The following is a 144179-nucleotide window of genomic DNA, read 5'->3' as shown; positions in this document are numbered from 1 at the left end:
TTCCCCCATCACAGCCCTTTTTGTTGTTAATTCTACTGGGAAAACATTGGGGTTGCTGACTCATCTCCCCAGAGAAGTTTAACCCGCTGCACTTGAAAAGTAAGAGCTCTTGGTGGTTAGAGCTAATGGTGAACATTCACAAACTATAAGTATTCTCACACTCTGGGGCCATTCGTCTCAATAGTTTATTCTTGCTCCTACAAAACCCTTGACAATTTTTATAAAAAGTAACCTCCCTCCATTAATTGCTTTAGATTATAACATGTCAATTTTCTAACTGGCAAAGTAAAAATAACATGATGTGCTCCTTGATAGTCAGTCCCAGAGAGGTGTTAACGTTTCTATTTTCCTTCTAGGGTATTAGTGGATGCTCCTGTAATGCGTCAGCCACATGGTAGGCCAGTGCTTGCACTCTATGTGGTGACATTTGTTAACAAAACTTCTATCATTTTTCTAATTTTTATTCAAATGGTGATAAGGAAATCTCCATGAGATCTAAAGATGGATTAAGGGAGAGTCACACTGTATTGGGAGTTAGGCCAGATGAAACCTACAAATTATTTTAGGACCTGCTCAGGCCCATTCCTCATATGCATTCTCATTTAAAGATGGGATCTTTCTTTATATATTTTTATTGTTGAAAGTATTGCACATGTCCCCTTTTTCTCCCATTGACCCCTTCTAGCCTGCCCCCAACCCAGGCCTTCACCACCTTATAGGCTGTGTCCAGGGGTTATATGCACACAAATTCTTTGGTTGATCACTTCCCACTCATCCATCCTCCAACCACTTCCCTCTGAGATGGAATCTTGTTGGTTACAGTCAATTGACAGGTCAGTGGAAGAAATAGCGACCATAATGGCACCTTGGCTCTCCTCATCAGATGTTCCATTTCCATCAGGGCTCATTTGTTAATCAAGAGCAACTTCTTAAAAGGAGACTAGAAGGGATTTGTGCTCTAATTCTGAGGCTTGCTACATGCTCTGTATGACATATGAAACGGCCGAAGATATTTGGAGCTTCATGACTTATAAGTGCTTAGAAAAAGAGTAGATGATTTGGGAAAGGGGCCCCGTGTATTCACCTTCTCTTGCTGTGTACTGCACTCAAGATTGGAAACTTTTAGATCCACATGAAAATGAGGCAAAGAAGCACAGCCAATTGTAGCATATGTTGACTCCAAAATTTGTAAGCATTTAAAAATAATTATATGGAGAAACAGTGTTATTTACAGGCTATAATGCTGTTTCATAAAGAAAAAAGAATAAAAGTTGAGCACATCAGGTATTGAATTTACTAAATATCAGCTTATTTAGTTCTCACCTATTGTTTACTATATTTACTATGTCTAGTTATCTTTTCTATCTTTTTTTTTTTCTCTGAACAGAGACAAATTACCATGTAAACCCAGATTCAGTCAGGCCTGCTGCCAAATTGCTTCTAAACTAATCGGGAGAGGGTCAGCATTGTGGCTCTAGGCTTTAATACTCAATATTGGCATTAAACATACCATTTCTCACATTTCTGTTTAACTCAGTCATTGCCATAAGTGCAAGCTTTTTTCCCAAGTACAGTGGGGCCTTGACTTACGAGTTTAATTCGTTTTGTGACGGAGCTCATAACTCAAATTACTCGTATGTCAAATCAATTTTCACCATTACAATGAATTGAAATGCCATTAATCTGTTCCGGACACCCATGATTGAAAAAATGAAGTTTTGCAAAATAACTGCAAGCACAAATGCGAGCACAACACTGAAGCTTCAACTAAGAGCTAACCGCTGAAAGTGAACGAGTGAGACACGTGATGCTGGGCTGATGTTGTGGCGTTCACTGTGACGTTCACTGCGCCAACTAGCAGTGGGGTATCTGAAGCTGGCTCATAACCCGAATTTTAGTTCGCAACTCAAAGCAAAAAATCGGCAGAGAAAGGGCTCGTATCTCAAAAAACTCGTTAGTCGGGACACTCGTAAGTCAAGGCCCCACTGTAGTATATCTTATCTCATAACTTTAGAATTGTTTACACATCTCCTCAATGACTCAACTTCCCCCTCTATCTTCCAGTTAAACCAATAAAGTGTGCACATTTCTATGGAGTGAATATTTGTGCCCCCTTACAATTCATTATGCCCAATGTGATGATATTAGGAGTTAAGACATTTGGGAGGTAATTAGTTCATGAGGGCAGAGCCCTCATAAATAGGATAAATACCTTTATCAGAGAGGCCCTAGCGTGCTCCCTTACCCTTGCTCTTCTACTATGTGAGGACACAGGGAGAAGGTGCTGTTTATGAACCAGGAAATGGGCTCTCTAGCCCTGATTTGCCATTGTCTTGATCTTGGGCTTTCCAGGCTCCAGAACTGTGAGAAATAAACATTTGTTGTTTATAAGCCATCAGTTTAAAGTACTTTTATAGCAGCATGAATAGACTAAGACACCCATGGAATTGTGAATTGAAATCAGCAGTCTCCCTGTTATTCTATATCATTAGTCAGTGTATTTTTTGGCCACTGGTCAGTGTGTACCTCCTAAACATAGGTGAACGTGTTTTTGTCGTGGTGGACACGCAGCTATCTATGAAGCCCACTGAAGGAGACTGTCTATTTTCACACACTTCAAATACATCTGAGTCATAAGTTAGAGTCAACATGCTCCTTACACTTCATTGCTCCACTCAAACATCACTCTGAATCTATAATATTTGGGCTTGAATTTTAGCTTTATAAATAATAACTCTGTGAATGGTGCTTGTTGTTTCCAAAACTGTTTTGAAATGCCACTAGGTGAAATCAGAAAGCATTCTGAGACAGACATTAAAAGCATGTTCTTATTAAATTTTAAAGAGTAGACTGAAATTTAGGTCATGGTTATACAAATGTACTGGGATTTTAATTAGAAATATAAATCACTGTGCTATAAAATTCTCAATTTGGAAATGAATTAAAATATTTTAAGAGAAAATTCGTGAAAAAAATTCAGTAGCATAAATTTGGCTTGATTTTAAAAAGTTTTCTGTTCTAGCCAGTTATGCTCAGTGGCTAGAGCATGGGCCTGAGGACTGGGTTCGATTCTGGTCAAGGGCACGTTCCTCGGTTGCAAGCTCCTCCCCACCCAGTCCCTGGTCTGCGTGTGTGCAGAAGGCAACAATTCACTGTGTTTCTCTCATATCAATATTTCTCTCTGTCTTTTCTTCTCTCTTCCACTTTCTCTAAAAATCAATGGAAAAATATACTAGGGTGAGGATTTAAAAAAAATAATAAGTAAATAAATAAGTTTTCTAATGAGAAAAATCTTGAGTTGACCAATATGGTCATTTTGGCTACTCATGATTATCTAGATATTCTGTTTCCATTGATTTCTTTGCTTTCTCACTGGTTCTCTTCATAATAATTTTTCTCCAGTATGTGAAAGGAGAGAAATTTAAACTCCAGTCAATTTTGCTTATTACTTATAGATTTATAATAAAATCAAAACCAAAAATGAGCTCTTGCTACTCATAAGTTGTGTTTATTAAGACATCATTTGCTTTCTTTAACACATAACAAATATTAACAACATAATAAAAATAGACAAAGTAAGACAAGACTTTAACAGTAATTTAGTATTATGGCACTCTTATAACCTCATTCCATGCATAGTAGAATCACTGAAATAATAATTGTTTATAGTGGTAATAAGTACAATCTGAATTGAGTCACTACATTTGGAAACACACACAAGATGACTATAAAAAACACCATCTTAAGGTTATTTTTCATCCTCTTGTTGTTATTATTTTACTTTGAATTTTGTAGGTTGATACAATAAAGAGAGATCAAAAGCCCCACAGACTTGGAAATGGTTAAAAAACATTAATTATCAGTTAATGGGAATTCAGTATGATCTGCTACTTAATGTTATCCATTAGTATTTTTTGTTTGATTGCTCATTTGACTTTTACATTTGGAAATGTATCTATGAGGCATTACTTTCAATGTATTCTCTGAAAAAACCTTCATAAATAGTCTTTATAGCATCTTTGTTTGTATTCCTTTCTATTGTTCCAACCTATTCTTGTCCCCTATTCTCTATACACTTTAAATTTATTCATCCTAAATGTACTACAAAACCTATACCATTCTGAAGTTTAAGGGTTGCTATCTGAGACTTCTTTTAGCAGCTTACTCATATTATCTTATATTTTTCTCACTATTTGTTATAGGAGTTTTAGCTGACTTAAGTTTTCAGCCATTTTGTTAACAAGCTAAATTTAAATTGTAAGTGTAAATATGTATCATTGTATTCATATTTTTAGAATGGCAAAGTACTAAGTGGCTGAAGTTGGTATCAGTAACTCATTAGGAATGTTTGCTCCTTTTTTATCTTTCAGACCACAGTCTGAAGGCCTTTATTATGCCTTTAGTGACTCTGGCTGGGAACTGAGAATTAAATTAATTAATGAAAAATTAAGCCCTAGCCGGTTTGGCTCAGTGGATAGACCATCAGCCCCATAGACGGAAGGGTCCCAGGGTTTGATTATGGTCGTGAGCAGGTACTTGGGTTGCAATCTCTATCCCCGGTGCCCTGGTTGGGGCGCATATGGGAGGCAATCAATTGATGTGTCTCTGTCACATGGATGTTTCTCTCTCTGTGTCTCTCCCCCTCCTTTCCACTCATTCTAAAAATCAATGGAAAAATATCCTCGGGTGAGGATTAACAAAAAAATTAAAAGATAAAGGTAACTGAAAGCATACTGCCTTGATTCCTACACCTGGTTGAAAAGGGTTGGGGGGAGGAACATTGATGTTTTACCAGAGCTACTCTTACATGATGTTTCCTAGGCCTACTTAGATGCGTGGTGGTTCATTTGTGATGTGAGGGTGCAGTGGGTCCAGACGTTTTATGGTTGTTGGTATTCTAACTTGTTCTGCTGGGTGGGCTCATCATATATAAATTCTCTCCTCCAAATTCTCAATGGCCAGAGGTCATTCTGTTTCAAAGTGTTAAACTATGTGGAACTTGGGGCCTGCTTATAGTGACTTCAGGTTAGCCTAGAGGACTCTGTACATACTACCAATCTTGGGAACATTAGCATTATTTGGATATTATGTGGGAAATGCTCTAGTGTGGATCATTCCTTTATATATCAAAATGAAGAACATTAAAGCAAAATGAGTAAACTTTTAGGTTTCTGTTGTTCAGTGATGATGGAGCATCACATTATTTCACTCCTCCCCTTCTCCGGCTGAGCATGTAACTGTCCTGGGGCCAGAGCACACGTCTCTGAATACCTGGGGAAGGAGAGCTTTCAATTAGACAGGAGGTGGTCCTGCTATTAATGTTTTACCATATTGCTGCCTTGCAATTACAGTTTTGAGAATGCTATATCTTGGATGCTCTTCTTTAAAAAAAACAAAAACAAAAAACATCAGAACCAAATGCTAATATTCTGGCACTTCAAAAACATCATTTCTGGATATCACTCTCTGCCTAATGGTGCACTTTGGAAGATGACATTGTTACAATGACAATAACAATAAGAAAGACACTAAAAGCCAATCAAATTCCCACTTTGAGCGAGTATGGTGTGAGTTGTGAGAAGGGGTTTTCTGAGTTACCTTCACAAATTTTAATACACAATCAAGAAGCCAGCCATCAATGTCTTTCCCTAGTGGTTTGCAATCTCAGTTAACTTTAGATACCATTGCCTACCTTTACATTTTTATTATGACAGAGACAACATAAAGCAACTATATATATTCACCCAGCAAGTTGTCACACCATAAATTACTCATAAGTGCCCCTATGAATATAGAAATTGTATCAAGCATGTTAAATTAGCCCAAAAGGTCCTCAAATCTAGTAGTTTATTATGCATGTGAAAGGCATGCATAATCATTTGCCAGGTAAATTGTTTCATATAGATAGTTTAAGGTCTTTTCCTCAGAGGTGAGAGGGCATAAGGCACTTAAACGTCTGTAGTATTGGTTAATGCATGTGTGAATGCTAATAGTCTCAAGAGTAGTTCTGTACCACAGCGTCACTTTTCTAAGAAAGCATCAAAATGTGCATTCAATAAAAGCATTTATTTATCACATGCTAAAATTATGAGCTATGCAGCAATTTCATCGCATCCAATTGCTAATCAATAGTTCTTTAACTATAAAAAATGGCGTTGATATACTCAAATGGGTTTGGGTCTTGTCCTTATCAGCTCTTTAGCATTTGAGGGACAGTCTGCTCAGAAGTAAACATCTGTGAAGTAAAAATCATATAGAAGAATGAATAGTGTCGTATTACTATTGTTATTATTATCATTGTTTTAATCCTGTGATAGTGGTTCTGGACATAGAAATTAACAATAAAGAACGTTTTTTTTCTGAATTATTTAAAATAAGAATTTTTTCCCCAAATGTTTGTCTTTCAGGATATTTAAGGTCCTGTATACTTGAATCATTTTTTCCCTCTTTAATAAGTCTAGGCTTTAGGAGGTATGTACTTTGCATAAATTTTACTTATAGCAGTAGAAAAAGTCACAGATTTTTTCATTGCTTCGTTTGTTAAGTTGATCAGATATCACAACCAAATCCTCACTCTATTTCCATTATTGAATAACAGCCAAAATAACAAATACATAAAAAACAGAGACACAAAACAGTGACAGGGATGCATGCTTTACCCAATTTAATGCAAATCATTAACAAATAAAACACCAAAGACTCTTTATCCTGAGCCATGTTTGTTAGCTTAAACAATAAAACTTTTTAAGGATGGCAATTTTCCAAGTAAAAAAGAAATCTGAGTACCTGTAATTTGCACTACCTGTAAAGAAAGCCAGCTTGGGCAGACCAGTGGCTCCAATTGGTCTCTCATCCCAAAACCTTTGCTTATGAATGTAATTATCAGGTATCTCAGTAGATTTTTTTATACTATTTAATCCCTCCTAAGGGTCAAAATAAAAGATAAAAAACACATTTTGGGGGAACTTAACTATGTTCAAAGGATTCCAATCTATAAAGATTAAAGTTGTGTGAGATATGCTAATATTAGGATCTCAGGCCACTGCCTAACTCATAATAGTAAAAAATTTCCCTTGAAAACCACTTAAATTACTCATAAAATGTAAACATTGTGTTTTAAAATCATGTTTAAAATGTTCAGATCCATGGAACTACACAGAAATCAGCAAACTATAGTAGATGAGCCAAATCCTGTTTGTCCTCTGTTTTGCAAATAAAGTTTTATTGGAACATGGATAGGCCTATTCCTTTACTCATCTCTGAACTGGGTAGTTTCAAAATAGACCATCTGGTCTGCAAAGGCTAAAGTGGTCATGATTTGGCCCTTTACCAAAAGTTTGGAAACCCTTGAACTAGATTATAAGAAAGACCATAGGAAATTCTATATATGACTCCCTAGCTTTTCATAGTTTTCTGATTTTAAATTCATAATGATAAGTGAAAATTACTGAAAAATTCCAGAATATTCTAGGTGGCCTGAAAGGTTTACTCCATGTTGTTTTAATGTTAGATCTCTATAAATGTAATACTATTCATGGAGATTTACTTGTTGTTTGAGGAAAATGAAGGTACCACTTGGGAACACACTTAGTACATAGTTGATTTACCTGAATTTGAATCTAAGTCTTGCTTGGTTACATCTACCTACATTTGTTTTCTAGGAAAGGTGTCTACACATATTTCCATTGCCCGTTATCACTGCCCTGTGATTCACAGGATGGCCTGGGCATGAGTTACAAGGTGTTTATGAATCAAATCTCAAGTCTTATTATGAATTACAATGGGAATTTAGTGGTAGTCACCCCAAGAGTTCAGATTCATAGAGTGAAAAGTACTCTCAATTATGAATCAGGGGTTTGATGCCAAAAAAGAACAGATTCTTAATAAGTTCTAATTATAGTTACAGCCAACACTTATAAGAGCCTTTCCTCCAGGATAGAAAACACTCTGGCACATCATATATGACCTGAAATTTGTAGTTATTATTATTGTTATGGTTATGATTACTATTCCTAGCTGAAAGCTCTTTGTACTCTATCAAGTCTTGATTTTTATTCTCTCTCACTTAATCCTTTCACTCTTCTTCATCAATTATATTATATCAGCCTTATTTATCCCTAATGTATAATTCCTGAATGAAACACAGCAAGGTAAATATATTCACTGTGAAATTAATGAAGAATAACTTTTGGAGCTCTCACTTAAGTGGACCCCTTCCAAGACTTGGAAGGACCCTAACATTTAGTAGGTTGTGTTTATTTGTAAACTCTTCAAAATGTAGTATTTTAGCTGAAGTCAGTCAGTAGTACTCTCATCCAAGATCAGAGTGTCCTTGGCATTTTCTTCCCCTTGATTCAAGTAAAAGGATATTGAGTTAGAGATACATTTAATTTAAATTTAATGGGGTATATTTATGGTGTCCATGTATGTATAATCAGGTAGTCATCCCAGGATAAGTATGGCTCTAAAGAACAGTTATACAGTGCACTGTGCCAATTCATCCTACATTAGTGCCCAAAAGTTCATTCCTGAGATATAATTATGATAGTAGTCAGAAGTACATGGTTGGTGGAGGAGAACAAGGTTGGAAATGTCCAGGAGTAGAAGCTCTAGAGAATTTTTTCAACCATAAAGCGGGGGGGGGGGGGGGGGCGGATTAAAGATCCACCAAAGGACTTGTATGCATGTATATAAGCATAACCAATGGACACAGATATTAGGGGGGTGAGGGCATGGGCTGGGTGGGGGGTGGCTGGGGAGACGTCAATGGGGAAAAAAAGAGACAAAAGTAATATTATTTGTAATACTTTAAACAATAAAGAATCTAAAAATAATAAGACATAAAAAATAAATTAAAAATACTTCTAATAAATGGCTAATCAATAGAGTTATCTTTTTTGATAGAGATTTTCCAAATTTTTTAACATTTCTAAAAGTGTACATCTTATCAACAGTAGAGTTACAAAGCTGAAAGGAATTTATCACTTATGTTTATTATATAAATGAGAAAACAACATTAAAAATAATTTCAGACTTACAGCTGTCAGATGGGAGGGGTAGGGGGGACTGGATGAAAGAAGGTGAAGGGATTAGCCAAAGAACCTATACGCATAAACTATAGACACAGAAAACAGTGTGGGGGTGGCCAAAAGGAAGTGGGTGGTAGGTATTGGGTAGGAGTGGGGAAAGGTGTGGAGTGGCTGGGAATAGGGACATCTGTGAGTTTGTCAACAATAAAAATAAAGTGAATTTTAAAAAGAAAGAAAAATCAACCTATGTGCAGCCAGAGAGTTGGGGAAAAGTTATGTGTCAATTAAAAATAATAGACATAAAAAAACAAATTAAAATATTTTCTATATTCTATTTTTTCTTATGGTGTTTGCTATCTTCTTTGTGTCTTTTTCCCCAAAGGCTAATATTTCTGACCTTCTCGGGATCCCCTGCAGTACCAATGTATTTTATTCAAGACTGAGATTGGTAACCACAACCAGAGAACAGGTTTTTGAAGAGTTTATGAAACAAGAGTAGCTATCTTTTATTTGAATTTCAGTGCTTTTATGCATGAAGTCCAAACAAATACTTATATTTGTTCCCCCAAATTCATCTTAGTGAATTCCATTCCTAGCCACTGTTTTAAACTGTAATACCTAATTTCAGTAGAGAGATACCCTCTCGGAACACTTCTTATGAATGTTTGATACTATTCATATTCAAAACCTCAGTGTCCCATAAACATTTTCTGAAAGCAAATTAGAACAGGCATGTGTTTACTATGCCATAGGAGATGTAAGCCTAGATAATCACTAACTTAGAAATGTCTTGGTCTAAAGTCCCTTATCTTTGCCTTTTCTCTTTCTTCTCTTTTACATGTTGGCCTAAAAAGGTATGGATCATTCTTAAATGTGATTTCAGCCCAGCTTCCATCATAAACTTGGGACTTTGGAAAGTATTATTGTTAGTTCTGATAATAAAAACTTCAAGAATGCTGACAGACTGCTAGGCACAAATACATATTAAATCTGGCTTTAGTGAGTTTGTTCTAAGAAGATGCAGTACTGCATGTGAAATGTAGGATCATGGGACCCAAATAATCCAACTTATGTCAAAACTAAACAAATCATCTCCAATGGTTTCCAGAAAATACTATTAATAATAGCCTGTCTGGGGAACATGATCTGTAGCAATGTGTGAAAAAAATTCTACAAATACATTAGCATGAAAGTGTAAACCTTTCAATGTGTAGATTCTGCTTATTTTCAGTCTCTAGGATTTTAAAACTTTTTTTTTTTTTTTTTTGGATAACCTAATATACCAATTGGAGATATACGTTTACTGACTAAGGAATTTTAAGCTTCAGAAATGCTGGGCTGCCAACTTTACAATCCTTCTTACTCTTCCATTAATTAATGCAAACTGATGTAGTGAGTTAAGCCGGGCTCCGTTGGCAGGAACCTAAAGTACAGTATGCTTGCTGTCTTCTCCATAATGGAAAAGCTGAATGTAGAAACTCAGGATGTTATAACTATCACCGTCACCATCCCTTGCAAACAGATTGAAGTCTTAGTGGCAGAAAGGAGAGTACCTGGGGTTAGAGAAATCATCTTCTTGTTAGAAAAAAATGTTATGTCCACATTGGATTGGCCTTCTCAAAATTAGCCTGAGAGATACGGACAGGATTCAGGATGGAATAATGAGAATCATTAGGCAAGGGGAAATCTGGCATTCTTCCGCTGTGGGAAGCTAGTGCATAATTACGTCCTAACAACCATATCAACTGGTAGTTGCATTTTACTTCAGCCGACAGGATAGAAATTGAAGCAGGGACTTTAGAGTATACAACCCCAAGATAGTTTTGCTTGATAAGACTGAAGACTAATTTAACTGTCCATATGCAAATCATGAGACAGCCTAATATTTGGTAGCTATTTTTAGCATTGCATTCTTTTTTTTAATATATTTTATTGATTTTTTACAGAGAGGAAGAGAGAGGGATAGAGAGTTAGAAACATAGATGAGAGAGAAACATCGATCAGCTGCCTCCTGCACACTACCTACTGGGGATGTTCCCGCAACCAAGGTACATGCCCTTGACCGGAATAGAACCTGGGACACTTGAGTCCGCAGGGTGACTCTCTATCCACTGAGCCAAACCAGTCAGGGCTGCATTATTAATATACAGAGACTGAATGGAGTCACACTAGAAACACAATACATTTTGAAGAATACAACACAAAGTATGTAAGTTTCTGTGTATTCTCTGATACTGCTCCTTTTACTCAGTGGTGTGTGGGTTCACTACAACAAATTCAGATGTTATAAGGATACTTTTGATGCCTCTGGCCTTCTTAATGTGTCAAGGTCATGATTGATTGTGTCTAAATATTTTGCAGACGGATAATATTGTTTTCATTACCCGATGCCCTTGAGTCAGGAACAGCAAGCTCCTAACCATTGATAGGGGCAGAGCCTTCCTACTTGCATCTCAGCATTAGAGTGGCTCCAGGTTTTCAGTGAAATCCCAGAAACCACAAGTCCCTTAGTCTTATGTAGACTAGGTATCATGATTGGCAGTTCTTATTTGTCAGTGTATTTTCCACTAGACATTCAATTTCATTCAGTCCTAAACACAGATAAATTTATAAAGACAAGCTCTGCAACAGGCATTGTGCTAAGAGAATAAAACCATGCTTTTGACTGGACCTGTGTATGTCAGCATACTATCTTATTTTAAATGCTGGCTTAGGTAGATTAGGTCAGGTAGAGAGGAAAGTTGATTCCCATTGGGTAAACTATTTCTCAATGGAAAGCCCTTTAGTGTGGACTATGGTAAGTGGATACAAAAGTTTCAAATCTGTACATTAAGACAAAAGAAAAAATATTGCCAGAGGCAGTTTGCAAAGAAATTACATCTGGGTGCAGTGAAGAGAATCCTAAGAGGAAAAGGTTCATTCAATGAGTGAGCTCTTTAGGGGAACTATTATTTGATTAAGAAAGCTATTTATTTAAATAGAGTGTGCTATAGGACTAGTTTAATCCAGGCCCTGAAGGCTATTTTAACGGTTCTGAGAATTGCTTCTGCAAAACATATCTGATTTTTTGATCACTGCAAATTCAATCACAGAGGATAAACCATTTTACTTTAAGTCATGCTAAGCTTCTGGTCAACTTGAGAGGTTATGTATGAGATACAGTAAGACTATAAGGTTTAGACTTAGTTCCAGGTAGCCTTTCCTTTGTTATTCCTTCCAGAAGATGTTAGGAGAACCAAACTTATTGAAGAACTCAAGCATCTCAGAAGCAATCTATAATAATAAAAGCATAATATGTTAATTAGACCGGAAAGCTGAATGACCTTCCAGATGAAGCTGGGGCTGTGAGGGCCAAGGCAAGCTGCCATGGCTGCGAGGGCCAAGTCCCTTGCACACATTTTGTGCATTGGGGCTCTAGTGGGAAAATAATAATGGATTTAAATGAGACCTGCTGAGTATTAGGCCTGATAAAATAATTGAATTGATACCCCCCTCCTCTGGGAACTGACCTTTAGACCACTTCACAACCAACATTCCAACTGCTCAGACCACATTCCAAGACCATTATCTTTCCCCTCCGAACTTGCCCAGGATCTGACTTGCCCAGAGAGTTCTCTGCCCCCCTTGAGTCCTTTTTTATTTTTTTTAATATATTTTATTGATTTTTTACAGAGAGGAGGGGAGAGGGATAGAGAGTTAGAAACATCAATAAGGGAGAAACATCGACCAGCTGCCTCCTCCACACTTCCTACTGGTGATGTGCCAGCAACCAAGGTACATATCCTTGACTGGAATCAAACCTGTGAACTTTCAGTCCGCAGGCCAATGCTCTATCCACTGAGCCAAACTGGTTATGGCCTGCCTTGAGTCCTTTAAAACCTCTTACTCCCTGGGTGCTAGTGCCATGTTGGGGCTCAGTTCTTCTGGTATCCAATGGTCTAATACATTTATAATCCCATACTACTTTTGTCCTCGTGTACTCCTCCTTTGGTGACCCTAACACTGAGAAATCCAAATCAATAAGGAAAGAAAAAATTAAAGCAAGGATCTACTTTAGATATAGATAGTACCTTGATGTAAACTTTATTATCTGGGTCAAAGATGGAGACTAGGATGGACTAATATAGAAATAAATTAGTCAATCTAGTTCCAACAAACATAATGTTATTGGAAATTATATTTTGATCACTAGGGATTAGAGGGAATTTTTATAGCTAAAGGAACAATGAAAAGTTACACAGTACTCAAAGAAGACTGGATATCAACAGTATTTAAAATGTTGAAAAATGATAATATATAGGACTTATACTCAGCTCATGAGCCCTATAGCAGCTGTTCTGGTTATTTATGGTCTCTGTCCCTTTTACTAGTCGTTGGTATCCCTGCTATATTGGTAGTTAACAATTTCTAATGCCATCCAGATAATAAGAGACCATTTGTTTTTAAAGCTGACCGCTTGAAAATTTATTTAATGTAAAAAGAATGCACTGAAAAGATAAGCACTATGTTTTTCTTTATTTTATTTATTTTTTGTCCATTACAAAACAGTTACATTTTAGCAGGGAGACAGGATTATGTGAAAAAATGGAATGGGAACAATCATGTTGGCTAAACATATTTTCCTTTGCTTTGACTGTTTTAAACATGAACGTTCATCCATGTACTGTTAGATTACTGAAAAATAAAAATATATACAATGAAATATATGAAAAATAAGAAATATGCAGAATTATAAACTATAGAAATTAGTTGTAGATATTAAATAATTTGTAGACTATTTTCCATAGAAGAGTGATGAACAACATCTCTAAACATTCTGCAAGTAACTCTGCTTGGTGATCAGTGACTTTAATTTGTACCTTCTATGAACCAGTGTTTGTACCTTCTATGAACCAGTGAAAGTAGAGACAGCTTCCCTTTCAAAGGGAAATTCATGATTCATCTATATAATAAAAGCCTAAGTGACTGTTATGGTGGAATGACCTGAATGACCGGTCGCTATGATGTGCACCGACCACCAGGGGCAGATACTCAACACAAGAGCTGCCCCCCTGGTGGTCAGTGCGCTTCCACAGGAGGAGCAGCTGCTCAGCCAGAAGCTGAGCTCACAGCTGGCGAATGCAGCAGAGATGGTAGGAGCTTCTCCTGCCTCCACAGCAGTGTAAGGAGCAGCGAGTCAAGTGGTAAGAAGTGAGCAGGCGGGCAGAAAGGAGCAAGGGATTCCAGATTGTGAGAGGGATGTCCACCAAGGGGTCCCATACTATGAGAGGGAGCAGGCTGGGATAAGGGGACCTCCCCATGCAGAATTTCATGCACTGGGCCCCTAGTTGTTTACTAGTATTTTAGTGTGAGGAGACAGTGACCTGCTTGGTGAGGTAGAAAGTAATTGCTCATTCTCCTTCCATATACTACTAGAGGCCCAGTGCACAAAAATTTGTGCACTCAGGGGCATCCCACAGCCAGGCCTATGCCCTCTTGCAGTCTGGGACCCTTGGAGGATGTCCACCTGCTGGCTTAGGCCCGCTCCTTGGGGGATCGGGCCCAAGCTGGCAGTCAGACATCCCTCTGGCAGCACGGCAGCCCTTGGGGGATGTCCACTTACCAGCAGGGAGCAGGCCTAAGCTGCAGTCAGACATCCTTAGTGCTGCTGAGGAGGCGGGAGAGGCTCCCGCCACCACCGCTGTGCTGACAGCCATCCGCCTGGCTTGTGGCTGAGCAGAGCTCCCCCTGTGGGAGCGCACTGACCACCAGGGGGCAGCTTCTGCATTGAGCATCTTCCCCCTGGTGGTCAGTGTGTGTCATAGTGACCAGTCATTCCCAGTCGTTCAGCTGTTAGGGTCAATTTGCATGTTACCCTTTTATTCTATAGGATAGAAGCCTGGTGCATGGGTGGGGACCGGCTGGTTTGCCCTGAAGAGTGTCCTGGATCAGGGTGGGGGCCCCACTTGGGTGCCTGGCCAGCTTGGGTGAGGGGCTTATGGGTGTTTGCAGGCTGGTCACACCCCTTCAGGGTGGGGGTCCCCACTGGGATGCCTGGGCAGCCTGGGTGAGGGGCTGATGGCTGTTTGCAGGCTGGTCAAGGACCCCCCCCCCCAGTGGGGACCCTCACCCCATGGAGGTTTGGCCAGCCTTTTGTGAGGGGCTGATGGCTGTGTTCAGGCTGGCCACATGCCCTTTAGGGTGGGGGGTCCCCACTGGGTTGTCTGGCCAGTCTGGATGAGGGGCTGAGGGCCATTTTCAGGCTGGCCAAGCCCCCAGGCGATGGAAGCTCCCAGCCTCTCCTTTTTTTCTTTTTCTTTTTTTATTCTGGGATTTATTTACCTTTTATAATTGAAACTTTGTAGCCTTGAGTAGAGCTCAGAGCTGGCTAGGGTGAGCGGGCAGCAAGCTTAGCTTCCTCCATTGCCAGGGGCAACCCAAGCCTCCTCCTCGCTCCAGCTCTGTGGCCATGGCCGGCTGAAAGCAAGTATCTGGGGTTTATTTATCTTCTATAATTGAAACTTTGTTGCCTTGAGTGGAGCTCAGAGCTGGCTGCAACAGGCGGGAAGCTTGGATTCCTCCATCACTGCGGCAAACAAGCCTCCTGCTTGCTCCAGCTCCATGGCTGCTGGCTGCCATCTTGGTTGGGTTGATTTGCATATAGTCGCTCTGATTGGCTGGTGGGTGTGGCTTAAGGCATAGCAAAGGTGTGGTCAATTTGCATGTTTGTCTTTTATTAGTGTAGGTGATAAAAGCTAATGTAGTTACTGGTTAAGATTGTTTAATATACCTTGATAAAGAGTGAGATAGGACACTTTGACATTTTTATTTTATTTTTATTATTATTTTAATATATTTTATTGATTTTAGAGAAGAAGGGAGAGGGAGAGAGAGATAGAAACATCAATGATGAGAGAGAACCATTGATCGGCTGCCTCCTATACGCCCCCCACTGGGGATTGAGCCTGCAACCCAGGCATGTGCCCTTGGCTGAAATCAAACCTGGAACCCTTCAGTCTGCAGTCTGATGCTCTATCCATTGAGCCAAACCAGCTAGGGCAGCGGTGGGCAAACTACAGCCCGCGGGCCGGATCTGGCCCGTTTGAAATGAATAAAACTAAAAAAAAAAAAAGACCGTACCCTTTTATGTAATGATGTTTACTTTGAATTTATATTAGTTCACACAAACACTCCATCCATGCTTTTGTTCCAGCCCTCCGGTCTAGTTTAAGAACCCACTGTGGCCCTCGAGTCTAAAAGTTTGCCAACCCCTGAGTTAGGGCGAGACTTTGACTTTTTTAAAGGTGTGTAAATAAGTTTCAAAAAATTGAGCATGTGTTCAAAACCTTTTTTCAGATTCCCTGAGAACCCATATCAATTTATTGGACACCTCATGCTTCTTAAAAATAAGACCAATGCACAGATAAGTCAATTTTAGAAAATGAATATCTGTACTTGTGCCTGATTTGAGGTAATCTTCAGATAACAGAACAGAAATTATTTTTTTCTTAATAATTGGTAGGATGGTACCTTGTACGGACTTACTGGTATGACTATTGTATACTATACCCAGACAGCATATAGAAGCATATATTCATTCTCTTTATCTGAATATGTCAGTGTGGGGTCCAAAGGTATGCGATAACCTTTATTAATGTGCTTTGTAAGATTTAATGCTATCATATAGTAAATAACTTTTTGAGATTGGCCTTTTACACGCAGTATAATTTTCTTTTTGTTTTTAGCTTAAAAACTTTTGCCCAGGCCTGTATCTTAAATATTATCATTTACTCATATTTTTTCTAGAAGTGCTGTAACTTTATATTTTGGAATTAAGTCTGTGATCTATTTTGATTCCATATTTTATGAGGTATAGGACAATGCATGTTTGCTGAGCAAATGCACCTTTGCTAAAAATCAGTTGGCATATCTGTGTGAGTCTATTTCTGGGTTTTCTGTTCTCTTTCATTGATCTATGCATATACCTATCTGCCAATACCACACAATTTTGATTGCCTTAGCTGTATAACAATTATTGAAATTGGGTAGATTGTTTTCTATTTTTCAAAATTGTTTATACTATATTTTGTTTGTTTACATAAATATCAGAATAATCATGTCTATATTGGCTAAAAATATTGATAAGAATTTGGTAGAAATATTCTTAAACCTGTATATCAATTTTGGGTGAATTGACATTTTTACTGTATTAAGGCTTTCTATTCATGAACATGCTATGCCTCTCCATTTATTTATAATTTATATCTCTTTCATTAGTGTTTAATAATTTTTAATGTATAAATCCTGTCTATATTTTCTTGGCTTCCCACCTCAGTATTTCATTTTTTGAAGCCATTCTGTATGGCATTGCATTTTAAATTTAGATGTCTAGATGCTTATTGCCAGTATATAAAAATACAAATAATTTTGTTTATCTTGTGCCAGACAAACTTCCTGAAATCATTAGTTCCATAAGCTTTTTTGTAGTTCCCTAGGGCATGCCTAAATAGTTAACGATCTCATCTGCAAATAAGGACTATTGTTTGTTGCTTAGTGATTATCTATGCCTGTTATTTTCTCTCCTTGTCTCACTGAGCTGGACAGGACAATATTTGCCTTCCTTCAGTTATGTTTTTATGTCCCCAGGCTCCATCTCCTGTTGCTGGGACTCCTACCTAAAAACCCTTGTCTCAGACTTTGATTGCCAGTGGCAACCAAGTCTAAGACATATATTTTACAGGAGAGAAAAAAAATATTACAACAATATTATGTTTAACCTATAGAACATCCTATCTAATAATAGCCTAATATACAAATTGACCGAATGGTGGAGCAACTGGCGGGGGGGCAGAGCCAGCAAGCAGGCGGCACCAGGCCAGCCAAGGGGGGTACCAGTGGGCAGAGGGAGGGTACAGTGATTGGGGGCAGCAGCAACCTGCAATGGAGAGGCAATCTAGAGGTGGGGCTGGCTGCTCGCCAGCCCGCGCTGTCCCCCAGTTGGCCTGTTGGTCACCTTCCATAGAGAGAGTCCAAACTGTAGATTAGGCCCGCTCCCTGTGGGTAGCAGGCCTAAGCTGTCAGTGGGATGTCCCCTGAGGATTCCTGGACTGCACTAGGGCACAGGCCGGGCTGAGGTAAACCGCCACCCCCCCCCCCCCGAGTGCACGAATTTTTGTTCACCAGGCCTCTAGTAGTATATAAATAGTGTTAAAGCACAAATCACTTAGGCTCACTTGGAACTCACTGGTTATTTAAACCCTACCTGATATCAGAATGGAAATTCTGATATCAGGCAGAGTTTAAAATAACAGTGGTATAAAATAACAGTAAAGCATTTTACAGATGTTGGACAATTCACTTTTTAGGTGAGAAGGTAGGAATTGAATGTTTAAGTGCAATAAATATATAGAACAATAATGTCAAGTATTATAAGTTATGATTCAGGTGAGTTATAAAGAAGGTGGAATGAATTTCTTTAATACACTTGGAAAAGCTGCAGAGAAGGAGGAATTACATGAATAGTTTATATAAGAAAAAATATGTAATATGTGAGTATAACAAATAATATCATATGTTAATATAGCTCTAAAACATGTAGGTATTATATGAATTTCAATATTCAGCTTTCTTATTAGACTTCCTAAGACACAGTGATAATAAAAATCCTATTCTGACAAATTGATAAACTCTATATTGATGAGAATACTGATAGGTATTTAAGCAATAAATGCTTAAAACATTTAATGTTTTTTTAAACCAAACATTGTTGAGGTAAATTTTGGTCTTTTTTCTAAAAAATAATTATTGTTAAATCAAATAATTGTTTCAGTAATTGCAATTTGAGAACTTGTCAATGCTTTTCAGTTGTTCTATGAGAGTAGAATGAGTTAAATTGTTTAATTTGCAAAATCCCATTGTTGAGGCACAATGATACTTTTTAAACACAACTGTCTCTTCACCAAGGGTTTATTACAGATGAAAATACTAAGGAAATGGGCAGTCAGAGCTTCAGTGAAATAATACCCAATTTTAAAGCATTGTCTCTGTATGTGTACTTATATTGTTAATTCCCGAAAGTACAAAACTATTTTCTAATCTTCTACACATGACAGAAATATAAATGCTTTTCCTTTTTTATCATTTAAAAAATGTTTCAAAAATAAAAATTTTCTAGGATATTAGAAATAATTGTATGGGTATGATTTTTTCACTAAGTTATAATAGGGCACATTGGACAGGATAAGTGATTTTTATGAGAATAGAAATGAGAGGGAGTAACAATTTTTAGAAACTGAATAAAAGGGGGAAAAAAGGCCAAAAGAAAAAGGTGATACCAGGTTATTTCTGTATTCTATTTTATATCTCCCATAATTTTCTTCTTTTTTTTACTGTTAATCAAATGGGTTTACATAAGAAGCATAATGCTAATAATTAATAGTTAGAGGTCCCAAAGTCCAATTCTTGCTTAGCTCCTAATATGTTTTGAGACCTTTGGTCCATCATTAAACCCCACATGGTATCAGCTGTTCCCTACGTGTGGGGAGGATGATTGTTGCATTTGTTGATTATTCATTTCTGTTCCCTGTGAATAATGTACAATTTATAGATTTTTTACTTTGAGTAAATTAATTTTTTATCCAAAGTCATTGGGTTATAAATTCATTTCTTGGCAGAGAAATCAGTTACATAACAAAAATTTATAAATATCTAGTATTCAAATCAACATACCTGAACACTATCTTTCATATTGGAGCTTGGCAATCACTGTTTTACTCAATCACCTGAAGAAAGATATTCAGGAAAAAATATGCTTTAAAACTGGAGATCTTGAATAACTCCTAATTCCTAATATTGTAGTTGCATTGGCTTAGACATGAGGGTCACACTTACAGGTAGAAAATTGTGAATATGGAGAATCTTCTAGGCAAGTATGTGGGATCCATAGAGCAGCCACAGGGAAAACTAGGAATTTGATCCCTAGTAGGTGTTGGGCCGTAGTAGGTCTGTGAGTTAACTCAATCTTTGTTTCCTCTTCTATTTTTTTTTTCCTTTTGCAAGTAATGGATCACTTACCTTGTTTAATCTACTAAGGCATTTGCAACTTTATTTCATTGACTGTAAAGGCTCTGGAATAACCATGAGCATTTTTCAAACTCAAATTTGAGGAATTAGTTTGCACCATTTATTGTTGAACTGCAGCATCACAGCTGCCAAAAGTCGTACACACAAGATCCAAACCTTTAAGATGTTTATATCAACTTTATTTGCAATAACTCAAAGCTATAAATTCAACTGTCCACAAACAGTAGTATATTTTTACAGAGGGGTGATTGATATTCAGCAATTGAGAAGTAACTGTTGATGCACAACATAGATGAGGTTCAAAGTAATTATGCTGAAGGAAAGAAGCAAAGTAAAAATAGTATGTATGTTATGAATCATTTATATAAAATTAGAGTGAAAAGCAAACTAGTTTAGAATGACCAAATGCAAATGAGTTATCACTTGCAGACAGAGACAGAGGAAGGGACACATTTAGAAAAAGGGCACGAGGAATTTGGGAGGCAATGAAAATATTTGATATCATGATTGTGGTGATGGTTTCAGAAGCACACACATATTTCAAAACTGATCAAATGGCACAATTTAAAGATCTGCTATATTTAAATTATATTTCCAAAAATTCATTAAAAAAGATAATAATCTGACACCCATGGGAATGACATAAAAGTATTTTCAGAGCAGTGAATTGTGAAGAAGAAAATTTTTTTTTAATTGTACCAGATTCTTACTTTTATTCTACAACTAAAGTATATCAAACCTGTAATCCTGGTTTCTATTTGTGAGTTTTTATATGTCTAACCCATATTTTCTTTTGACAACTAGTTGGCAGCAGATAATTTAACTTAATAATATGTTACTTATTCACCCAGTAATTATTTAGCAAAAGTAGGTTTACAGTTGTGAGTACATAAAACAGTTTATTCTTATATTATTATTTATTGATTATTATATTATTTATATTATAACTGTAAACCTACTTCTTCCCACCCTTGTAAAATTCTAAACAGATGGACATTTTGTATTGTAATCATTTTATATGTAAATGAAAAAATAAAATTACTTAGGTGATTGAAAAAAATTACTACATTAAACTTTATTTTTTGGTTATTAAATATATTTTTAAGTAAATACACCTAAACATATTTTTAAAACATGGCAATATTCTATTATACAATCACAAGTTTGGTAAAATTGAAAAACAATAATTTAAATAAAATTAAGGTAAATAATAAGGCAGGACCAAAGGAATATTTGCTAAACCTGTGATTAGCCTATGATTCAGTAATTACTTTCTGGTTATATATTACCTCCCTTAAAAAATTGATTATTCATTTCACCAAAAACATGCCGAAAAATGTTGCTAGCAGCCTTATAGATGATAACCTGAAACTGAAAACAACTCAAATGGTTTATGTACACTATTGTATTCATTAGAGTATGGATTATTTTCATAGACATATTGTTGAAAAGAAAAGAAGTCAAACAGAAAAAAAGCACATACTGAATGATTCCATTTAGATAAAGTTCAAAGGAGGCAAAAAAAAAAATACAATGTCAGAATCTAAGTGGTGAGGAATATGGACTCAGGGGGAAACCAGGGAGCCCACCGGGAGCTGGAAATCTCTACTTTGTTCTGAGTTGTAGTTATACAGGTCCATTCATATTAAACACTCATTGAGCTGTACATTTGGACATTTTTACTATATAAAAACTAAACTTCAATAAAAAACGGAAAGCTATGATGATGATGATGATATGATGATAATGATAGTAATGGAACAGTTGGCCAATTTGGGAGAAAGGAAACCTCCATTCTCATCTTATGAGTAATAAAACTAAGAATTAAAGTTTAAGCCACTTGTCTACATGCATGCCATAGTTCAGGGAAAGAATGTAAGCTTCCTGTCTCCTTCCTGTCTCTGTGATGTTTCCATGATAGGAGCTTTCCTTCAGTCATTTGTACCATATATTCATATTTAGAGAAAACAATAAAATAGAGGATCACAAACAACTTGGTTTTTGGTATTGGTTGTAAAAAGAAGGATGGCAAGGGCCAAGTGATGTGTCTTACTTCATTGAACAAGAGCAGCATCGCATGAGAAGTCTGCATTTTGATTGCTGAGTTTGTCCATTTGAGAGTGTGCTGGTCAGTGATGAATTGCACACATGTTAAAGGAAAGAAGTATTACAGGAGGCCAAAAATATGGAAGCCCTGAAACATGCCCCCTGGAAAATAGGGAGGAATTAATTGCTTTTTTGGTTGCAGTGTTATACTTGGCTGAACGGGCTTCAAGTTTAACCTCCGCCTTTTTGGATTTGCATCAATGCTGTTTCAAATGTTCTGCTCTAAAAATCCAGATTTGCTATTTTATAAGAGCAAGCTCCTATTTAAATATAATTAGAGAATGTGCTGGAAACAGCCTCGAGCAGTAAAAGTCCAGCAAGTCATAAACGTCCAGCATCAAAGAAATTCAACAAGGCAGTTACTCCGATGTGCTACCTAATAGGATGGAAACTGGCAAACAGAAATACTTTTGGTGACCTCCAGAGACAAAGGAAGAATGTAGAAAAAATGTTGAGCATATTGCATTCCCCTTCTTTTCACATTTAACAGAAGGACTCTGAACAGTTAGAAGCTCTAAGATTACTTCATAGTTAATTTAACACCTTGATAATATACTTCTCCTTTCAGCTCATACTTTGTCACTCTTTTACAACCTGATTCCCTAAGATAATCAATTAGATTTGAAATGACAACAGATGTTAAGGCTTGGAGTTTCTTTCATATTGACTTCTTTCTAAAGTAGCTGAAAACTTACATAATTTTTATGAAATTTTAAATCTACCAAAAAGACACAGGTGTTGCTTAATTAACAACATAATTCACTAAAAGAGCCTGCTTTCTCATATTGGAAATACTTTTTTTTTCATAATTTGACTCTGATGGCAAATGGCAACAGACTTTAACAGTTGGAAGAGAAGGTTAAGTATTTGTAGAAAATTCTTCTGAGCACAGTGCCTAACCACTACCAAGCTTGAATCGTGCTGACTTTTTCTAAGGCCAAATACCCCAATGTAAACATTATCCCTTATTAGGCTAATTCTTAGAGTTTCTCAATTTTTTAGTAATGCACTTATCACTATATAATTACCATGTATAGGAAAAAGAAACAGAATTCTCAATTATGTAGGGAACAGTTTTGAGATTGTTCCCACATGGTCTCTCCTATAGGGACTTTTTAACATATTAACCTTCATTATGATATCAAGAGAGGCATCTTGTCAAAGTCTTCATCTATCTTCTATATCTATATTCATTAAAACTTTGATTAATAGGAACTTAAGAGCCAAAAGCCTCAATTAACTAATTTTTCCTGTGTTCCATTTTAATAGAGAAAAGTAATTTGTTAGAAGAAAAAAAAGAGATGATTTCAGGGATTTATTATAAAACCTTAATTTTTGTTCTCTTCCTCAAACTAGTGAGTCTTTCTCTCTACCAGACCTATATATCAGGTATTGTGGAAGATAAAAGAAATTCGAAGACTACTGCCTTCAAAATGCTCAAGTCCAACAACAGGAGCAGATAGGTACAAGTTATGTAGTTAAAGGCTAGAAAGATTGTTCAATTCCACCTGGAAAAGAAGATATGTGTTAGGAAAGGCTTACTAAAAAAAATAGCTATTCCATTTTTATGTCCTATTATTCTCTAATTATGTTATTTTAAAGTGATTTTCAAACTCTGCAAGATCATAAGTCACCGAAGATTAAATGATGCTCACTTTGCACAAAGGAGGAAAAGTGTATTCAAAAAGAACTCTATCCCATTAATAAATAACATAGGTAATAAAATCTATAATCCTATATAATAAAAGAGAAACATGCAAATTAGCCATCCCTCCTCTACGCCCAAGCCACGTGCACCAGCCACGCCCAGCAGCCAATCAGAGTGACTATGCAAATTAAACTGAAAAAGATGGCAGTAAATTTGCATATACAGGTGTCAGGCGCCCCAGGAGGCGACAGCTGCCATGGCCACAGGCTCCCAGGACCTTCGCTGGCCCGGGAGGCGAGGCCAAGTGCGCCTAGCCATGCCTGCAGGTTCCCAGGACCTTGCCGGCGGAGAGCAGAGCAGGAGAGAAGCGGGCGGAGAGCAGGAAGTTTGGAGGACTTGGCAGAGCAGGAGACCACTGGACATAGAGCAGAGCGAGAGAGACAGTGGCTTGGAAGGCACGGCTCCCTCTGTCACCCCAGCTTCCTCATCACAGCTGTGGGAGCTAACAGCAGGGAGGAGGAAGTCCCACCCCCACAGAATCAGCCAGAATCAGCCTTTGCTCAGACAGCTCTCAGTGGCCTGACAGCCAGGACTCTCATTCACCTGTATCTCAGACCGTGACAGTAGAGTGTTGGGACTATGTCTAAAGAACAGCCGTTGATATAACGTAGCTCTGAAGCCAAAAGATGCCTGCATTATCGACAGAAAATGTCTGCAGAACAGCATGCATCTGATCTTGAAAGAAGGCGGTGCCTGGGACAGAATGTATCTGAACACCAGTTACTGGAAAAACGTTGCTCTGATGCTGAAAAACACCGGCGTTATTGACAGAAAATGTCTAAAGACCAACGTGCCTTTGAAGTTGAAAGAAGGCGGTGGTGACAACAGAATATGTGTAAAGAACAGTCATCAACAAGTACTACCAATACCAGTAGGAACTACCTTCACAGCGAAAATGGAGTACATGAGGATGCAATTCTCAAACATAGTTGTGGTGGAATGACTGTTAGATGTGAATTTTGCCTATCACTAAATTTCTCTGATGAAAAACCATCCGATGGGAGATTTACTCAATGTTAGAGCAAAGGGAAAGTCTCTCCAAATGATATAGATTTTCCAGATTACCCGGCATATTTAAAAAGATTAACGACAAATGAAGATTCTCACAGTAAAAATTTCATGGAAAATATTTGTTCCATAAATAGTTCTTTTGCTTTTGTTTCCATGGGTGCAAATATTGCATTGCCATCAGGATATGGGCCATACTGTTTTAGAATACACAGACAAGTTTATCACCGTGCTGGAACTTTACATCCTTCGGATGGTGTTTCTCAAAAGTTTGCTCAACTCTATATTTTGGATACAGCCGAAGCTACAAGTAAAAGATTAGCAATGCCAGAAAACCAGGCTGCTCAGAAAGACTCATGATTGACATCAACAACCTCATGCATGAAATCAATGAATTAACAAAATCATACAAGATGCTACATGAGGTAGAAAAGGAAGCCCAATCAGAAGCAGCAGCAAAAGGTATTGCTCCCACAGAAGTAACAATGGAGATTAAATACGATCGTAACAGTGATCTGGGTATATATAATTCTCCCCATGTAACCGAGGTTGCTGTCATATTCAGAAATGAAGATGGAGAATCTCCTTTTGAAAGGGACTTGATCATTCATTGTAAACCAGATCCCAATAATCCAAATGCCACTAAAATAAAACAAATCAATATCCTGTTTCTTATAATAGATGCAATGATATATCCTATTCTTTTTCCACATGGTGAAAAAGGCTGGGGAATAGATGTTGCATTAAGACTCAGCGACAACAGTGTCATCGACAATGATACAAGACAAAATGTAAGGACATGAGTCACACAAATGCAGTATTACGGACTTCATCTCTCTGTGTGGGACACGTTCAATCCTATTTTAAATGCAGGAAAATTAACTCAACAGTTTATCATGGATTTGTATTCAAAAATTGAGGCCAATCAGATAAATTTCATCAAAGCAAACCAATCTAAATTGAGAGTTAAAAAATATAGTGGTTTGATGGATTATCCCAAATCTAGATCTGAAAATGACAATGTGCCAATTGGTAAAATGATAATACTTCCATCATCTTCTGAGGGTAGTCCCATAAATATGCAGAAGTGATATCAGGATGCTATGGCAATTATAATGAAGTATGGCAAGTCTGATTTATTCATAACCATGACATGCAACCCCAAATGGGCAGATATTGTAAATAATTTACAACGCTGGAAAAAAGTTGAAAACAGACCTGACTTGGTAGCCAGAGCTTTTAATATTAAGTTGAATGCTCTTTTAAATCATATCTGTAAATTCCATTTATTTGGCAAAGTAATAGCTAAAATTCATGTCATTGAATTTCAGAAACACGGACTGCCTCACATTCACATATTATTGATATTAGATAGTGAGTCCAAATTACATTCTTCTAATTAATTCTTTTTCAACGTGCATGAATTTCGTGCACCGGGCTACTAGTAAGCCTATATAAGAAAAGCCTGGGTGGCATCGTGCGACACCCTTGTGCAACATTGTCACAAGATGGCCGATAGGTGAGGGCAGTTGTGGGCGATCAGGCTGGCAGAGGAGGGCAGTTGTGGGCGATCAGTTAGGGGTGACCAGGCCTGCAGGGGAGGGCAGTTGGAGGTGATCAGGCCAGCACGGGAGGGCATTGGGGGTAAACAGGCTGGCAGGGGAATGGTTAGAGGCAATCAGGCAGGCAGGCAGAAGCGGTTAGGAGCAATCAAGCAGGCAGGCAGGCAGGCGAGTGGTTAGGCCTGGGGGTCCCGTGGCTCTGCATGACATGGAGGAGGCCGGTCCTGGTGGAGGAGGTGGGTTGCAGCAGGGGAGGGCAGTTGGGGGTGATCAGGCTGGCAGGGGAGGGCATTTGGGTGTGGTCAGGCCAGCAGGGGAATGTTTAGGGGGCGATCAGGCTGGCAGGCAGGCAAGTGGTTAGGAGCCAGAGGTCCCAGATTGTGAGAGGGATGTCCAACTGCTGGTTTAGGCCTGATCTCAGCAGTCAGACATCCCCCAAGGGGTCCCAGATTAGAGAGGGTGCAGGCTGGGTTGAGGGACACCCCCCACTCCCATGCACGAATTTCATGGACCAGGCCTCTCATCTATAATAATAAAAGCATAATATGCTAATTAGACCAGGCAGCCGAATGACCTTCTGGATGAAGTCAGGGCTGTGAGGGCCAAGCCCCTTGCGTGAATTTGAGCATCGGGCCTCTCGTAAAAGTATAATATGTCAATTTGACCGGACGTCCTTCCGGATGACCTTTTTGATGAAGCCAGGGCTGCGAGGGAAGCCTGAGTCCCGGGTGCCAGAGGGAAGCCGGTGCAGGCAGCCTGGGGAAGGAAGGCCTACTCTGGCATGATTTTTGTGCATCAGGCCTCTAGTCAGTACATATTTAACAAGAAAACTGATCAACTACAACCTTGAACTTCATATACCTGTTGAAGGTTATCTTTCATATAGTCAGTACAATACCTTTTATTTATGCAGTTCTCTGATTGAGCAGGCAAATTATTGGGTATAATTACTGGTATATGTATGGTTTTTGTTGTTGTTGTTGTTTTTTACTGTCCTTTAAATGCATGCCTGGAGCAGTATTTTTCTGGGTTACTGATTGAAATGAAAACTTTGTTTTTAATTTTCAAGTCATCAAAAGTTCTCTGGGCAGTAATTAATTTTATTCCAGTATATATTAACAACAAAAAAATCTTAGAGTGTATTGCAGACTACTCCTAATTTCTAATCTGAGTAGAGAGGTTGGGTAGGCACCTTTCTTCTCTCCACTATTATCTCATTCTCTTCGTCTACATTTCGCTACCAGTCTCTGTATAGGGCCTGGGGTTGAGGGTGAGGGAATAGAAAAGGGAAAGAGTTTAGGAAGCAGGAATGGAATGGCTGGGATGTCAGTAACCTAAATGCTTACTTTAGCTGGAGAAAACTTTTAATGATGACTCTTTTTTTCCAGTGGTGGTGTACTGAATTCCTTGGAAATTCACTACATGTCCAATTACAGAGCATTTCACATACCCATTCCCTTAAGAAGATGCAGAACCTCTCTCTTCTGAATGGTCCTTTACATATTCATCAACCCTTAAGCATCTAGAAATCCCTCTTATTAGTTTATGCTTTGTTATAGAAGAAACCAATACCTCATCACCAAGAGGAATGTTCCCCTCTCACACTTAGAGTTGTTTCTTTGAAGTGGCGATTTAGCCAAAGGTAACATTTAGGGAGATCCCCTTCGCACCTGTGTGGGGCCACTGGTTCTGAAAAGACCTAACATACATCACTTCAAGGTTAAAGAGAATAACCTGATATGCCTTTCCCAGTGGCCAGCTGAATGGGATGAATTCTAAAAGCCTGGATTAGCCATGTCACAGAAGGACATCGCATCCCCAAATGACTACAGGGAGAAAGTCTCCCTCATTCCTGCTTGGACTTTCTATAAGCAGAAATAAACTCTATTGTGTTAAGCCTCTGAAATTATAATGTGTATGTCTTTACAGTAACAACCAGCATTGCTTTTACTAAAGTATCCCTCCATGGAGCTCTCAGGCATAGGGTCCACGCAATTTTATGCTTCTGTTTTTAATCATTTTCCAAGTCTGGTCAAAGGCAAAGACTCCACACTGTCTGCCTTGACAATGTCTGGGCATTCACGCTGCCCAAGGCAGCTGCTTCCCTGCCCTCAGTGCCACTACCAGCTGTGTTTTGCTCTCCCTGTATTCCTGGTTTGAGTCACAGATACTGTCACTGTGATCCCAAAACTTAAGAGTATAAATAAGCAGCTTTCCAAGTGGTCTCCTAAAAGCTTTTTACTTTTAACCCCTACTTCCAGACAGAGATTTTAAGAGTCACAAAGCCTCCCCTCTACCTTTTTTTTTTTTTTGCAAGTATTTGTCAGGTAACTCACAACCTACTTTGAAATGTGGTATCTATTTCCTATCGACTTCAAACCACATTTTTATTTCAACTGCCTTTTATATTCACAGTAGAGGTCCGATGCACGAAAATTTGTGTAAGAGTAGGCCTTCCTTCCCCCAGCTGCCAGCACTGGTTTCCCTTTGGCACCCGGGACCTGGGCTTCCTTCCTCCAGACACTGGCAGGCACCTGGGACCCAGGCTGCCTTCTCTCAGGCCCTGTGTTGGTCAGGAAGGATGTCTGGAATGACATCCGGAAGATGTCCGGTCTAATTAGCATATTACCCTTTTATTATTATAGATAGCTCTTTCAAGTAGCCAAAACATTATCCTGTTCACTTAGTTTTTTTTCAATCTTACAACAATGTCTATGCATAACTTAGACTCATTGCAAAGAAGCAACTCCTGAAAACATGTTGGGAAAACAATTTGTCCCCAAGATGTTTTGAGTCTGCCAATTATGCTTTCTCAGAGTTATTCTAAAAGAACTTCCATGAGTTTACATTATTTAAGGAGAAAAGAAGAGACCAAAAGTTTCTGGAAAAAAATGAAAGTAACATTTGTTTCTCCTTTCAGCAAATGGTGAGTTTGTTGGAATAGTTCTGAGAAATGAAAATGATAAAAAAAAAAAAAAAAGTGGGAGGAGAAAGCCTAATATCACATAACACCATGATACTTAAAAGGCACTTATTAAATTTCATAGCAAGCTACCCAGCCTATTCTGTTCTTGATCTTGCATTGTTTCTTTTCATTTGTTGTAAGGAGGTGAAAGGAACTCTTCTCAATAATGTGTATCCTGAAATGGATTTCTAAGTAGTGCAGAGTGAAGAAAGGTTAACCAAAAACAAAGGAAAAAAAATGCCTGGCACTAAGTGTGGGAAGTGCTAGCAGGAGAAGATAAAGATCTTCTTAACTGCATGAAACTTTGATCCCCAAGGCATCATCAACTAACCCGGCAAATCGAACCCCCAGCCTTAAATTCCAGGATACACAGCAATGAATCGCACAATGCCAGGCTCCCGGTAATCCAGGCGAAGGTCTCTTCTAACCCCTCTGCATCCTCCCATTTCGCTTTGTTACTAAACGAGGACACAAGCACCTGTTCCAGCAGCAGGTGGCATTCGTTTATTATGGCTTTACCTGCTGGGTTTTAATCAGTCTGCAGCTGTAGGAACCCGCTTAAGTAACAGTTTATAGGACCGATTTTTACAGAGTGGCATTTTCCATGAAGAAGCAAAGTTTCATACAACACTTTTATCATACACAAAGCACCACAGAAGTGGCTTTTATGCCTCCATCTCTCTCCCTTAACATTTAGGACTACTAATTAGTGAATCGTTGCGCATGCAGCTTTGGAAAGCTAAGCTCTCATTCTTTCTGCCTTCCGGAAGGCTCTGTGTCATGTGCTCTCATTATCGAATTCCTGCTTCTTAGGAAGACAACAGCCAGCCTCTCCCTGACTGTGCACTTCTCTTTTGTAAGCCTCAGAAGGATTGTTAAGGCAACTTCCATCTTAGAAGAGAAGAAAAAAAAATTAAAAAGAATCAATAAGAAAAACACACACACTCTGTCTAGATGAGAATAAATCTGGGTACTTAAACTACACAATGACTCTTTAAAAACACACCATGAGGATTTTAAAATGACAAGTACCATGAAGTAAAAAACAAAAAAGTTATAAGAAGCGAATTTCCTTCTTCATGATACAGAGATTTTCTATAAATGCAGTTTTTCCTCTAATTTTTTTAGAAGCATTTGTGTTTTTCCCACACCTGGAGTGCAATGGGTGAACCTTGCTCACCCCAGGAAAACCACCTTCATGATAATGGTCTCTCCCCGGCTATTGATACCAGGAGGTGGTGTTCGGGTCCCACTTCGTTGTCTCGTGAAATTGAAAAATTAGTTTACAGACAAAGAGTTAAGCAAAAGCAAAAGCAAAGATTATTGAGAGACAGACAGACTCCCTCTAGCAGGGAGGGGACCCAAGTGGGCTGCTGTCCAGTGGTTCTCAACCTTCTGGCCCTTTAGCTAGTTCCTCATGTTGTGACCCAGCCATAAAATTATTTTCGTTGCTACTTCATAACTGTAATGTTGCTACTGTTATGAATTGTAATGTAAATATCTGATATGCAGGATGGTCTTAGGCAACCCCTGTGAAAGGGTCGTTCGACTGCCAAAGGGGTCGTGACCCACAGGTTGAGAACCACTGGTCTAGGGGTCTATATCTGCCCTGTTGGCTTCTGATTGGTTTTCCCGCAGAAGCTCTCTGTCTAGGGGTAGGTATATGCCCGCTGGCCTCTGATTGGTTCTTCTGGGAAGCTCTCTGTATAGGGACGTTGGTTCTTCCCTGCCCAGTTGGGTTGCCCCACCAACTCCTGCCTACCTGGGTTTTTGCCCAGCTGTGTTGCCTTAGCAGGTAGTCAGCAAGCTGTATCCTGATATTCTTGGACTTTTCTTTCCTCCCCAACTACCTAACCCTCTTCTATCCTTCTATCTCTTCACCAAGTAAGTACTTTACTGCTTTTGAAAGATGGTTATCATTCAGTTAATATTGGTAAACATTTATGCAATTGTTGACTAAAACAAAGAAAATATATTACTTATTCTGAACCTCTTTAGGACAGTAAATCTTTCACCCATATTATCTTCAGTGCTTAGCAAACATGTTACCAAAAGTAGCCTCTTAAAAATCTTTGAGCAGAAACCGGTTTGGCTCAGTGGACGGAGCGTTGGCCTGCGGACTGAAGGGTCCCAGGTTCGATTCCGGTCAAGGGCATGTACCTGGGTTGCGGGCACATCCCCAGTAGGAGATATGCAGGAGGCAGCTGGTTGATGTTTCTCTCTCATTGATGTTTCTAACTCTCTATCTCTCTCCCTTCCTCTCTGTAAAAAATCAATAAAATTTATAAAAAGTAAAAATAAATAAAAAAATCTTTGAAAAGTGAGTGGGTGGGTCAGTGATGCTGATCTCCAATCTCTCTCTCTCTCTCTCTCTCTCCCTCTCTCCCTCCCTCCCTCTCTTCCTTCATTAAGGCCTTTGTTCTGTTGCCACCTTCCTACAGAGGGCTTATTTTACCTGCAGTAACTATTATCTAGGCCATTATTTTGCTTTATTTTTGTTCGTAGCACTTGTCACCCTCTAACATATTATATATTTGTTCATTTGTTTATTATCTTTCCCTACTTAATGAAAATTTATCAGAGCAGGGCTTTAATAATTCTATTCACTACTCAACTGTTAGGTCCAAAGGATGTGGTGTACCAGGACTTTGTTAAGTGATCAATAAATATATATTGAATGTAAAGAATAAAGTTAATGAGTGAATAAGTGAATTAGTGAGTACGTTGTTTTCATTCTGAAATGTTATAAAAAGTGATTCTGTGTAAGGAGGTGAGAGAGCTTAAAATAAAAATGTGTATTTTCTGTGTTTTAAGCCAAATGGGGACAGTAGAGTAAAAGGAAAGAATGGATCTATTATCCAGAGTGGCTGTACCAGTTTACAATCCTACCAATAGTGCAAAGGTTTCCCCTTTCTCCAGATTGTCACCAGCATTTGTTATGGCTTATCTTTTTGATCATGGCCTTCCTCATAGGTGTGAAATGATATCTCATTATGTTTTTGATTTGCATTTCCCTAATGACTGGTGATGTTGAGCATTTTTTTCCTGTATCTGTTAACCTTTAATATTTCTTCTTTGGAAAATGTCTATTCAGATCTTTGTCCATTTTTTATTGGTTATTTGCTTTTTTGCTTGAGTTTTATGAGTTATTTATATATTTTAGATATTAACCACTTATCAGATAGAAACTTTGCAAATATTTTTTCGCATTCCATAACTTGTCCTTTCACTTTGTTGGTTGTTTCAGTAGCTTTTCAGTGTGATGCACTTTTTTATTTTTTATTTTCTTACTGTACTTTAGGGTCATATGCAAAAATTCATTCCCAAAACCCACAGCAAGGAGCTTTATTTTCCATGTTTTCTCTAGCAGTTTCATGGTTCCGGGCTTTACATTTACATATTTAATCCATTTAAATTAATTTTTGAGTGATATAAGATAGGGTTTAGTATTATTCTGACCCACTATTTAAAAATAACTAAAAGCCCTAATTGGTTTGGCTCAGTGGATAGAGCATCAGCCTGCAGACCGAAAGGTCCCAGGTTCGATTCTCGTCAAGGACATGTACCTTGGTTGCAGGCATATCCCTAATAGGAGGTGTGCAGGAGGCAGCTGATCAATGTTTCTCTCTCATCAATGTTTCTAATTCTCTATCCCTCTCCCTTCCTCTCTGTAAAAAATTAATAAAATATATTAAAAAAAAATAAAAATAACTAAAAGATATTGGAAAAGTCATACAAGGTATTGAAGAGATCATAAATTAGAAATATTCAAATATAAACTAAATAATAACAAAGATAACACAATTTATTAAGAGTAATTGTAAAAAACAATATTTAAAAAAAACGTGAGATAATGCCATGAAAGAAGTAGAAAGCAACAAAGAACAAACTTTTAAAAATAAACAAAATGAAGAAATAGAAAAAAGAGTTGTGAGGTGACAAATACTTAATATAGGCAAGGAAGGCATTACACATGGATAATAGGAGTCCTCAAAGAAGAAAGCCAGAGTAAGAAAGCAACACAAAACTAAGCTAGAATGTAAAATAACTATCATAAAAATTAAAAAGAAAAAGAAAATTGAGACAATATATTGAAAAGGGACACACAGATGAAAGAAAGGGCACAAGCTGTGCCTAAAAATATCTACTCAAAAAAAGGTAAAATCAATATATTAGTTCAAAATTCTATATATATATATATATATATATATATATATATATAATTCTTCTTACATCTAGGCAAAAATAGCAAGGAAAAAATGTTTGATTATCCTCATTTTAGCAGTGTTATTTGCAATCCCATATAATAAATAGCTAATATGCTAATTAAATCAGATGGTGGAACGACCTTCCAGAACAACCTTGTGGACAACCTTCTGGAACAACCAGTGGCTGAGGCCGCGGGGCCGCCAGGGCCGTGAGGCAGCCAGGGCCACAAGGCAGCTGGACTGCACGGGCCGTGTCCCTTGGACAAATTTCAGGCCTCTAATCTATATATATTATAGATTTATATATATATATATATATATATATATATATATATATATATGGCTAATATGCTGAGTGTCCAACCATCTAAACAGTCAGTATGATGCACACTGACCACCAGGGGCAGACAGTCAACGCAGGAGGTGCAGTGATGCCCACTGGCCATTTACAGAGAAATGGCACCACGGCCTGGTGCCCACAAAGCATCACTCAGCTTCTCCCAGTCGGACACAGGCCCCGCCACCACCCCAGAGCAATAGTGCACCACATCACAGCCAATGCTGCGGAGAGCCCCCTGGTGAAAAATGTGGCCCACAGCCCAGCCCAGAAACAGTGGCTGTGGGCGCCGGGTTATGATGACACAGCAACACCCGGCTTCCTCTCTCTTGTGACTAGCCTCCTGGGAGTTTCTTCAGCCCAGGAACACAACTTGCTTTATAGCCAGATGCAAACATTTTACACTTTAACCAAATGTCTGTGGAGCATTTTTCTGTGCCTCATCTCATTTGATCTCACAGAAGGCCTGGAGTAGGTAGATAGGAGACTCAGTGGAATCCTATTTCCTTTACATTAGCCGAAAAATGGAGATTTAGAAATCTTAGAAACTTGACCTGACTGAAAAGAAGTAAGAAATGGTGGACCTTTAAAATGACTTCAGGTTTTCTCACTGTGCAGAATATAGTCAAACACTGCTGCAGTTAAATATTTTACCCTTGGTTCTCTCTGCATGATCTACAATAATAATCTGCTTTGTGTTGATATTTACTGAATTGCTGACAGTTTTTGAAAGAGAAGTTGGGGTGCCTCACTGGGCTGGAAAAAGTTTAGTTAGATCAGAAATCAGGTCTAATTAAGCAAATTTATTTATATATATAAAGCTCTCACTGGCACCAATTGCATGCATGTGTTTTGATCTGTCATTGCTGATCATGAATTTGGTTGACACTTCTATTATAGAGAAAGGGCAAATAGTGATATTACAATATCTCTTCCAATTAATTTCCTTTCAATGTGCTCGGATTTGTGCACTGGGTCACTAGTAGCCAAGATATGAAAGTATTCCAAGTACCCACCAATAGACAATTGGATAAAAAAGCTGTGGTACATATATATGAGGAAATATTACTTGCCTATAAAAAATATAAAATCTAATTATTTGACACAGCATGGATGGATCTAAGTGAAATAAATCAGACAGAGAAAAACAAATACCATGCGATTTCACTTGCATGTGGAATCTAAAGAACCGAATAAATGAATAAATAAAATTGTAACAGATCCATAGATACAGAGAACAGACTGATGGTTGCAAGAGGGGAGGAGGTTGGGGGATTGGATGAAAGAAGTGAAGGGAATAAGAAGTACAAATTGGTAGTTATATAATAGTCAAGGGACTGGAGTGCAGCATAGGGAATATAGTAATGGTGTTGTAATTGCTATGTGTGAACACTTTGTAAGGTGTATGATTGTCTAGCACTGTGCTATGCACCTGAAACTAATACAAAATAGTATGGAATGTAAACTATAAGTGAAAAAAAAATAGCAAAAACTTGCAAGAAAGGAGTATTTGATTATCTTCATACTGTCTCTGTTGCAACTGGCACTGATGCATGAAAGCAGCAACAGAAGTAGACAAATGAATGGTCATGCCTGGGTTTCAATTAAAATTTGTGTTCAGACACTGGCTTGGGCTGCATTTGGCCTGTAGGCTGGAGTTGGCCACTCTCTGGTCTATACTGCTGGGATATGTTAGTTAAGGAGGAATTAAGAGTACCATTTTCTTCAAGTTCATTTTACATCACACAAATATTAATGTCATAATATGTAGTAAGGAAAAACACTCAATGTGTTAAGTGCTCTATGTTTACCATGATATTTACACTTCATAGCACCCTTCTGAGGTACAGATTTTAAAAATCATACTGAAGAAATTGCAGTGCAATTAGGTTGAGTAATCAGAGAGGAAATTGCAATGAGGTTAAATAATTTGAGTAAGACCCCATAACCACGTGTCAGTCAGGGTCAGGATTTGAAAACAAAACCACTTAATCTTTCCACTATAATATGCTTTATGCATGGGCCTATTCCTCTGGTAATTCATTTCTGAAATATTCAGAAGAATTAGTTTTATATTAGATATAGTATTCTTTGAAATTCAAATTTCTCCCCAGGATTTCCCCTAACTAGGCTAAAAGGATGTCAATGTTGAGTCTGTGGAAGGGGAAACTGATTTATCTTCCAACCAGGAAGAGGATTATGGTTAAAGGGATCATGCTAATTAGTCCAGAATCTTACTTCATAAGCATTATTGACTGTAAGATCTGATTCTCTGGAGCAAGACAGAGTGCAAGGCTGTCTTCACTTGTTGACAGATGACACTAAAAGTCCACAATGAGTTCTGTGTGAGATGTTAATGTATTGTTGGTTTGGGTTTTTTCTGCTTTCTCTTCTTGTTTTTTCCATTATTCATTTCCCAGAGACAAAGTAAAACAAGTTTCTTTGTTCTTCTCTCATTATATAACAGAAAGAAAGAAAGAAAGAAAGAAAGAAAGAAAGAAAGAAAGAAAGAAAGAAAGAAAGAAAGAAAGAAAAAGGAAGGAAGGAAAGAAGGAAGGGAGGGAGGGAGGGAGGGAGGGAGGGAAGGAGGGAAGAAGGAAGGAAGGGAGAAAGACATCACATTATTTTGGGTTTTTATCTTTGGGTTTTATATCCAAATAAGAATAGTGCAGGTATACAATGAGAGATTCTTATTGTTCTTTTATTACTTAACAAAATGGAGCATTATAACTTATGCTGTCAAAGATGTAGCCATTTTTAGGCAACTTTCTCTCTTCACTGTTATGCTTTCTCCTGGGAGAACAAACTTGTCACACAGTTCACTACATACTTTCCTTTGTCAAAGCAAAGGGAGATGATTAAGGACTCATCTGACCAGGAACCCTCTCATTTGCGCCATCTGTCTTTCTGTGCTTTCTTGAGGGAATGCAATAAAATGACTTTTTTCCTTTCCCCCCTCATTTAGTGTTTTATGAGACTGTGTGTTAAGCCCTATTTTAAGAATTTGAACAAGCAGAGACCCTGCCACTTTGAACAATTTTTCTTTTCCTTTTGTGCTTGCCATTTCAGTTGGAGAAATCACACACATTTTTTCCTCTAATACTGTTAAGGGAAAGGCTATCTTAAGATTGCTGCTCTCAAGGCCAATTTTGTTCTCCCATTATCGTTCTGACTTCAAGGATATGCTCTCAGGATCGATGGACACAGAAGCCAAGCCTGCCAGGTGGACACACGGAAAATCAAATGACATTCACTCATTCCTCAAATGGCCAATTGCACCTATGTATAGGTGAAATGTTTTGCCTCTTTGATAATAAATGGGAGCAATAAAGGGAGTGAGGTTGGAAAAAAATGCATTTATTATATTTAGGGTTGTTTAAAGTTTCCTCATCAAAATAAATCTGAGGTAAAAAAGAAAGTATTTGTGATTATTTTAATAAGAAACCAAAATAGATTGACAATATAAATATGCCTGTAAGAAATGTATCCATGTTTATTATATGTAACAACTTAATGGTTCCTTGCCCATGTAAAGTTGTCACACCATAAAGCTAACCTAATTGCCATTTTTTCAATTTGGAAATCCTACATATACTGCACTATTGTTTCACAGCACAATTAAAAAAGGTACTCGCTATGATGCTATGATAAATACTGAGCCTAAACTATCTTAAAAATTGCTTCAATAAGAATAGTTTCATGGTTATTAATCTCATGGTGGTTTGAATAATTGCTTCACCTGTATATTCAATAAAAACTGCAGCCATCTACATGTGCTAGGCACTATTGTAGGCCCTGAGAATAGAGGTGTAGGCAGATAAGACTCTGTAATCATGAAGTCTATGCTGCACACAAGAACACACCACTTTGTAATATCAAAAATTATTCTTGGATTTCAATTCCTCACATCCATAAGGGACACACTCAAGAAGCAGACTCAGGACGAGAAACCAAGATGGCGGCGTAGGTTAACGCCGGAGATCGCTGCCTCGAACAACCACTTCAGAGATATAACTAAAGGACAGAACGGACATCATCCAAAACCACAGGAAGGCTGGCTGAGTGGAAATTCTACAACTAGGAGGAAAGAGAATATCACACCCAGACTCAGAGGAGGCGCAGTGCTGAAGTGAAATACTCAGGTGCGGAGTGCGCGAGCGGAGCGGGCTGGTGGCGGAGGGCGCGGTTGTTGTTTTCAATCGGGAGGGAGTTTCAGACTCTGAGCTCCAGATCCGGGCGAGTCTCTGGGGAGCAAGACTCAAACGGGAGAAGCGGGACTGTCTGGCTTCGGTCGGAACTCGAAGGCAGCTTTCTCTCCGAGGTTTGCAGCCATTGCTGGGACTCTGAGAGGCAGAGCCCCTGGGGAAGGAACTGAGAGCAGCCATAACTGCTCGCTCCGGCCCGCCCTGTAGATCCCCTGGGACCCGCCCCGCCCAAGCCCTGCGCAGAACCATTTGCCGGATAGCCTCAGGCAAAGGCTAGATTAGCACCGCCTTAGAGATCCAGCACAGAAGCCCTCCCACTGCAGACCCAGCGGACTCTCATAGCCAGTTAGCCTGGAGGTCAAATCACCCCCGGTATTGCCGACATCAATCAAGGCTTAAAGGCAACAAGACTGCACACAAAGACCACTAGGGGGTGTACCAAGAAAGCATAAAAAATGCAGAGACAAAGAAACAGGACAAAACTGTCAATGGAGGATATTGAGTTCAGAACCACACTTTTAAGGTCTCTTGAGAACTGTCTAGAAGCTGCCGATAAACTTAGTAAGGCCCTCGAAAAGACTGGTGAGACCGCCGATAAATGTAGTGAGATCCTCAAGAAATCTAATGAGACCCTCGATGTTATATTGGGGAACCAACTAGAAATTAAGCATACACGGACTGAAATAACGAATATTATACAGACTCCCGACAGCAGACCAGAGGAGCGCAAGAATCAAGTCAATGATTTGAAATGCGAGGAAGCAAAAAACACCCAACCGGAAAAGCAAAATGAAAAAAGAATCCAAAAATGCGAGGATAGTGTAAGGAGCCTCTGGGACAGCTTCAAGCGTACCAACATCAGAATTATAGGGGTGCCAGAAGATGAGAGAGAGCAAGATATTGAAAACCTATTTGAAGAAATAATGACAGAAAACTTCCCCCACCTGGTGAAAGAAATGGACTTACAGGTCCAAGAAGCGCGGAGAACCCCAAACAAAAGGAATCCAAAGAGGACCACACCAAGACACATCATAATTAAAATGACAAGAGCAAAAGACAAAGAGAGAATCTTAAAAGCAGCAAGAGAAAGAAACCCAGTTACCGACAAGGGAATACCCATACGACTGTCAGCTGATTTCTCAACAGAAACTTTGCAGGCCAGAAGGGAATGGCAAGAAATATTCAAAGTGATGAATACCAAGAATCTACAACCACGATTACTTTATCCAGCAAAGCTATCATTCAGAATTGAAGGTCAGATAAAGAGCTTCACAGATAAGGAAAAGCTAAAGGAGTTCATCACCACCAAACCAGGATTATATGAAATGCTGAAAGGTATCCTTTAAGAAGAGGAAGAGGAAGAAAAAGGTAAAGATACAAATTATGAACAACAAATATGCATTTATCAACAAGTGAATCTAAGAATCAAGTGAATAAATAATCTGATGAACAGAATGAACTGGTGATTATAATAGAATCAGGAACATAGAAAGGGAATGGACTGACTATTCTTGGGGGGGAAAGGGGTGTGGTAGATTCGGGAAGAGACTGGACAAAAATCGTGCACCTATGGAAGAGGACAGTGGGTGGGGATTGAGGGCGGAGGGTGGGGCCGGAACTGAGAGGAGGGGAGTTATGGGGGGGGGGGGGGGAAGGAACAAATGTAATAATCTGAACAATAAAGATTAAAAAAAAAATTTATTCTTACTGGTATTTTGCCGGGGTCCAACCCCAGCAGGTCCAGGGGTCCCCAAAGGTATGGACGGAGTTGGCGAAGAAGGAATGACACGGAGACAGCGTTCAGTTGATCAGCAGCCTAGCCAGGATCTCTAGCCAGGATCTCCAGCCAAGTTCTGGTCTGGATCTCCAGCGAAGTTCTGGTTCGGATCTCCAGTCAGGTTCTGTGTCCATGTTCTCTTGCTAGGTTCTCCAGGTTCTCCAGCCAGGTTCTGTAGCCATGTTCCCTCGCTAGGTTCTCCAGCCAGGTTCTGTCCAGGTTCTCCAGCCAGGTTCAGTCACCAGGTTCTAGTCAGGTTCTCTTGCCAATTTCTGTAGTCAGGTTCAGTCCAGGATCTTTTGCCATGTTCTCTCCAGCGAAGTTCTTCTGTCTTCTAAGTTCTGTGTAGGTTCTGTCTTCTGAATTCTGTCTGTTGTTGTCTTGTTGCATCTGTATTTATACCAGTTGATTCCAATTCTATCAATCTCTATTCCAAAGGTTAGGGCGTTTCTTATCTCCATTCCAGGGAGTAAAGATTATGCAGCTTAAGCATGATTGTTTGTAATTAAAATGATTAATTACCCACCTGGCACTTAGTTAAGAGGTTTTATTCCCTCCCTAACTTCAGGGGAAAATCCCTACCTGGGGATTCAACCTTTCTCGGAGAGGTGACCTTGGTTAAAACACAGCGCCAAGAAGGTGAGCAAACATATTAAGAACCGTATGCTATATATGCCAGGTCCCTTGAAACAGCAAGGATGGACCGGCCCCCGGCAGTATTTGTTCAACCTATATTTATTGAACTATACACCAAGCAGTGTACTATTAGGATAAAATACAATGGTGAAAGAAATATAATTTGCAGAAAAATATTTAAAAATACAGGCAGATAAATATACATTGGTCTTTAAGTTTGCTATTAATTTTAATAACTAATATATAATTATTGAATTTAATTCATAATTATTGAATAACTACTTTGCACTAATAATAGGGTATGTTTGTTCTTAGAATATAATATAAAATAAGACAGACATGATTTCTGTCCCAGGGATAGATTATAGACTTAAAGAATGATGGGAGTAATGTAGGTTTCTAAGGGAACTCAAATGACTTCTTAAGGATTCAATGCAGTCTTCTTGCTAGAAAAGATTTCATTGCTAGGTGCTAAAAAGAAGATAAATGATTTTAAAAAGAGGAATTGAAACTATTTAGCATTATTCAAGGTGATAATGCAGCACAGGCAAAAGTCTGCAGGATAGAAAGAGTATGGCCACATTTATGGGGCCTGCTGAGAATCATTCGGTATTGCTGGGACTTAGATCTCAAGATGTGGTCTGATGCAGTAAGGCAAGGAAGATAAAAGAAGTCTGGACAATGTTTTTTGTTTTGTTTTTTAATTCTCGCTGGAGGATAATTTCCATTGATTTTACAGAGTGGAAGAGAAAGAGAGAAACATCAATGTGAGGGAAACACATTGATTGGTTGCCTCCTGCATGTACCCTGACCAGGCCCCTGCCTGGGGAGGAGCCTGCAAACAAGGTACATGCCCTTGACCGGAATCAAACGCAGGGCCCTTCGGTCTTCAGGAGGCCTGCACACTTTGGGAGGTTCTTGTCCGCCATGTTCAGCTGTTGGATTTTATGCTGAGGGCATTGGAATATGAAGAGTGCCAGTAAGACCATGACATGGCATAGTTGTATTTCTTTAGGTGACTGCCAACCCATCCAGGCTTTTTCCTTGAGAATCACAAAATATAGTGTGTTGGCTCGTCACCAGAATTTAGTAGATATTTATAGCAGCAATAGAAGAGAAAGTATTGACAAATATAGGGATAACATTGAAAAAGGCCATATGTTGGAGTGAGAGTTTGGTTCCAGTATTTCATTAGATACTCTTTCTCTGAGTGATCATGAACATTGACTTGCCTCATTCACAGTGAAATGCAGTCTATTGTATGTAAAACATAAAACAATTTAAGGAAAAGAGAGTATCTGAAACCATAAAGACACCAAAGGTAGGATGTTTCCAATTACTGTTAGAATTCTAGGTAACAATGAAAATCTATATCATGAAAGTTAACAGAAAATTCTTATAGCCAGTATTAAAATAAAAACTCTACCTAATGCTATGAAAGAGTTCATATAGTTTTTGATAATTGACTCATATATTTGTAGGGCATTTTAGATTGAGGAAATTTGGCTCAATGTTGCATAGAAAATCAGGATGAACTTTTACTTTGTATTTCATACACTTTGACAATTATAATAGCTAGGAATAGTAATGAGATAATGGTACGCTTCAGCTTGATTTGTTAATGGCTATTTCCTGTCTGTAACCTTACCAAGGAGAACTATAGGAAGTCCTAGAGAAGGGCTTTGCCATTATAATATTGCACTTCTTTAATTTCTTTTTGACCTCTTTGAATCAGGTTTCTTAGCTGGGAATCTGACCAAAACTGTTTATCTCAGTATTTCTGTTGCTCTAGGTACAGGAAATGATCCAAATTTTGAAATTCATTTTTTTAGCTCTTTTAAGTTTCTTCTGCTACCAAGGCAGAGGTGATTATATTTCAAAACAGATGACAGAGCACCACACATGACATATTTTTTTTAAAATATGGTTTTATTGATTTCAGAGAGGAAGGGAGAGGGAGAGAGAGAGAGAAACATCAATGATGAGAAAGAATCATTGATTGGCTGCCTTCTGCACACACCCTACTGGGGATTGAGCCCACACCCCCGGGCATGTGCCCTTGACTAGAATCGAACCCAGGACCCCTTGGTCTGCAGGCCGATGCTCTAGCCATGTTGACATAATTGATAAGTTATCAGGGATGATCAGAGTTCTGAGGCTTCCATATTTATTCCTAGCTTACCAATGAGTCACTGATCTAGAAGGACCTTTAGATCTTAGATAGTCCCATATTCTTATTTTACAAATAGCTGCATAGGGGAAGAAAAAGTACCATATGGAGGGAAGCACAAGGAAGAAGGAAGGAAGGATGGAAGGGAGGAGAGAAAGAAGGTGGAAAAGCAGGGGGGGAAAAACAGTAAAAGGAAAATTAAAATTGACATCACTACTTGCCAAATACTGGATTAGGTATGTCATGTGTGCTATCACAGTTAATGAGTTAATAATTAATATCTAATAATTTAGAGATTAAAAAACAGGATTTCAAATCCAATAAGTAATTTTCCATAATCATGTTTTATGGGAGAGTGTTGAATGAAAGTTTAAAATGCTTTTATATCATGATTATCTCATGCTGCTCAACACTGTTAGTCTTCCTCAAGTTCACAAATTAAATAGTGAACTGCCTTAAATTTAAATTAATTTTCCTTATTTCTTCCCTAGTGTTCATTCCATTATACTTTGACTTCTCTTCTCCATGACATATGGAGGTACCTATGTTGCATTGCATGGCACATAAAAGGGCCTGGTCTCTAGTCATTGGATTATATGTCAATCAAAATGTACAAGATCACTAAGGATTACATCCTGGGGTCATGATACAGTATTTCATATTTGTCCTGTTTAGAAAGTAAGCTTTCTGAGCCAGTGACCTTATTCTCTATTTTATCCATGCTACCAACCATGCTGCTTGGTACATAGAAGGCGCTCAAGAAAATGTTTGTGGAATAAATGAATGAATGAATATCCAAGTTATTTCTTATTGGGGAGGCCAGGTTTCTTCAAGCAGGAGAGAAATATCAAGAACAAATGACTTAATACGGTTCTGGGCATTCATGAGCTTCATAGATGAACATAATACATACTCTATGTTCAAGAAACATGAATAAAATGTTTTGTTGATATCAATTAACACGAAAAATGACAACTTGTTTTTAATGAATTTTCATAATGAAAAATTCACATATGGGATGCCACTCCTTTTTTAATTTATTTTTTTATTTTTTGTTAATTCTCACCTGAAGATATTTTTTCCATTGATTTTTAGAGAGAGTGGAAGAGAGAGAGAAAGACAGAGAGAAACATCAACGTGAGAGAAACACCTTGATTGGTTGCCTTCTGCACAAGCCCTGGCCAGGAGGAAGCCTGCAAGCAAGGTACATGCCCTTGACCGGAATCAAACCCGGGACCCTTTGGTCCGCAGGCCGATGCTCTATCCACTGAGCCAAACCGGCTAGGGCATATGGGATGTTTATTCTTTTTTTTTTTAAATATATTTTATTGATTTTTTTACAGAGAGGAAGGGAGAGAGATAGAGAGTTAGAAACATCGATGAGAGGGAAGCATCGATCAGCTGCCCCCTGCACATCTTCTACTGGGGATATGCCCGCAACCCAGGTACATGCCCTTGACCGGAATCGAACCTGGGACCCTTCAGTCCGCAGGCCGACGCTCTATCCACTGAGCCAAACCGGTTTTGGCGAGATGTTTATTCTTGAAAGAAAAGAGAAAAGGGGACAAAGGAGAAAAGAGTAGAGGTCCGAGGATACTATCACTGTGCTTGTGCAGGTTGTTGAATTAATCCTTCCATTTACATTTTCATTTTCTAATTAACTGATATGCACAGTTCAAATACTGCCTCATAGTTTATTGCTGCAGGTCAAAAATGTCTCAGTGGATGTGCAGTTCTAAAAATGGCTCTGCAATTACAGTAGTTTTATTTATCCACAGGCACTTAAAGCATCAAGCAGTTTCTAATTGCTAATGCAGAGAGACCTAGCCTTCCCAGCCCGTCCTCCTCCTTGACCTATATGCCGAACAGATATTGTCATTTCTGACAAGAAGAATGAGACAAACCACAAATAATAGGTGACAAAATTCATTAATTTGTACATGGGAGAGCCTATCAGTCCCTTGTAGCCAAGAGTTATCATAGGAAGATTTTCATACAATTGCACATTTTCCAGTCGGGGCCCTTGATAATTGTTAAAAGTGTCCAAGTTTAATAGAATGCAGTTATCTATCACATATGGCCTCGGATGTCCTAAAATTAAAGTAACTGGTACCGGCAACCGTGATCCAGCAGAGGACAAATCTAAGACAATTACTGGGAAAGACATAACCTATTTAAAGGAAGTAACAGGCAATTGCATATAGCAGAAGGAAATGAGGGCATAGATTAGGGTAGCATTTTAAAGTTCTATTGGAAATAGCTAATTAGCAGGTAAAAAATAGAAGATTAGCTGCTACAACTGTCTTTAGTTAGAGGGCAGGTAATTAGTAAAATCCAGATGGATCTAATATTTAGCTAACTAAAGCCAGGTAAGCGAATTAGAGGTTGTGAAGTTCAGATGGAAAGATCAGGAAGAAAAATTGTACTTATTTGTTCACTTGAATCATATATAAACTTTTGTTCGTATGCATGCCATTATGTAAAACAGTTCTGTAAAACCAAGTCTTTTTCCTATAGAGCATGGTTCATAGACATGGGACTGTGAAAATCTGATGAGAACAAAGTTCCTTATTCTTTGTAGAAAAAATTTTGTGAAAAATATTTCTTAATTTTCTATGTGTGCCTTATAATGCTAGTAGCTGAGTTGTGATGGTAGTGAGATAAAAAAGAAATGTATCTTCTATTGACTAATATGCAGTGTCTTTGTTTTGCCATTGGCAGTATTTTTCAGCCCCTTTCATTTCCTTTCTTTAAGAATCTTCATCTGAAACACTCCTAAAATTAAAAAACAACTCTCCTTACTTATAAAATACGAGGCCAAACACGAATGTTTAACATAACTCATCTGTTAGCATATGTGTTTTTTTTTTTCCCTAAAGTGTAGTATTTTCTTTTGTTGGCTTATGTCTTAGGAACTCTGCTAAGAAACCGTATGTTTTTTTAGGAACATAATCATGTCAAGAGACTAATTTTAATCTCGTATTAAATAGTGCCTATATACAAGTAATATTTTCATCATGTGTGTTCAATTTAAAGTCTCAAGTTAATAACTTTATTTTTCTCCAGAATATTATAGGGATCTAAGAGCAGTTTAATACCATTCACTTCCTTCCCTCATCTTTTCAATTCTTGTGTAGATTTTGCTATCTTATTTTAATCCTTTGTGTAGGTTGATTGTATCCCCCAAGAAGATATGTTCAAATTCTAAATTGTGTTACCTGGAAATATGACTTCATTTAGAAATAGAGTCTTTGCTGATGTAATCATTTTATAGTGAAGTCATGCTCCAGTGGTGTAGGATCTAAATCTAAACCTGACTGGTATCTTCAGAAGAAGAGATACACAGACACACATTATGCTAGGTCAATGGTCGGCAAACTGCAGCTCGCGAGAAACATGCGGCTCTTTGGCCCCTTGAGTGTGGCTCTTCCACAAAATACCATGTGCGGGCACACACATACAGTGCAATTGAAACTTCGTGGCCCATGCACGGAAGTCGGTATTTTGTGGAAGAGCCACACTCAAGGGGCCAAAGAGCCACATGTGGCTCGCGAGCCACAGTTTGCAGACCACTGTTAGGTGATAATGGAACAAAGGCTAGAGTGATGCATCCACAAGCCAAGGAATTCCCAGGACTGCCACCAACACCAGATGCTAAGAGAAAGGTATGGAAAAATTCTCTTCTACAAATTTCAGAGGGAGCATGGCTCTGCCAATAACTGGATTTCAAACTTCTAACTTCCAGAGTGTGAGAGAATAAATTTCTGTTCTTTAAAACAACCCATTTTGTGGTACTTTGTTATAACAACTCAAGGAAGCTAATATACCCCTCAAATGTGACAATATTACTCTTGTTCTATTCAGGAAATGTTTGCATATATACTCAAATATTTATCAGTGTCCTGGCTCATGATCTCCTCGTTCATGGTAAATAATTTTCAATTTGAGATTTGGTCCTCTCTCTAATGTAGCCTATAAAATATTTATAATTACTTATAATGAGGATTTTGGTAGTTAAAACAATAATAACACACAAAAACAACTAAATTTATATTCCTCAAACTATGTCTTTATTTTACCTTCACTTTCCGTTACTGGGCATGCATTCTTAGGCTTGCCGGGAGCCGGTCCATCCTTGCTGTTTCAAGGGACCTGGCATATATGGCATACTGTTCTTAATATGTTTGCTCACCTTCTTGGCACTATGTGTTTTAACCAAGGTCTCCTCTCTGAGAAAGGTTGTTTCCCCAGGTAGGGATTTTCCCCTGAAGTTAGGGAGGGAATAAAACCCCTCAACTAAGTGCCAGGCGGGTAATTAATCACTTTAACTACGAACAATCATGCTTAAGCTACATAATCTTTACTCCCTGGAATGGAGATAAGAAACGCCCTAACCTTTGTAATAGGGATTGATAGGATTGAATCAACTGGTATAAATATAGATGTAACAAGACAGGAACACACAGAACTTAGAAGTCAGAACTCAGAAGACAGAACCTACAGACAGAAGAACTTCGCTGGAGAGAACATGGCAAAAGATCCTGGACTGAACCTGACTACAGAAATATGGCAAGAGAACCTGACTAGAACCTGGTGACTGAACCTGGCTGTAGATCTCAGACAGAACCTGGCTGGAGAACCTAGCGAGGAAACATGGCTACAGAACCTGGCTGGAGATCCAGACCAGAACTTCACTGGAGATCCAGACCAGAACTTGGCTGGAGATCCTGGCTAGGCCGCTGATCAACTGAACACTGTCTCCGTGTCCTTCCTTCTTCGCCGACTCCGTCCACACCTTTGGGGACCCCTGGACCCGCTGGGGTTGGACTCTGGCATCTGGCGCCCGAACAGGGACCCCTAGGTAAGCACCCTGCACTCAGGACGGATAGGACTCCACCATAGGAAGAGGGTGGATAGTCTTCGCCTACTCCGTCCACAACTTTGGGAACCCCTGGAACAGGATTCCCATAGGTAAGCCCCCCCATTGAGAACCCCCACATTCGGGACGGATAGGACTCCACCAGGGTGCTGTAAACCCCCCTATAGAGGATAAGTAGGGTAAGAAGGTGGATAGTACAGAACTTAGATTGAGAAGATGTGCCATACTGAGTCCAAAGAAAGAAGACTCTGTATTGCTCTTTAGATTAAGAAGATGTGCCATACTGAGTCTAAAGAAAAAAGACTCTGTATTGATCTTTTAACACATATGCTTGCTAGCAGAGGAATTAAGGTTACTCCCAGGCAGATGGAACATTTTATACAAGAAATACGTCCATGCTTTTCTGAGGAAGGAAATGTGCCGGAAAGGTAAATGTAGAGGCATGGGAGAAGGTAGGCCCAAGGAGCCTTATCCTTAACCCCACTGCAGCCTTTCCACCCCGGGAAAGTGCAGGATTGGCAAGCTCTTCCTGGGGTGATAGATCAGGACTCAGGTAATAGCGGAAAGCGCCAATCCTACTCTTAAAATGGATACAAGAGAGCATTTGGGGTTTTTCTTTTTAATGCCTGCTTTTAAAAAATAAAAAAGGGGGAATTTGCCGGGAGCCGGTCCATCCTTGCTGTTTCAAAGGACCTGGCATATATGGCATACTGTTCTTAAAATGTTTGCTCACCTTCTTGGCACTATGTGTTTTAACCAAGGTCTCCTCTCTGAGAAAGGTTGTTTCCCCAGGTAGGGATTTTCCCCTGAAGTTAGGGAGGGAATAAAACCCCTCAACTAAGTGCCAGGCGGGTAATTAATCACTTTAACTATGAACAATCATGCTTAAGCTACATAATCTTTACTCCCTGGAATGGAGATAAGAAATGCCCTAACCTTTGTAATAGGGATTGATAGGATTGAATCAACTGGTATAAATATAGATGTAACAAGACAGGAACACACAGAACTTAGAAGTCAGAACTCAGAAGACAGAACCTACACAGAACCTACAGACAGAAGAACTTCGCTGGAGAGAACATGGCAAAAGATCCTGGACTGAACCTGACTACAGAAATATGGCAAGAGAACCTGACTAGAACCTGGTGACTGAACCTGGCTGTAGATCTCAGACAGAACCTGGCTGGAGAACCTAGCGAGGGAACATGGCTACAGAACCTGGCTGGAGATCCAGACCAGAACTTCACTGGAGATCCAGACCAGAACCTGGCTGGAGAACCTAGCAAGAGAACATGGACACAGAACTTGGCTGGAGATTGTGGCTAGAGATCCTGGCAAGGCTGCTGATCAACTGAACATTGTCTCCGTGTCCTTCCTTCTTCGCCGACTCTGTCTACGCCTTTGGGAACCCCTGGACCTGCTGGGGTTGGACCCCGGCATAGGCTCACAGTTATTTTCTCTCAGCACAGTTCACATGGGATGACGCTGCTTTCTGACTCCCATTTTAGCTATTGCAAAGTCATCTCTCAGGCTCAGCATGATTCTTTTGGAGGCAATTTGTTTTATCTCACTGCATCATTTCAGATTTTTGACTGTTTGCTTTGTGCAAATTGAGTATAACGCATCAAGCAATTGATTAGATTTCCCGAATCTGAGGAATATTCCCTTCAAGTTTAGAAAAATCCCCAGACATTATATTTGAGTATTGCCATTATTTTTCCTTGTGCATTTAAGCATATCTTCTCCCAGTTATCCACATCATTTGTCTTTTCTTTAACGTATTTAACCTATTTTTTTCTTCATGGTGATTTAATTTGCAAAACTTATACATACACCTACACAATTCCATTTAATTGGCTCTGTTTCATATTTCCTTAGATATTTTCATTGTCTCTTGTTAAGAATTCATATTTTCACTTAGCCAGTGTGGCTCAGTTGGTTGTCATCACTTGCACCAAGAGGTCATTGATTCAATTCCCAGTTAGGGCACTAGCCCACGGTGCTGGCTCAATCCTGAGTAGGGGGCATGCAGGAGGCAGCCAATCAGTGTTTCTCTCTAATAGATGTTTCTATATCTCCCTCTCTCTCTCTAAAATCAATAATAAGGCTATTTTAAACATAATTCATATTTTAATGATTTTGTTTACCTAAAATAATATGTACTTAATTAAATTTTGTCTTATAACCTCAGTAGCTGTACTTTTTGGTAATCTGACTCTTAGTTCTTTTGTTTTTGTAAGTTCTTACGCATGACAGTTTGTTTGTTTATTTGTTTGTTTGTTTTATTGTTGGTTGTATGATTTTTTTCAACTGAGGTTTTGTTTCTTCTGGAACATTATCTATAGGCTTTTTGTAAGGCCTGACTGAAAGAAGCATTCCTCTGGAGAGTACTTGCAGTTGCTTCTGCCTGGTGCCTGAAGGTACTTACATGGGATCACTTAAAAATAAATTCTCAACTTGAAAGTTTCAGCTCACTAGCTGCAGATCCAGAAGAGGGCCAGTTTCTGAGTATAAATTCGCAGGAGAGATTTCTTTTTTTTTCTATCCAATGCCAAGATCCCCACAGATAAGTGTCTTGGTTTTGTTTTTGTTTTTTTGTTTTGCTGTGTTATTTTTTTCTCCTATAGTAGATTTATTTCTCTTTTACTTTATACTACTGGTAGAAGTACAATTAAGTACAGCAGGCTTTGGAAACTGTTTCATTATTACTACTAAATTTGAATACACATTGCCCTTTCATCTAGCAATTTTTCTCTTTAGTAGAATTCAACAGAAATGTGAGCATAGGAGCAAAACAAAACAAAATAAAACATGTGCAAAACATTAGATTTACAGCAAAACCCAAATGCAATCTAAATGACCATCAATAATAGATTAAATAAATAAATTGAGGTATAGTCAGAATACAGAACATTGTACAGAAAATAAATAAAATAAGCTACTGCTGCTGCAGGCACAGGCAAAACATAGGGGGGAAAAATAAGCCAGACACAAGATATTTGCTATGTGATTTTATTTACATAAAGTTTTAAAGAAGCAAAAGTAATGTGTTGAGTATCAAGAGGGTGATCAGCTCTAGGGAAAGGGTGGGATAAAGTCAAGCAGAAGATATGAGGGTGGTGTCTGGTAATAGCTGCAGGTTGCAAAGGTGCATTCATTTGATAATCTTTGAATACTGTGATCATTCACTTATGTGTCAACTTGACTGACCGTAGGGGACTCAGATTGTGAATGTGTCTCCAACGGTATTTCTGGACAAGAGTAGGACTTAAATCAGAGGACCCGGTGCAGCCGGTGACCTTTCCCAATGTGGGTGGACATCATCCAATCCTGGGAGGGTCTGCATAAAACAAAGGCTGGAGGAAAGATCTTTGCTCCTTGTGTTCCTGCCTGCCTCCCGAGGCCGTGCCTATGCAGCTCATTTTCTCCAGCCCTTTGACTGCGGGATTGGGATTTGTAAATGGACTCCCCTGGTTCTCAGACCTTCAGACTCAGACTGAATTATGCATTAAGTCAGATCCCCAACTTTCTTAAATCCCCTCACTGACTCATTGTGCACTTAGGATACAATGGCTAATTCTCATCCAGGTATCTCTGGGCTTACAAAGTCAACTCCCACTTTCTTCTCCAACCTAATGTGGAACCATTATCTCTCAGCCACTGGGAACCAGCCACACTGGCCGTTTGTTTCCTTCAAATACCAAAGTGTTTCCCAACTTAAGGCATTTGCGCGTATTACTTCTTCTCTCTGGTGTTCTCTTTTCCATACTTGTTAAATGTTTGCTCTCTACTCAGCCTTTAACTCTCTGATAAATGTCACTTTTAACAGGATACTTTAATGGATCCCAATCTAAAGTATATTCAACCTCAGCCCCATTTTATATTGTAATCCTACTCTTTTCCTTTCTAGCTCTTCCTATGATGTATACTTTGTGCAGTTACTTGATTGACTTCTGTCTTCCTCTGCTTTCCTATAAGCTTTCTGATGGCAGAGCCCACTTTTATACCCAGTTAGGATCCTACCCCACACCAGGTCCAGAGTGGAAACATTGTTTGCTTAATGAATGAAGGATTGTCCTATCTTTATTGTAATAGAAATTAAAGAAGGAGATGGAAATTAATTTTCTACCACTCCTCATTTTATTTAGTCATCATTTTAAAGAAATTATGAGGGCCATATGTAGTGTACTGTGAGGCCAGAAGGAGAACAGCACCATAAAATATGTAAAATAAATTATTTTAAGGCAGTGCTGAATTGAAAAAAGAAAAGTTTAGCATGTAACATTCATTTATAAAGGCAGTTTCTCTGTGACAAGTGTACTGTTGCTTTTCCTGATTTATGCACCTATAGTCATCGATAACCTTGACTGAGGAAAACACTTTAATACAAACTGCACATGAAATTCGCTAAGAAATTGAAATTTTTATATATCTCAAGTCTGAAAAGTTTATTTATTTTTTACTATGCAATCAATTTCATCTCAGATCTCAGGCAAAAAAAATAATTTCCAGAGATTGATACATAGAAAAGAAACAAACATATAATCTTGAACAATATTGTGTTAGTTATCTATTGCTTAGTAACAAACTTTCCCAAAACTTAGTGTAAGCTTTTCCTCATGGTGGAAATACAGGAAGGGAAGAGAGAGGAGAGGGAAGAGGAAGAGAGAGACAGAGAGTAAAAGAGGAAGAAGGTGGTGGTGGATGTGGGGGAGAATAATTTGTTTTTGTTTTTAAGGCTCTTAAGGATAAATCTCAGAACTTGCATAGCACCCATTGTATTTCATTAGAAAAAATCATAAGTCCAGCAGAGATTTAAGAAGTAGGAAAATAAATTTCACTTGTTGAAGGACGGTATTGTAAAATCTTGCTCTATGGATACATGTGCCCATTAATTGTGGTCCTCATTACAGCAAATCTATCACATATACCAGTATTTATTCAATATATGAATGATAAGCTTTGTATATCATGTGCAGCTATAAAGGATACAGAAGGGAAAATATTTCTTCCTATACATTACCCACATTTAAACAATTTAGTCATTAACAGTATACTGTTATGATTTTCAATCTATTTGTATCCAGTATAATTTGCAAAGTATACCGTTTGTTTTTTAAATGATATAGCTTTCCAGAAGTCCTTAATGAGAGAAGGGAGGTAAAGACCCATGTTACTAAGTGCCGGGAGCCAGTCCATCCTTGCTGTTTCAAGGTATCTGGCATATATGGCATACTGTTCTTAATATGTTTGCTCACCTTCTTGGCGCTGTGTTTTAACCAAGGTCACCTCTCCGAGAAAGGTTGTTTCCCCAGGTAAGGATTTTCCCCTGAACTTAGGGAGGGAATAAAACCTCTTGACTAAGTGCCAGGCGGGTAATTAATCACTTTAACTACGAACAATCATGCTTAAGCTACATAATCTTTACTCCCTGGAATGGAGATAAGAAATGCCCTAACCTTTGGAATAGAGATTGATAGGTTTGGAATCAACTGGTATAAATACAGATGTAACAAGACAACAGGAGACAGAACTTAGATGAAGATCCTAGAGACAGAACTTAGAAGAGAGAACCTACAGACAGAACCTACACAGAACCTACAGACAGAAGAACTTCGCTGGAGAGAACATGGCAAAAGATCCTGGACTGAACCTGACTACAGAAATTGGCAAGAGAACCTGACTAGAACCTGGTGACTGAACCTGGCTGGAGAACCTGGACAGAACCTGGCTGAAGAACCTAGCGAGGGAACATGGCTACAGAACCTGGCTGGAGAACCTGGAGAACCTAGCAAGAGAACATGGACACAGAACCTGGCTGGAGATCCGAACCAGAACTTCGCTGGAGATCCAGACCAGAACTTGGCTGGAGATCCTGGCTAGAGATCCTGGCTAGGCTGCTGATCAACTGAACGCTGTCTCCGTGTCATTCCTTCTTCACCAACTCCGTCCACACCTTTGGGGACCCCTGGACCTGCTGGGGTTGGACCCCAGCATCTGAGTGATGTAGACATTTTAAAAACTAGAGCTGGAGATCACAGAAGCTGAATAAGTCATCTGGGAGGAGAAGACAGCCTTCTAGAAAACAGCCACTAGCCAACTGTACCACAAGCACAGGGGATCAATAGGGTAGTGAAAACCTTAGCATGGAGTAATAAGGAGAGAATGCAGAAGTTTGACGATATGATTGTTTTAGCATTTCAAAATTGAGAATTCTGAGAATTCTCTCCCTCTCTTTATATTTCACATGAATTTTTGATCCTTTGAAAAAATAACTTTAAGATACTAGCATCAACTAGTAGGTAAGAAAACAGATTCATATGGGTTCTGCTAATCTAGACATATTTGACTCTTCCCCACATTGAGCATCAATATATCAAAATATATAACAACTAGAGACCTGGTGCATGAAATACCTGCACGGGGGGGAGGGGGTTGGTATCTCAGCCCAGCCTGCACCCTCTCACAGTCTGGGACCCCCTCGGGGGATGTCCCACTGTCGGCTTGTGGCTGGATGGCCTTCCGCTGCTGCATGGCCTGCTGCTTGAGCTTCAGGAGCTGCTGCACGTTCACGGGCTGGGCCACCACAGTCTGTCCTGTGAACACTGTCAAGTGGGTGAGTCAAGCTCAGAGGCAGGCTCACCCTGAGTTTCCTGCACTTCCCTGAGTCACTGAGTTGTTCAGACTGACTACCTTCTATAGAGAATGGCACTGGGATTGGGCCTAAGCTGGCAGTCAGACATCCCTCTTGCAGTTTTGAAGGTAATCACTTTTTTTCAAAATATATAGATAATTGTCATAAATATTTTAATGGTAGTATATAATTGGTCTATTGTTATTTTAAATAAATTAATGAACAATTATGTTTTAATTAGTGAATATCAATAGATATTTTATAAACCCATATAAACTATATAAACCCAACTTTTTGGCAACTTTATTAATTTTCAAAAAATGTAAACAAGTGAGAACAGAAAGTGAGAGAGCTTCTGATATAGACAGTGTACCCTCATGAGATGAGAAATAGATTATTGCTGGTGTGTCCATCAAATAAATGAGCTCACTCAGACTGAAGGCTATAGAATTGCCTTATTCTGGATGAAAGTGAGGAATACATTTTAGCAGTAAAGATCTGTATTTAAGTTATAGTGTCCCAAAGATTTATTTTGTTATGGCTTGTGATTTCAATTGTTATGGTTTTCCAAACAAGCACTATGCACAGACATACAAAGTCATGAAGGGCCAGATGTTTTTTGAAGGTAGTGAAAAACCCAGCACGCTGTGGAGGTAAGCAGACAATAGAGGCAGAAGAGCAAAACAAACCATGAGTGAAGGGCCTGTTGTAGAAGCGATTGTGCCTCTGTTCTGTACTAGAGGCTTCCAGAGCGCGCTATGATGATGGAGTGCTAGCATTTGGGTTTGTAATGAGAATCTGCTCATCATGTAGAAGAGTCGGTAGGACCATGCGTTGGGTAGTTTCTATAATAATTTGGTGATATGACAAGGGCCTTAACTAATCAGGAAGTGTGATCATGGAAAACATCGATTAAAGGTATAGTCTACATGATATAGATGTGGTATGCTTAACTAATTAGGAAAGGAAGAACACACCACACACTTGGAACCAATGATGAACCAGGACTGGTGTTCATGAAAAACTCATAGCAGTTTGACTAGATAAGTAATTGTAGGACAAACAACTAAAATGCATTAAGTGACAGCAAAACTACAAATCCAAGTGCTGTAGCTAAAAAGAAAGTAAGGTTAGATTATGCAGGACATGAATGAATAAAGATAAGTGGGAATAAGTAGGATACACTTGTAGTTCCCAACAGGGGAGATGTTTGTTTGATAAAATAAATAAAATATAGTTGTTCAAGTTGAAAGTTTTAGATAGGGAAGGAGTGAAAATCAGGCAGGAGTTAACTTCCTAGAGCCATTGAGGAACTAGCTAGAAAACCACAGGTACCCAACACAGGTGTGTTGAATGAATCAATTCTGTCACAGGAAAGAAGGACAGTAAGGAGTGGATTAGCCTGCTGACAGTGTATGTAGCAAACACTAAGGAAGGGACTGTTAATCAACTGTCTATATTTGGATAATTTAATGCCAATATGAATGTGAACTCAACACTATACACCTTATAAAATTAATAAATTGATCTTGTTGCTTATGTAAAGTAAAATTTTTTGTTAATCCTCACCTAAGGATATTTTTCCACTGCTTTTCAGAGAGTGGAAGGATGGGCATGTTGCGGGGAGAGAAAGAGAAACATCAATGTGAGAGAGACCAGTATTATCATATTTAACACAGGTATCACATAGGTGTTGATATATTACAGGCTATCATATTGTTATACAATTTCAATACAGTGTTGTATGTGCACTTAAAATACTGTCCACTATAACACTGATTTGAAATTAGATGTAATGTAGATTGTGCATTGTATTATAACATAGGTCATGCAGATACTTAAAAACAATGTTGTAAGTGTATATTGTAACAACACTTAATAACATCATATTAGTTCTTGAATTGCAGTGGTAAAGACAATAGTGACTGTTTAAAAAATAGAAAATTAAAGTCTTTCTAAAAGTCTATTATTTTCACTGAAATTTAGAAAAAAAGCTTATTTTCAAACTGAAGATGGGATGATACATATAGCATGGAGAGACTGTTTTACAAAACTTGCTAGGGTAAATAATAGAAGAAAATCTTAACACAATGATTTGCCAACTCCAAAACACCATAATTTTTATTACTCTAGATAAATTTTATAGCAACAGATCTAAATCTCTAAATGTGAAATATACTCAACACAGCAAAGTGCTTTTTTGTTAGATTTAGATAGAGATTTTATTCAAGTTTCAGAATATCTGAATTACTTAACCAACTTCGCTTGGGGATGTCAGGACAATAAATTTATACATTTGCAAAGCACTTGTAAGTGAGCAGTTGGTAGTTGGGTGCTAAGCTTTTGCTAGGCATAATATAATGTTTGGCACTATATTTGAAAAAGAAACTCCTATTGGCCAATTACACCTCATGTGCAAAACACTTTTCCCTTTGGGAAACAATATCTAATTTTTCACAAAAGCAATATCTATTTTATGGTAATATATGAGCCACAGTGGAGGTTATACTAAAAGTAAAAGTTGAAATATGTCTTGCAGTGCAATGTGAATGCTATGAACACATTATTTGAGCTAATTATCACAACTGGGATTTAAGCTGAGATTAGTTAGTCAATGAGAGAAAACAGAAACGTTCATACACAATTTGCCAGCTTAGGACAATCATATTGCATTTCTGAGTGCTAAACATTTTAATTGACATAGTATTTTTCTAAACTGCCATTTAAATTCTGCAGGAAATTTTCTGTTTTAGGAACAAATCACACTCTCACACACACACACAAACAAAAATGAAAGAAGAAATGTAAAAAAGAGTTGAAAAGAAATCATCTTAACCAGAAATAAATATAGGTAGATAGATGATAGTTAGATAGATAGATAGATGATAGATAGATAGATAGATAGATAGATAGATAGATAGATGATAGATAATGTTTGGTAGAATAAACAGGAAAATCACTGGTCTGGGGATCAAGAGATCTGATTATGATGGAACTTTATTAACTCTGTGATCTGTGCCAACATGGCCAGCAATTGTATAGAAATTTAAAATGTACCCATCAAATGTGATAATAATAATATAATAACCATCACCACTACCATCACAATAATAACAACAAACATTCCTGCCCTATGGATTTGTAGATAAATAGATGATTAGAGGAAGGGGGGTGATAGAAAATAAAAAAAGTTAAACTAATTTTAAAATATCAAGAAATGCAAAAAAGTGATTATCAAATAATTAAAAAGTAATTTGAAAAATTCAAGGAAAAATAGAGTAAGATAAGAGGGTTTGGACTGCTAAGAAAGGGTGTTGAACTGTAAAATTAAGTGGTCAAAACATTTTATTGAATAAGAGCTCAATCTCCCATTATATCTATTGAAATAATATGCAGAAGCTTAAATGTTAGTAAACAAAAAACTACAAAAAATCCACCCCCCCCCCCAAAAAAAAGTCAGTATCTGAAACAACAGGGGATAAATCTAATTCTCTGCCAAATGTCCACCCATCTGAAATTTCAGAGTTCTAATTTCTCTCCAACTATCTCTTCTCTGTTCTAAGCACCTTGCAGTTTGAAAGACTGCACTTTACTTCTGAGCTCCAAGTACTTTGCATGCATAAGATAATAATTACAGAGATACTCAATTGATCTTGGTGTTAAGTGGTGCTATCCCTATTTTATGGAAATGGAATTAGAATTGGCAAGGCTCAGGGGGTCAATCCAACTGGGAAAATAAAGACTATTAATCTAAATCAATAGCATAATGCTGGCTGGCCTAGTGCCCTTGAATAAGTCATTTAGCTTCAATCTCCTTGTCTGAAGACAGTGAGGGAAGGTGAAAAAAATTATCAAAGAGTTCAAGTCAAATATAGAATGGATATGAGCTTTTATGATAGCATAATATCCTGACCCCAGTGTCATGTGGCAAAAGGAGGTTGTACTGATTGAGAAATGGGACACAGAGTGTTTAAATAATTTTGCTCATAGCACACGGCAAGCAAATGACACAGTTTTATAAAGCACATTAAACTCTGACTTCCAGTAAGTATTTTAACCAGAATTATGCAAACAGCATTCACATATATATCCTTAAATTTTATTTTTGAATTAAATTCTGGGGTATACTTGGGATTTTCTTTTACTTAGCAAATGCATATCTATTTGACTTAGTACAGGGAAGCTTGAATACATTTTTATTGACACTTATTGAGTTTTAAGTGTCTAAGCTGTAATTTTCCTGAATATGAAATTTCAAATTTAAAGTAGGAACATTTCAGATTTACATACTTCGCACGCTGTTTTTGCTCTCTTTTTTTTTTTCCTTTCTTTTTTTCTTTCTTTTTTTTTCTGAAATCTTTATACCCCTTCAGGTATTCTGTCATCTGGGAACATCTCAATAAAATATGATTCCTAAATGTGAGCACATGACAATAAGTTCATTTTACCTCCTTTATTTTTCTTTCAAACTAGTGTGCCAAACGCCCAATCTTGTTTAAAAAACAAAAAGAAACAAACAAAAGGAAGAATAAGAAAAATAAGAAGCTGCCAAATTTATATATAGTTGTATTTAAAATGTGAGATCAGGCCTGTTGATGAAATTCAATGCAATTCCCGATCTTTCAATGTTTGACTCATTGAGCAGAAATAACATATTATCATCACCAATAAATATTATTTAAGTAAAATGAATATTTTCATACAAAGTTAATATTTACAAGAATTAATTTAAATCTGTATACAATTTTTGACTGTACTTTTGTCATTTAGAAATGTTGACATTTACTAAATAACTTGTCCTGTATTAGTTGTTTTACAGTAATATTATTTGCTTTAAAAAGCAGTTTTTAGACTACCATGAAAGAAGCTATTTCTTTACTCATTTCTTATTGGGTGACATACATAGGCAGAACTATCATCCACTTCATCTCTCACCATAATGTATGTACTTAGGGTAGTTTTTCTAATTAATCTGACCACGGTGTGCTCTTTTGTAGGTAGAAACTTCTCTTGAAAACATCGATGATAGATTTTGCATTCATTTGCTAAGGGTTACCATAACAAACTAGCATATTGCATTAGTTTGCTAGGGTTGCCATAACACATTACCCTGTGTCTTCACATGGTCTTCCTTCTATAACATGCCCGTATCCTCTTTTTATAAGGGTACTGGTCCCATTGCACTAGGGACCACCTTAATGACTTCATTTTAACTTCATTATCGCTAAAGGACCTATCTGCAACTAGTTACATTCCATATTTCTGAGGGTCGAGATGTCAACATATAAATTTTGGGAGGGACACAAGTCATCACATAACAGGTGCATTGTTTTGTCCTTAAGTTATTTAGTTTTCTCATATTTTATTTTATACATAGTTGTATCACTTGTTATCCTTAATTTATTTAAAAAAATTTGCTGTATGTGATGATTTGTTTCTATAATACTTCATCTGAAGAACAACAAGAATAAGACATACCTTTTGTTGTTGTTGAGGCACGCGTTGTTAACCAACCTTTTTACTCATAAATCATGAATAGTAAAATGGAAAGTTTGAAAAATGGATTTTTCATTTTCATAGGCACTTCATCACACACAAATATATTGATTTTGATGAAGATCTGGTTACCCATGCTGCATTTCTCTGAAATTTGACACTGTTTTTCTCTGTTACTTGGGTAGATTATTTTTTCTACTTCACTAGATCCAGTGGTATTTATTTTTCCAACTTTGCTCTCATCAATGTTCAAAGTACAATACTTCTTTTTGAAAGTTTCACATCTAACTTATTCTGTGGATAAATTCAATTATTGCATTTTTATTCTTCAGTTCTTTTGGACATTAATTTCAGATGCATTTTTAAACTCTTTTTATATTGACTCCCGATAACTTTGTAAAGGAAAATCCTGAATCCTTTTTCAGATTGATCATTTTATGTAGGATAAGTAAGATGGTTGCTTTATACATCTGCACAATTGTATATTGAATACGCAGTTGGATATATTATTGTCATATAATTTGGGAAGAGAATTTTCTTAGATAAGGTTAATCAATTCTAATGCAATTACAGATGCTGACAACATGTTGATTTTGACACATGTTTATCGATTGCATAATAATGTCTTTTCAATATCTGGTGGAAATATTGGATTTGATAATCATATTTCTTTTCTTTGTTACTATTGGAAATAGACTTTTGTTAAGTATCATGCATAAAATGCAGCTTTTTCTGTCTTGATATGCATGGAATTATCTTTGAAACCACTCTTTGCATTTTGCTATGTGAAGTGCTTTTCCCTAAGAGGTAGAATTCTTGGCTGAGAAAAGAGAGTGAAGGCAAGGTTGTTATGGTGATTGACAGTGAAATGAATGAAGCGCCCATTCCCTCTGACCCCTAATACAAAGGAAAAACTTAAATAGTAACTGCCCTAAGCTTTTGATAATGAAGACATACGCCCCCATGACTCCTAGGAGAAAACTTGCACTCTTTCTCTGTTCTTTCAAGATGTAAATCTCATCATGTTTTTGGAATAAAAATACCCCAGGAGATAGCTAAAACACTGTCTGAGACTAGAGGCAGGGGAAAGAGAGAAAAGAGGCTTTTTAAAAATGCAGACTTCTTTAGATGCTCCCTTGCTCGAAATCTAGTACACAGCTTCCATATGATTACTTGTCAAGGGCAAATACAAATCTTAGAAGTCTTCCTCTAGTGCAGGGCGGGCTGCAGCCTGGGCTCTTATTAGGTAGAATGCTGACTCCTGTTCCCTGTGCAGAAGGCCACTAGCTGGGCTCTTTGGCTGCCAGGGGCCTCCAGCTGTAGGCAGCATTGGGTGGGGCTAGAGACAGCACTCTGTGTTTGGGCATGGTCACTGTCCAGGCTCCCTCATCAGGTGGGGCTGGAGGCTATGCTCTGCACAGCCTGGCTGTCTCGCTGGCTGGGCGCTCTGCCTGAGCGAGGCTGCAGGCTGTGTTCACAATCAAGCCAGGCTGTAGGCTGGACTCCGCAGCTGGGCGGTACTGCAGGCAGGTTCCAAGGCTGTCCAGGGTGACTGCTAAGATTCCCTTGTTCTGTGGGGTGGAAAGGTGTATGCCGCAGGTGGGCAGAGCTGCCAGCGTGGCTTCTCTGCTGTGGGATGAGTCCATGGCTCCAGGGATTCTCTGAGTAGGCTTCCTGACTGGGCAGGACTGGAGAGTACAGGCTTTAATACCTGGAGGACCTGCTGGCCGGTGACCTGAACCAGGTAGAGCTCAGCAGACAGGATTGCAGGCATTGCGTTGCAAGGGGGAAGTCAGTGCTGGGCTTTAAGCTCATATGTCTTCAAGGAGGATAAGGTCTGCTAAGATCTGTGTGCTGGTTGCTGGAATCCCCACAGCCTTCTTTGTTTCATTCTGATCCTCAGTGGTGAAACCTGGCAGATTCCCCAGTGATCCTGTGAGGAGTTGTGCCACCTGAGAAGTGCCCTGCAATGCTGGAAAAGCTGGGTGTCCACAGTGGGCTCAGTTTCATACGGAAAAGACCATAGGGCCAGTGGGGCCCTCTCCGTGGGTGCTGTGCTGGCCTGGGCAAGGACAGTGTGGGCAGCACAGCTCCCCCTCTTACCCCTTTAACGCAGTCCTTCTAGGCCTCTGTGGTCCCGGGGTGCTTCAGACTCACCCCCAGGTTCTGATTTTCACAATTTGGCTTGTTTATGGATAGCCAATAGTCTTCTTGTGATGGGGACTGAAGTCAGGAACATATGGTATAACCATCTTGATGATATCATTCCTGCTTTTTTCCCCCCTTTTTTTCCCCCCAAACAGCATTCTCATTCTCTATAGATAGAATCATTTTAATTTTTCAATATCCAGTTCATTTTTTTTTACTTTATTAAATATTCTCTATCTACTCTATCCATGTTAGACTCTTTCCAGTTCCATGTAGTCCAGAAATATATCATTTTTGTGCAGCGGTATAGTCTCAATGCCAAATGCAGTTGATGGTACATATTGCATGTTCCATGACTGTTATTGAGTTGATGCTTTCAATAGATTAGAAATGAACTGTTCCATAAAGATAGTCATATTAAACCTTTTCTATAAAAAAAATCATGCTTTATAATATGCTAAAGTAAAACATAATGAGGAATAAATTAGCAATGAATTTTCATTTTAATTAAATAGACTTCTTAGTTAAAATTGACCCTCTAGACCAGCCGTGGGCAAACTACGGCCCGTGGGCCCGGATCCGGCCCATTTGAAATGAATAAAACTAAAAAAAAAAAAAAAAAAAGAAAAAAGAATGTACCCTTTTATGTAATGATGTTTACTTTGAATTTATATTAGTTCACACAAACACTCCATCCATACTTTTGTTCCGGCCCTCCAGTCCAGTTTAAGAACCCATTGTGGCCCTCGAGTCAAAAAGTTTGCCCACCCCTGCTCTAGACAATAGTGCTGTGAAGGCCTGGGGCAAGGGCTGAGCAGGGTAGAAGGGGTCAAGAGGGGAATAAGAGGGGGCATCTGTAATATTTTCAGCAATAAAGATAATTTTTTAAAAATGATCATTGGATTTTAGTAATGACTGGTCAGCAAACCTGTAGTGAAAGCAAAATCACCTCTGAAATATCTTATGGACAAAAGTTATATGTATATCATTGTAATACTTTCATTTATTACATTCTGACATTCCTTTTGAACAGATATTCCTATAAAGGAAATTTATATTCAAGTGATGTTTTGTTTTGTTTTTTCACACTAAAATCCTCCTATCTTATGTATCTACTAGAGGCCCAGTGCACGGATTCATGCACATTGAAAGGAAATTAATTAGAAGAAATGGTTTAGAGGCCAGGGAGGGACTTTGGGAGGTTGGCTCCAGGGCATGTCTGGCCCATCTCACCCAGTCCCGATCAGCTGGACCCCAGCAGCCAGCTAACCTACCAGTCAGAGTGTCTGCCCCCTGGTGGTCAGTGCACGTCATAGCTACTGGTCAAATGGTTGAATGAACAGTTGGACACTTAGCATATTAGGCTTTTATTATATAGGATTCCCTAGACACATATCCCTATTAGAAAATTCAGATTATAGCAATGCTTAGGAAAGAAAGAACTAATAAAAGAAAACAAAGAGAAAAACAATGAAAGAAAGAGGAAGAGAAAAAGAAACAGAGAAAGAAAGAAAAATTTCATGTACTATACATTATTTACTTTTTTCAACTTTACCTTATCTCATTAGAAGTTAACTTTTATATCATTTTACTATTTTGAAACATTTTTTAAAAAATATATTTTTTATTGGTTTTTTACAGAGAGAAAGGTAGAGAGATAGAGAGTTAGAAATACTGATGCGAGAGAAACATCAATTCAGCTGCCTCCTGCACACTGCCTACGGGGGATGTGCACGCAACCAAGGTATATGCTCTTGACCAGAATTGAACCTGGGACCCTTCAGTCCACAGGCTGACGCTCTATCCACTGAGCCAAACCAGTTAGGGCCTAATTTGAAACATTTTGTTTATGACTATATTTCCTGAGAACAGATGCCAATAACATAAAATCAATAACCTGTGTTAATTAAAAAGAAAAGACACACACACACACACACACACACACACACACACACACACACATAGCCCTAGCTGATGTAACTCAGTTGGTTGAGCATCTTCCCTACATCAGGAGGTCCCTGGTTCAATTCCTGGGGTCGCAGACTCTATCTCTGGTAGGGGACGTTCAGAGGCAGCGGATTGATGTTTTTCTGTCACATCAATTTTTTTTCTCTATCTCGCTCTAAAAATCAATAAAAAAATTTTAAAATAAATAAAATAAATCAAAAATATATAGAGTCTCCAATACCAAACTCAAGGAAAATTATTTTAATTACTACCTGACATACCAGACCACACAAATACAGACACACATGGAGCAGTTGCTAGCAATTATAATCAATCAAAATTTATGTTACAAAAAGATTGCAAATTGATTAATGCTAAAATGAGTGGGTAAATTCCGAATGCTCTGACTTTTTTGAGAGTTTTTCACATACAATTACATAATCAATACTCAAATTATTCCTAAAGACAGTGAAATATAAAGGCCAAGTTTTCTGCTTACTTATAGTTCTTAAAACTCTGCATTTCAAATCTGATACTTAATCTAATAGACGACTATAGACAAAGTATTATCTTTATTATAGTCAAATAATTTTTATGCTTATTTATTTTTTAATCCTACTTCATACCTAAAACAAGAAAGTGATCTTTGCAAATTTTCTGTTAAACTGGTGTCTTTAAACATGTTATAAGAAAAGGAAGAATAGAAAAATACCTGTTTTACAAGTTATAACATTCAAGTTCAGTTTATAATAACCTTGACCTCCATGAACTAAATCAAAAGTTTTAAGTAGTACCAAAATATTGAAATCATTGTGCTTTGGCATAGGCATGCTAAAATAATGTATCTTTGTACCCTTTACCATCTAACACCCAAGACTCTCAACAAAAACTACATAGAAGGTCATCAATAAAGCATCATTACACTAAAATCTTGAAAATACATAATTTCAGATATAAACTCAAATATGTTGTGTGTTTTTTTCATTAGAGTAGACTATAAGTAATTTGACTCTATACTAAATAGATTCAGTAACTACTCATTTACAATGTCTTAATAAATATCTCGTTAGTCATTGTCTGCTTTTTGAGTAAACAAAAGCCCAGAGCATCTCATCTGTCTACCTAGTATGAAGTTTCAAGAGGATCTAAAGATAGGAAAAATAGTGTGCCACAGCATCCAGCAACAGGGCAAATGGAGACCCCTAGAAGCAGGGGTTGTCTCTCAACTCTGTGGCTAAGTGGGATGATTATGGTTTGGTTTCCTTTTAGTGGATATTGCCTTTATGTCATTGATCCTGGAAAAAATGTTTAAATCCTGTTAGAGCAAAAGTATCTTGAGATCACTTCTAGAACCCCAAATACTATTGCTCTTTCTGTGACAAAATCAATCCTATTATAAGAAATAGCAAGGAAGAAAAAACTTAGTTACTAAGTTCATGATGTTGAAATTTGCAGTAGACATTTTTGGTCAAAGCTTATTATCTTCTACACTTTCTCCTACGATTTTATAAATATTTGCATAATTTTCTATCAATGAGGGATGGTACATAATTTAAGACATCCTCAAACCTTAGTATTATAATGTCAACCCCTTACCTTTTTTCCAAGATCTTTATTTTAGTATATTGGCCATAACATGAAATGTTTGTTAATAAATAATATAAAGACACTATATTGTAAAATAGTAGTCTGAATAGCATCTCTCCATAGGACCTATATGTTTTGTCCACAGTTTGAATTCTTAGGCCTTCAACTAATTCTGCTTTATTTGTCAATTAAAAAACATTCAATTATCTATGCATCATCAGGTGTCACAGGTCGATGTTTTTTAAGTCAATTCATTAACGTTTGTGCTGTTTTACTTTATGACACACTGTCATATTAACAGATGGCATATGCAGTTGGCAAGTCAGTCTTCCTCATTCCATGTATCTCTTCCTCTTCTGAGTACCTCCTTGTTATATATTGTTCCTTTAGTGCTTAAATCTGATATTCTTTCTTTGCCAAGTAATCATTTATGTCCATATATTTTCTGTCCTGTTACCATTGCTTCATCGCTCTGACCTTCTGTTTCAGAATCTCTACCTACTTTATTGTGAATGTTCAGTAAATACATTTTTCTCTGTGCACATATCTATCTCTTTATTTCTTCCCTTTCCCCCTCTTTCAAATGTAACATTTTTCAGACCCAAAGATCCTGTAGCAGTATAATTCCTGTTGGCTCTGTTCCTATTTTATATCAGTGTCTGCATCTTAATATCCTAGTAAAATTATTTCATGTATAGCTTCAGCTTTGCTAATTAAATCACATTTTACCCTTTGCCTTCGTGTCTTTTTTCTCTCTCCATTTTTCTTTTGTTGTACTGCTCCTGCAGAATTTCAATTTGTTTTTAATTCAGATTAACCTCCGCCCCCCCCCCCCGCCCCGCCCAGTTGGTTAAGATAAATATCTCTTTATCTCTTTCCACTAAGAACTGTCTTCTGTCTCGCTTTCCTCAAAAGAGTCATCTTGAGGTGGCCATAAGCACTTTTCAAATCTACCAAGGAAATTCTGCTAAAAAAGGATATGTTGTCTTTGGATTTAGACTGATCCATCTATGGCAGCGGTTCTCAACCTTGGCTGCACATTAGAATCACCTAGGGATCTTTTTAAAATCCTGATTTCTGGGCCTCATCCTCCGGAAATTCTGTTTCTTTGTTATGGGGTGGGGCCACAACATTAGTAACAAAAAAACCCAAAATTTCCAGAGGATGAGGCCCAGAAATCAGGATTTTAAAAAGATTCCCAGGTGATTCTAATGTGCAGCCAAGGTTGAGAACCATATGGGCTTGCAATCACTTCCATGACAAATATTACTAACTATACCCATATAGAAAGGATTCAGGAGTTTTAACGTATTTGAAAAAACAGAAATCATGTGAAAATGTTCTACAGAACTAGGACCTGAAGTTTGGGGAAGGGGGGAAATGTTTAAATTATGCGGAGCAGCAAATAACCCATGGGAAATCCATCTAATCATTAAATGTGTAAATGCTTGAGAAGGGTGTGTTTCTCTTTAAGTCAACCAGAAGCTCTCTCCTGTTGTATATTCCTAAATAAATTCTGAATATATTCAATTATTCATCCTTTTCTTAAGGAGCACACCATTATATCATTATATTTTATCAGAATCAGGTCCTAACGCACTTGGATTCAGCTCTTCCCACACATAATTTTTTTAAAAATCTACAATCATTTAAAAATATATTTTATTGATTTTTTACAGAGAGGAAGGGAGAGGGATAGAGAGTTAGAAACATAGATGAGAGAGAAACATCGACCAGCTGCCTCCTGCACACTCCCCACTGGGGATGTGCCCGCAACCAAGGTACATGCCCTTGACCAGAATCAAACCTGGGACCTTTGAGTCCGCAGGTCAATGCTCTATCCACTGAGCCAAACCGGTTAGGGGCCCACACATAATTAAATTGCATGAAATGCCAGTATTTTAAAATAAGGCATTTTTTGACACTTAAAAAAAAACTTTTATTGATTTTTAAAGAGAGAAGAAGGGAGAGGAAAAGACAGGGGGCAACATCAATGTGGGAGCGAAACAGATCCTCTGCCTCCTGCACCCCAACCCCCGCCCCTTACAGGGGATCAAGCCTGCAATCAGGGCATGTGTCCTGACCAGGAATGGAACTTGCCACCTTTCAAAGCACAGGACAATGCCCAGCCAGCTGAGCCACGCCCGCCAGGGCTAAAATAAGACATGTCCTGGTTTTTTCATATATACATAGAATGTTTGAATCATTTTTAAGTATATAGTTCAGTGACAGTGTTTGCAAAACTTGCAAAATAAAATTCTTTACCCATGAGATGGTAACTCCAGTACTCCCCTCTTTCCAGCCCCTGGCAACCACCATTTTATTTACCATTTCAATCAATTCGACTAAGTACTTCATATGGGTAAACTCGTACAGTGTTTATTCTTTTGTGACTGGCTTATTTAACTCAGTATAATTTTTCAAGATGCATCCATGTCAGCATTTCCTTTCTTTTTAAGGGTGAATATATTATTTTCAATGTATATTTAGACCATATTTTGTCAGGACATTTGTCAGCAGTCAGGACGTTTGGGTTGTTTTCACCTTTCTAGCTATTTAGAATAACGCTGCCATGAACATTGGTGTGTAATAATCTGCTTGAGTCGCTATTTTCAATGTTTTGAATATAAATCTAGAACCAGAATTGCTGGATCATATCGTTTTGTCTTTAATTGTTTGAAGAACTGCCTAAAAGGCTATATTTATAAAAGAAAAAAAATTTACTCCCTCTTGAAAAAAATCCAAAAATCGAGGACTGAGATTTCTATCTAGCAGGGCAAGAATTTCTTTTGGAGCCAAGAAGATGCTTGGCCCATTGCAAGAAGCACGGGTCCTTCAGAAGCCACAAGTCCTTTCCCTACAACACTGAATTCTATTACTTACTTTCCCTGTAGAGGCATATATTTTTGGGACCCCTGGCCGATAGCTTAAGAAGATCTAAAAAGAGAGGTGAGAGAGAGAGAGGAAGAAAAAGGAGGTAAACCACAAATATAAATGTGCTGATAATGGACTAAACCCTGCCTAATTCCCTAAGTCAAAATCAAGAAAGGGGGGACTACAGGAACAGGTAAGATATATAAATTATATGTAAAAGAAAAACATAATTTTCATGATTAGTGGAGGTGACCATTTGAGAATCATTTACAAATATGTATAAATTCAAGTTGCCATGATTTAGTTAACTAACACCAGACTTCCAACAACCTGGTTCAAGTTTCAATTTTTATATGAACGGCAAATAATTGGCAAATAAGAGTACAAAATTTGCTACTAGGTCTTGAGTCCACAAATTGCTGCACAATTAACAAATGTGCAGTGTAACCAGTGACCAATTATGCCACTTCTTTCCAATTTTGTCAGTGGTCGGTCATGTACATCTGTTATTCGGGTCAGGCATAGGCAGGAAAGCATGTCGTTAAGTGGCCTCCCTATCTTCCAGTGGTAAAATCACGTGGTATTTTGCAAAACTGGATAAATGAAAAGGAAATTGGCCAGCCTATATGGAAATGCAACAGAGAGACAAAAAGTGATAATGCTGGGAATGAAATTTTAATGCAATGTCAGCAGAATTATAGAAGAGTTGACATTGCCACCATTCAAGAAACTGAAGAAGCTAATTAATGAAGACAAATAGTATTTACATAAATGAGGAAATTTTTTGTGACAAAAAATTTAAAAAGATCTCAAAGGAAGTGATGCTGGTAAACACACACACACACACACACACACACACACACACACACACACAAAACAAACAAACAAACAAAACCTTCACATTTGAAAACTTATTGGAAAGTTTTTATGACTTTGAAAATCTAAAGATAACATGTTTGAAACTGACCTGTGCTGAAAGGTGTATGCCAATTTGCCAAGCCTAGACAATATCTCACTCCACATTGTAAGTTATATGAAAAGGAGGCAAGCACCATTCAAACTCTTCTTAGTAAGGTTTCTGCAAAGTAATAAAACAACTTTGTTTTCAGCTTTTCTAATGTTTTAAGTTGTGCAGTAAATAAGTATCAGTTTCCCTTGTTTTATTCCCCATACACGTTTAATTATCAGCAAGAAAGCTTTTAATGTTTGACAAACATTTTTAAAGTTAGTGAAATGATGGTATGTTTTCCCATTGGCTATTAAAATAGGTTTGCGTGCCTTCAGTTTACATGATCATTTATATATACTTGTTTTTGAGATGAATAAGCACAATGAAAGGCAAAAGTATTAACAGAATGTAGACAAACCTTAGAGTAAAAATTTCCCAAGTTGTAGCTTCAATGTTGGTACTTTCTACTAATGTAATTTTGGGTAGAATATTTAATCCTTGTATAGCTTATTATCTTCACTTATTATCGTTGAAGTGGAAAGGGCAAGCTACTTCTTAGGAAGATAACTGCTGCACAGTGAATAATACAGGGTTTAATACAATGTATGTTCAAATTAGTAAGTGTCATAGTTGGTCCTTTGGACTTTTTAGGAGTTTGAAGAAGATAACCAAAGTTTGAATAGAAGGCTACATGGTTTGGACTTTATGCTGCGAAAAAAGGAAGTCACTGGGGTCATGCACAATGGGACTGCCTTATGAAGATGAACCAGGAAACACTGGACATGATGGATTAGAGAGTAGAAGGACTAATGGCAAACTGGTAAATTGGCAGTGAAAAATAGTTGAGTGGGTATTTGATGATAAGACCTAAATTAGTAAGACCTTGATAAACATTATTCAATGAATAAAATCTAAAGGAAAACTACAATTAATGTATATTTGTTTAATGTAGTTAATAATGATTTAAACTATTGATAAAGTAAGAATGGAGAAAGATTGGAAGACTTTATGTGCTCTAATAAGTATGTAGTTATTTCACCAGTGTATTCCATGACTTTTAGGGATTTTTATGGGGTTTTTACGAATTTTCAGTGGGGTTCTTATGAATTTATTTTTAATGGCACTCTTATTAGTCAGGAAGGATTAACTACTATAACAAGTGACCCTGATTCACTGTGGCCTTACCATAGTTCATAGTAAAAGTTTATTTCTCAGACCAGAGAGAGTCTGTAAGGCAGGGCCACGGCTTGTTTCATCATATTGTTCTGTCAATTTCTTTGGCACCAGAGCCCTCCACTGGAGACTCTCTATCTGAAAGAGTTGAAAGGAGGGGTCTAGTGGGAGTTATCAGAGACTAGACCTGCAAGTGTCATATATTATACTAGAGTCTCAATGCATGAAATCCCTGCAAGAGTAGGCCTTCCATCCCCTGGCTGCCGGCATTGGCTTCCCTCTGGCACCCGGGACCTGGGCATCCCTCCCAGCCCCAGCTTTGTCCAGAAGGACATCCGGTCTAATTATCATATTACACTTTTATTATTATAGACTAGAGGCCTGCTGCATGAAATTCGTGCAAGGGGGGTAGGGTCCCTCAGCCCAGCCTACACCCTCTCCAATCTGGGACCCCTTGGCGGATCCTAAGGATCGGGCCTAAACCGGCAGTTGGACATCCCTCTCACAATCTGGGACCGCTGGCTCCTAACTGCTCACCTGCCTGCCTGCCTGATTGTCCCTACCGGTACCCTGTCAACCTGGTCGCCCCCAACTGCCTCCCCCTCCTCCGCTTGCCTGGTTGCCCCTAACTGCGCCCCCCCCCCCCCCGCGCCGGCCTGGTTGCCCCTAACTGCCTCCCCTGCCGGCCTTGTTGTCCCACTCAGCCTACTCTTCGGTCATCCATTCTGTCGTCCATTCGGTTGTGATGACCCCTGGCTCTTTATATATATATAGGTTAGCCAGAATCCAATCAATAAGATAGTTATCTCTACCAAGAGAAATACATTTTGGGGTAACGTGAATCATGTGTGTTGAGGTTGGCCCAAGACTTATTTTTCTAAATGAAGTTTTCAGATGGAATTCAGACAATGTGACATTTTAAAAAGGTCCTTAGGGATCAAATGTAACCAAACAACTATTATGTTACATCACAGTCCTAATGTCTGCAGCAATCTTTTGAAATAAGAAAGACATGATAAGGGAATAGATATCTGTGTAATAGTTTAAAGCAACTATATATAGAAAAGAAAAGAACTATAATCATCAAGGATGACAAAAATTCAATCTCAGAAACTTGAAGTAAAAAGAAGAAACAACTCAATTCTATTAATTAATGAAATTAGTGATCTGAAAAAGTATAAATAACTTACAAGTAGGAGCATGTTACTCATCAGTTTGTATGGCAAAACCCAATTAGAGTTTTAGTTCTAGCAATATTAAGTATCAAATGCATTCCATTTTTGGACAACAAATGTTATATTTGTCCTAAACAGAAGGGTATAGCTAAAGGAACTTAATCAAGTAAACTTGAACTAATTTTTAAAGAATTGCCTTATCCAGTTTTTAAGCTAAAACTGCTTAATAAGATTAACCAAATTAATTGAATAGAACTCTGTCCTCAAAACTATTTTTGGCAAAGGGGATAGAGTTATCACAGCATCTTAGAAACAGAAGTTCCATTTAGCAAGGATATGTCAGTGTACCTACTGTAAAGTCTAGGGCAGATATTTCAGAAGAAGTTGAATCAGTCATGCAGTCTGCTGAGTAGAATTATCCTATCTAATAATAGGCAAACATGGTAATTGACCATACCTTTGCTACGCCTCCCATTGGCTAATCAGTGTGATATGCAAATTAGCCACCAACAAAGATGGTGGCTAATTTGCATACTGCAGGCAGATCCCACTGTGCTGCTCCACCGTGTGCAGGGCGGGGTGGGCGGGGCGAGCAGGGTGGGCGGCAGTGCGATTCCCCAGCTGCCACCTGCCCCAGCATGGGATCCAGGCCTGCCATCTGTGACTGGGGAGACGGGGCAGACACCTCGGGATCGGGTGTGCCATCTGCTGCCCTGGGAGCAGGCCTAAGCAAGCAGGTGGTTATCTCTCAAGGGGTCCCAGATGGTGAGAGGGCACAGGTTGGGCTGAGGGATGTTCCTCCCTCCAGTGCACAAATTTTTGTGCACCGGGCTTCTAGTCTATATATATAAAAGCCTAAGAGACTGGCCAACTGGCTGACCAATATCTATGATGCACACTGATCATCAGGGGGCAGAATCTCAACACAGGAGTGGAAACCACAGGTATGGAAACATGGAACAGACTGATGAATCTCAGAGGTAAAGCAGAGGAGAGAGGGTGGGAAGAGATTCACCAAAGATCTTATTTGCACACTAGAGACCCAGTGCATGGATTAGTGCACCTGTGGGGGTCCCTCAGCCTGGCCTGTGCCCTCTTACAATCCAGGACCTCACGGGGGATGTCCAAGAGTTGGTTTCAGCCCAATCCCCGCAGGCCAGGATGAGGGACCCCACAAATCTTTGCACCGGGCCTCTAGTTCATACATAAAAGACAAATAAATTACAAATGACTTAATGACACTGATCATTAATATCTTCAAGGGATTCTTCTTGCTATGATTTTGTGCTTAACATACAATGTATTAATCAGAATTTTATTTCTAAGAGCTTCCTCACTGAAAAGACTTGCAATGATCTTCAACATGCACATTGCGTGAAATTTGCCAGTTATTTTATTTTAATATTATAAGAATTTGAACCTCTTGATTTTACATCAGTCATTTCTGTTTGGTTAGTGTGAGTCAGCTCCACTTGAAAATGATAGAATCTTGAAAGGTTTGGAGTCGGCCGGGGTCGCACACCTATGACATGAGGCCGTGATGTATCAAAAAAAGATTTTATTCCAGGCACCTGGGTGCAGGTGGGCTGAGATAGAGAAAGGCATCAACAAAGAAAACAGGAAGAGATAGGTTTTTATTAAGTTTTTGCTGGCTGTTAGCTGCTCTGCTGATGTAAGGATCCATCCATCCTTGGATCCTCCCATGATTTGTGTCTTCTGGTAATTTGAGCTATGCCATGCTCAAGGCTGCAAGCTTTCTTCAAGATATCTGCTAAGCACAATAAGTTTTCTCTGCCCTGTTTTATTCTCTTTAACCCTTTCAAATCTAAGAATAATGGAAAATATTTTCTGAGCCTCAAAAGAGACCCTAGTCCTCTACCATTGTAATTAATCATTTATTAATAACTAGCAACCTGGTGCATGGGTTGGTGCACCGGTTGGGTCCTGCAGCCTGGCCTGCAGGGATTGGGCTGAAACTAGCTCTCCGACATCCCCTTAGGGGTCCTGGATTGTGAGAGGGCACAGGCCAAACTGAGGGACCCCACCAGTGCATGAATGCACCAGTCCGGTTTTGGCCCAATCCCCACAGGCCAGGCTGAGGGATCCCACCAGTGCACGAATCCATGCACCAGGCCTCTAGTATGCATATAATATCTTTGGCTAATCTCTTCCCACCTTCCCTCCTTCCCTCCTCCCCCTTCAATCTGAGATTCATCCCCTTGCTCCATGTTTCCAAGCCTGTGGTTTCCGCTCCTGTGTTGAGTGCCTGCCCCCTGGTGGTCAGTATGCAGTTGACTGCTTAGGCTTTTATATATAGAGATAGGAAAGAAGCAAAAGTAAAGCCAGTTGTTACAGCCATGTCATTTGGGTAGCTTCACCAGGAAGCTACAATTCCACACTCCCCAGGGAACCACCAGCCCATTCCCTGCAGGTCACTGGGGGAAGGGGTCCAACAAAGGGGAGATAGACACATGTGCAGTGAAGTTGGGGTGACTAGGAAAGGTGCCTGTCAGTCACACCTAGGAACAGGGATCATTGGCTAGAATGGGTGTGGTCATTACAAACCCATGAAATTTGTGAACACATAATCCCCTAAACCAGTGCTTCTCAACCTTCTGGCCCTTTAAATACAGTTCCTCATGTTGTGATCCAACCATAAAATTATTTTCGTTGCTACTTCATAACTGTAATGTTGCTACTGTTATGAATCGTAATGTAAATATCTGATATGCAGGATGGTCTTAGGCAACCCCTGTGAAAGGGTCATTCGACTGCCAAAGGGGTTGTGACCCACAGGTTGAGAACCACTGCACTAAACAAAGGAATTCGCTCTCTTGTTGCTCTGGGCTTTCTCTGGGCTCTTGGCTCTCTTGTTCATGTTTGCTCCATAGCCATGTGGCCATGTGGACCCCACATGCAATGAGCTGAAGGATGTAACTGGGAACACAAATTAAACTAGTCTGATGCTGGACTGGATACTGCCCTAACATGGAAAGGAAACTCTGGACCCTGGCTTTGACTTTAGCCCGATTAAAGCCACAGCTGCACTTCTTCCATAGCTGAACTGAAGGAGAAGGAACTTTTGAAACCCAGGGATGTAATTTCACTGAAATAAAAATCACTCATTCTCCCATGTGAGTCTCAGAAAATTCTTTGTCTTGAGATATCACAAAAAGTCCTTTCCCACAAGCAACAGGTGGGGATGAGGACCTCTCTCCACCAGTAACAGTTCTATTCCACCCCCAAAATTGTCTTCCTGAGGTCCTCATGAAAGAGTCAGCTGGTCTCTCTGGATGAAAAATCTGTTTAATTTGTTTCTTTCATTTTAATTGGTCAATACAAAGGAATGGAAGAAAGCTATGAAGCTTATTTATTAAAAGCAATTTTCATAAAACTGAGGTATTTGTGGATCTAAGGATGTTTTAGTTGGCTCCAGTGTCAGATTTCTAAATCTAAGTGAAAACAGCAAGATGATTGAACCTCCACAAAATAACTTTAGGTCTTCCCTATAGTATAATTATAGGAAAACACACATTCTAGTCAGAAATTTGAAAACACCTGGGAAATCTGCAGCGAGGATTTTCAATGAAACGGCGATGGTTTGTTTCTAATGGCAGCCAGAGTGAGATTTCACAAACCACATTTAGTTTGAAGGAGAAAGCATTAGTGCTTATGTGACATAGCTGATAAAGTCATCACAGCTCTGTAATGTTAGAGAAAATGTAATGATTCCCAATCATTTCCTTCCAATTGGATTACTCTGTAGACTTCAGAGCATATTCAAAAAACAGCTTCCTTCCTGATGAAGACTTTATGTGCTCGCCTTCAGGACAGCAGACATTTCAATGACAAAGGAGACAGCAACCGGAGGTGGCCATGCCCAGCCAGGCAGACAGAAAACACAAACGTGTCTAGTTTTTAGAACCAATTTGTTTCTTAACTGGCATCTCCAACATTGGGGAGATGACAAAAACGGACACAAACAAGGGTAGTGAATCAGAATTGATGTTCATCAAATAAGAACAGAAAAGACGCACTAGATAGGCTTTTGGCATTTGCACTTAGGATTTGATGAGGAAGCGCCCTGCTGAGAGGTGGAGAAGGAGGAATAAATATATCTAGCGAGAAAGAAAGTGAATATGAATGGTTGTGCCATCAGTGCAGTCATGTAATTGCTAGTTTGGAGATAAACTACTTCTCTGTATATATTAGGGATGATTTGATTGATAGGGATAACATAAAAGAAGGCATTAAATATTGAACTCGTGAGTCATTCCTCTTCCTTTCTCTCACACACCATACACACACATTCTGTACAAAAGTATGCATAAAACTACACTTAAATAGAGTCCAAAACTGTCCATAATTGTGCATTTATGTATCTTCCTATATAAAAACTTATTTGTACTCTATCAACTGTGGACAGCATTACTGGAAAGGACTACTCATATTTCATAATAGCAAGAGATGAACTTTCCATTATCTAAACATGAATGTAAGGTATTTTTAAAAGTGCTGTCAGGTTGGTAAAATTATTGTTTGGGACAAATACAGTATCATTAATATTATTCTCAAATATTAATCTTGGATTCAGAAAAGTGAAAAATGCTTTTCTAAGTCCACTTGATTTTGTTGGCATAACACTTTGCTATATTAACTAAGTTTCTGGGTTAAATCAAAATGTAAGACTAATATTAATGCATTATTTCCTAGTTCTATGCCACATACAGATTACTGTTACTGATATTTATATATATACTAGAGTCCTGGTGCACAAAAATTTGTGCACTCAGGGGGGACCCCTCGGGAGATAATGACCTGCTGTCTTAGGCCTGCTCCTGGGTGGCAGAGGGCAGGCCCAATCCCTAGGTGCAGCCCCTGGTTGGGCTCAGAGCAGGGCCGATTGGGGAGTTGGGGCGCTGCCCCCTGTCATGCACTGAGCAGGGCAATCGGGAGGTTGTGATGCCACCCTCAGTCACGCTCAGGGTAGGACCCATTGGGGGGGTTGGGGCACCGCCCCCTGTCACACTCAAGGCAGGGTCGATGGGGAGGTTGCGGCGCCACCCCCTGTCATGCACAGAGCCGCAGGTTGATCAGGGGGTTGGGGAGCTCCCCCCTATCAGGCATAGAGCAGGGCTGATCAGGGGGTTGGGGCGCCATCCCCTGTCACGAACAGAGCAGGGTGGATAGGGAGGTTGTGGCCCCAACCCCTGTCACACACAGAGCCGCAGGGCGATCAGGGGGTTTGGGCGCTGCCCCCTGTCACGCTGATCCCCGTGCCGGGAGGCCTCGCGGCTCCGCTGATCCCTGTGCTGGGAGGCATATTACCCTCTTATTATATAGGGTAGAGGCCTGGTGCACAGGTGGGTGCCAGCTGGTTTGCCCTGAAGAATGTCCTGGATCAGGGTGGGGGTCTCCACTAGGGTGCCTGTCCAGCCTGGGTGAGGGGATGATGGCTGTTTGCAGCTGGTCACACCCCCTTCAGGGTGGGGGTCCCCACTGGGGTGCCTGGCCAGTCTGGGTGAGGGGCTGAGGGCTGTTTTCAGGCTGGGGGTGACTGAAGCTCCCAACCGCTTCTTTTTTTCTTTCTTTTTTCTTTTTTATTCTGGGCCAGCTTTAGCTTTGAGGCTTGGCTCCAGCTCTTAGGCCTCTGCTGCTGAAAGTAGGTTTCTGGCCTTTGCTTACAATGTTGCGACCCTGCTAGCTGAAGCCCGGTGGACTAAAGCAGGTTTCTGGGGTTTTGTTTAGCTTCTATATTTGTTACATAGTTGCTTAGAGTTGCAGCTCAGAGGCCTGCAGCGGCAGGCAGGCGGGGAACGTTGGAGTCCTCCGTCACTGAAGCAAGCAAGCCTCATGTTAGTTTCAAGCTGCCTGGCTGCCGACTGCCATCTTGGCTGGCAGTTAATTTGCATATTGCCCTGATTAGCCAATGGGAAGGGTAGCGGTTGTACGCCAATTACCATGTTTATCTTTAATTAGATAGGATATGAGAAATAGATACTTCATGGAAGTGACAGAATGCATGCTCCAATATTTTTCTTGATAATTGTGACTATAAATTTAAAAAAAATGATAAGCGGGTATTTCAAAAAGACAAAACCTCTAAGGGAAAGACTATCAGATTAGTACTATGTAGGCTAAATATTTAAAATCATTTTAAATAAACAAATAAAATTCCCATTAGTTGAGTATAAAATGTATTGAAGCTAGAAGTTTATTTTTAATTTTGTATAATTGAAATTATTTTGGGGCCACTGATGTTCAGAAAACTGCTACAGTCTCATTCATCATTTGACTTTGTATCATAATGACATGGATTCTGGCTGCCTTAACATAGTTGAAATTTGAGATAATTATCATGAGTTATGCATAAATTATCTGACACCATACTTTACAAGTTATCTACTTCACTACTATTTCTCCTTTTAGCATCCTAGCTTAAATGATCTCAACTACTTTGAGATCTTATTTTACCCAGATACTTTCCCTTTAAAATAACTCATTATCAAAGTCCATGTTTCAGGAGTTTTCTGGTCCCCTGAATTAAAGTCATTATAGAACATTTCCTAATAAGCTATCTTCTTACATTCCTTAAATCCTGTGACTATTTTATAAGAATGTTTTATTATATTTATTTATTTTTTATAAGAATGTTTTAAAAAAATTGCAGGATTCTATCCCTCCCACATTCCTCATAGGTCAGAGCAGCCTATATCTCCATCTACCCCAGCCCAAATCTGCCAGAACAGCACTAATATATTATCTTATGTCATTACCACTTTGTGTCACATTCCCTGCCTTCTTAAGTGGTTAGCTATGGTCCCAGTTCTCCTAATACCTAGTCCAGAACTCTCTTTATTCTGTCACAATCTATGTCTTATTTCCATATGATCCCTCCTTTTTTAATTTAAAGTGTCAAATAGCTAAAATGAAACATTAATTTAATAATGGGCATTATATTGGATGTCAAGTGAAACATCTCCTAAGTAAGCAAATGCCTTATCCAACCAAAGAAAGTCCTGGGGGAAATATTTGCAGTGTGTGGTTTCATATGGTTTTTTGACAAGTCCTATGACAAAGGTAAACATATATTTCATCTATTCAGAGCACTGCCCTTGCTTCTGTTGGAATAATTAGCATGTAAAAAAGCAATAGTATCAGGAGACAGTTTCTTAGAAGACTGTTATCAGCTCCGTCAGTATATGGAGCTACAGGACTGCCTTAGGAATTGGAATAATGAGGCATAGGATGAGAAAGGAAAGGGGATGGTAGCAAGCATACGAGTGGGAAGTAAGTCACAACGATGATTGTGTTCAACGTGTTATTTTTATGACTACTCAGTTCTATTAAAATAGAGTTTTTATATTTGAAAGAGAACTAACACTTAGATGCACATTGTAGATTATGCGATCTTAAGGATCTCTATTGTTTTAAAAGCAATAATTATTACTGTATAAGCATAAAAGTTTGTTTCATTTGATTTGGTTTTGTTTCCCTCAGAGGGGTTGTGCAGATTTCTTGTTTTTATGTGCACAGCCCCTGACTCTCTAATTAGTAATTTACTTCACTTTGGGTTGGCTTAGAGTCCTTTTTCTCGGAATGAAGGAAAATGAGGACACTGAGACATGAGAATACATACATGGCAAGGACATGACAAAAATCCCCCAGGACTTTATTAACTATAAAATAGTCTTCCAGCAATTATGTTGACCTACCCGCCAGTGCAGCCACATCAAATCTACACAACTCACCTACCTGGAAAACCTCCACTTACATGTCCAACCTTAGGTTATGAATCGTTTTTTATGTAAAGCCTCCCTCATAGCCACAGTCTTTTCATTCCCTTTGACTCTACCCTCCTCCGACCAAGCAGGATCAGGTGTTTCCTCTGCTTCCATATTTTTACTATGTTGCTCATCACAATGGATTTGGGTTATCTGTCTTCTTCACTGGACTAACAGCTTTTCCAGGGTCAGGCGTTCTAATTCTGTGGCACGTAGTTCACTAGTTGGCATAGAAGAGTTTTGTGTATATTCATAAACCATGGACAAATGCTTAGCCCTGGGCTACATGCACATTGTATTTTTTTCATTGAATAAATTAACTGACGGATGCATGGAGTTAGCAAACTCATCTATACTAATAAACAGGTAATATGCTAATTAGACCAGATAGGACATCTTCTAGATGTCCTTCTGGTAAAAGCCACGGTGGCAGGGGCCGAGGCAGAGTAGGTTAGGGGCGATTAGGCAGACAGGCATAGAGGTTAGGGGTGATCAGGCTGGCAGGGGAGAGCAGTTAGGGGCATCAGGCAGGTAGGCAGAGGTGGTTAGGGGTGATCAGGCAGGCAAGCAGGTGAACAGTTAGGAGCCAGCAGTCCCAGATTGTGAGGGGGATCCCGAATTGGAGAGGGTGCAGGCTGGGCTGTGGGACCCCCCAACCCCCTGCACAAATTTTGTGCACTGGGCCTCTAGTCATGGAATAAATGTATTTCTCAGTATGATATCAAAATATATTTCTCAGTACCTTATGAAAACAGAAAACCAGGGTTGAATCGTATATGAGCGTTTGTACCAGTCCTGTCAGCAGTATGGGAGAGCAGTAGGTCATTCATGAGAATCTGCTCTACCCCTTCTCATAAATCAGCTGCTTATATTGGGTAGAAGGACAAAGATTGCACAGGAAAGTAGAAATTGCAGGCATGGGAAGTAGGCAAGGTATAATGGTTACAGGCTACAGGCCTTTTGGGCTGGGGGTCACAAGTATGGATCAGATTGTTTCAGCAACAAGATTGTTAATCTTTCCATGATGATAGGCGGTTCTTGGAAAAGGAGAATGGGCTGCATTCCGAGGTTAACTCCCATGTCCCGGGGCGTACAACTCTCAGTCACATCAGAATGCACTTTCTCTAATCAGAACAGAACAATCATGGTTAACAGAGCATGATTCATATCTCTTATAGTTATAACTAGTCCCCACTATTCTATTTCTGCCCCTAACACTTAGAGTCAAAAGATGAAATCACGAAATTGTAAATGGTGGATGAGATTGCATTATCACAAGACTAGTTTCTTTAGCACGCTTTATTTTTTATAATATTTTAACTTGACAGAGGAATATATGGAATGTGTATAAATTAAAGAATACTGTAAATTTTGTCATATTTACACTCTTAATTTGGATTAAACCTCTCACTTTTGCCCCAAACAATGTGAAAGTAGTATCTTAATTTCCCATGTAACTACTTAAGAAGTTGGGCTATTATAATTATCATTAAATATTCAAACAAATGTATTTAAAATGTTTACATTTAAGGTCTTGATTTCCAAGAAATTACTTTTAATGTAAAAATTCCATAGTAGGTGTATGAGAAAAAAAATTCGAAGTACATTATCTTAATACTTGCTGGTGTTTATTGGCAGCATATACAGAGTCCATATAATCACATTGTTTCAACACAGAGTATATTTATATACAACATATTTATGCTTAGACATTTGGAATTTTGTTTACTACCTAACTGATAAGTGGATTCATATTCAAATGTAAATAACTTTGCAGAGTGCAGTGTGTTGAAATTACTAATTTTCATACTAGACATTTCAAAATTTGCATATATAATTGCACATTCCTTCATGCAAATAAAAACTGTTATTTCCCCTGGAAAAGGTATTTATATATTTATCAATGCACACTAAATATGTAAGCAAACATTTGGATTTACATACATACATATTTATTGTGTTTATGTACCTATAGGTTTTATATAATGCACTCTACACATTTTACTTTTTAAAATTTATTTTTGTTAATCCTCATCTGAGGACATTTTTCCATTGATTTTTAGAGAAAGTGGGAAGTGGGGAGAGGGAGAGGAGGAGAGAGAGAGAGAGAGAGAGAGAGAGAGAGAGAGAGAGAGAGAGAGAGAGAGAAACTTTGATGTGAGAAAGACACATTGATTGATTGATTGCCTCGTCCAGCCGGCACTTGATCCATTGTCCAGCGGCACTCTTGGATCAAACCTGCAACCCCAGAATGTGCCTTTGACCAGGAAGTGAACCCATGACCACTCAGTGCATGGGCCTAAACCCTAACCACTGAGCAAAGTTAGCCAGGACTACACATTTTACTTTTCATGTGATAAACATGGTTATGTTTGATCCTGGTGAAATCTAGAGAAAGTATGTTGGTCATTTTCCATAGTATCTGAATTCTATGAATATTCTATCTATTACTGATTTATTTTAAGTGGATTATAAAATATCAGCAAGTTGATCAAGAAATATTGTTTATTTTTTTAATGGTACTTAAAAATATGCATTTAACACACATATAAATTATAACGTTTATAAAAAGGAATATTTTTAGTAGATAAGTTATTGAAATTCTTGGCCCTGAACAGTGTCCACTGTCAGCTCTGCAAACAATATGATAGGGAAATTCAAAAAATGACTGTGTATATTATGTATGCCTGTGCACCCACACAGCATTTCCCACTCGCATAGGCTGCCTGGGACACGGAATATGTCATAGCCATTTTGTACATGATCCTTTTTTTTGTAACTACAAAGCCTTGGTGTTGTCATAATACATATTTAGCTTCTGAGATTGATGGATTGCTTCAGTGAACAACATTCTATAGCATATATTTTTCTTATCTGAGTCAACGTTTTCCTCCATACCATGAAGTGAATGAAAATAAAGTGTTTAAATCTACTGCTTATGATAAAGAAGACCAAATCTCATTCTAATAAATGTGAAATACAGCTTGTCATGTTCCTTTCACTCTTTAGAAATGCTACTACAAAGCTTCACCAGTTAAGTCTAATATGTTGACATTTATTTTAGCTGCAATAAATGTTGGGATTATATTTTTGCATTAATTTCTGGCATTTTTAAAGATCACGATGACAAGTAATTTATGCCTCAAATCACTCTGGTTTGTTTTTACTTTTTGAATATGGATTTGGCCATGTGTCTCCAAGGCACAATACAAAGCATATTTCATATGTTTTTCAACCTATTAGTTTGATTTAAATCCACTTTTTCCATCTGGGTTTACACAGGCCTTCCTTGATGTTATTTGCTCTGAATTATTGCCCAGAAATAATCACAATGAATCCAATTTTACACTGTCTGTGTGGCCGACCAAGTCTGTCACTGTAAAGCTTCAAGGCTTTTATAGTTTATTTCAACGAAGGCAATTCCTCAAATATATTCTATATATGAATATGTAATAGGCTATTTTGACACACACTTAAAAATTTTCCTCTACCTTTCCTTAAATATGGAATGAATATGATGACATATCTCAGGAACTACAATTGTTACAGAGTCAGTGGAACAAAGCAACATGTAAAAATAATGTTTTTTTTGCATATTCAATATAAAATCTACATACAACAAACTGGGTCAAAAATAGTTGGTGCCGAAAGCACTGAAGCAGTATTTTTGTACTTTGAAGATTTATTTCTTTTAGTAATACAACAGCTAAAAGAGAATATAAATCTGAGATTCGTTTTTTTCAACCATATTTTTAAAGGACTCTCATTCTCTGGCCTAAGTGAAGAGTGAAATAGAATATTTTCCAAGGTAATAAATCTAGACAATCCAGAAAACCTTGTCTTTTGATTTTTCTCTCTCTCTCATTGGTGGATAGTTTTAGTCTATATACTTCAGAAAAATATCAGTTTCTTCTCTCTGTATTTAGTCATTAGTTTTCATTGACCCTAAAATAAAACCTGAAATATAGAAAAAATACCAAATTGTAGTAGAAAGCTGAATTGTTTTTAACCTAATATAAAAATTCAGAGACTTTTCATTGGTTAGTTTATACAAGACAATGTATAGGTGGTTGGTCACACCTCTACGTGTCTAATTTGCATTCTGATCTTTTTTATCACGTCTGAGAAATTTCAGACTACTAAATGTTTGCTAATTAGAAATCCACAAGGCAGAAATCTTTCCTGTTTGGAAAATATATTTTTTTTCTTGTGATAAGATTCCTTTTCAGCCACACTTGTTGTATGATTAGAATCAAAATCTACATTGAAGATTTTTGAGAATTAATTTAAGTATTCTTTAAAAAATATCCATTGTTCAGCTGGCATGGCTCAGTGGTTAAGCATAGACCTCTGAACTAGGAGGTCAGGGTTCGATTCGCTGGAGGGACACATGTGAGTTGTGGGCTCGATCCCCAGCATGGGGCGTGCAGGAGGCAGCCAATCAATGATTTTCTCTCATCATTAATGTTTCTATCCCTCTCTCCCTTTCCTTTCCTCACTGAAATAATATATATATATATATATATATATATATATATATATATATATATATATCCATCAAGAAAAAGAAATATGAGGGTTAAAAGATGTTCCATATTACAAATCCAAAAGCTTTCTCTGTTTATCTTAATGAAATGGCTTGGCAAGGCAAAAAGTAGAGCAATCATCTGGATGCTTCTAATAGTGATAAAACTTCATGCAATTGAGGTCAAATATACTCAGAGTGAAATGGAGAAATGAGGTAATTATTATGAGTTGATACTATACTTAAAAGGAAAGCTTTGAGCCAAGCCATTTAGAAAATTCAGAAAATTTTTCTTTTACCTTGACTTATTTAAGTAATTACCTTAATTTTCCTCTTCGTCTCTTTACTATAGATAAATGTGTTATTTTCTTTTATGTTGCTAGAAAATACCAGATAAATACCTATTTTACTTAATTGTCACATCTCTAGAGATGATCATTTAAACTACCTTGCCTCAACATACCTTCTGCAAGATGGAAAAATATTACTGTGTTCTTCATAGGGTCTTTTAAAAGATTAGCAACGTAATTGTAGTTGAACCAGGGCAACATGAGAAGCACTATATTAACTATAAGTAATGCATTATACTTTACTTTGAAATATAAACTTTTATACAAGTCCAAATTTTTGTAATAATAGAGAAATTGTAAAGAAAATAGGTATACCATGTAGTGTCAAGGACTTAAAGTTACTTTTACACTGAATCTTTAAAACCTTGGTGCATATGTGTGTGTGTGTGTGTGTGTGTGTGCATGTGTATAATTTTCAAGGTTCATCCATGTTGTAGTATGTATCAGTACTTAATTACTTTTCATTGCTGAATTATATTTCATTATAATAATATACCACATTTTATTTATCTTATTAATCTATTCATCTGTTAGTAAACATTTGGCTTGTTATCAATTTTGGCTGTTTGAATAATGCTGCTATGAACATTGTACAAGTTTTGCATGGATTATATTTTTATATATCTGAGAGTGAAATTGCTTGATCAAAGAGCAATTCTATGTTTAACACTGATAGCATTATCTTATCTTACACTGATAAGATCTAGAAACAAGATAAACTTAGCAAATTTGTAAGTTCGGTGGCCCAAAGTTGAAAAAGTGGTGAGCTGATGACTTTAATTTTCTGTGTGAGTTATGAGACATGACCATCTGCTGAGATCTGGGGGTAAAGAGGAGTGGAGGTTAGGAGGTGAACTGTGGAGAAAGTTTGAAAGTATCAATGTGCTCAGTGGGTTAGAACCTGTCAGGAAATATATAATCAGAATCATATGTAACTTTGGAGGTACAACTATGATTGATAGACATAGATTTAGACAGCACTGATTTAAATATTTTATCTGCAAGACTACACCTAACTTGTTTGGCAATTTCTGGATATATTTTGAACATTTGAAAAAGATTGTCCCTCAGTATAGTGAAATTAAAGGTATTTGTTTCTTCTGTAATGTTAAAAAACAACAACAAAAACTTATTTTCCTTTTTTGCACAATTATATTAGATTATTTCCACATAAGTTTTCACATAGTTTAATGAATCGCAGACTTAGTATGGGTGATCATAAATAGACAGGTCATATTTAGGACTACTTTCTTCCATTTATTGGCAGACTGTCCCTGCCCTAACACCTTTCATAACACGACTCAAGATCACAAGTGAAATCTTTTTCAACACTGATTCCAATGTGAATTTTCAATGTGACATTCTGTGAGTGAATTCACGGTGATTGTTTCTAATATCTATAGAATTACAACCACTCAAATAAATCTTTTTACTGACTGCCTCTCTTCTATTGTGCTAAATAATCCAATTAGTAACCACAGCTATCTGTGTGATGACTGACAAGTAAAGGGTATGGGCTGGCAGGTGACAATTAACAATTGCATTTTTTTTCTTTTGCCTGAGGACATTAGGGGCATGATATTTTCCTATTTTTCCACTAATTAGGAATGGGTAAATCTCTTAAGGCTCTGTGATTGGATTCAGTGTGGATAAGGTTTGTAAGACTGTTAAGTTGATATATGGTATGACATGAATCAGAGCCATCTAAATCATTACACCTAAGTGAATTAGTACTTCTCTTACATCTAATGATCCCAGACTGTTTTCTTCATTCTGTCACAAATCCACTTATATAACCCACTTTAGAATGTTCTACTCTAACCTCCAACCTTTCTTTCAAGTTCCACTATAAGCCAAATACACTTTTTTTTACTATGTTATGGGCAATAAATGGTGTGTAGTTTCTGGCAGCATAAATCATGAGTAACTTGAGGCTCAAGAACTTGAAGTTGAGATTGCCCTGAGAGAGAAACTGACAACCTAGTAGTGTATAAGATAAGTGACATTCAAATTTTTCTTGATGACACAGAATAGCTGCTGGGAGGGAGTCTTTGAATTATTACCATATCTGAATAAAAATGCAGTTAAAAGAGGTTTGATAGGGACTAAGGGAATCAAGTAAATGATTTGGCCAGTTAGAAGAACAAATCATTGAAATTGGTCATTTATGTTAGAAGCTCTACTAATATCAATAATTATGTATTGCTTCCTTTGTATTTGCCTATTTATTGCTTGCTTTGTTCCAGATCCTATTCTAATGACTCTATGATAATTATTTTATGTGACACAATCTTTTTATGAGTTAAATTATTTTCCTTTTTAATCTTACTTGGCTGACAAGAAAGCACAGACTTGGGGATTTAAGCAATAGGCCCAATATTCCGGAATCAGTTAGAAATGACTTTGAAGTCCAGAGCTTGTCACTAACCATTTCTTGTAATTGGTGAGATGAATGCTGGGGAGAAACAGGAAGACTGTCTCACCATTCTCATCTGTGAAATTAGAATGAAAACATTTATTTTCCTTAACTTTCTTGGCTCTTATGAGCATCAGATGAGAAACTATACAGGAAAAACACTTTACCCAACTATTTGGGGGCTCTAAATCTCAGAGCCTCTTGAACCATAAACGAAACAAATGTCACTTGTTAACACTGTAGGAATGCATTGGTAGAATGAGAGCATGCTGTCTAAGCCACAGAGGAATATCAGTAAGGAGAGTGTGATTTGAAGGTACATGTCAGAGAGGGGGGGAGTCCAACAAGAGTGTGGACTTAAGTGAAGAGTCTGGTGCACTCACGCAAGTGACCAAATATGCATGAGCCCAGAGGTGTGTTCTTCATGCCCGGTACCTGTTGCATCCACAGGGCAAGCCTCTTTCCACTTCGGGGCGTACTTAACGTGTAAATGACACAGCTATCTTGTGGGTACACAGTTGCTTCCCTCTAGGACTGTTAAAATAGCTACACAGTTAGCTATGAATGAATGTTACCGGTCAATGTTCTTTGTATGTATGGTAATTAAGGTCATTTTATTTCCTGTATATAATTCTTCAACCTTTAAGTGTTACCTTTCATATAGGTTTAGTTAATATTTAAATGCCGGTGTGTATTACTGTATTTTATTTCATTCTGTCCACTGTTGGTTGTTAAATTATTTGAGAGGAGCTAGCAACTGAGATTATTTGCTGTTATAAATCTGAAGAAAATGCCTAGACCAGTGCTTTTCAACTCTTTTTTTTTTTTCCTTTTAACTCATAGCGCACATAACAAATCTCTCCATAATACCTGGAAAAGCTGCTCAAGGCTTCACTACCTCTGGGGTTGAGGGGAATGAAACCTGGGTAGATCACTATATTCTGGCTCAGTGTTTGGAGAGCTCTGTGAGCAGTGGCAACATTCACTAAAAATAATATTTAGTGAGTGTAAATAAGTTAGAAACATACAGAGTCATTAATATAAAGGGCCCAGAAACTAATGTTTTTAGTTCTATAAAATGGAATATAACTTTGCCATAAATACCCCTTTTTGCTGATTAAAAAACAACAACACAAAACACTTCAAATTAAATAATTCACTTCTGACTTAATAATTACCTGTTTTGATTGACTTCAGCATGTTTAGTGGGTTAACTTTTATACTAGCTTTGGTGGAAAGTTGACTTAAAAAATAAAATAAAAATACAGTCTTAATGTACCAAGAATTCCAGCTTAACTCTGATACCAAAACTAAACAATACTACTACAAAATAAAATTTATACAGATACCAATCAGTTCTAGAGAGATAAATACAAGATCTAAATATATTGTAGATTGCAAAGAGTGAGGCCTATTGTGTGAGGATTTGAGAAGGTTCTTCAGAGGAGTGTAATTAACTGTAGGCAAACTTCTGAACTTGGCCTCCCCTCTCCCCATTTTTTATTTTTTATAGAATACAAACATGATGGTTGAACCTACAGTGCTCACTTTGAAACCAGGAAACAGCAGAATAGTAAGATAAAGGAGACATTTATTCACTCAATAAATATTTTTGGTATACCTATTAGGTACAGGGCTTTGTTATTAACTATATTATTGCAAGTTTAGGGTGTCCTTTATATTTTAAGAAATGTTTTAATAAAATTTACTGGGGTAATCTTGGTTAATAACATTATATACATTTTATGTGTACTACATTATAATATGACATCTTTATTGGCTGCCCACCACCCAAAGTCTAGTATCCTTCTGTTAACATATATTTCACCCCATTTTCCCTCTCCATTCTCCCCCCATTGCCCCCTGCTCTGGTAACCATCATTCTGTATCTATGAGTTTGTTAGTTTGTTTGTTGCTTTTTGTTTTATATTCCACACTAGAGGCCCGGTGCACAAAAATTTGTGCAATGGGGGGGAGAGTCCCTCAGCCCAGCCTGCCCCCTCACAGTCTAGGAGCCCTCAGGGGATGTCCTCTTGACAGCTTAGGCCCCCTTACTGCGGGGAACATGCCTAAGCCGCAGTCTGGCCTCCCTCTGCGGGAGGCTACCAGGCAGATCAGGGGAAGGTGCCACCCCCCTCACCCTGCTACTGCTCACTGCCAACTGCTGGCCCTCCTCAGTCCTCACAGCCACTGCAGCTTTGTCTGGAAGATGTCCAGTCTATCTGGTCTAATTAGCATATTACCATTTTATTAGTATAGATGAGTGAAATCATACAGTTTTAGTCTTTTTTCAATTCACTTATTTCACTTACCATGATCCTCTCAATATCCATCCATGTGTAGTAGTTATCATGTTTGCCTGACAACCTTTATTTTAAGGGAGAGAAAATACATGAGACATTTTATTACCAGTTATAACTGTTATAATGACTATATTTTTGTTTTTCAATTTTGAAATATTGGAGATGTCTGAAGGTTAACAACTACACTTCCTGCAGTAGAGAAATAGTTGAGAATACACCAGTCCATTTGACAAGAAGAACATGTTTTGACTGAAGAGCCAGCAGAAGAGCTACACAGTCTATAACAGAGGTTTTCTGTAAGAATTACACTGAGCAAATTCAAAGTGTGCACAATGAATAGAAATGCTCATTGAACTGAAAAAATGTTATTCTTTGTGTATAACCTTCTTGAAACAAAAATTCAAAATTGCATGCCAGGTGCTACAATGACAAACGAAGCAGTCAGAGAGATTCACTATGGCCTCTGACCAAAAGACAGCATCAATATTCTTTCACAGATGTTGCAATTAAGAAGATACAAAGCAAATGTTTATGTTTTATTCACAGCAAATTGTGGCAACCGGTCAAGTTGCAAAAACATCCTATATTTTCTTTGTGTGCCTCAATGTGTTCATTGGACTTATCACTGACCAGAATTACAAAAAGTGAAGAAATGCACAGGGTTTATACCACTGCAGAACAAGGGTATACTTGGGATTTTCCAGAAAAAAAAATTCAATATGAGAGATTTTTAAAATATCTGCTAAACCATTTAGTGATAATTTTTATGCTAGCTAAGAAAGAGCTATTGGTGCCACTGTGTTATCTAAGACATAAAGTTAGTATTCATGGACACATCATCTGATTTCTATAGTAACTCTTGTGGTACTTAAATAATTTTATTTATCCAGATTTATGGAGGAAATATCAGTACTCTATAATTTCACACAATTTAATCAGTCCATTTTTTATTATTTATCTTATATATATATTTTAAATATATATATATATTTTTATTGATTTCTGAGAGAAAGGGAGAGGGAAAGCATCAATGATGAGAGAGAATCATGACCAGCTGCCTCCTGCATGCCCTGCACTGGGGATCGAGCCCCAACCCAGGCATGTGCCCTGACCGGGAATCGAACCTGGGACCCTTCAGTTCGCAGGCCCACGCTCTATTCACTGAGCCAAGCCGGCTAGAGCTATTATCTTATATTTTTAATATTTGTCCTTGGTAACACTCTAGTCCAGGGAGTAGTTTCTGTGTTGAATAGTTTCCATTCGGTTCTTTGAAGCCAAAACTAACTGAGAGCCACAAAACAATAACAGCAGCAGAAGCAGCAATAATAATAATAATGATGATAATAATAGATATATTAGAAGGACACTGTGGTCCTTTTTGGAAACTAAGGACAGAGAAAAATGATCAGGAATGGAACCTAAGGTGCTATACATAGAACTTCTGGAAACCCAGTAGCAGCTCTCTGGGCCTCCAGTGGTTTCTGCTTCACTCTTTCCTCTTGTATCTACTGCCTTTTTCTGTTCCTCAGTTTATCCTAAACAAGGCCACCGTCCACAATCATTTATATGTTCAACTAAAGGTGCCAAAAGAAAAACACGCATCTGCTTCTCACTACCACGCCTTAACTTTACCGGGAAGATCACTCATTTGCCCACCTTCAGCAGGAATGTCCCACAATGGCCGCATTGTTCTAATTTAGTGTTCTCCATGACAACTATGTGAGGAGGAACAATTGAAGTATCTAGAACACTGATGGTTCTGGGAGATATGATAATGATCATCTGGAACAACTAGAATGTCATTAAGAATTCAACACATTGGCATCAATCCAGGAGTTTTGTTGAGCTTTCCACCCTAAGAGGAACTTCCTTACCCATTGTGTTCTTGGGCTACATCTGTGAAAAACACGAGAGAATGTGACCTCATCAGGGTTGAGGAGCTTTCTGAACCTCATTTCTGCCTGTGAAATGTTGAAAGACCAGGAGTGTGATGAGTTGAATTGTGTCTCCCCTAAGCCCTCAGCATGTGATCTAATTTGGAGATTCAGTGTTGAAGATGTAATTGAGATGAGGCTGTGATAGTTAATTTTATGTGTCAACTTGACTTGATCACAGGATTCCCAGATATTTTGTTAGACATTATTTCTGAAGGTGTCTATGAGGTGTTTCTGGAGAGATTACTATTTGAATCTGTAGATAAATAAAGGGCATTGGCTTTTGAAATGTGGGTGACCATCAACGAATCCACTGAGGGCCTGAATAGGACAACAAGGTAAAGAAAGGGAGGGTCTTGGTGCTCCAGGTTCTTAGGCTTTCAGATTGGAACTGGAATTTACACCTCCTGGCTCTTTGGTTCTCAAGCCTTTGAACTACACCACCGATTTTCCTGGATCTCCAACTTGCAGACATCAGCTCATCTCAGCTTCCATAAGTGGATGAGTGAAAACCTTATAATAAATATCTCTAACTATCTAATCTTCTCTCTCTCTCTCTCTCTCTCTCTCTCTCTCTCTCTCTCTCTCTCTCTCTCATCTATCACCTATCTCTATATATTATTCTATTTCTCAGGAGAATCCTGATTAATCCAAATGTCGGAAATCATACTGGAGTAGATCCTTCCCTCATAGCCCTCAGAAAGAATCAATATCCCCAACTCCTTGATTTTGGAATTCTAGCCACCTGAACTGTAAGAATATATGTTTCTGTGGTTTACGCACCCAGTTTGTTATACTTTATTACAGCAGCACTGCTGAACTAAAACAAAGAGTTACTTTTAATTTCACATTATTGCCATCTCTTTTGTCCCAGGTTGGTTAAACTTTTACAAAAATATAGTAGGCTTATTATTAACTTGCTTCCAGTAAAGTTTATGTAGTAATCTCCACATTCTAAGTTACTTTTATTTTTCTACTCTCTTTCATCTATGCTGCTTCTCTGGAATTACCTGCAAAGTGCTGTGAGTCTTACATAAAAATGTCATATCCTCAGTGTCATCCTCTGAGCCATTTTTCCACTTGAAAGTATTTATTATGCATCATCTGAATGCACTTATTGCCAGGAGGTTTAATTTTAATCAGTCTTTGTGACTCGAAGTGTTTCCTAAATTTTTCTTTTATGGCTTCAAGTTTAAAAAATTTTGCCTTTTCCTATTCAATAAGAACCAAATTCCTGGACCCTTTTTTTCCTCTTTCACTCATGTTTTTGAACTGGACTTTTCTGAGAAAATATCTTTCTTGGACTACCTAGTAAAATGCAAAAAACACATACTGTAATGTTTAAGTTTTTGAAATTGTTTCTGTAAAATAGCAACCTCATTAGATGTTATCTCTCTCTCTCAAGTTATTATGAATTAATGTTTTACTAAGTGTTTACATTTATACCAATACGCACCCATCCAGTCTTGAATAACAGGTCTGCCACCTGACTCTCAAAATACTTGTTATAGGTGGAGTATTACTTTAATGCCCCGATTTTGATATCAATTTATATATGAGTCAGGGTATGCTAGGTTATGTTGCAATAACTCAAAAAGCACAATGAAGTATAGGAATAAAAGTTTATTTTTCTGCTTTTCCTGTTGTTCAACATTGCAAACTAAGCTGGGGTACTCATACTAGTTGTTTTTGCCCTGAGACTTGTACTAATGGAGCAGGGAAATATGGAGCGATTCCATAATAGTTGCAGAGGAAAAAGACAACACTGATTGGTCTCACATAACTACATGCTTGGCCTGAAAATGAGACAGACCACTTGTATTTAAAGGTAATTTGCCTGAACAGGTCACATGGTCCCAGGCAACTACAAGAGTCTCAAGACCAATTATGTAGGCCTATTATGAACACTAATAGAAGAAAAAGTTCAAATAGTTGACACACAGGACAGTGTGGGGAATAGTGATATTAGCACCATTTTTAAAAAACAAAGTAAATGAAGCCTAGAGGACTTAGAAATAAATAGAATCATTACTTAAATTATTGTCTTGTTTCCAAATTCTTTGTATTTTATTCTTATCACATTTTTCTTAGATTGCACTAACCTGAGATATTATCAAAGATGAAACAAAGAAATGGGGTTGAACATGTAATAAGAAGGGAAGAGAATGGATTCTGACAGTACATCTTCATCAGGACAGTGGAGGCTGGCTAAAGTTATGAAAGAGTCCCCTACTACTCCCCTCCTCCCCACAATGCATTGAACTTCTACTTTGTATTTGATACTTCACTAATCACTTTCATTTAATAATAATAGCTGATCTCTATAAAATAGCATAAAGAAATATATCTATGTGTACAAGCAGCCATGCAATTCAACTTTTTAAAATAAGTTCTCTTTTCCAAATATGATGATGATTGAAGAGAGAGAGTCAAATGTAATTCAATTATGTAGGTGGATAAAATACTAGAACAAAAGGTGCAAGACTGTGGTTCAGACAGCACATAGGCTTGAGGTGAATATAGACGTGCCATTGCCTCCTACATTCCCCAACATATAAGGTGACCCTGGCTCCTTCTCTGAGAAGTGGCTCAGCAGAGAATTCTTGGCCTAAGGGTCCAATCCATGATAAATGCATTTTCTCCAGATACATTTCCTCTTCCTCTCTAGCTTGCCTAGTGAGCTGAAGACTGTCCTTGATGGGGATGTTCATAAGCTTCTCTAGCCTGAGGGCCATTTTTCCTTTTCATAGTCAATAAACTCTAAAATGTTTGAAAAGGAACATAGCCTCAATGTCTTTTGAAAGTATCCTGACTATTCTCTGTTTCTTAACAGCCTTCTCCATGAAAATTTTTTCATTATACATTCCCATACCACTTCCTTCAACTAGTAACTTATTATTTTTTTTTCCTATTGGCAATTTCCCTTCTACTTTCAAACCTTTTCTGTCTTTAAGTAACCCTTTACTCTCTTAGATCTTCTCTACCTTCCAGTAATGCTTTTTTCTGTCGACTGCTGACCTCCTTGAACAAATGGTTTACTCAGACGGGCTTAATTCCCTAAATAGTACATTCTCTATCTCTTAACCTCTAAAATTCTGTCATTTGACCTTGCCACTCTCCTGAAAATACAACTAGTGATCTCATTCATTCTTTCATCAACTACGTATTGCACACCTTGAAGTACCTTTCTGTTTTAAGTGAGGAGTTCATGAGGATGACTCGAACAGATACAGCAAAGCCTCCCAGGTTTGCTTACACATATATGTAAATATAATTTGCAGTTAGTACTTGAGTGAATCTCTGACACTAAATGAAAGGAATTTTTTTCCTCTTCTGACACCAAATACTTGGGATCTTTTTCCCATATCACTTCTCCAACTGTCTGATATCCACTGTATATCTAACAATTCCATTCCATTCTGATACTAGCAATCTGGAGTCAGCATCAGATCCTGTAAGTTAAATGGCTCAATTCAACAAGACTGCCTCCACTTCTGATGTCAATCTCAAGTCCCAGGCCACTGGTATTTCTGACCAAACCATCTATAAATCAGGGGTTCCTCAGAGCCTATCCTCAGGTTTGATATATATTTTTTGAACAGCTCACAGAATTCAGGAAGGTTTTATAATGTTTACAAGTTAGGAAGAGGTTTATTGGTTTATTATAAAGGATACAAGTTTGGCATAGCTAAATATGAGAGCTGTGTAGGGCAAGGTAGAGGGGTGTGTGTGCGTGCGTGCAGATGCTGAGGATGTGGGGGGATTTGCTAATTATACATAAGCCTCAAGTAACTTTTAGAATCCATTGAGCCACCTCTTTTGTTTCTTCTTGTATTTCTTCTCATGGTAGTCCCTAGTTACTAGCACCATATGCATAGGGATCTCAAAATCTGAAGCTTAAAGCAAATCATAGGTAGGGTACTGGATTTACTACATCAGAATTACCTGGTCAGCTTGTCAAAAATACATATTCCTGGGAAAATCAAAATCACCAGATACAAGACATGGACATCTTCCATCTTATAAATTCCTGGAAGAGTACATGCATTCTCCAGACTGTAAATTACTTAGACAACGTGCTAACTTCTGTGGCTGGCTCGTTCACCTTGATTGCTCTGGTAATGCAGAGGAGACTGTGCTGTGATGAACCTGGAGAGAAGGGAATTTGAGGCCCTTCATTTCATTTCCTGACCTGTGTTTTCTTGCCCTGTTTGCTGAGGAAAATGAGGAATCAATTTAGCTTACATTTTCTATATGTTGAGGCTGGCGCCTCACTTCAGTTTGCTTTTCTATAGCTCTGAGCTCTCTATAGATTCTGAGGACAAAGTTTATTTGACATGGAGAAGACATTATCTTCCAACTTCCATACCCATCTCTGCCTCTTAGAAAAATTTTCCACTTCATCTGACTCTTTTTAGAAAACATTAGATTTTTAACCTAAAATAATTTTAACATTTCGCCCATCTGTATTCCCTAGATTGCCTCCTTTTAATGTGATACTCAACTGCCTCTTTACTTTAGATTGAAGAAAGATATAAACTTTAAATTTTTTTAAAGAAATTAAAAAAGAGCATCGACTCTCATAAAGACAAATTGCATTGCATTACTTTTTAGTTAAGAGTGTTAAAATCTTCAATGGACTTCTCAGAAAATTCTTGCTACAAACCACAATTATAAACCTCAGGTATGCAATTTGTAAATGAAGCTTCCATAAATGGAATTTTACAAGTAATCTACTACCCAATGTTGTCTTTCAGTTCTTATCCTCTACCAAAGATAAATGTGTTGGTCTTGTATGAGAAGGAAATCTAAGCTCCTTGTCTTAATAAATACTTTGTTTGGCAGAAAATCTCTGGCCTCATTAGGACAATAAAATTTTCCCATGCCATGAATTCCCCAAGTCACATTGGCTGAATAGAACACTAACTTAATTTTTTTCTCCAATTAAAAAAAAAATTGTGACTGCCCAAAATTTTGGAAGTTTTCGAACTTCTCCGGGATGCCCAGGACTTCAAAGGCTGAGAGATAGAAGTGGGGGGTGCTCTGGAAAAGCCAAGTAAACATAAATTAAAATTTCTGGATGTACCAAGAGACTTAGAACTAGGTCTACCTGACTAGAGACTTCTTTTTCCTTTCTAGATGGAAAGTGCTAAACTCTCCCCCGCTGCTTTTAACACACACACACATACACACACACACACACACACATGCAGGTACCTGAAAACTGACTGCATTCAAATCTTCATTCTACTATCAAATGAGGCAAGTTCATTAACCTTTCTAAGGCCAGATCCCTATTTTGTAAAATGATTATTAGTACCTACTTCATACAATAGTTGTATAGTTTAAATGAATTTAGCAGGAATTTTTAACATTAAATATGACATTTAAGAAGTAGTCAATAAATTATATTGATATACACTGAGTGGCCAGATTATTATAACCACCTGACATTTGTAGGCAAATTAGCTATAATTTCACGGTGAAGTTGCTAGAGGGCCAGACCATTGTAAATGTCTGAATAGAACGACATGCCTAAGTATCATTGCTGATCAAGTTCATCCTATCATGTTGATGGCGTATCCCAATGGAGATGGCTTCTTCCAACAAGACAATGCGCCATGCCATGGTGCTCATATTGTGCAGGAGTGGTTTCAAGAACATGAGGGAGGCTTTACCTTGCTTAGGTGGCCCCCACAATCACTAGATCTCAATCCAATTGAGCATTTGTGGGACGAAGTTAAAAGAGCCATCAGGCAGCTGGTTCCACACCATCAAATTTCACAGAACTGGACAGTGCTATTCATCAGGCATGGTGTCAGATTCCTCGCATCACCTTTCAACATCTTGTGGAGTCAATGCCAAGAATCGCCGCAGTATTGAAGGCAAAAGGTGGCCCAACAAAGTACTGATGGGGTGGTCATAATAATCTGGCCAGTCATAATAATCTGGCCACTCAGTGTATATAATAAATCAGAAATGATAGAAGAGAACGCACCTGGTGTGTGTAATTGGGGTAGGGTTGAGAGGGACCAGGATAACGTGGAGAAGGCTTTGTGATCTGATATAGAGCTATCCAGAGAGGAATGGCTATCTATGACCATACTAATGAAGTCCTAATGTCATTTTGAGGACCTTCCTTTGACTGACCTTAACTTGGACACAGACATGGAATACAAAGTCCTGGGATTTGTGTGTGGAGACAACTGTAAATATGGAGTCATGCAGCCTTGGTGAATGGAGTCTTTGATCTTTCAAGAACACCCTGTGAACTAAGGATTTTTATTTACTTCATAGTTGTATAATTGGGTTACCTGAGGTATATTTTGTTTCTATATTACTGTACTTACTACTAATCCTATCTAATAAAAGAGAAAAATGGTAATTGGTGTACGACAATACCCTTTTCATTAGCTAATCAGGGCTATATGCAAATTAACTGCCAACTAAGATTGGCAGTTAACTGCCAACTAAGATGGCGGTTAATTTGCATATGTAGGCACAATGCAGGGAGGCGAAAGGGAAAGCAGGAAGAAGCCCCCTGCCACTGACAGTGATCGGAAACCCAGGGGGGAGCTAAGAGCTGGGGGGCAGGGCAAAGGCGGCCCTGGGGCTGCCTTTGCCCTGCCCCCCAGCCATGATCGGAGAATCAGGCGCCTTTGCCGCCCTGGCCAGTGATAGCAGGAAGTAGGGGTGGAGCCAGCGATGGGAGTTGGGCACCATTGAAGCTGGCAGTCCCGGGAGCTAGGGGTCCCTTGCCTGGGCCTAAAGCGGAGCCCGCGATCGCGGGGCCGCTGCAGCTGCGGGTCCCCGCTGCCCGGGCTGGACGACTAGGCCAGAGGTGTTAGGCCTGGGCAGGGGCGGAGCCTGCAACCGCAGGGAGCTGGGGGTCCCCTGCCCAGGCCTGACACCTCTGCCAGAGGCCTCAGGCCTGGTCAAGGGGCCGATCCGGTGATTGGTGATTGGAGGGTGATGAGGGTCAACTCCTCTGGCCAAGGCATCAGGCCTGGGTGGGGGGCGGAGCCGGTGATTGGAGGAATATGATGGTCCCCTTGCCCAGGCCTGAAGCCTGGGTCAGAGGCGTCAGGCTTGGGCGGGGGGTGGAGCAAGCGATCAGAGGGAGATGGGGGTCCCCTGCCCAGGCATGATTCCTGGGCCAGAGGCCTCAGGCCTGGGCGGGGGCCAGAGCCAGTGATCAGGGGGAGATGGGGGTCCCCTGTCCAAGCCTGACGCCTCTGGTGGAGGCGTCAGGCCTGGGCAAGGGGCCGATCAGGTGATCAGAGGGTGTTGGGCGTCTACGCCTCTGGCCGAGGCATCAGGCCTGGGCTGGGGGCAGAACCAGTGATGGGGGGAAATGAGGGTCCCCTGCCCAGGCCTGATGCCTCTGTCAGAGGTGTCAGGCCTGGGCAAGGGGCAGATCCTGCGATTGGAGGGTGATGGGGGTCAATGCCTGAGGGTTCCCAGTATGTGAGAGGGGGCAGGCTGGGCTGAGGGACACTCCCCCCCCCCCCCCACACACACCCAGTGCACAAATTTCGTGCACCGGGCCCCTAGTATAACATATTGAATATCGATGATATGTAGGCACTCTATTAAACTCTTTACATGGATTATCACATTTATTCATTACAATCCTTTAAAGCAGGAATTACTAATCTCCATAGTATAAGTGAGAACTGTAAGGATCATAGAGGTTAAACAACTTGACCTAGGACAAATATTTTATAGGCACATGTAAGAGGCATTTGCCAATAATTTTATGAAAGCATCGTGTCCAAAACCTAAAGTCTTAACTACCACAATGTAGTAAGTATTTTTATCATCAGTCAATGATAAATATTAAGAATATTTTCAGGATGCTCTCTCCAAGAGGGAGCATTTATTATAATGTGCCAGAAAACCTGTTTTTAATAATAAATGTAAAGGATACTCTTATTTTTCTTGTGTATTAAGTAGTATACTGTGTATAATATACATAAAAGACTAGAGGATGAACAGGTTTCTCCTTTTTACATAAAATTTTTGTTTCTCATGAATATAAATGTGATAGAGTTATGCTTCTTTAAAACAGGGGCAAGTAAATGGCATAGCTCATATTCTGTAACCCTCGCTATTCACCCACTCATGCTTTCCACCCCCACCCCCCAACCTTTATCATAATAGCTCTCCCTCCTAGTAATGATACATTTGGTGTTCCAAATTACTCGACAATTACATGACTCTCACTTGTTTTTTGAATTCCACACTTGTATAATTTTTAAAATTTGATTTTAAAATCCTAAGGATCAAGACTTTCTGTTATACTAGTAGGTGACTCTCCCTTAATATCTATAACACAGGTGCTCACAGATGCAAGTACCTGAACTAGAGAGATTTGGGGCCTCAGATGCAGGGAACCTAAATTTGGATTCCTATTCAGCCATGCACAAGCTGGTTTCCTAGGGATTAACATATCAGGTTGTATTTTCTCAGTTTCAGTGTCTACAAAATAGAGCAAATAATATCGATGTTAATGGATTTGTATTATAACCTCAGATAAGGCATGTGGAAGCATGTTGCAAATAATTAAGTAAATATTCTGGAATTTGTAATGAGTAAATATTTGCTAAATACCTTCAGAACGGAATGAAAGACGATCCTGTAAAACAATAAGAATAAGTGGTAAAATCTCTAAGAATGGGTCAGGAGTAGACCAAGTTCCTTAAAGAATATGTACTGCTGCTAGAGCATATGCCTTTGTAGGACATTATCTATCCATCTTGTTCGCTACTCTATCTATAAAGCCATGCATGTAGCAACTACTCATTAAATATTTGGCAAATTAATATATACAGTCTCTGGGATAATTGGGATTTCTTAGTGAGAAGGAAATAATCTGATGTTTGATGGATGAGTACAATCTGGAAAAGAAAATATAGAGGAAAAGGTAAGAATAATGTTGAAAATGTAGAGGCACACCTTCTTTCCAGATTGGCTAAGACATATGATTTGTGTGATGCAAGAAAGACAAGACAAAAAAGGATAAAAAGAACAGTTTACAGAGGACTTTGGAAGCTTAATGACTACAAAATTAATGTCAATCAGAGACTAAAAATAACTAAAATAAACACTTGCTATATGCAAGGCCCTATTCTACACACTAAACCTCTACTACCATTATTTAACAATCAGACACTGTTAATTACTCTGAAATGTAGATATTTTGTGGTTCCTATGTTTTAAATTAAAAAAAAAAATTAAACTTGTGGAAGCCAAGTAGCTTGGCCAGGGCCAGGCAGTTAGTCAGTGGTGGAACTGGTATTTGAACCCAGGAAAGCTGGTTCGAGGCCCACCCTCTTTACAAATACATGCATTACTTTGTGGAACAGGCAGATATGTACCACTGAGTTCATCAGAGAGTCCTGTTTCAGTTACCTTGTTGCTTAACAAACCATCCCAAATCTTAGCAGCTTAAAACAAAAAGACTTCCTCTTTCTCACAGCTGAATGATGGACCAATCAGTTCCTCTAAGTCAGGCGATGTTGGCTATGGCACTGGAATTAATAAAAAGTCTAAGATAGATCAAAGCTGGCTGCTGGCTGGAAGCTCTGCTGGAACTGCTGTTCTGGGTCCTTGGTGCTTCTTGTGCAGACTTGCCCATGTAGCTGCTTGGGCTTCCTCACAGCATGGTATGTGGATTCCATGGAGGAGCAATCCAAGAAAAATGAAGAGAACATTACCAGTTTCTGTCATTGTTGGTGTGTGTGTGTGTGTGTGTGTGTGTGTGTGTGTTGTTGTTGTTGTTGTTGTTGTTGTTGTTGCTGTTTTATGCCTGGGGATCAGAAGACTCAGAACAACACTTTTGCCTTTTGTTTTCTGGGTCATAACAGTCATGAGGCCAACACAAATTCAAAAGGAAGAGAAAAACTTTATCTTCAATAAAAAATTATTATGCAATTATAGGGAGGGGAAAAATAAAGTGTGGTACATTTATATAATGAAATATTTAAAAAAGAAATGATGTATCAAGCTATGAAAGACACAGGAAAATGTAAATGCCTTACCCAGTGGAAGAAGCCAATCATAAAGGCTGCATACTCTATGAGTCCAACTATATGATATTCTGAAAAAAGGAAAAAAACAATGGAGATTATAAAAAAAAATTAGTGGTTGATGATGGAGGTGGGGAGAGATGCCTAGGCAGAATACTGAAGGCATTTAGGGCAGTGAAAACACTCTGTGTCATCTATCTTATATAACAAAGAACTAATATGCTATTTAGACTGAACAGCAGAACAACCTTCTGGATGACCTTCCAGATGAAGCCAAGGATGCAAGGCCTGAGGTAGCCAGGGCTGCAAGGGCTGAGCCCCTTGCACAAATTTCATGCATTGGGCCTCTAGTGTATATATATATAAAACCCTAATATGCAAATAGACCAAATGGTGGAACAACTAAACAACCAGTCACTATGACATGTGCTGACCACCAGGGAACGTGCAGAACATGGCAGGCATCAGCAGCAGCTGGCAGAGTGTGGACCATGGTGGGCATAGGCAGCAGTGGGATGGTGGAGCAGGTGAACAGGGGTGCCAGACCAAGGTGGGGTGCCAGACACTCTCATCAGGGCGAACCTCTGGTAGTTACTGAAAATCCTTTGTTTCTATGCACTGCAGTCCCACTGGGAGCTTGCCCCTGGAGGCCTCTCCACTTCCCCCTGCTCCTGAGGGGCAATCAGGGCAATACCCGCCACTTGCAGCTCCTGACAGAATCTGCCCCAATTGCACCCATTGCTGGTGCTGGCCCCAATTGCTCCATGCCATCAGCGGGTATGAGAGGGGCCTACGCCATCAGAGCATGGGAGTGGTGGTGGGAGCAGGGCTGCCAGCAGACAAAGGACCAGGGGCTGCAGCAGGAGGGGCTGGGCAGGGGCTCGGACGATGGGCCAAGTCCCACCCCTGTGCCCACCACAGCCTCACATCCCACAATTCCTTTCTAGGTGCATGAATTTGTGCACTGGGCCCTTAGTCTATATGTATAAAGAGCCAGGGGCCATCGCAACCAAATGGACAACTGAATAGGCTGCGTGGGGCAACCAGGCCAGCAGGGGGGTTAGTGAGGGATGACTAAACAACTGAACAAGCAGGCTGTGTGGGGCAACCAGGCCAGCGGTGGGGCGGGGGAGCAGTTGGGTATGACCAGGTTGGCAGGAGGGGGCAGTTGGGGGTGACCAGGCCAGCAGGCAGAGTCAGTTAGGGGTAATCAGGCTAGCAGAGGGGCCAGTAGGGGCAATCAGGCAGGCAGGTAGGTGAGCAATTAGGAGCCAGCAGTTCTGGATTGTGAGAGGGATGTCCGACTGCCGGTTGAGGATCGGGCTGAAACCGGCAGTTGGACATCCCCTGAGGGGTTCCAGATTGAAGAGGGTGCAGGCTGAGCTAAGGGGACTCCCCACCCCCTGCATGATTTTCGTGCACTGGGCCTCTAGTATATATATATATATATATATATATATATATATGCCTAATATGCAAAGTGACTGACCAAGAGTTTGATCGCTTGTATGATATGTGCTGACCACCAGGGAGTGGCGCAGAAGGCTGCAGCCAGAAGCAGAGGAAGGGAGGCCCCAGCTATCAACTGGCAGCCACTAAGGACTCTACCCATGCACTAATTTTGTGCAATGTGCCTCTAGTATACTATAATGATGAATATGTACCATTATACATTTGCCCAAAGTAATAAAATGTGTATCAAGAGTAATCCCTAATGTAAACTATGGACTTTAGACGATAATGTGTCAATGTAGGTTCATCAATTGGACAAATGGACCACTCTGGTGGGGAAAGCTGATAATGGGTAGACTATGCCTGTGGGTGAAAGGGAAGAGTATATGAGAAGCCTCTGTACATTCTCTCAATTTTGCTGTGAACACAACTGCTCTAAAAAAAACTCTTTAAAAATTAATGGTGGCTCTCTTTGGAAGTTACATACTTAATATCTCAAGTTATAGGAAAAATACAGCTATCTGTTGGATCCTGACTCATCTGAATTCCGAGCATCACATATTGAGCAGGAAATATCTATTGTGAAGATTAAGTATCCCTGTCTAGCTTTTCTTTCATGAGAGACTGCTGTGAGCATTGTGTAGTATTCAACGGCTATTATCTGAGCAACTGACTTTGATTTCACATAAAGTAGAATGTACATATGATGGATCGATGATAATGGCATGCTCTTTCTTCAGTGGTTCAAAAAGGTATTTCTAAACACTTGCTATTCCTTGCCAGTTTGTCCTTGCTTTTGAGGGGTGTGAGATGCAGTTATTTAATGCATTTGGCAGTGGATTATAGTAGAATTAAATGCTAGTGGAAAACAAAGTTCTGTTGATGGCTCAGAATAATCTAAATGTAGAAATTATTCTAGTTCAATGGAGGGTAAAATTATAGGATGTTGAATTATTTCCAAGAAGATGAATTTGGAATATGAGATATGGAGATTAAATGCAGACTACTGTACAGATTTGTACTGTAACACTGGGAAGAAAATTATGCAAGTAGGATGGGAAAGAAAGACAGAATTCTAGAACACAGAGAGGCTTCTAGTTTATTAACTGCAAGCTGTCATAGGCCTCTCAGACTTTGTGACAATATAGTAAAGATAAATACTTATAAAGACTCCTCCTGTTCAGTGATAAAATTCCTAACTATTGAAAATATTTTTGCATTTGTGGATGAATGGCCCTTGCCAGAAAAAGATGAAATGATGGCATGTCAGCTCATTTCTTCTGCTTTGAAAGTTTTTAAAGGAAAGCTGTTGACTTACTCTTTGTTGTTTTCATAAAAGCGGAAATAGGCAATTTAAAATCTTATAATGTTTTCTGTAGTAAGTAGGCATGCCTACTACAGCATTATTTATATGTTTGAGTGTTGCTTACTAATAAATATCGGTTTAACCTCAAAATCGATTATTTACTATTCATTTACATGTTCAATAAACTTCTATTGAATAGCTACATAATAACCCACACCATGCTAGGCAGTGGTTGTGCAAAGGTGAACTAAATAAGCGCTATATCAACAAAATCCACTGTATCTCATAAAGATATAAATATGATCCATGTTGTTGTCACTCTGGGACCCATACTGAGGACACAAGGTCCATCTGGCTCAGTGCTAGTCATAATGGTGGTGCTGTTTCTTTTCACTCTTAGCCAGAATGGACTTGTATAGAAATGACATCTGATTTTTCTGATCCTATTTATTTGTCCAAAGCATGACATATTGCTATTACTGAATGATACCTGCTTTCCTATAATTGTTCTGTTACCAATAAATAATGCAAGTAATACTAACATTGGAATGCGGTGAGCATTCAATGAAATGATATGTTGTGACAGGTACATACTAGTAATAGATAATAAATTTGATCACAGCAATCAGCATAGCTATGATGTGTAAGCACAATAGAATAATAGATACTATTGTTGATAAATTAAGGAGACTATGTGGGAATAAAGTATTTCTCCTTTTTAAGTAAGTATGGCCATTTTAAAAATGTACTGGGAGTCAGAAATTGACTTAGAGATTACCACAGAGCCCAATTCCACAACAGAGAACTTCCCATAATTAATTAATCACAGTGGTTTTGTAGCTATATCATTTGACAATATGAACAAAATTGAAGAAAACAAACTCAGGTCAATTCCTGGAGGGGAAAAATACCCAAAAAAACTCTTCAAATACATATGTTAAATTCTACATTCAAAGTACACGAATCCCAACTTGGTATTATCTCTAAGACTGTGCTGTTCTAAATGATAACTGATGTTCAAAAGACCATCATGAAGCATAACTGAAATGTAGAAAATTCTTTTAAATCAGTTATTCTAATAAGAATCTTCCCTAGGTAATCATTTGGAATTGTATTGTATTGTCAGTTTCAAGATTTGATATACAAAGTAAATGTTGTTTTCCCACCTTCATCACAAAAATGCAGTGAGCAAGCTATCAGTGGCTTGATCATTCCAAAAGCTGAATGGAACTTCCATTGATTTAAATGGAAACAGAGTCATCATTGTCCTGAAAACATTTCATGAGGGCCTTCCTGAGAAAGTAATTGTGCTTTGTCTTCTCCCCCATGTACATTTCCTTTTAAAAAAGAAAGCAGAGAGCTTATTTGGCAAAAGTATAATAACTGGTCAAATAGACTTTTATTTTAAAAGGAAATTTGTTTTGAGTCATCTGTTGATCCATCTCCACTATTTTTTCCATTGTGGCACAGCTTCTCTTTCTCTCTTTCTGTCTTATTCCCGTGGAACAAGCTGAACTGGATGTATTTAATGAGGCGGAGTGTATTCTGCAGGCCACCGGAATTTGCAGCCGAAAAGCTTACTCTGCAGCAGAGACAGATCTGTCACCTGGTGGGCCCTGCAATGTACAGAAGGCCAGGGATAGTTTCTACAGGATTGACCCCTCAAGGGGTTGAATAGATTAGTTTCTATTTTAGCTGGTCTGAAATGAAAAATTTGGGTGTTCTCAGCTCTTTTCCAACCCTTTCTTTACATTCCAACTCAGTTATTGAGGGATTATTGTACCTGTAATACACATGTGTTATATACTTTAGCAATATCTTATAAAATTAGGGGGTTACAAGAAACTCCAACTTGAAGCCTCTTTCATTGTATTCTTCTAAGAAAGTGAAATAATTCCATCACATTCCAACCATGTTTTCCTAGGCTTAGGTTAATGCTGCACCATCATCATATCTTCATGAAAAGTAAATTGAGTGTAATTTCCGAAGTTGAAAATGGGATAAAAATATACTTCAGATACAAATTTAATGTTGCTAAGTTGGTTCTTTTTCAATGGATATATCCAGATTTTCTTTTGTTTGAACCTTCTCCCATAGTTTTTCATGGAAAACTGCAGTAGTTCCATGTTTTTGTAAAATTAGTTTTGGGTTAAATTTAGATTATTAGTTTGCTTTTTCTTCAATCCCAGAATCTATTTATTCACTCAACAAACATTTTGTGCATACTTTGTGAACACTGATTTTTTTCTAAGGATTGTTGTCTCTTTGAATTTTATGTGGGATCAGACAAGAATCTACCAGTTCTACAAGTAATGCTATCCAAAGGAAAGACAGAAGTGAAAACATAAAACCACAAAAGTGAATCCTTATTTGGCCACATCACTTATTTTCTCTACTTTGCAATCTCAACTGAAAATGTAGTGGGACAGATTTTGTGATGCTTTAGACTTAGTCTTCCCTTTCCCATCATTTTTTAGTTTATCAACAGACTTCCCTAGCCTGCAACCCTGTTTCCCATCTGCCTACAGACAGCAGACACTGTGACTCTATAAGAAAGCACCATATTCCAAGGTGTGAGCCTTGTTTCAGTCAAGATGATACTGTTTCTGCAAATATTAGACCTGGCAATTTACAGCTGTATAAGTCACAATTTCTATTTCTAAATTCATAGTAAAGTCTCAACAAGGAATATGTGGTAGGTATGCATTAGTCATAGGAAAATTAAAAAACAACAACAAATCATTGCAACCCTGGCTGGTATGGCTCAGTAGGTTGATGCATTGTTCCATCACCAAAAATTGGTGGGTTTAATTCCCAGCTAGGGCACATACCCAGGCTGTGGGTTGTTTCCCTGGTCAGGGCACATTCCGGAGGAAAGTGATCGATGTTTCTCTCACTCCTTTCCCCTCTCTAAAACAAACAAACAAACAAACAAACAATGTTTAAAATTATAAAAATAGTGCTCAGCCTGTCCAATTACCTATTTCCATATGTGATTGATGATCATGCATTTTTCCGTGTCAGACCTTCTGGGCATGCGTCTAAACTGCCTCTGTCTAGTTTCTTCCCCCATCAATCAGCAGAGAACAGAAGCGGAATGTTAAATGCTGCTTTTTTTGCAAAGCTGTATAAATGGCATGCCTATATTATTTGATCTCCCCTTTTGCTCCTTTTATGTTAAATAATAACCAGGTTATTACAACAGCATCAGGTGGATAGAGATTAGTTTTATAATAGACTCCCCCCAAAAAAGAAAAAAAAAGTGCTATGGTAGGAAACAGGAAAACAGTACAAGTATTCAGTGAGATGTCCATCCCAAACTTTGAGATTGAAATAAAATATTGAAGAATGGGTACATGCATACATAGTTGACCTTAGCTAGAGGCATTCGGTAGCCCATTGTCTTGTCCTCATCACCCTTGGTATGAAAGACAAAGCAGCAGGGGTACTCTCTCTTGCCAGAAATTATACATAGTTGCCCACACCTAGTAAACACAGCATAGGCACATGAGCAGGTCTCTCAGAAAATTGAGACATTACTAAGAAAAGGTAACCCCTCAGAATTCTCTCCTGTGCTCAGGCTGGGGGTTTAGGGCTACATCTCCATATTCTATTCGTTCTCAAAATTTGCTAATAAGTGCTTTATGACTGGGATGGTGGGGTGCAGAGGAAGATGGTGATGGTGAAGGTGGAAAACTTTCATTTGTCAGAAATGTTTGAGAAACAGGTAAAATGTCTCTGAATTACGAGGGTTCACAGAGCTCCTCACATCTTCCTGTACATCATCAATCTCCAAGAGTAAAATATCTTATCGAGTGTACTAAACTTAATTGACCGTAGGCTTATTCTTTTTCATAAACCATCTTGCAAAACTGTCATTTTAGGCAGCACATTTGGAAAATGCTGGGTTAGGAAATTAACTAATCTCTTTTCATAGTTTGTAAAGTATAGCTTGAAGTAAGATAAATGTCAAAATTTGTGAACACAGGAATATAAAAATGAGCAAAAGGCTTAGCAAAGCAGGTTAGTTCAGAGTCAGTCAATTTCCATCAACTCAATCCTTTATTAAGTTCTTTATTCTGTGGTCATCTCCCCTCACAAGTTTTAATTATTAATAAAATTCAGAATATATATGTTGTTAGTTTTCTATTACCTATTTAGTTCTAATTTTCACAATAATTTCACAAGGTAAAAATCATTATTCTTATTTTATATTTGAAGAACCTATCATTAAATATCTCAGTTATATATCTAATACATGACACTGACATTGGTAAAATGATAATTAATAATGTAAGGTAATATATCTCTAAGTGCTAACCTGTATGACGTTTAAAGACAGAGCAATGGAAGCAGATCAGTAATGAAGAGAACAAAATATCATTCCCTGAGATATTTATGTGATTCAGTCATTTTAGACACACATTAACTCATTTAAACCTACACCTTTCAAAATCACTCTTTCACTTTTAGCTCTATTTCCCATGTCAGAAAATGAAAGCTAGCCACCCTCCCTTTCTAATAAGAGTTTGCTGATGGCAATAAAACTCATCGTTCATAGAGTTGTGTTCAGACCCAGACCCAAAGATCCATGGGAGTCAAATCTCTCACTCTTTCCCCTGTACGGTGCTTTCCTCTTGGTCTCCAAAAGAAGACAAGGCAGCCTGAGTTTGAGCAGAGAGAATGGAGAGGAAAGAGCTGCAAATTCTGTTAGGAAGCAGGAAGTAAAATTGTTTTGAGGCACAGGAATCTGAAATGAATGGCAATTTCTGTCTCTGAATCTGTTCATTTTATAGTTTTGATTGTTACAGAAAAAGACTCAGTATCTTCAAGTCATTGCTATTTCTTTACTCCCCCTCCCTTACTTTTTTGTTGTTGTTGTTGTTAATCCTTACCCAAGGATATTTTTCCATTGATTTTTAGAGCGAATGGAAGGGAGGAGGAGAGACAGAGAAAGAGACACATCATCGATGTGAGAGAGACACATAGATTGGTCTGAAAATGTGCCCTGGACGAGAATCAAACCCAGGACCCTTCAGTCCACAGGCAGATGCTCTATCCACTGAGCCAAACGAAATAGGGCTCCTCCCCCACTTTCAAATCTATAGCATGACTTTATTTGCCAATTATTGAACCATCACAGATTGAAATTTGCATAATTAAGGGAAGAAGCAGTGTATACTAATGGCAGCAAATCCCTGGTTGGGTGGTTCAGTTGGTTGGAGGATTGTCCCATAGACCAACAGGTTGTGGATTTGATTCCCAGTCAAGGCTCTATCAGGAGGCAACCTATCAATGTTTTCTCTCACATTAATGTTTCTCTCTTGCTCTCTCTCCTCTCCTCTCTCTCTAAAATCAATAAAAACAGTCATAGCCGGTTTGGCTCAGTGGATAGAGCATGGGCCTGCTGACCAAAGGGTCCCAGGTTCCATTCTGGTCAAGGACACTTACCTTGGTTGTAGGCTCCTCACCCCGGCCAGGGCCCAGTCAATGTATTTCTCTCACATTGATGTTTCTCTCTGTCTTTCCCTTTCTCTTCCACTTTTCCTAAAAATCAATGGAAAAGTATCTTTGGGCAAGGATTAACAAAAAATAAAAATAAATAAAAATAAAAGCATATCATTAAGTTAAGATTTAAAAAAAGTTTTATAGTAATGACAGCAATCGTGTATTATATGTTCTATTATGACCCTAACTCCAAAGTATCATAATAGACCAACTGTTATAAAAACAACAAAAAATAATTGGACTGACATAATAAAAGTTTATTTGACTCATGAAGAGTTAATACAGAGGTTCCTGACAGAGTGGCCGTCCTTCAAGCAGTCACCCAGGGACTTAGGCTTCTTCTATGTATTAACTCCACCATCCCTCTGGGATGTTCTCCCATGAATCTTCAGCATTTGTCCAATGTATTACATGGACCAGAAGCAATCTTACAACTGAACCAACTGCACAATGGCTGGGAAATGTAGATTAGCTCTGTGGTGAAGAGCAAAAGGGAAATGATTGGGTGAACAATTCACAATAGTTTGTTGAATCCACCTTCCGTGACATGAAGGTTTCCCACAATCTTGTACACATAGACCCTTTTTACCCAAGGTATACGACAGTCATGGATGATCAGAAAATTGAAATCTCTCCAGAAGTTATAAAAGGAAAGTATTTAATACAGGGCAATCTATGCTGAGGAAAATGCACTTGAAGAGCTGGGAGAGCAAATGCCAGGGAAAATGGCTTCTCATGTTGGCAAAAGCAGAAAGTTTCTAGATTTGGAGAAACCTCTTTCATAGCACCAGTAATCTGTATATGCTAACTCAAAAACTGCTCAAAAGTCACATCTGCTATTTCCTCACACATATTTCTCTCTTACAGAAGTGTCTCTTATTATTCATACTAGAGGACCGGTGCACAAAAATCTGTGCACTCGGGGGGGAGGGGGGTCCCTCAGCCCAGCCTGTACCCTCTCGCAGTCTGGGACCCCTCAGGAGATAACGACCTGCTGGCTTAGGCCTGCTCCCAGGTGGCAGAGGGCAGGCCCAATCCCTAGGTGCAGCCCCTGGTCAGGCTCAGAGCAGGGCCGATTGGGGAGTTGGGGCGCCACCCCCTGTCATACACAGAGCAGGGCGATCGGGAGGTTGTGATGCCACCTTCAGTCACGCTCAGGGTAGGGCCGATTGGGGGGTTGGGGCACCATCCCCTGTCACACTCAAGGCAGGGTTTATGGGGAGGTTGCGGTGCCACCCCCTGTCATGCACAGAGCAGGGCCAATCAGGAGGTTGGGGCATTTCCCCCTGTCACTCACAGAGCAGGGCCCATCAGGGGGGTTGGGGCTCTGTACACTGTCACGCACAGAGCAGGGCAAATCAGGGGGTTGGGGTGCCGCCACTCTCACACTCAGGGCAGGGCCGATGGGGAGGTTATGGCTCTACACTGTCACACACAGAGCAGGGCCCGTGGGGCGGAGCAGGGGTTGGGGGAGATGGGGCGCCGCACCCTGTCACACACAGAGCCGCAGGGCGATCAGGGGGTTTGGGCGCTGCCCCCTGTCACGCTGATCCTGGTGCCGGGAGGCCTCACGGCTCCGCTGATCCCGGTGCTGGGAGGCATATTACCCATTTACTATATAGGGTAGAGGCCTGGTGCATGGTTGGGTGCCAGCTGGTTTGCCCTGAAGGGTGTCCTGGATCAGGGTGGGGGTCCCCACTGGGGTGCCTGACCAGTCTGGGTGAGGAGCTGAGGGCTGTTTTCAGGCTGGGGTGACTGAAGCTCCCAACCGCTCCTTTTTTCTTTTTTCTTTTCTTTTTTTTTTTTTTTTTTTAATTCTGGGCCAGCTTTAGCTTTGAGGCTTGGCTCCAGCTCTTAGGCCTCCGCTGCTGAAAGTAGGTTTCTGGCCTTTGCTTATAATGTTGCGATCCTGCTGGCTGAAGCCCGGCAGGTTTCTGGGGTTTTGTTTAGCTTCTATGTTTGTTACATAGTTGCTTGCAGCTCAGAAGCCTGCAGTGGCAGGCGGGGAACGTTGGAGTCCTCCGTCACTGAAGCAAGCAAGCCTCATGTTAGTTTCAAGCTGCCTGGCTGCCAGCCGCCATCTTGGCTGACAGTTAATTTGCATATTGCCCTGATTAGCCAATGGGAAGGGTAGCGGTCGTACGCCAATTACCATGTTTCTCTTTTATTAGATAGGATGATCTAAACCAGATCTCACTAGAAAGGAAGGCTCAGCAGTATAATTTCCAAGTGTGCATCTATGGCACAGAGACAAGGAAAAGAAGGCATAGGAGTCTGTAAGATATCAACAAATAGTAGTTGGCACACACACAAAAAAAGATCCCATCAAGTCCTTGCAGTTAGTTCAAAATCTACAGCATTATGGGGATTGATTGCATATTGCTCCTTGTGGTTCAGCATTATATAGACTGAAAAGACAAATTATCTTTATCCCTCCACCCACCACCCAACCATGCAACCAAGAGATAATGACTTCAAACTGTAGTTTAAAAAAGAGGAAAAATGAGAAACACCCAAGAGTATACTGATCCATAGCAATTCTGGGGTCCTACTGGGCCTGGAATGTGAAAGTCTTCTAATGTTGATAAAGAACAGCATCTACTAGTCTCTGTCCACTCTGTTCATGATTCTCCGTGACTCCTGGCTCTGCACTTATTCTGTTTGGCTCCTCTAGAAATAAGCCTTGGGAAGCAAACTCTCCAATGGCATTGCATTACACTAACAGCGAACTTCCTGCTGGAGCAAGTTCATGGCCCCTGTGATTGCTTTTAAGGAAAAATTAAGTGCTGTTTAGGCATGCTTTTGTGGTTCTTTAGAAAGTACAATGGACTCGAAATCTTAGTATGTGCTGGAATCTATTGTTTCTAATATGGCAGCTCAATATGGCAGTCTTCAGATCTGAAGGTTTGTTTTTTCCCCCTATACTTGATTTTCAGACTGATTTACTGTTTTGCTTAGCACCCATCTCACCAATCTTCTAGCTTAGTAGGAGGCCTGAATGAGATTCATTTTTTATATATATAAAATGAGAAGATATATTTAACAGAATATTTCAAATTTGATGGCTAAGATTGACTTCACGTTTTGAATAAAACATTGTCCTTCAATTTTCAAAAGCAGTGTTATTTGATATCAAAACTCATTTGTACTTTTAGAGTATATACAAGTGACTAAACTCTGCAATCTAAAGAAAAGCATTAGATTTTTAGACACCTTTGCCTTGTTATTTCAACTAAGAATAAAATAAATTTAAAAAGGCAACCATTAGTGTAAATAATGATGCTTACAGAGAGAGAGAGAGTGTGAGAGAGAGAGACAAAAACCATTCCACAAATTTTCAAAGAAAAAGCATGATGATAATGGCAGATTTACCAGGCTAAGATATAGAATTCAAGAATTTGAATCTAAATGCTACAACATATTATATGGTGTTATAAACACCATACAAGAATTCTGAACCATGGTTGAATAATATTAACAATAGAAACATCTCCTTTTCTAACCGTAATGTTATGATTTTAGTTCAACACATATGATATAGATTAATTTTAAATCAAGCACTTTTTAAGATGAATAGTATTTAAAAATGAATAAAGAAGATTTTTACCTCTAGTCTTGTGTGAGAAAACAGAAGGAAGTCAATAATTATAATGAGTCATGGTATTATGGTAGCATTTATAGGAGGATGGAGAAGGAAAACGTAGAGGTAACCTACATCATTGGAGAGAAGTGAGCACATGCTCCAGGATGGGCACATAAAAGTAGGAGTTTTCAAAGAGGAGAACAAAAATAATATTCTAGGAAATAGAATAGTGTGAACAAAGGCACAAGAATATGGAAAGGCTGGGTACATTACAGAAGGACAAATGTCTCCTACTTAACTCAATTGTATTGAAGGACATTCAGGAATTTTATTATACAAGATCCTGATTGGAAATATTGTTTTATTCTGAAAGTGAAGAAAGGGTTGTAAGAGAGGCAATTGACAGATGTGCAGTTAAAAAAAAAAAACACAAAAAACAACACAGCCTCAATGAGCATGCTGGAAAAGGATAAGAATGAATTCAGAGTGCCCAGTTGAAAAGCTATTATATCCAGATAGGAAAATATATGGTCCTGGAATGGAGACTGGGTAAATATAGAAAAGAGATAAATATGAGGTATATGTAAAATTGTGATCCAGTAGGCATTAGACATGAGAAGTATTGGAGGCCAGAAGTCAAGGATGTGCACTTCTCACCCTCTTGCCTGAGTGACTATACAAACAGGGGTATTGTTTATCAAAATGGAGAAGTCGAGATGAAATTGCAAATTTTAGGGAAAAATGTAGCAATTAATTTAGGGGAACTATACTTGAAAATTTTGATGATTGTGAGCATTGCAATATAGTTTTGATAGAAGATAAGGATGTAGAGTCACTGGCATATGTTTGGGTGCTTATAAAATGCATAGACTGTGATTAGGAAGCTCACACAGCAACTCTAGCCAGGGAACAGAAGAGCATCAGATATTGTTTCCTACAGGAAATCACACCATCATTTAAAGGTGGTAGCAGATAAAGAAGATGACAAAGAAGCAGCCTGAGAAGGCATGACAATTTCGGTGGGAGAAAGGGATTAGGTGATCATAAGGAAGTCGAGAGAAGATGTGGTTTACAGATATTTTCAGGAGTAAATTCTGCTGAGAAATTACATAAGGGTTGAAAAGTACCTATCACAGTTATAAATAAGAGTTTATTGGAAATCTTGCATTTATATAACTATTTGTATAGATGGCCATCAAAAGGTGCTTATTTAATGAGAGGAAAAAGAAACATTTTAATTGCTATTTTACACATAAAAAACACACTTATGCAATCATTAAATGTGAACATACAATTGCAGTGTAATGTCACAAATATCATAACACCTAGGATGTGAGCCACTATGCATAAGAGTGGGGAGGTATGCATATGTTTATGATATTCTTATGCTTAAAATCCTTCAAAGATTCCCTCTAAAGTCATTATATCTCATAAGACACACAGAGACCTTTATAATCTGTTCAGGACTTATAACTCCTTTTACCCTCTCTAATTTTTCCTCATGCTTCCCCAGCCCTGGGAGCAACAATCCACTTACCATGCTAGGAACACATCATGTAATTTAAGGATTGATGTCTTTGCTTGTGTTTCCATATCTGCCTGGATCATTCTTCCCTATATCCTATGAATATTCATCTCTCAAAGCTCAACCCAGATGTTACCTTCTTAATGATATCTAATCTATAGGCTCTATATCTAATCTATTTTTTCTTGGTGCTCATATACAAAATTATATCAATGCATATTTTGTCAATAGCCTATCACAGCATCAATCCTTACATTGTGGATTATTCATAGACCCTATTGATTCTGCATGTTAGTGGGAGAGAGAGAGAGAGAGAGAGAGAGAGAGAGAGAGAATATTAGGTATATTAAAATTTATAAATCCCCTAGATGTATATGGAACACAAATTTATTTGTATCACTCTCTTTTTAAAACATTCACATCAATATGAGTTTTATTTAAATTATCATCATTTAAGTTTAAAATAATTCTCCTGCTAAGGGACTTATTTATTTTTGCCTTTGGATAATCATATAAGCCTCAATACATCAGGGTTTCAAATTACGTGGGAAAATCTAAACTACTCATTTTCAATTACTATGATTCTACCAATTCCCAAATTGTAAATAGGCTATATATTCCAACTTAATTTGTGCTTGAGTTCATAACCCATTTTTCCATGCAAAAAATATAATAAATGCCTTTTTAGCTTCCTAAACTAACTCACTAATGCCTATGAATTACATTGTGTAAATATAAACTGTAGTTAACATTTATTGCTTCATAATATGCTATGTGCCCTACAAACATGAGCTACTTTAATCTTAATAACAATTATGTGGCATGAGTACTATTATTCCTATTTTATTGATGTATAATAAAAAATAGAGAGGTAATCAACTGGTCCAAAGGCACACAGCTTCTGAAATGTTGACCTGAGATTAAAATACTTGAATCTTATTTCAAAGCATATATTTTATGTCATTTAAAAATTAATATAGATAAGTACAAAATTTAATATGCATAAGTATGCCTATGTCGCATCATTCAGTTTCAATAATTCTCATCTCATGACCAATATTGTTTCATCTATATCTCCAATAAATCACCCCTTATGCCCCCTCTGTATTAATTTGAAGCATTCCACACATCATATAGTTATTTTAATATTTTATAATATCTCTAAAATATATTGGCTTTTTAAAAAACATAGCTATAATACTGTTATGATACCTAAGTGAAAGTAAACAATGAATCCTTATATGTCTAGTAATTATTTAAATGTCCCCAATTATCTCATACAGAATTCATAGATGTCTTGCTGAAATCAAGAGTCAAACAAGATCCACTTATTACATGTGGGTGATATAGCTTTCAATGTCTACAACTACATTGCTCCACATTTTATTTTTACTCATTATTTGTTCACTAAACTGGCTGATTTACCTTTCAGAGTTTCAAAATTGTGGATTTTGCTGAATATATCATAGAATTGTTTTACTAAGTTCTATCCCCTGTATTTCCTGGAAACTGATAGTTGGTTCCAGAAGCTTCAAAAGTCCATATTTATATTTCTGTAGTACATTGACTATGAGTTTCCTTAATATGTATTTTAATATTTAATAGAGGATTATTGTAAAAAAATATAAATTATCATGTATCAGTTGGGATATAGGTTTGACTGAGGATATAACTGTGAGCCAAATAATTGCAATTAATATCAAGTTTATATCTGGCTAACAGTAAGTTGGAGGAAGGAGATTATTTATACACACACACACACACACACACACACACACACACACTGAGTGGCCAGATTATTATGGCCACCCCATCAGTACTTTGTTGGGCCACCTTTTGCCTTCAATACTGCGGCGATTCTTCCTGGCATTGACTCCATGAGATGTTGAAAGGTAATGCGAGGAATCTGACATCATGCCTGATGAATAGCACTGTCCAGTTCCGTGAGATTTGATGGTTGTGGAACAAGCTGCCTGATGGCTTTTTTAACTTCGTCCCACAAATGCTCAATTGGATTGAGATCTGGTGATTGTGGGGGCCACCTGAGCAAGGTAAAGTCTCCCTCGTGTTCTTGAAACCACTCCTGCACAATATGAGCACGTGGCAGGGCACATTGCCTTGTTGGAAGAAGCCATCTCCATTGAAATATGCCATCAACATGATAGGATGAACTTGATCAGCAACAATACTTAGGTATGTTGTGCTATTCAGACATTTATAATTATCTGGCCCTCTAGCAACTTTGCGCAAGATTATAGCTAATTTGCCTTCAAACATCAGGTGGTCAGAATAATCTGGCCACTCAGTGTGTGTGTATGTGTGTGTGTGTATCGGTACTTAAGAAATGCAGTAAGTTAAGTAATTTATTGTGTGGGAGAGAGAGATCAATGATGAGAGAGAATCATTGATCAGCTGCCTCCTGCACACAGGAATTGAGCCGTGATCTCCTGGTTCATAGGTTGATGCTCAACCATTGAGCCATATTGTCAGGGTTATTTCAAGTAAATTTTAACTTTATTTTAGAATCAAACTTCAAAATATCAGGGAAGGAAGGTCACTTTGCAAAATGCAAGAGTGAAGTTTTGGAAAGAGTCATGTACAAATGCATACAGGCGTATACACTGGGTAAGCACATTTCTACGAGTGGTGGCATGCAGGAAATGAAACCAGATATGTAAAAAAATTGAGCATCTTGAGAATGACAGCTATAGAGTTAGGAATAAAGGCTGGAATTTTACCAATCTTTAAAGAGAGCCTTAAGTAAAATGTAGTTACATGTCTTTGCCACAATTAACCAAGATTTAAACAGTATACAGTCTTTTAATAATAATTTAAGAAGTTATATCACTTCCATGCTGACATATTACACATTTGCTTCTTCAGCCATTTAAAAACAACTGAGTTTAGCCCTGTGGTGGCCATGTGCAGCTGCTGTGTGCAGTGGACATGGTTGCAGCTGTGGGCGTGGGCCTGGCGAGGCAGCTCTCCAGGGAGCAGGGCATCACCCTGCTTGGGAGTGCCAAAATCGTGCCTGAGTTCTTCTTACTTTATATCAGTGTGACATTTATCCATCTGAAACTTTTGCTCAGGTGCAGAAATATGGACTCACCTTTCTTATAACTACTGATTGTGAGCGCTTAAAAAATCCAAGTAATGTGGTGGAACAACTAAAAGATTGCTTATTCAAGTGCTCAGTTCAGAAACTGGTTGTAGTCATCTCGAATACTGAACATGCTGAGGGCCTTGAAAGATGGCAGTTTGATATTGAGTATGACAAGGCTGCCAAAGATGACAGTCTTTTCTTCAGAAAAATCTCAGAAAGCTAGCCACGATGAAGTCTGCTGGGCAATCAGACAGAACAAAGCTACAGCGACATTCCTGCCACAGCTAAAACTTTACTGTTCATTTAATCTGCTGATCTATCAGACAAAGATTTGGTTGTACCTGAAAAGTGAGAAGCATCCGGTACCATAGTTCATTACCAATTCTGAGCAAGCTTGTCCGTGTTCCTTCACTATTACAATCCACAAAGTAAACAGTAAGGCGGCCAACAAAATATTGTCCATGACTGGGGTTGGGACAAGAACAATAATGGAATTCACAAATGTGTGCTTCCTGAAACCAAGTCAGCTATAGTTCATGTTTTATTTCACTGATTAATTTTTAGATGGGGAAAACGTAACACTCTATTTTACTGAGTTGTGCATAATTGTTCCATCTTTTGATTCCTGTTTGACTTTTCATAGGGTTTATCATATTTTTTTGCACATGGTTCAAAATGGAACCAGACGATCACATCGGCATTGCAATGTCAATTCTTTTGAAGATGGTAACTGAGGGTGGAAAAATTGTTTGTTATAGAGCTAAATGCCTTCCTGAATCAGAACTTTTGCTCAAGTAGTTTGACTTGGAATATAGGTAAATATGAAACACAGTAAAATAACTATGAATATTCAGAATCTTTGTTTCGGTCCTAACATAACAGATACTAACACACTACAATATAATATTGCTAGTAGGGCCTTTTGCCATTTATTTCATTTGTATAGTTTCCATATTGAAAAAATCTCTAATTATTTGATTATGATGTATATACTTTACACTTGCAAAGCTATTGCTATTTCTACTGTTTTTAATTCTGGTGATATAGAATTCTTTAAAATGTCATTTTGTGTTTTATAAAATCAAGCTTTAAATGACAATAATAAACTTAAATGCGCATGTTAAAAAAAATTGAGTTTAGCATCTACTTAGTAAACATGATTAGTTTGAGGAGGAATCCCCTTGATGCTGTTAGTTATAATGCCTCACACCTGTGAAATACTTCATAAATTACAAAATTGACTTTAACATTGCCTCATACTTCAGAGATGGCAGTCACAGCATTCTAGTGGCCAATCCGTACAAACTGAATATCAGGTTAGATGACTATGGAATTTATTTAGGATTACAATTAGTATGTATAAATATGTAACAAAGATTGACAAATATTAAGCCTTTTTGTATTTTAATATTAAATTTTTAGCTTACTCAAGCCATGCTTTTCTTTATTTTTCTTCCCTGTATCCTTTCTATCCCCTTGGGCTCCATTTTGCAACCTTCTTTTTCTGTCCTTTGTTCCTTACATCTCTCCTTGCGTGCTTCATGTGTACTATTTGTTTGTCCTCTGCTTATCCATGTAGTTTAGGGGCCACTAGAATAGTGATTTTTCCCCTATTTTCCCCTTCTTCATGAAATTTCTCTTCATAATATCTTCCATGTCTATAGTTTCAGTTATCACTGCTATGTGCAGTATGCCTGTAGTAGATTGAATAATGGCCACATAAATATACAACGATATAATCCTTAAAATATGTTACTTTATTTGGGCAGTTCTCAACAAAGGCGAAAGCTAAATTTAATTATTTTCTTAAATTATGTCTGCAATAATTTCTTTACATGATCAAGTATAAGCTATTTCTTCTAAAACTGAGGAAATAATTAGTGTTTTTTTTTTCTTGTAAAGCAGATAGTTTAAATTTTTTGTTGATGTGCCACCCTCCATCTCCTCATTTCATAGAACATTTAACATTTCCAGGTATATGAGGGTATTTTATAGAATTTTTTTCTGATTTCTGCACCTATAGTTTTGCCTTTTCTAGGATATCCAGTAAATTGAACCGTATAGTGTTTTTGGAGCCAGCAGCAAGAGCACCCCAGCTCTGCTGGTCTGACTGGTTCTGAGTCCATGTATTCTTCTAAATTCTTCCATTTGACTACACCAGGGCTGGTTCCTGCTTGAACCCTGCCCACTGTACTAACTGTTGAGAACTTAGTCCAGGTTCCTTCTTTATCCTCTGCTCACTAGTAACAGCTGTTGGGTCTGAGACCTTCTGCCTGGGGCTGGACCTCCTGACCTGGGTCTTAGGTGGAGAAGCCATGGAGGTTGTGAATATATAAAAACTAGAGGCTCGGCCTGCACCCTCTCGCAATCCGGGACCACTAGCTCCTAACCACTCACCTGCCTGTTTGCCTCTTCACTCCTTAACCACTCTGCCTGCCTGCCTGATGCCCCTAGCTGCTCACCTGTCTGCCTGACCACCCCTAACTGTTCTCCTGACTGCCTGATCACCCCTAACTGCCTCTGCCTGCCTCCCTGATCACCCCTAACTGCCTCTGCCTGCCTGCCTCATCGCCCCTAATGCTTGCCTGCCTGCCTCATCACCCCTAACTGCCTCTGCCTGCTTGCATTATCGCCCCTAACCTCTTGCCTGCCTGATCACCCCTAACCACTCTGCCTGCCTGCCTGATTGCCCCTAAATGCTCACCTACCTGCCTGATCACCACTAACCACCTCTGCCTCAGCCCCGGCGCCGCGGATTCATTCAGAAGGATGTTTGGAAAGACGTCCGGAAGGTGTTTGGCTGTCTGGTCTAATTAGCATATTTTGCTTTTATTATTATAGATTATTATAGATTAGTCTTTATTGCTGAAGCCAGTGGCGGTATAGCCATCAGACAAGAATAGTCTTCTTAGAAAAGTCCAAACAGGCACGCAGCCAGACATATCTTTCCCATAAGGCAGGATCAGTCTCTATAACCACAGTTATTATCTGAGCAGCCACCTGCTGCCTCCTAGACTCACCGCCTCACATCGTAGCAGTACCTGAGCTCTCCAGCTCAGCAGCTTCTCCTGTCTCTCCTGCCCAGCTGCTCTTTTAGCAGACTTCGTCTTACTCCCTCCTCAGGTGACTAGACTAGTCAGTAACCTACTTTTACACTATTTAGACAAAGAAGGCTTTGTGCCAATAGTTACTGAAGGGCACAGTGCACTGTGTCCTTGCAGCCACTCATGGTATCTTGGCCTGATTAGGATTTCCAGACTCAGAGTCCATGGACATTCCGATTAGGCTCATGCCCAGGGTGGTCTGTGGCCATTCTGGCGTATTGATAAGGAGGCCCCTGTGCTCCCATTGGCCTTGACCACCTGGGGACCCTGGCATGGTTCCCACAAGTGTGTAGGAAGTTGTGTCTGGCTTTTTTTCATTTAGTATAATGCTTTTGAGACTTCCCCATGTTTTTGCATTTGTTAACAGTTATAAATGTACTACAGTTTCTTGATGGTTCATTCATAATATATGTGTAGATTGATTTGAATTTTTGTGGTAAATATGAATAAAGCTGTTATAAACATTTATGTACAAGTCTTTGGGAGAGCAGGAGTTTTCGTTTCTCTTAAATTATAGCTAGGGGGAGGTTTACTGAGTTGTTGGGTAATCATATATGTTGGATTTTATAAGGAACTATTACTTTTTTTCCAAAGTGGTTGTTGCATTTTATATTTTCATTTGAGATATCAAAAAGTGCAAGTAACTCTGCATCCTTGCCAGCACATAGCAGTGTCAATGCCAGTGCTAATTTTGTTTTAGTCTTGGCATTATAGTCCATATGTAATGGTATATCATTATGGGTTAATGAGGTATTAATCCACATATTAATTGTATATTTCATGAAATACATTGTTGTGCATTGTATTGTTTATGTAGGGATATTCACTCATTAATGTGAAAATTAATTTGTATTTTCTAATTGCTAATCATGTCAAACATCTATATATATATAAAAGCCTAAGCAACTGTTCAACCATATGACCAGTAGTTATGACATGCACTGTCCACCAGAGGGCAGATGCTCAACGCACAGGCATGGAAACATGGAACAGGCTGATGAATCTCAGGGGGAAGGGAGGAGCGGGGAGAGCAGGAAGAGATTAACCAACGATCTTATATGCATTCTAGAGGCCCGGTGCATGGATTCATGCACTGGTGGGGTCCCTCGGCCTGGCCTGTGGGGATTGGGCCGAAACTGGCAGTTCAACATCCCCCAAGGGGTCCTGGGTTGCGAGAGGGTGCAGGCAAGGCTGAGGGACCCCACTGGTGCACGAATCCATGCACTGGGCCTCTACTTTGTTTATAAAATCATTTGCTCTCTACATATATTTAATGAAGTGTCTGCTCAAATCTCTTGTTGATTTAAAATCATTTTTCTATTATTATGTCTCAAATGTTATATATTTTGGACATAATTTTTTAAATCAGATATATATTTTGGGAACAAATTCTTGCTGTCTGTGTCTTGCCTTTCAATTCTCCTGACAGTGTTTTTTGAAGAACAGATTTTAATTCTGACTGAAGTTCATTTAATGATTTTTTTATTACATTATTAATGCTTTTCTATATTCTAAGAAACATTTGCCTAACAAGTTCACAAAGGTTTGCTCCCCATGTTTTCTTCTAGAATTATAATGGTTTTAGGTCCATTATCTATTTGTTAAAATATATATACATATATATATATATATACATGTATATATATTAATGATTTCAGGGGGGAAGCGGCGGGAAGGAGAGATAGCAACATCAATAATGAGAATCATTGATTGGCTGCCTCCTGCATGCTCCCTACTGCGGATCAAGCCTGCAACCTAGACATGTGCCCTTGACCAGAATCAAACCTGGGACCCTTCAGTCCACAGGCCAATGCTCTAGCCATTAAGCCAAACCAGCTACTAGGGTTATTATCTATTTCTTGTATGTGGTATGATGTAAGGGATGCTCCAGGTTGTTTTTCCTATTGATGCCTGAAAGTATCACCTATATGTTGAAAACATTCTCCATTAACTAGCCAGAAACATGTGGTTCTTTTTTTAACTCTCTATTCCATTTATTGATCTCTGTTTTAGCATATGTTACTCTATCTTGAATATTGTACTTTTTATAGAAAGTCTTGAAATTAGTTATTATGAGTACTCCAAATTTATTTCTCATTTTCAAAATTATGTGTGGGCTTGTCTATTTTTATGTTTTGTTTTGTGATATAAATTTTAGAATGATTTTCGCAATTGCTACAAAAAGGTTGTTAGAATTTGATTGACTCTATAGATCAATTTGGAGATAATTAAAAATATTGTAAGAGAGAATTAGAAAAAATCTTAAAAATATTGATTTTTGTGGCCATGAACAAGGTATATCGCATCAATTTACTTAGCTTTATTTTTTTTCTCACCTCACTATTTTATCATTTTAAACATACACATTTTGCATATATTTTGTAAGATTTATCCCAAAGTATTTCATGTGTTTTGGTGTTGCTATATATCATGCCATTTTAGATTTCACACACACACAATTCAGCTGCATCCTAAGTCCACAAAGGAGAATACATACCAAAAAAGAAAACAACAGCAACTATGAATGTATAGCTTACCTGGTTTGTTTTTATTTTTAGGGTCAGGATAACAATTTCTTACTATTTTTTAGATCATAACTTGAGACTAATATATCACTTGAATTTTATGTCAACATGTGAAAACTGAGGATTATGAGTTTATGTTTTGCCACCTAACAAATTCCTCATGTCTTGTTTATCTAACATTGGACTTCTGACTTGTAGTAGAATCTGACAATAAGCACTCACTAATAAGTTTTATTAATGCTGTTTCTGGCAAAAAGAGAAAGCTACTGAAAAGGGAAAAAAAGAAAAACCTGGTAACTACAAGGTTTGTTTTATCACACAATTGATTCTGAGTATATAACATTGTATTTTGTCTGTTTCATGTTGTGTTTTTATCTTTTTTGTGTTAGTCTTTATGTTAAATGTCATCAATATCAGTATTTAATATACTAGTTTACTAATTATAAGTTTACTGAAGGCAATTTTACCAATAAGGACTTAAAAGCATCAGTGTTATTGCTAAAATTTAGCATATGATATTCAATTAAAAAGAATTCAGATTAGCAAGTGAGATTCTACATTTGATAATAACAGGATTGCACAATATCCTAAAATGAATAATTCCTGTTTATGAATAGCTATTGAAAGGAAACACTGAAGGAACTTCTATATTGAGTGAATTTAACTTTTCTTTGAAGATGTGGAGCATTCATTTATTTTACTACTTGCTGAAATTTATCATTTTGCAGTTTTTTAAAATTTACCATATTCAGTAATTTTTATTATTATACTGTGTATATATCAAGACAATTAATTATAGTATTTCATAATAAATCATCTCAGAATCAGCCCCAGAATTATTAAAGCATTTTTAATGATATGGCTGGCTTAGGAAGAAAAATGATAAAATACTAGCAGTGCTAACTTCACGGTCTTGCTGGATTGCTGCTATATTCTGAAATTCAAGTTAAAATGATCAAAGGAAATCACTAGGACATTCTGCTCCTATAGGGCACAATGCTCGCAATAGGAAACCTCCTTTTCTTTTTTAGCACTCCCATCTAATCAGCATGTAGAGGAGAATCTATAGGAGAGGAGATTTGGGGCCAGACATTTTCTTTCCCATTGCTTATTATAGTTAGTTGTGAAATAAAACTGAAGACTATAACACAGAAGATATTCATTTGGGTATAAAGAATTTATACTCAAAATCCCTTTTAGTTGAGTTGACTGCTCTCATTCTTTGATAATCCACTTCCAGTTTATAAGGCATTCCTGGCTACTTCATTTTCATAATATATCTAAATTCTGATTGTTCATCATGACCTCAATGGCTAGTCACACCATGGTGTGTTCTTGCCATTATTTCCAAAAAAATGTCTTTGTCCTCTTGCTTCTGTTCCTTGCTTCTATCCTGCCCTGTTACATTTTATTCTATTAGTGTCATGATCTCCAGTCCTTATTCTATCCTACCTCTTGAAGATAAGTAGATTTATCATCTTATTATTTCTCAAATCTTTAGTTTTTAGAATAGTTCATGTCAAGCCATGTGCTTCCAATAAAATTGAAAAAAAATGAATGTACTGATTCTGGTAGAGGCTGACAAAGAGAAAAAATATAACCCATGGAATTGAAAACACTCTTCAACCCCTGCCTCTCATTTATATTCTGACAATAAAGAGCAGATCATAAATTATACCAATTACAAAACTAGTTCCATTTTAGCAACTGCAGTTTGGGTAAGAGATTTAATAGATGTGGCATTAAAAGATCAATGATACATATAGGGTAGGGCAAAGTAGATTTACAGTTGTTTGTATAGAAAATAATATAATAATTAATCCTATATAATAAAAGCCTAATATGCCAAGTGTCTGGTCGTCCAGTCAGCCATTCAACTAATCAGAACATAATATGCTAATGATATCCTAAGGCCACTCAACCACTCGCTATGATGTGCACTGACCACCAGGGAGCAGATGCTCCAACAAGTAGGTTAGCTTGCTGCTGGGGTTTGGCTGATCGGAACTGAGCAGATGGGCCAGACATGCCCTGGAGGCCTCCAGTGGTCCCTCCTTGGCTGGCCAACATCCTGCGCCCCTCCCTGGCCCCAATCATGCACTGGTGGGGTCCCTTGGCCTGGCCTGTGCCTTCTGGCAATCTGGGACCCCTCAGGGGATGTTGAAGAGCCACAGGCCAGACCAGGCCAGGCTGAGGGACCCCACTGGTGCACGAATTCATGCAGTGGGCCTCTAGTAAATAATACAAGGATAAACTATGTGTTTTTCATACAACTGTATACCTAATTTTGCCCCAGCCTGTATTTAATATATTGCAGAATGGCAATAGATCCGTCCCTCTCATTGGCCATATGAATGCTACTGCATACACATACTATCGCCTTTACCATTCATAGTTTTATATCAAAAGTACAAGGGAATATTAATGGTATGTCTCTTTAAGAATAGAGGTCTCAGTGTGACTCAACTAGTGTTTTTGGAGAAAATTAATCCCTAATATCCATAAGTAGCCATTGTACAAAGAAAATTATATTCCCTCTTACATATAGTATGATATTGGTTATGAATCAACCTCAGAAGAGTTGAGGAAATAGTCACTTGATTTATTATCCCTTTTCTGTGATTCAAATGAGAGACTCCAATTGAGAAAGGGCAGGTGGAAGTGATAAATTGTCAGGTCACTGCAATATTTATTGAAGCCTACCATTTCCAGAATACTGTGAGATCAGCTTCAAATTTTAATTGGCATTTTATTGCAGAAAATAAAGCTTGTAGCTACCTTTCTATATTTTTCTTTTATAGACTATGTTTTTGAGTCCAACACATTGTTGTTCTGAAAAGATCCTAAGTATTTAAACCCCCTGTGGACTTGCAGAGCCTTGAAATTTATACTTAGAATTAAATTGCTCTCATGCATAGGAATTACACCAATATATATTTTCTAAAACTATATGAAATTTTTATTATGGTGACTAGTATTCCTTAATTCACTCTTAGAAATTTTGCCTCTCCTGTGTTCCGTCTGTATATAAACAAGACTCTGGAGAGGGAAAATGCTATGTTTAGGTAGCTACCAAGATTGCCCACTGAAATTTTGTGTCATGAGAAATAAAAATGTCACAGTGTGTTTTTAGTGATTATTTAAAAATAGGTAAGCCAACTTTCACTTATAAATATTATATGGATGTAATATACAGCTGAGTGACCACAGTTAGTAATATTATCCACAATTGCATATTTGAAAGTTACTAAAAGAGTAGATCTTAAAAATTTTTATAAGAAAAAAAAGTTACTATATATGGTGATGGATTTTATCAAATCATCATGTTATGCAACTAAAACTAATAGTTATGTATCAAGTACACCTCAATGTTTTAAAAAGCAAAAGATAAGTTAAATTCACACTCTTGTTACTTGTGTCAATAAGCATCCTAGATTAAAAGGTTAAAAATTGCAGTTATGGACCTTCTGGAAAAAAATAATATAATTTATTTGGTAACTAGCAAAGGAAGAAATCTATAATATGTTTGCTCAATGAAATACCCTACCCCCCCCCATATACACAGTTACATTTTCTTTTTCTCAAAAATATTTAGCTTTCAATAATTACACTATAATTAATAATAAATCATAGAACAAAAATTTTGTTTCTCCTGTACTGACTGTACATGGTAAAAAATAAACTATTAAATCTATTCTTTTAAATTGTAATAGACAGGAAGCATTTTAATGAACACAAATACAAATACATAACAATGATCTTTAACCCAGCATGCAAACAGAAAAATGTATGCATGTTTATTAATTAGGCGCATAACATATAATTAAATAATAAAATTAATTCAAATTACCAAAGGTACCAGTAGAAATCTATAAACAGCACACATTCAGAAGTTACGTGGTTTCTTTTTGTTTTGTTCTATTTAAACAGTATATGACTGGTGAGCCACACCTTCTGTTTGCTCTCCTGGCTGGGTCTGCTTTGATAAAGAAAAATATTGCTAGTTCTCTTATCCACCACCCACTGTCCTACAGACAATGCCCACATATTTAAAACCTAAGTTCATTGGCCAAAGCAATTAGCTAACAACAAAAAAGAGAGGGACTCAGAGAAAAGTCAACATCCTCTTTTTTCTGGCTGTTGGATACTAAGGAGATGGTTCTATCATTCCAACTTGGAAAATGTAACATTCAGAGGCCCCAACAATGTGAAAGTAGGCGGTACCCTGTACATTGTCCTCTGTGGAGTGGTCTGCAACTGGGGATGGTTTTCCAAGGACAATTAGTAAGTGACCTGGCTTTGGAGATAGCTATTAATTAAAAAGAAAAGTGAAATTATTATTTTTTTTAATTTAAAACTTCTTTTTTTTTTTTTTTTTTTTTTTGCTTTGTAAATTTGACTCCTACAGAATTCAGGAAGATAGAGAATAATTCTGAAAAGAGAGAAAGGACAAGAGGGAAAAGCTTATGGTGAAACATAATGAAGGCCTTATCCAGTGTTTTGGAAAGATGTAGATACATTAGAGAGATATACTGTCACCAGAACTGACATTGGTTGGTTTTCTGAACAGCAATGAGTTACTGTCTAAATTCTGTTTTTAATCATTCTGAAGTTTAATAGTGAAATAAAAGATTTTAGCAGATTTGGGAAAGGCTTCTATTATGCTTTATTTCTTACACATGTCTTTGAAATATAATTTAGAAGGCCAGAGTACTTAATATATATCAGCAGTTTTCAACTGTTTTCAGCTGTTTTAATCTCACATGAACTAATTAAAAAAAGCCTGCAGCATACCAAAAAATACATTTTTGCCGATTTGACCAAAAAAAAGTATAATTTTGATTCATTAACAACAGGCGGCTATTAATTATTTTATTTGACAATCTAAGGAAAAAGAGGTCGGTGCCCCTGACTAAATAGTCAGATATTGCATGTTTTAAAAATTCCCCTAACACACTGGTTGAAAATCACTGACATATATACTTCATGAAAATATGTGAAAAAATAAAATTAAAATATTTTGCAAAGTAGAATTTTCTCTTACTTCATTCATTAAAAATACTGAATAATATACAGAACACATTTTTACATACATTGTTCAGTTATGAAACACTTTACTATTTATCATAGCCATAAAACATCTATACTTTGGTTTAAAAATAGAGACTACCTACATTTTTACAGAAGTTAGCTCTTTAGGTGTCAGTATGATTCCCTTCTCTGTTTCCAAATGGCCTGATCAGACAAGCATCACCAGACACTATCTGGGTTTTCTTTGTACCTAAAAGATATTTAGTTGTTTTACCTCTATTAAATGCACATTAGCAATATATTTTAATAATAGATATCTAGATACAAAAGGTAGCATTTCAATACTTGCTTTTATTCCAATCAATCTGAGATTCAACAATATGCCATTTTATATGCTTACTACTCATATAGTTGAGATTTTTTTTCATTCAAAAGCTTTTGTCTTACAACTTTGAAAGCCATGGAATGGAAAAGTAAATAAAATGACAAAAATAATCCTATTCTTTAGTTCAGTCATTTTCCTTGCTATGATGGTTATAACTTCAGTCACAGAATAAAGTGAATACTCTGTTCCACATGATTTTTATATTCATATAAAATTGGCTATTTTCCTAGAGGCAAAAGTGTTATATATACACTATTTGCTACATATTCCATTGACTCTTTGAACCAAAATATTGTCAGGCCCCTGATTGCTTTTATAACAGTTCAAGTATTAAATGTAACAACGTTGTGACAAATGAACAATTCCTTTTCTATGGCTCCCAATTTCTGTGCTCTCCTTCATAGAATTCTTCATCGAGCTTGGGGTTCCCTAAAGGGTGGTAATCTCCGGTCTTATTGACTGTGAGGAGGAGGCTGTTGTTGCACTGTGGTGCTCATCGGGTTGAGACAAGTATACCACTTCCCCTGCTGCCATTTCTAACGTCCGTGTTGGGTGGTTAGTTTCAAAGTTCATTAGCAACAGAGTCAGCAGAATTTTTCTCATGGGAAACTAAATGAATTAACAGCAGCAGTCCCCCGATTTTCTGAGAGAAACTAGAAAGCAGCGTACTGGAGAGACAGCCGTTGATCACATTCCATACGTGCAATACTGTTAAACAAAATTGACTCATCTGTGCAATTTCAGAGTTACTTGCAGAGAGGTTCTAGCAGAATATTCCAACCTTGAGGTTTAAACAAAATTAAAGTTGAGAAAAGAGAAAATATAAACCCAGGAGAGAGAAAAACACAATAACTGTCATTGAATTTACAAATTGTAATTTTCTTCAATAATTGCTTTAAAAATACATGCCAAGAATGATGATTATAAACCTTCCTTAGAAATAGAATAAATGAATGGATGAGCAAAATAGGTCCAGGGACAGAAGCAATGGAACAGATAAACAGATTTCAGAGTGGGTAGGTGATGGGAAGAGATTAACTAAAGAACTTATATGCATATATGTGTAACCATGGACACAGAAAAACAATAGTGCTGTGAAGGCCTGGGGTGGGGAAGGAGCTGGGTAGAGGAGGGCAAAGGGGGGAAATGAGTGAAATCTATAATACTGTCAACAATAAAAATAAATTTTAAAAAAAGATTAAAAAGCACAAAAAAGAATAAATGTACAACTCTCGTGACATATAATACTTTATGATTTCATTCAAGATATGTGTGAATTAATTTAAAGTGGAACATTATATTGAAGCCACCACTTATCCAAAGACTGCTGATGGTTTCTAGTATCTGGAAAAGGCAAGGAAACAATTTGTTCCTAGAAACTTCCAGAAAGCAACACAGACATTACACCTTGATTTTAGGCCAGTGAGATCCATTTCATAATTGAATTAAGGGAAAAGAAAACTGGGAATTAAGAACCAAACCATTAGGGTATAAAAATTTATTATGAAATAATTTCTTTTGCTTTCATGAAACAATATTCTTTCTGTCAGTGTTTATGCCTACTTGTCCCAGTAGCTTCATTTTTAAAAACTTTTCTTTATTGCTGAAAGTATTATAGATGTCCCTCTTCACCCCATTAACCCCCTCATCCCCACTTCTACCTCTCCCCAGGCCTTATCACATGATCTCACTTATATGTAGAATCTAATGAACCAAAGAAACTGACAAAAAAATAGATCCAGAGACATGGAAGCATACAGCAGACTGATGAGTCTCAGAGAGAAGAGAGGGAGATGGGAAGAGATTAACCAAAGAATTTACATGCTATATGCATAACCCATGGACACAGACAATAATAATCTTACTTTAAAGAAATTAGTTCATTTAATAATATAATTTAATTACAGTATTTCTAAGAATTTGTAAAGTTAATTTGATTCCCAGGATGACAATAATTTTATTTGAGCACAGGATAATTTTTTTTTTTCAATTGAGACTAATATCTAGAGGCCAGGTGCACAAATTCATGCACCAGTGGCATCCCTAAGCCTGGCCTGTGGGATTAGGCTGAAACCAGCTCTCTGGCATCTTCCAAAGGATCACGAATTGCGAGAGGGTGCAGGCCAGGCTGAGGGACCACAGTGGTGCATGATTGGGGCCAGGGAGGGATGCAGGAGGTTGGCCAGCCAGGGAGGGACCATGGGAGGGCTCCAGGGCATGTCCAGCTCATTTCGCTCAGTCCCGAAGAGTTGGACCCCAGCAGCAAGCTAACCTACTGGTTGGAGCGTCTGCCCCCTGGTGGTCAGTGCACGTCATAGTGACTGATCGACTGGTTGACTGTCTGCCTCCTGGTAGTCTGTGCACATCATAGCAAGTGGTTGAGCAGCCTTAGCATATCATTAGCATATTATGCTTTGATTGGTTGAATGGATGACCAGATGACCGGACACTTAGCATATTAAGTTTTTATTATATAGGATTATACCCCCAGATATGTTTTCCTAGAAGAGGATGAGCAGAGAGGCACTTTATTATTTCAGGGATGACACATTTGAAGCAGAATTAAATAATACTAGCTAATGGTGACACATTTACCTTGTTTCTGCTTCTTATGAGAGTGCCTCAGATGCATGGTGTTCAGACTTAATTCTTTAATATCCTCTCTTTCTATGTACTATTTTAAATTGTTTTTAGTTATATTTCTATTATCCATTAATGTGGTAATATAGATATTAATAGATAATAGAAATATAAGTATATTCTGAAATATAACTATATTTCAAAATAGTACTAAGATGAATTATACAGACAGTCTTCGGGTTATGTTGGACTCTACGTACATCATTTCGTGGTTACATCGCCATCTCCCATTTATTTATTAAAAAAAAAAACTCCGTCATTTCGACGTATGTACATATGTGCTTTATGGTTTTTATTATTTATTTACCACAAGTAAAGGTCAGGAATTGTTAACTTTCTTTTATTTTTTTTTACTGTTTCACTTCATTACTGCTGTGTATGTGCTCCATGTGAGTGATGTAGGTGCTTATGTAGGTGGGTTCCGCCTTACAGTGAAAATCGCATTATGTCGCGCAGTAGGAATGGATCTCCTACGTAACCCAAGGACCTACTGTATTGTTTAAAATAATTTTAAAAATCCCCAGAGTTCAAGGAATAATTTATTTTTTCATCTGTTTTAATATCTGCTGAATTCAATCTGCCTGTATTAGACATTTTGGTTATGTCTATTTATAAGGGATCATGTCCAGGAGTTACTAGCCAACACTCATATGGCATTGACCATGTGCTAGCATCTCTTCTAACATTATTATATCTATTACCTCCTTCGGTCTTCACAACAGCCCTCTCCAAAAAGATGCTCTACTAATATCTCTGTTTTATAGATGAGGAGGGTGAGTGAAATGGACTGATTATGTCCCTGCAAAATTCCTATGCTGAATCCTTAACATCCAGAGTGATAATTTTTGGAGATGGGGTCTTTGGGAGATAATTAGGTTTAGATGAGGCCATGACGTTGGGCAGTCATGACGGAATCAGTGTCATTTTTAGAAGAGGAAGATATACCAGAGCTCTCTCTCTGCCCTGTGAAGACACAGTGAGATGGTAGCCATACACAAGTGAGGAAGAGGGCTCTCACCAGAATCCTGTCATGCTGGCATCCTGATCTCAGATTCCAGTCTCCAGAATTATGAGAATGTAAATCACTGTTGTTTAAGCCACCCAGTCCATTTTATTTTTTTTTCAATAGCATGAGATGACTAATACAGTGAGGAACACAGAACAGAGAGAACCTTCCAAAGCAAGTAGATAGGGAAGCCAGATTGAATCCAGTCAAGTTCATTACAAAGTAATCACTGCTAATTAATTACTTTATAAACATGATGTTACAATCATGTTTATTTTAGCCTGAATGGAGTGGATTGTCATTCTGTGCACCCAAAGGTCTAGGGTTCGATTCCTAGTCAGAGCACATACCTGGGTTGTATGTGCAGAAGGCAGCCCATGGATGTTTCTCTGTCATATCAATGTTCTCCCTCTCCCTCTCTTTCTCTCTCTCCCTTCCTTTCCCCATTTTTGTCTCTAAGTATGTCTTCAGGTAAGGGTTTCTTTTTAAAGTAAAAAAAAAAGGAAAGTTTTCCACAATTTTCACAATTAGTGGAATAATTATATTACATGGAAATTAACTGAGGTTATGAAAAATTATAGTTCAGACCTTAGTGATTGTTTTGTTTTAATTTTTATGAACATTTCTTCAGCCTGTGTGTTGGTTTGTTTTTTTCTTAAAAGTCAAGCATTTCAGTAAGATACCCTGGTTTTTTTGTTCCCTTTATTTAATTAGATATATAAATCAAGGGTTTCTTTTTGTCTTCAGAGTTAGTAATTTCTTCAACTCAAAATATATTTTCGTTTTAATAATTTGAACATTTTATTTTTCTTATTTGTTCTTGAGTCTTCATTCCAATGATCTGTTGATGCAGTTCAAAACCTAACTCTATCTTAACACTTGCCGGAATCCAATTTTAATCCTATAAATAAATAAATACATAAATAAATAAAACAAATAATTCTAATCCTAACACTAACCCACCCAAAGTTTCATCTCTTCTTTCTGATGATTTTTTAACTTTATTTTTATTGACATTATTACAGATGCTCTCATTTTCACCCCACCCTTTGCAGACCACTTCCCAGCTCCACTCCCCCTTCCCTGTGGCCATTACCACACTGTTGTCTGTGTCTATGTGTCATGCATATATGTTCTTTGGCAAATATTTCTGATGGTTTTTATGCTTTAAACTTCCCACCACAAATTTTCAACTAAGGATTTAGGTTTGTTCTCTACATCAGTTGAGTTTTTACATAATTGATTCTGTAACTAATAACTTATAAAACATCTGAAATTATTTTTATTGTATTTTGACCTTTATTAAATATTTTTTTATTTCATGCATTTTCAAAAATTTACTTCCCAATGTTATAATTTCATTCAAATCTTTGGTTTTGCCATTTTGTCTATACTCTTTTTTCACATATTTTATGTTTTCTGTTATTTTGCTGGGGGAACACATTAGAAAATCTATATCTTACTTCTGTTTCCTGCAATACATCCTTTTCCAAACGTCAGATAACAACAGATTCTATTGCTTAGAAAGTGCTTAAAAAAACTTGAACTAGAATAATTCAATGACTAAACCAGGAAGCATGTTTTTACATTTACAACTATTCTATTTTCACCCTTAATTCTGGCCATATTGAATAACTTGCCATTTTCATGAAGAATTAGGCCTTTAGCAATTCAGTCTCTTTGTACTTACTTTCTCTCTCACTAAAAGTGTTCTTTCCATCTTAAAGCAACCAGTTAACTCCCACTCATCATTTAAATGTAATTTTAAGCATTACCTTTTGCTAGAATTGCTCTCTGATGTCTCTGTCTGAAGCAGATGACTCTAATCTCAAATCCCATGGCAACCTTTGTGCATTTCTTTCTACCATACACTATGTAAAGGCATTTATCACTGTGTGTCTTCCAATAGACTATACATGGTTTACTAAATCATTTGAGCTTCTTATTAAGATAGGAGTTTTTTCTTTAAAATTTCTCAAAGGAAAATACATGACCACTTTTACCTTGAACTTCAGCAGTTTCATGAATTCTCTGAAATACATCTGTATACTGCCCGACATGCCCTGCATGTACCTCACTGAACATTCCAGGCAGGCTGCGTATTGTTACAGGGCACCATACTGACATGTCCTGGAAGACTGTGACTTATTTAGCCGTGGACACAAACAAGCAAACAAACAAACAAAAAACGAAATGAACCTCAGCAAAAAGAGAAATGCCTTCCGGACATGTAGTTCTGGGTAACACTTAGAGAAATATCCCGTTGGATCTCAGAAACAGTCAACTTCTTTGTGACTTGCAGTGGTTCTCAACCTTCCTAATGCCACGACCCTTTAATACAGTTCCTCATGTTGTGGTGACCCCCAATTTCATTGTTACAAATTGAACATAATTAAATCATAGTGATTAATCACAAAAACAATATGTAATTATATATGTGTTTTCCGATAGTCTTGGGCGACCCCTGTGAAAGGGTCGTTTGACCCCCAAAGTGGTCGAGACCCAAGGGTTGAGAAGCGCTGTACAGACATCCATCTCTTTTGATACCTAAATAGAACTTGGCATCCATGAGGGATAGCCCCTTAGAGAGAGAAGTAGAGTCAGCCTGCAGGTCAACTCTGACAGCTTCTAAGCCTTTTGCTATCTAATGTTCTGGAATATGGATGGTATAGGGATACCTGTAATAAACTATCCCACTTCCTATTTTCATCTTGCGTACTCTCCGGTTCAAAGCATGTTTTGTTGTTGTTTTTACAGAGAATGTCCTTAAAGTTCGCTCTGCCTATTTCCCTCAATTGAAAGGTGCAAAGATTGATCCCTTATTATTATGAATCTTAAGCTCTGTCATTCACTTTAATTCTATGTAACATTAAAATAATATCTAATTATCAAGGCTACTATAAGTGTTAGAAATATAATATGTGATGTATATTTAATGAACAGAAAATTGTAAGAGTTGTTGCTGTTATTATTAGAAGCATTCATTCACGTATGTATTTCATATTTATCTGAGTATCCACTATCCACTGGCACTATGCTAGATGGAGAGCTAATGTCTATTGAGCAGCACATTTGCACGCACACCTGTTTCTGACATGATTATAGATATGACCTTCCTCTCTATGAATATAATTTATTTTGAAATAAGTTAAACAGCCCAGGGGATTCTGTAGTTTTAATTCCAAGTCCTAGAAAGAGAATGATTTGTATTTCAAATAGGGAAATTTCAAGTGAATTAGTATTGTACCAACACTGACTGCTTGCATAGTAGGAGAGAGCAAAAGGCACTTGAGTATCATTATAAACAATGGAGGGATGGGTTATTTTTTGCTCTCCATTTTATCCCAATACATGTTGCAGTCTCTGGTATAAAAGTCGTGTTCATTAAATATTTTTGATAAAGTAATAAATAAAGGAAAAATGAACACATGGTGATAGTAATACATTTGTTTTCTTAAATTGTGAGTATTACTTGAGTTATATGTAAATTTTATGGTTACATAGGCTCAATATCTAGGTACTAGGTCTATGAGAAGCCAAACAGAAAATATAAAAAATAATTTAATTATAATCTAAATTGAATATTAACAGACTCGGGTCTCTGAATATTATCAGAAAAATAGTATATATAGTAATACTGGAATATTTATTTAATTCAGGTTGTGCCTGTACAATTTTCATACATCAAGTGTCACCTACATACCAAAAATTTTTTTAAAGATGTATTTTCAGTAAAAATTTTGATTATTTCTCTTAAAATAATAGTAACATATTTATCAAGGTTTTACCATGATCCAGAAATTGTTGTATATGATCCAACACACTTAATTCTTATCGCAATTTTAGGAGGTACACTGTTAATTTCCTCATTTTACAGGTGATGAAAATGAGAGAGAATAATTTTCTTGTAGTTACACTACTACTCAAATAGAATCACTATTACTTACAGTCACACAAATAAAACGTAGAGGACTAAATACTAAATATCATGACCTGTGGACAGCAAGTATTTAGACCTGATTATTAATGAACTTTTTCAGAGTTTTCACATCATGACAGTAATCTGATTAATATATTAATTAGGGGGACACACATCCATGGCCTCAGTCTCTATTGCTACAAATTTAAAAACTTACAGGTGTTAAAGGATACTTTTTAGAGTGACATATGTTTTTTCTAGTTATTTGATTATTATACATTTTCAGTATGAGCCTATTTATTTACATTTACACAATCAATCTTAGCACAGGATTTGATGAAATGGAAGCTACTTTCATTTTAAAATTTACACTAGAATTTTCATAAAGGATACGTTGGTTGCATGCATTACTGAGAATTCCATTTCTACATGTGTTGTATGTAATTCTAGCCACAGACTCCACTGGAACATTTCAAGAGTGTGATTCCACAGTATTGTCACTTATTGTGGGGCTAGAACAGCTTTAAGCACCTGCTTGAGAGGTTGCCTGGAAACGCCACTTCCTCGCTGACAGGCACCGTGTTGTTGCACATTAAGCATCAGCGTTCTGGCACTTTAAGTGGGATATTATTTTCCTCTCAGAGTAAAGAACTTTGCACCACTCCATACAGAATAATCTGGCAGTGTTTACTCAGATTTTTGCTCTGAGTTTTGCTTTGGAATTTATTTATCCAAATGCGATACTTGATAGAGATTTCTAAGCAAAGGTAACTTACGCTCTTAAAATTAATATTTTATATTGAAATCTTCTAGAATAAAGTAATCTGGATCTCAAAAAATGAGGAAATAATTTGAAAAGCTGCAACACAATTTGTTTTTAGCTCACAGTGTTATGCGGGAGCAAAGAAAGAAGGGAGGATGCTGCAAAATGTGCAAAAAAAGTCTGAACTTGTTCTCATTTCACGCCTACATTTAATATTGATCTTCACATATCACGCCTGTCACTGAATCTTATGATTTTCACCTTCAAAATGGGGATAATAATTCTTCACTATATACTTCACAAGATTTATTTATTAGACTCCAAACACATGGCATGCTTAGAAAGCATTTATGTCTTACAAATGGAAAATATTTTTGTTTATGTAGTGAAAGTCCTATATTCATTCAGAAAAGTAGATGGTTAGGTTTCCTGTAACACTGATTAACTGCTTTGAGAAAGGTTGCTTTTTAATAAAATAAGACAAGATGATTGAACTCAGAAGAATCAATGTTAACTTATTCCTACAGATGGAGAAAAATTAAAGTGTTTACTCAACCACAGAGATTTAGCAGTGCATTTTTTTGACATGAGGGACAACCATCGACTGAATCTTTACACAGTGCCTAGCAACTAGAAAGTTCTCCAAAACAGTCAGTTATTATTGCTACTGGAGGCCCGGTGCATGGGATTCATGCACTGGTGGGGGACATGGCCTGTGGGGATTGGCCTGCCGCTCATCCTGGTCAGCAGAGAGGCTGTGGACCCGCCCTCTGAGAGGCTCCTCCCACTGTGGGAGTGCACTGACCAACAGGGGGAAGTTCCTGCATTGAACGTCTGCCCCCTAGTGGTCAGTGTGTGTCATAGAAACTGGTTGACTGGTAGTTCTGGTCATTCTGCCAATCAGTTGTTGGGCTTTTATTATATAGGATGTGCCAAATACTATGATCAGAATTAACAAGTGACCATCTAACTTTTTCTGTGCACTAATTCAATTAATGCTCAAAACAAACTTATATGATAGTTAAGTCCATTTTATAGCTGAAAAAAGTGAGAAGCAGAGAAGTGGAGTGGAATGCACATGAGCACCCAAATCTTATCAGCATAAAATAACTATCATTTTGTTATATCTCACAGTTTTGTAGGTCATAAATATTGGAAGGAGCAGATGGTATATCTGATGTTACATGTGGCATGAACTAGGTACCTTGGTAGCTTTTACTTGGTAGTTGGTCTAGCCTGGAGAGTTGAAGATGGTGCCACTTAATGGGACTGGTGCCTGGAAGAAACAACTAAAAGATAAAGCTCAAATGGGCTACCCATCTCTCCACGTATTTACGTTTTTCCCATGTCGTCTCTCCTGCAGGAAATTCAGACTCCACAAATGGTGGCTTAGGGCTCCAAGAGAGCAAGGCAGAAACTACCATAGGCCTGGATCTGGGGTAGAATCATTTCCATTGTGCTCTAGGACTCAAAGGAGTCACGTTTTCAAAGGATGAAATACTCTCTAATTTTTCAAGACATGGGGGAAATTCTCACGTGGGAGGATTTGCAGCCACATTTAATCCAACACAATGTTCAATTTATGTTGGTCAGTATAACTTTTCCCAAATTGCTCTTTTATATATTTAGTGAAACTCTTCCCATTACTTTACCTGAGGAGGTTTTATTGGTTGATCCATCAGAATAAGAGCTTTTCCAACATTTTGTGCCATTTCAAATATATGTCCATGCATTGACCAAAGAATAGCTCTGATATTCTCACAAGCAAACCTTCAATAAAAACATGAAGTGGTCATTCATTTTCATTGGCAAAATTTAATTGTCTTTAGAGTTGATTGTTTGGTAAGAAAGATTTCTAGGTCAAATATTTTATGCATTTATTTGTAAGTATTCCTCTCAAAATATAACCAATTTTTCTTTACACATTAAAATTACTCTTAAAAATCATACAATTTCAAAAGGCTCTCAAAGTCTTTTATTGCTTAACATTTTAGTTCCCTTTTTAGGATCTAAGAGCAAAACCATAGATGATTTCTAGATGAAATTCTATTGATTCAAATTATAAAAGAAAGTTATCATTATGTTCTTAACTAGTCTTCATCCCACACATAGTTTCCTAAACAAAATCCAGAGTTTCACTGCCCGTGATTAGCTAGGTGTTATGTACCTCTCCGGAAATGAGAATACTAAAATGTGTCCCCTATTTTATTAAATCTTCAATCTCAATGCAACATTGAATTTTCAGAGGAAGAACCTTAGAGATTTCCTCATTTCTTCCTTGTTCTTTAATACCTTTCACCTCAAAAAAATATATATGCTGAATACAAAATCATATATGACATTGTATATGACCTTTTGCCCAGCTTGAGTTTGCAACTGAAGACAACTTTTAAGTATGGGTTAGCAAGTATGTAACATAATGAAACTTTTCAGTGTGTCACTCCCTAGACACCCACGCTCTGTACAACTCCTCCAGGCATAAGAGATGAACACTGCCTTCAGAATTGCTTAGCAGTCCTTTGGGACTGTCTTTCTGGAGACTGATATTCCCCCCAAAGTTATATATTTCTAAGTACTTGTATTAGCAAGGGAGGCATTATGCAAACCCATATCCTTAGAGTATTTGGAGATTCCATTTCTTTCCTGAAATAAACAAGAGTGTGCAAGCACTCAGTAATTCTGTTGTACCAGCCACAATTGTTTCATTCCTATCAGTGATGATCAATTAACATGACAGTTCAGTTGCTCTATGACTTGTGACAAATTACTCCCCTTAGCCAATTTACAATTTTATTTTTTGTAAGCTGGAGATGTTGAAAATAATATTCTACTCATAGAGTTGATATAAAATTCAATTAAAGCAGTGGCTGCAAAATTCTTAGCACAATACCTGCTATATTATAAATGTTTACTATCTATAATAATAAAAGCATAATATGCAAATCAACCGAACGGCCAAACAGCAGAACAACTGTCCGGATGACCACACTATGACACGCACTGGCACCAGGACAGCCAAGGTGGGTGCAATGCAATTGGTCAGGGACCCGACCATCGCCCCACGATCGCCCTGCAGAGGGAGGCCTAGGCCGCCAGCCAGTGGGGCAATCAATTAAGGAGTGGGGGTGGGTGGCGGTGGACGCAGGCAGCACCAGGCCAAGGCAGGTGCGAGCAGGGGGCGGGGCCAGCTGCTGGCAGCCAGGGAAGCCTGGGTTCCAGGTGCCGGCAGCGGGAGGGAAGCCTGGGTGCTGGCAACCGGGGAAAGGAAGGCCTACCCTTGCAAGAATTTCGTGCATTGGGCCTCCAGTATGTTAAATAACATGATTAATATCTTGAAGATCTTCCTCTTTTTAGCATGCCATATCCATTTTGTCAACATATTCTACCATTATATTATCTCTCACAATCCTCCCTACTTTCCCTTCCTTTCCTTTCTCATTTACAGAGAATTTATACTAATTATTGCAAAGGACATCTATTTTGCCTAACTCTAAACTTCCCTCTAATTAAGCCTTCATGCTTCATTCAACTCTGCTTTATAAAACGAGTATCTGGCACATTTCTCACTTGGATTACAAATGTTTTAATAATGTCCCCTTTCCTTCTAGGGTATATGTATTACTTTCCTATTGCTGCTGTAACAGTTCTCACAAACTTAGCAGCTTAAACCGACACACTTAATTTTTTATAGTTCTGGAATTCAGAAACCTAGAATCAATGTGGTGGCAGATGGGTGCTCCTGTCAGAGACTCCAGGGCAAATCCATCTCCTGGTCTTCCAGATTCTATAATCCAGAGGCTTCTCACCATCCTTGGCTCTTGGTTCCTTCCTAAGGGGTCATCAACTCTGACCTCTTGTTTCTGTGGTCACATTTCTTACCATGGACTCTGGTTCTCCTGCTCCCCTCATAGAAGGGCCCCTGCGATGGCAGTTATTCTGACAGACAATATAGGTTACTGTATTAATACTACACATCCTGGTTAGTATAAGACAGCAATGTTCAACCTTTTTTCCATCTCGTGGCACACATAACCTAATTACTAAAATTCTGTGGCACACCAAAAAAAATATATTTTTGCTGATCTGACAAACAATAGGTATACTTTGGTTCATTTACACCAGACAGCTATTATTATGTTGGCTGTTGTCATTATTTTATTTGACAATCTAAGGCAGTGATTCTCAACCTTGGCTGCACGTTAGAATCACCTGGGAATCTTTTTAAAATCCTGATTTCTGGGCCTCATCCTCCGGAAATTCTGTTTCTTTGTTACTAATGTTGTGGCCCCACCCCATAACAAAGAAACAGAATTTCCGGAGGATGAGGCCCAGAAATCAGGATTTTAAAAATATTCCCAGGTGTTTCTAATGTGCAGCCAAGGTTGAGAACCACTGATCTAAGGGGAAAGAGATCAGTGCTCTGACTAAATAGTCAAGTATTGCATGGTTTAAAAATTCTTGCTGGCCCACTGGTTGAAAATCACTGATAAAATATCTCCATCTCAAGGTACTTAATCTCATCTAAAAAGTTCTTTCTTACCATTTAAGGGAACTTTTATAGATTATAGGGATTAGGGGTGGACATCCTGGGTGGGGGGGGGGGCATTATTCAGCCTACTACAGTATATATTCAAATCCTTAACACATGATTAAGGTCCTTCATCATTTGGTCTCAAACGGCCTTTCACTGCTCTCCTGTCCGTCCCTGATATTATAATTGTATCCCACGACTTTCACATTATATGGCTACACATTGAAGTGTCAGTACATCATTCACTTTAAGTATACATGTGATTTCTCATGCTCGTCTCTCTTCATAAAATGACTTTTCTCTGTATTTTGCAACTGTTAAAATACTAATATTTTTTTTTTCCAAAATCCAGGCAGAATTTTGGGCGTCTTCTCTGCTTCTAGAATGCACTCATATTTGCGTTATCACAGGACATATTTTACTGTATAGTGATTAAATACATATCTGATCACTTTTGTAGGCTGCTAACAGCTTGAAATTTTAAAATTTTCACTGTTTTTCTTATATTAAACACAGAACTTGGCCAAAAAAATGCTCATATTAACAAACCCACCTGCCACAGCTTACTCGGAAATTTAGAAGGTGATTACAGCTCTGAGGGCCGTAGTTTATTGATTTGTTATTCTTTGTATCAGTTGGGAGGTCTTAGTTGCAAAAAACAAGTAGAAATCCCCTATAGCTGGTTGGCTGATGCAGTGGTTATAATAAAGGATATTAGATAACTCACAGAATCTCCCAAAAGATAGAGAAATAGGCTTGGGGGTCATGCAGGCAGAAATAATGGTCAAATCATATCATTAGATGGCTCCTGTGGGGCCCAGGGAGATGCTACCACTATGTACAGACACCTAAAATCACTCACTGAAAATGTTACGACCAGGACCTTGGCAACTGTTGCCTCTAAAAAATAGACTCTTCCTGTCCCCTTGGCTGGAACGGTGTTGGAGGGACTGATGCCTCCACTGTGAGCATCTGACAGGCAGAACCAAGCGCACGTGCCCGTATGCCAGCTAGATAGAGGTTGAACAGCTCTCTCTGGATGGATTTTTAGGTGAGTGAATTCTTTAGGTGAAACACCTCCAATTCGAAAGTATTCAAAGGTGTTCAGTAGTTAACAGAGTTTGGGAATTTTAACTGTGCCTTTCAGAGCGATGATGTAGAACTAGGTAAGTCCTTTTCATAAATATGCCTTAGAAAGAAAATTTGAAAAACAAAACTGTAGGTTATGAAATAATTACTTTTTTTTTTTCATTTAGAGGGGCAAGCAAATATCTAAAGAAATGTTTATACTTTTTGTTTTGTATTCATTGATATACAATGGTCCAGTCAACTGGGTAATGCTAGGAGACGCACACTTAGCAGAAGTATGGAACAGTGACTCATTTGCATTAAAAGATGATAAAAGTTGTCTAGTGTAGTAATGGATAGTTCATTAGTTTAGTAATAGAATTGTGCTCCATTCTCCCTTAGGTTACCAATCAAAATCCATCACTACACTTTAGACATGAAGAAACTCTCTTTTTGCCGAGATTAATTGTCTAGTCCTGTATGAACAGAAAGAGCTTCCTTTTTAAAAGACTAAAATGCAATGCAGAATAGGATTAAAACACTGGGCTTGGAATCAGGAAATTCATCTTCTAATACTGCGAGCTACTGACTAGCTATAAAAACATAGAGAAATAAAAAAAAAAATATCTTGCCTCTAGGTATGTTACCACATCTAGAATTTAAGGTATAGATTAAATCTCTCATGCCCCTGTTAGATTGAATATTCTGTGAGTAATTAGAAAGTTAACTTTCCAAGCACATAAGCATAGACTGAGAAATAAACCATCCAATCCACTGTGAATAGAATGTAAATTTTACATAATGTATTTTCTATTTCTGGCACTTGGTAAAGCTGTTGCCTCTGTGTTTCTAGAGTATGAAGTTATAGGCTACAAGGAAAGGTTTGGTTCTTTGTTCCAATTCTTCTGACCTTGTGGAAGAAACTTGTATCTCCACTGATCAGTGGCCTCTTTTGTAAAGTGGACATAACTGCATCGCTTTCCTTATGGCACAGGTTTCTGGTGAAAATCAAATAAATGCTACAGAAGGAAGTTATTTAGAACCTAAAATTCTTCATTATTATAAGGATCTTTATATCACTGTGCATATTACTCTCACAGCTCCGCTAATGCAGAGCTTCAAAGTCAAACACACGCTTGATAATTTAAGGACTTGTCCTGCAAAAGCCAAAATAGAAGGTTTACAGTTGTATGGGAAACACAGCATTTATTCCTGTTTTATTTGTTAATTACTGTATTCTTTTCCAAATGAACAACTGTAAACCTATTTTTGTCCCATGTTGCATATTGATATAGATATAGATGAGAGAAAAAGAGAGATCCATGCATATGTTCACATAAAAACAATTTATTTTTTAGTTTAGCAAAATATTAGAAACCAAACTAGTGCTCATCAATATAGGAATAGTTGACATGTAATGGCACATATATGTATTTTGAATATTATGTAGCAATTAAAAATAATTTATTGGAGTGACATTGGCTAATAAAATTATGTAGATTTTTGGTTTAGAATTCTATAATACATCACCTGTATTGTGTGCTCACCACTCCAAGTCAAGTCTCCTATCATCACCATTATAAAATTGTACATCTGAAACCTATATAACTTCATTAACCAATGTCACCCCAATAAATTCCATAAAAATCAAATTTAAAAAATAATTTGAAACTATATCCATCAATTATATTTAAATGGAGTTGGGACAAAAGGGAATCATCCTAGAGACTGGGGTTTTTGTTGTTGATAGTGA

At 38.1% G+C, this 144179-nt stretch overlaps 1 pseudogene; it reads left to right on the top strand.

Annotated features, from left to right (window-relative positions):
* The first annotated feature begins 117297 nt into the window (after positions 1-117297).
* On the top strand, positions 117298-117987 carry LOC132213637 (mitotic spindle assembly checkpoint protein MAD2A-like; annotated as a pseudogene).
* Positions 117988-144179: the final 26192 nt, after the last annotated feature.

This window comes from Myotis daubentonii, chromosome 1, assembly GCF_963259705.1.
Source record: "Myotis daubentonii chromosome 1, mMyoDau2.1, whole genome shotgun sequence".
NCBI lineage: Eukaryota > Metazoa > Chordata > Mammalia > Chiroptera > Vespertilionidae > Myotis > Myotis daubentonii.
Note: the sequence above shows the minus strand (reverse complement) of the source record. Positions and strands in the feature narration are given on the sequence as shown.